Genomic DNA, 114,472 nt, shown 5'->3' on the forward strand with positions numbered 1-114,472 from the left:
CCCACCGCAACTTGAGACCATTGTTCCTTGGTCTTGTTCTCTTTCCACTCTTGGTTAGGTGGATCCCAGCATTTCCTAGCAATCTTTGTGCCCGGAACAGAGTCCCATGGATGAAGTAACCAAAGCCCTCTCTCCCACACCACCTGTGCAACCACGCATTGACTTCCTCAATTCGACAATCCCTACCCGGACGTTTTCCTTCAGCTGGAAGGATGGACGAGAACATCACTTGTGCTTCAAATTCCTTGATCCTTCTTCCCAGCACTACATAATCTGCAGTGACCCTCTGAAGGTCATTCTTGTCCACATCATTAGTTCTTACATGGAGAAGCAGGAAGGGGTAGTGATCCGAAGGTTTGATCGGTTTTGGAAGACTCTCGGTCACATTCTGAATTCGAGCTCCTGGTAAGCAGCACACCTCTTGAGATTCCAGGTCCGGACGGCAGATGGATGACTCAGTTCCTCTTAGGAGGGAGTCCCCGACCACCACCACCATCTGTCTTTTTCTTTTGGGGGTGGTGGTCATGGAACCCCCGTCCTTAGGACTACACATCCCATGCCTTCCGCTAGATGTTGTTCCCTTCTGATTTTTTCCCTGAGAGGTCCCTGCTAAAGCATTCTCCACCACAGTGCCTGTGGAGAAAGCCGGATAGCGGCTACTTACCTCTACAGGAATGGAGGGTACCTGAGCTGGCCTCCTTCTTCTTCTAGACGTTACATGCTGCCAGTTCCCTTCCTTGTCCTGTACTGCCCTGACTGGCTCTTTGGCCCGCTGTGCTTGAAGGATTAAACGCTTCCTTCTATCGAGGAAGTCTTCATCCTCTCTTATGGAATGTAGGGTTGACACTTGGGCCTCCAGTCCTCTATTTTTTTTCTTCCAAAATGGCGATCAGCTTGCACTTCCTGCAGATGAAATCCGTTCTTTCTTCCAGGAGGAAGACAAACATGGCACACGCTGTGCAGGTAACAACCGCAGACCTATCATCATCCATACCTGTCTTCCTTCTGCGAGATTCCTCAGTGGTTATTAAATGCCTCCTTGAAGGGAAGGAGTGTAGTGAAAAGATTTTGAAGAATGGCGAGTATATCTTCCTGCCTTCCCAACTCCCTCTCCAATCTCGCTGTTCACAAGCTGTCTTAGCTCTCCCTTCCATCCTGCCACTCAGGAGCCAGGGAGAGGAAAGGAGACAAAAAAGTGCACGCGCTGGTGTGGAGCTGGGAGTGGGCGTGGGGAGGGGATCAGTGTGGGCATTTCCTAAGACTCCGGCTCTGGCGCGGAGCCACTGGACTTTCCCCCCAGGCCGCAGGAAGCTGGCGCTCGCTCCAAGGGGGGGGAGACAAAGGAGGCTGAGCACACGGCCTCATGATCGACTGGCAGCCCCCACGATCGACCACTGCCCTAGAGAGACTCTGCCCTTGGTCACAGAGAGACTGACTGGACACAGCCCGGAGTCACCCCACCCCCCTTCACCAGTCTCCCTGCTAGCTGCAGGTGACACCGCAGAGTTAGAGCCATACACACTATGGCAAGACACCAGCCGGATTCCACAGACCTGCCCTGCCCTAACCCCCCCCACGCCCACCTGGTTACACGCTGAGCCCCCGAGGGGAGTCTCTGCCGCTCTTCCATCGTGTGACCTGGAGCTCACATCTGGCAGTTCCCTCCTCGGCTCGTCTGGCTCTGCTAATGCAGCCGTCCTGCTCCGGGCCTTCGCTCTCTGCCGGCAGCTTCTCGCTAGTCTCGCCGTCCGTGCTGCATGTGCTCGGTCTGCCTCCTGCCGCGTGTCACCCGCTTCTCCGCCAGCCTCGGCCCTTCTCGGCTCAGCGAGCAGACGCAACTCTTCCACTGCTTGTTTACATTTCAGTTGTGAACTCCTCCCGGGACCCTCCTGCTGCAGCGTCTCTGGCCGCTAACAAGGGTCTCGGTTCTTCGTTAGACGCTTCCTTCCCAAAGGCGACTCCTTTCTCAGAGCACAAATCTTCCAGCGTCTCTGTCAAGACCCTCAGGCTGTAACGGACTCGTTGGGCCTGCTCTTTGAACCAACCAAACTCTCAGTCCCAAAACCAAATTCAGAACCGTGCGGGGCCTGACCCAAAGCTCCACTGACCAGAGTCTGTGGATCCTGCCAATACCCACTAATACACCAGGTCAGTCTGGGCACCGCGGTGAGGGTCTTTTCAGGACAAATTGCTCAAAACCAGGCTACTTACAGACCACGACTAGAGTCCTTCCTGATAAGTCACCAAGCCAGCCACACCGAACACTTGTTCTGACAGCATGGCCAGCAGAAAGCCTTCCAAGCAAGACCCCTCAGACATCCCAGCTATTCCTGTGTCCCACCCAGCCCACCCACACCTTTACAAAAGAGAGAGGTTATAAACACATCTAGAATCATAGAACCATAGAACCATAGAGCTGGAAGAGACCTCAGAAGGTCATCAAGTCCAGCCCCCTGCTCTAGGCAGGACCAACCCAACTAAATCAACCCGGCCAGGGCTTTGTCAAGCCAAGATGTAAACACCTCTAGGGATGGAGACTCCACTACTTCCCTAGGTAACCCATTCCAGTGCTTCACCACTCTCCTACTGAAGAGTTTTTCCTAATATCCAACCTGGACCTTTCCCACCACAACTAGGGACCATTGTTCCTTGTTCTGCCATGTCACCACTGAGAACAGCCTCTCTCCATCCTCTTTGGAACCTCCCTTCAGGAAGCTGAAGGCTGCTCTCAAACCCCCCTCACTCTTCTCTTCTGCAGGCTGAACAGACCCAACTCCCTCAGCCTCTCCTCGTTGGTCATGTGCTCCAGCCCCCTAATCATTTTGGTTGCCCTCCACTGGACCCTCTCCAATGCATCCACATCCTTTTTTAGTGGGGGCCCTAGAACTGGACACAATACTCCAGATGTGGCCTCACCAGAGCCAAATAAAGGGGAATAATCACATCTCTGGATCTGCTGGCAATGCTTCTCCTACTGCAACCTAATATGCCATTAGCCTTCTTGGCTTCAAGGGCACACTGTTGATTCATATCCAGCTTCTCAGCCACAGTAATCCCCAGGTTCTTTGCTGCTGAATTACTACTGGTCCCCAGCCTGTAGCAATGCTTTGGATTCTTCCATCCCTGAACAGGTTCTTCCAGTCCTGAAAGACCAGCCCCAGTCCCATGGCAATTTATATCTTGGATCTCACCCGAAGAGCCCGCTGGACCAAACAGCTTCCCTGGTTTATCCAGGCTGCCCTGTGAGATTCAGTCGTCTCCGAGTCAGGGACAGGGACAGGGGCTGCTGGTCTGTGGCCAGAGCCCAGGCCATAGGTTGCAGGGGTTTAGGCTTCAGCGTCCAGCTGGGAGCACGAATTTGCCATCAAAGGGTAGGAACCAAAAGCAAAATCAATAGGCAGAGCCGCCCCTTTCCCAGAAATGGGAGAAAGGCAGGAATCAGGGCTGGTTGGGAGCCGGCAACACAAAGCTCTGGCAGCCCTGAGTTCCTGCCAGGGAAAGCATGTGGGAACCTGTCTCGTGGAGATGTGGAGCCTGGCGCCTGCCCAGCAGCCACTCAAAAGCCACAGGGCTCGGGTGGGGGGAAGCTGCGGCTGCCTTCCCCGCACTGGGAAAGGGAACGAGGGAGCCAGAGGAGGCCAATATTACAAAAGCCCCACGACTCCGGACGGGCCGTGCCCTGGGAGGTGGCTGTGAGGAAGTCCCGGCTGTGCCAAGGAAACGCTTATCAGTCCTTTACAAACTCAGCTGTGTCAACAACTGATAATAAACCCATCAGTGCTGAAAGGGCTGCCCGGCTGTAACCCCAAGCTGGGCTGGTAAACTGGTCAGGTGCCTGGATCTCAAGGCTAGCGCCTAGAAACGGGGGGTTGTTATTGCCATCGGTGTTGGAGCCGACCAACTGGGGCTTGACCCCTTGTAACAACTTAATTTGCATGCCGGGGATGCATCGAAAACATCGAGAATGTGGTTTTGTTTTCTCTACAGATGCCGTTAGTCCCCTGCCTAGACATGGCGGAAGGGGGGGTGGTCCACGTATTCCCCGTATGGCCAAGAATGATTGGAAAGACTTTCCTGCTCCTCACCTGATACCGATTACTACGACCTCTCCTCCCACAGCTAAAGACTGTGGGGCAAAGGCCACTATCAGCGGTTGACGGATCGAGTAAGCTGGGTCACCGACCTCGCCTCTAATTTCCCTTTTGGAGTCACAGGGACATGTTTGGTCCCCCCTGGCCAAAGATCTGCAGCATCGATTTGGGAACGCAACACCAGGGCATCCGCGTTCCCAATGGAACCGGGAACCTGCCCTTGGAACGTAACGTCTCAATCCCGAACAACATGACCGGGACACAGGGGCCGAGGACAATGATTACGTCACCGAAGCGGTACACAATCAAACTGGAACTGTACGAGGGACTTACAGTCATTCCACAACACATGGACTACAGGTCGCATTCATACTAATAACTGTGGGTTCCTCTTACTGTACCCAACCACTGGGGAGCATCTTTGGGATCACGTGTGCGGGGAATTTGTAAACACTGATTGGGCAAAGCGGATGGATGAGGGGGCACAAATGGGGTTTGACATTGGGGGGCAGCACAGCACGATTTCATCTTTCCACTGAGCCCACCAGCCCAGTTGAGGTGCCTGCACTCCAGGGCCATGTGATGCCTGGCTTGTGGCCATGATACTGGCTGCAGGATTTGCAGAACTTGCTGGATTGCTGGAACTGCTGGAGCTGCACAATAAATAAGGAAATGGTCGAGTTTCTCTCTCTCTGGTGTGTTCTGATTTCCCTCGGATCTAAACATGCACTGAGCCACATGAAACCCCAACACTCTCCAGCCTGGAGCCCCCTCCCTGGACCAGCAACTCCTTCACCTACCTCCTTCTGCACCCAAATTCCCTCCCAGAGCTTGCACCTCTCACTCGTTCCCACACCAGAGCCCGCACCTCCTGTCTCAGCCCAGTGAGGGGGAGTAAGGGCTGGGGACAGCAAGTGATGGAGAGGTTGAGTCCTCAAGGAAGGGCTGGGGTCTTGGGGAAGGGCTGGGGTAGATCTTGGCTTGCCCTGACTTTTAAAAACTAATCTTGGGTGTAAAAAGCCTGGAGACCACTGATCTAGCTCTTTTTTGAACCCTGTTCTAATCCTAGTCTTCACAACGTCCTCTGGCAAGGAGTTCCACAGGTTGGCTGTGTGCTGAGTGAAGAAAAGCTTCCTTTGGTTTGTTTTAAACCTGCCACCTACTGTACCCCAAATACAACACACAGTTCTCAGGTGAGCAGCTGGACTGTTTTTTGGGTTGGGGGACAGGGTCCGGTCAAGCCAGCCAGGCAGGGTGGTGGCTCCTGTGGAGCCTTGTGTGCCCAGCACAGCCCACTTGCAGCAGAGTGCTACTTTCCCATCCCACAGGAGCCTGCAGGCGGGAGAGGGGGACAGAGGCTGAAGCCAGGCTGCACTGAGGAGGGTAAATGGAGGGCGGCAGCAGCAGCTCACAGCTTCCACAGCTTTGTCCAGGCTGCCCTGCGAGATTCAGTCGTCTCTGAGTCAGGGACAGGGACAGGGGCTGCCGGTCTGTGGCCAGAGCCTGGGCCGTAGGCTGCAGGGATTTGGGCTTCAGTGTCCAACTGGGAGCATGAATTTCCATCTGCAGGTAGAAACCAAAAGCAACAGGCAGAGCCGCCCCTCCCCCAGAAATGGGAGAAAGGCAGGATGCGGGGCTGGCTGGGAGCTGGTAACACAAAACTCTGGCAGCCCTGAGCTACTGCCAGGGAACTCACCTGAGTGCACAGCCTGTGGAGAGAAGTGATTGGATCTCACCAGGATACATGACTGGGCAACAAAATGGCAAATGAAACGTAATGTTGATAAACGGAAAGCGATGCCCATTGGGAAACATCCTCCCAACTATCCGTACAGTACGATGGGGACTAATTCGGCTACAACTACTCTAGAGAGCTCTTGGAGTCAGTGTGGACTGTTCTCTGAAAACATCCCATCACCTTGTTCTCCCCTGCCCTATGGCCCAAGGTGTGGGGCACTGTTGCCTCCTCTCCTGCCCCCGTTTTCCCTGGGGCAGCCTATCCCCACCTTGCAGCAGCAGCCCTCCCCCCCGGCCCAGTGGCCAGTGAGTGCCATACCTGCATCAGCACTGCTCCGACAGTGGATCTCCCCACGCCGAACTGGTTCCCGACGGATTGGTAACCTGGCACCACCTGGTGCGTGTCAGCCCCCTGACTCTCCGCCTGGCCTCCCTGGGGAGGCCAGGCGGAGAGTCAGGGGGCTGACACGCACCAGGTGGTGCCAGGCAGCCTCCAGCCATTTCTGGCAGGCTTGCAGCAGCAAGTCCAAAAACTGCACCAGAAAACCCAGGGCGAGCTCTGGCTCCATGTTGCCAACTGCGGTGGCGTCCCCAATGGGAAGCACCAACACAGGCAGGCGCAGAGAGAAACGCTTTGCTGCCCCTCGGCGAGGTTGGCAAGCAAGCGGAAAAGCTGAGAACCGGCTGTCCAGGGGGGGTCCCTTTAAACACGAGCCTCAGATAGCCTCAGACAGCAGCCACACAAAGCAACTACTGACCTGATGCCCTGCCGGAACCGATTTCAGCTGCCCTTAAATGTGCCCCAGCGTCCAATCAGTGTGGACGCGCTAGTTCGAATTAGCAAGATGCTAATTCGAACTAGTTTTTAAGTCTAGATGCACTAATTCGAATTAGCTTAGTTCGAATTAACTAAGTTAGTTCAAATTAGAGCTGTAGTGTAGACATACCCTTAGTCAGGAACAAAATACAGGACTATGTAGCACTTTAAAGACTAACAAGATGGTTTATTTCTATCCTTAGTCAGGAGAGTCTGGGCCGGCCTATTGGCACTTCAGTAATAGCCTGCTGGAGGACGTGGGCTTCATGGCATCCTTCCGGGAGTTCTGGCTGGCCTGGCGGGTGCAGCAGCCTGCCTTTCCCTTGGTGCGGTGATGGTGGGATGTGGGGAAGGTGCGTGCCCAGCTCTTCTGCTGTGACTACTCCCAAAACAGCAGCCAGCAGAGGGATGCGGCGATAGAGCAGTTGTAGCGGGAGGTCTTGAAGCTTGAGAGGTGCCTGGGATCCGCCCCTCCATGAGGCATACCGGGAGAAGTGGGAGGAACTCCAGGCCCTCAAGGACCACCTGGCCCAGGGTGTCTTCTTTCGATCCTGCATCTGCTTCTTCTACACCCTGGAGAAAAAGAGGGGGGCTAAAAAGCATGTCACCCATCTTTTGGCAGAGGATGGCACCCCCCTCATGGATCCGGAGGAGATGCGTGGAAGGGCCAGGGCCTTCTACGTCAGTTTGTTCTCTCTGGATCCGACTGAAGCCGACACCTGCAGGGTGCTCTGGACCAAGCTCCCAACGGTCAGCGTGGGTGACCGGAACCGGCTAGAGCTGCCTCTCACTCTGGCCGAGTTCTCGGAAGCCCTCCTTCTCATGCCCACTAACAAAACCCCGGGAATGGCTTCAGGCCCCGTTTTCTGGGTTTTCTCCTGGTGCTGTATGCCCTCGTGAAGTGTTTTGTCAGGCTCAACTGGACCCTCACCGAGCCGGCCAGCTTCAGGTGGGGATGTGTCGAGTCAGCTGTACACTCTGGCGATCGAACCCTTCCTCTGTCTCCTCTGTAGGAGGTTGACAGGGTTGGTGCTCTGAGAGCCGGAGCTGCGGTTGATTCTGTTGGCGTATGCTGATGATGTGCTCCTCATGGTCCAGGACCTGGGAGACCTGGAGCAGGTGGAGACCTGCCAAGCCATCTACTCAGTGGCCTCCTCCGCCCCGGTCAAGTAGGTCAAGAGCTCTGGCCTGGTGGTTGGGGACGGGTGGCGGGCAGGCTCCCTCCCATCTGTGCTTCAGGCCATCAGGCGGAGCGCGGGTCCGCTGCTCTATTTGGGCATTTATTTATCCACCAAACATCCTTCTCCACCAGAGAACTGGCAGGATTTGGAGGCCAGGGTGGGTGAGCGGTTGCGGAGATGGACAGGAATGCTCCAGTGTCTCTCCCTCTGCGGGAGGGCGCTGGTGTTAAATCAGCTGGTCCTGTCCATGCTCTGGCACTGGCTCAACACCCTGAGCCCTTCCCCGGAGGTCCTGGCCAAGTTCCAGAGGACAGCTTTGGAGTTCTTTTGGCTAGGACTGCACTGGGTTTCTGCAGGGGTCCTGTCTCTCCCCCTGGAGGAGGGGGGCCAGAGCCTGATCTGCGTGCGCAGCCGGGTCCGGACCTTCCACCTCCAGGTCCTGCAGAGACTCCTCTTTAGTGCAGGTAGTCCGGCATGGAGCACTTTGGCGTGTGTCTTCCTCCGCCGCCTCTGAGGGCTCCGATACGACCAGCAGCTCTTTTTTATCCACCCGAGGGGACTTCCGCGAGACCTCTCAGAGCTGCCGGAGTTCTACCAGGACCTCCTCCAGACCTGGAGGTTGTTCTCAGTGACCAGATCTGTTGTGGCCACTGAGGGAGCAGACCTCCTCGCGGAGCCCCTGCTCCACAATCCAGCCTTGCGCGTGCAGGTGGCGGAGTCTCCCTCGGTGCACCGGTGTCTGATCCTGACAGAAACCACCAAGGTTGTTGACCTCCTGGATTACAGCAGGGGGGACTGGGTGAATCCCCGAGCGCTCACTCGGCGCATGGGGCTCTCCACCCCTCAAACCCTCCTGCACCTACTCCAGGAGGTGAAGGTGGCTTTGCCACGGCCCGCTCTCGATTTCCTGCAGTGGTCCCTGTGAGAGGGTATGCCCTGCCCCCCCTCACTGCAAATCCTCTGTCCATTGTTATCGGGCCCCTATTCCGTGGGTCCCCCTGGCCTCCCCATCCTTGGACCCCCAGCCAACTGCAGGTTCTGCAGTTGGTTTGCTTCCGAACCATGCCAAGAGAACATTTGTACATGCTCATGCGCCACACATTACATTTCCTCACCCTCATGTCCCACCCCCTATAGCAAGTGGCCGGGACTACTTAAGACCAGTTGAGCATGGGGAACCCCGATGGGCCAGCGTATATTCCACCTTAATCCCGTGGCCCATCAGGAACATCAGTTGGAGGCTACTTCATGGAGCCGTGACTCCACTTTTCTCCTCACCTTTTCATTTATGCATGCCCTAGCCGTGGTCCCACAAAGTCGTGAGACCTCGTCAGTCTCCTCTTGGTGCTGGCGAAAGCCTCTATCTATAGCACCAGGAGGTGGATGCTGGACGAGGGAGTTCGCTGTGACTGTGGGGCCTATTTCCATTCCTCCCTGGTCTCACGTAGCCGGGCACAGTCCCTCTGGGCAGCATCCATTGGCTCCATCGACAGCTTCGAGGAGCAGTGGGCGCTGTCCGGGGTTCTCTGCTCGGTGTCCCCATCCAGTTCCCTACTTTGGACCTGTGACCCGCATTCCCCTGACCCTTTAGTCATTATTTGTCCCCCGTGATTAGTTGGACATGGGTCCAGTTGTCCCTCCCACAAGGCTGGGGGAGGGGTGTTTAGAAGTCTACCCACCCTCCCATGTTTTCAAATAGAACCCGCTACAGGAGGTTTTCCCCACATCTGGCCCCATATAGATGGGCCATTAGTCAGAGAAGCCTCTTCTGAAAAAGCAAGCGGAGAAAGATACGCCAAGCATGGGTCGCAATTTGTGTATCTTTTTCCAAAAAACAAACGCAGTGGAGACCTAGCCTGCCTGATTGCCTGAAGCTGCAAGAGTTTGGCGGGTTGGCTTACATGAGGGCAGTCTGTTTGGCTCATTCCTACTGCAGGAATCAGCAGGGGTCAGTGTTGCAAACTGGGGACTGGCCAGTGTTCTCTGGGAGCTGAATGCTTGGGCAGAGTGGCAGAGCGTCCCCAGCACTGCTAGCCCAAAGCCTCTGTTTCTATCGGTGGTGCACATGCATACATGCCTCAGTGCACAGAACAAAATGCATTCTGTCCGTGGATGGAAAGCATTAGAGGGAACACTGGGACTAGCTAACGGGACCCAAGCCTGCCAGTCTTGTGCTGCACCCAGAGAAGCAGAGACAGCCTGAGGTTCGACCACACTGGGCATAGAGTGTGTCCATGGAGGAGCAGTGGTGCTCACAGGCCCGGCTGGGTAAGTTGAGGCACGTGCACTTTGCACTAGGCTGAGTAAGACAAATCCCCGTCAACATTTTTGCATTTTTCCGATGGGGTGTTGACATGAGTCAGAGAGTCATGGATTCCAGGGGCAGAAGGAATATTCTGATCATGTGATCTCACCTGTATCCCACAGGCCAGGGAATCACCCCCCAAACCTCCTTGAGCAATTGCTCCCTCTGTTGTGCCCTGGAGGGCGACTGGATGGGAGGGGAGAGCACGGGTCTCATCCATGCCCCTCCCCAGGCTGCCCTCTGAGGCTGCAGACTGGCACCTTTCGGGGACACGCAATGGGCGCCGCTGGGCATGCTGCTCCACTGTCTGTCTGGACTGGGCCCGCTCTAGCCTGGCAGTTTTCAGACTGTGGGGCAGGACCCCAAAGTGGGTCACAACCCCGTTTTCATGGGGTCTCTGGGGCTGGGCTTAGACTTGCTGAGATCCAGGGCTGGAGACCAAGCCTGTGTGTGCCCATCCCCCCCCAATCTCTCCCCCCCCCAGAGCTGAAGCTGAAATCTGTGCCCCTTCTCCCAGCCCTAGGGCTGAAGGTGGGGCTCGGGCTGACTCCAGCCCTGATCCAGGGCTGTGTGGGAAGTGCTGTGGCTAGAAGAAAACAGAAAAGGGGGTTGCAAAGAAAAGAGGAGGCCAGCTGCAGGGGTCCCAGACTGAGCCTCCAGTCTAGAGTGAATCCTCCATGGACGTCTTGGATCCTTTGGCATTTCGCTCTCCTGGGGCTCCGGCACCGGCGGGGGGAAGGGCTGCTCATTTCCTGCTGTAACATGTTAATTTCCTTGTTGGGTTCTGCAGGGTGGGGGTGGGGAGCCCCGGGGCACTGCCCAGAGGGGGAATCTCCATAGACCTGAGGCCGTTTGCTGGGGGGCACCCAGCACATGGGTCCCATCTAAGGCTTGTTCGGGCTCAGAGGGGGTAGCCCCACAGTCCCCTGGAGCATTAGTAGCTCTTCCCAAGGCCCTTCCCCCACTCTCAGGCTCTGGTTGGGGGGGTTGGTCTGACGAGCTAGTTCTGCCTCATCACGCCGCTGAGAACCACATGCCTTGGTGGAGAAGGTCAGGACATGAATCCGGGCGGCACACAGAGGCCAGACGATGCCAACAGGAAATGAGGTGCCAATGTTTCACGGGGGGGGGGGGGCGATTAAACAGAGAAGCCAACTCCCCAGGACAGTGGGGGGGTCTCCTTCCAGAGTCCAACTGGAGCCGTTCGGGGGGGAGGGGCACCAGGCACACACATCAATGGGCGCAGCCCCGGGGCTGAAATCCGCTGGCTGGGGTTACAGGGCAGCCTGGCTGCTCTCCTGGACCCCTCTGGCCTTACACTGCCTGAGTCCAGCCTGGCCAGGGCAGCAGGTGAGCTCCTTCTGCCAGAGAGCTCCTGGGGGCTGCCTGACCCTGGGGAGCCCCTGGTTTGGGGCTGTTCCTGCTCACAGACCCCTGGTCACGGGCCAGGTGCTGTTTGGGGTTGCTGGGGTCTCCAGGGGGCTGGGAGAGTCTTCAAGGGCAGGGATGCTCCGTGCAAAGCTCAGCCCATCTGGATGGATGGAGCCTGGTTCCTCTGGGCCCATCTCTAGCTCCCCCGGCCTGAGAGAGGGGCAGGCGGCCTGGGGGCTCAGCTCCCCCCTTTGAGACCTGGCCTAGGTGAGGGTGTGACGCTGGGTGGGCCACAATCCCTGTACAGGGGAGAGGGCATCTCCTCCTCTGGACACATCTCCTCCCTTGGCCGGTCACCCCCACGCGCATTCAGTGCTGTTCAGCTTCCTCTTAGCATAGTAGCCTCCGGTGCCCCAGCCCTCCCCCCCAGTCCCTCCTCCTGTAACCTGGGCAGTGGTCCCCCTAACCCCTCCCACCTCCTCCCCAGCCCTGCCCCCATTCCCAGTCCTGCCTTTCAGGCTCCTTCCATGCCAGGGCCCCTTCCAACCCCCGTGTGACCCAGTCTCCCCCCCACCCAGCCCCTGAGGTATGAACGCCTGGGGGGGGGCACCTGTGCTGTCTGTCAGATGGGGTCCTGTGAGGCTGCTTGAGCCCCTCATCCTGGCTCACTAGAGCCTCTGGGCCAGTTCCCTCTGATGCAGCCCCGGGCCTCTGCTGGAAATGATGTTTGGGTGCCCCCACCCAGGCCCCATCCCCTGGGGTGCTCATCCACAGAGGGCACCCCCCAGAAACCTCCTGGATACCAGCTCTCATGAGGCCCTGCATGCCTCCCCCGCTCCACCCACTCAGAGCCGCAGGCGGGGTCGGCGCGAGGGACAGCCGGGAACAAAGTGCAGAGGAAGCTTTAATCTCCCCGGCAAACCCCCACTCAGCAGGGAAAGCCCCCACCCCAGGGCTCTGTGTGGGGCAGGGTGGGCGGCGCAGCTGTCAAGGCTTTTCTCCACTCTGGCATGACAAATTCAGGAGTGGAGGCCCATGAAAGCACCACAAGGCCTGATCTCTACAGGCTTTGGTACAAAACTTCTCCCCAAAATCCTAATACCCGGACTTTGGGGAATATCCTCTGCCACCACCCAGGTATTAGTATTTCCACAAAAAAATCAGGGAAGAGATCACTTGGGGTATCTTATCCCTAAGGTAAAACTAGGACACCAAAATCAACCAATGCCAGGTTAATTAGAAAAAGGAAACAAACTTTTATTGTCAAAACAAAACTACAGTTGCAAGCATAGATGAGGTGGCTAGATGGAAAAGAGCCACCAATTTATATACTCAGAGAAAATTCCCTGGGTTAGAAAGCTTCATGACAAGAGAGAGATAAACACTTTTAAGAAAGACAAAAACATTTCTAACAGCACAGACCTCAGTTCCAAATCTCCAAACCAGAACACAATAAAACTGACGAGCTAACTAAACTTTGCCGTACTTCCACATTGCGAGAAGACTTTTCTTGGAGAGAGAGGGGCCTCCCATCTCCCTGTTACTTGGAAGAAAACTGCTCTGACTCAGACAAAGGAGGGAAAAGTTAAAAATTCCTTTGTCCCAGTTAGCAATGCAGGTAGGGATTTCTATTGGCTGACCAGATATCTGGCTAGGGAGAGGAGGCATAGTTAACTCCTTAGTCCCCAGGTGCTAGTTAGTTCTCTGGGTTATGACAGAAGCACCCGGGCGATCAGCATGCAGAATGAACACCCAGAGCCCAACAGCGGGTTGTGGCGCTTGGGTGAGCGTCATTCCCAGGATTGGTCAGAACGTTTCCTCAGGCACCTCAGCGCGGGTCCGGCCCGGCTCAGGACAAGATGCATTCTTGCTTCGCATACTGGAGAAGAAAGCAGATGCTGTCAGTCCCCTCGGCTCCCCCGACATGGCAGGCGTGGCCAGACCTGACTCGGAGGGTGGGGGGGCAGCGAGAGGCCAGCCAGGCACAGCTCAGGAGGAGGGTTTAGTCTCCCAGAGGGTGCTGTGGGGCCTGTGGTGCTGACAGATCTTTCCGTGGGCGCCCCTGGCAAGGCCCCGTGGAGGCTCCACTCAGACCCGCCCGCTGCATCTCTCTGGTGAGGGGGCGACTCTGTGAGGATACCTGGAGTGGCAGGAGCCCAGCGCGAAGGCTGCGTCACAGGGTGGGCTCAGCTCAGACACCCATGGACCCCTCCCCCGGCCTCCCCCAGAGAAACGCCGACCTCGTCACACAAGCCGCCCTAGTGGGACGTCTCAGCCCGTCTGGGCCAGGAGAAGCCTCGTGTCCCGTCTCCCAGCAGCCACAAGTCCCCCGGCGGCGAAGGGGGGAGGGACGCTCGGCACGTCAGACCCAGGCTGCGCTGCACAGCCAAGGGTTGGACGTGGCTCAGAGGCCGTGTTGCCCCATGTGGCCACTGGTCACAGGAAAGCCACCGGCCTGCCCCTTGCGCTGAGCAGGGCTCGGAGCACCCACGATTCCTGCGCTTGCTAGATCATAGGAACAGTCCCGTGTCCTGTCTGCCCACAGTGGCCAATGCCAGGTGCCCCAGAGGGAGGGAGCAGAACAGGCAACCATCGTGTGATTGATGATAGGGACAGTAGATATGGGCACCATCCTGCCCACCCTGGCCAGTCGCCATCCAGGGGCCGGTCTCTGGGAACTCAGCGAATTCTTTTTTCCGATCCCCGTATCAATTTGGCCTCACACCATCCCCTGGCGCGGGATCCCAGAGTGACTGCGGGTCCCTCTGGGTTGTTCTAAACCCTCGGCCCGTCCGTTCCGTGTGGTGGCTCCTAGTTCTCGTGTGCGTGGGGAGGAGCAAACGACTCGTCCTCAGTCACTTTCCCCTCCCCCGCCAGGGTTTTACAGCCCCTGCTCACACCCCCCTTCGGCATCTCGTTAGCAAGTCCAAACATCCCAGTCAGATTCATCCCTCCTCCCGCAGAACCCGATCCCTCCCCCAATCATTTGGGTCCTTTTCTGAGACGTTCCCAAGCCCAGGACCCCTCTGCTCTGTTAGACCCCTCTGCTCCGGCAGCCTCAGGGCCTGACTAGTCCCAAACAAGGGGATTTTCCGGACCAGGGTAGTCTCTGCCCCTCCCCACCGCCCCTCGCTAGGGCTTCAGCCCACCCTGCTGCTGCCAGGCCGGAGCTGCGCTGCTGCTGCTGACTCCCTGCTACTACCCAGCTTCTTGGGCCAGATCCCCCTGCTGCACCACCTACCCACTCCCCCACCGACTGCTGGTGGAGTTGCCAGCCCCCCTCTGCACTCCTACCCTGTGGCCAGACCTCCCTGTGCTGGGCTCTGTGGTCCTGCTGGAGCATGGATCTTGCTGGACCAGAGACCCCAGGTTCAAGGAGGTCCAACCGGTGCCCTTCTCTGGAGATGGGATCCTTCCTGCAGATTGGGTTCCCCAGCTGTGGGCCTGCCACGGATTTATACAGAGGCAGCAAGAACCTCCCTGTGCTTTATCTCGCCAGCTCTGGAGGATTCCAGCAGCCTGGTCGCTGTTCGGCTGCCGCTGCTCGTCGAGTGGATGTTTGCAGAGAACTCTCCACAGGGACCCCCCGGTCCCTCTCTGGGGCAGTGACAGCCACACAGGACCTCTCCAGTCTGTGTGTGCAGACGCTGTTCTGTGCTCCAGCCGGCATTGCTCTGCACTGCTCAGAGGGATTTCAGCTGCCGTTTGATATCACTTTGTAGCTCTTAGCAACATGCTAAAGGCTGTGTCTAGACTGCCTCGTGAAATGAGGTATACAGGATCTTTCGAAAAAGGTTTTCTTTTTCAAAAGATCAGCCGCTAGACTGCCGCTTTTTTTGGCAAAGCTCCGCATCAAAAAAAAATTGGCAGCCATGTTTATGCTAATGAGGCATGTGATATTTAAATCCCCGCTTCATTAGAAATTTCGACGTGCCTGATCTGCATCCCTCTTTAGATGTAATTATTTCAAGTAGCTTTGAATCATCTGCAAATGTTACCACCTCCTTATTTCCCCCTTTCTCCCAGGCATTTATGACTGTGTTGAAGAGGACCAGTCCCAGTGCAGTTGTCTCTGGTTGCCTGTTTCCATTCTGAGAACTGACCATCTACTCCTTCCCTTTGTTTCTGGTCTTTTAACCGGTTACCATCCATGTGCGGAGCTTCCCTCTTATCCCACAGCTGGTTTCTTTGCTGAAGAGCCTTCAGGGAGGGACCTAGGCGATGATTTTCCATAAATCTGAGTACACGCCATGCACTGGAACACGCTTTGCCACGTGCACCCTGACCCCTGAGAGAACTCTAGGAGACTGGGGAGGCAGGTTTCCTGGGGTGTTTAGAAATTTAGCTGTAGGTTGTGTGAAGGCTTTTGCCCCGGGACCATTAACCCACTTTTTCATGACGGGGTTTCACACAGTGGGCCTTAAATGTCAGCTCAGCCATCCCAGAATCCCTCCCTGCAGCGACTGTCTCCCGTATCGCCCCTCCCGCCGCCTGCTGAGGACGGTGGCTCTCCCGGTGCCTGTGCTCTGGGCGGCTCCGTGTGTGTTGGTCGGAGCAGGGGACGACTCGGCATGAACATTAGATGCTCTCGTGGGACTGGCCGTGGGACTCTCCCCCAGAGATTCGGTCACATGGTAACACTGGGGGCTGGGCTGCAGGTGATGTTACCACTGGGACAGGCACTTGGGGCAGCTTCTCCTACCTTCAGCCTCTGCATCTTGAGCTGATCATGATGTTTCCTTACCTTATCCCTCTTGTTTTCTTCTCTCTCCCACTGGTGCCGAAGAACATTTTCTTCTTTCTCCCACTTCAACTGCTCTTCCGCTCTCTTTTGGTTCTGGAATAATGCAATGAGAGTTAACGAGGCGCCTCCTGAGTGCCCTGGGGATGACAGGCGCTGGCGGGAATGCGCACAGCAGGTGACTGGGCCGTGGCAGAAGAAAGGCCCCTGCAGTGCACTCGGGAGGGGGGCTGCTCAAGAGAAAAGTGTCTTGCCCTGGATGTCCAGGTGGGGAATCTGGAGGGAAATGTCCTTCCTGGTTGAGCACTTGCATTGGTCTAAGGGAACTCTCGCTCCTGGGAGGAGAAAGGCCTTTGAGGGAACGTTGCCATGGCTACCCGGTGCCAGAGGAGCACAGACTCGGGGCCTGGGCTAGGCCGTCTTGCACCCACCTGTTTCTCCAGGGCCGTGAGGGGACTATAAGAACTTGTAGCATCCAGGCCTCAGAGAAGAGCATGAACCTCTCGCAGGCCTGAGCTCTTTCTGGGCTGAACAAAGCCCTCCACCAGCACCGCAGGCCGGAATGGCGTGTGGAGACACGGGGAAACGTTTTCTCTGTGAGGAGGGGGAGCAGCCATCACGGCCACCAGCTGACAGACCCGTCTAGCCCAGGTGCTGGCTACTCACAGGGTCACTTTCCTGAGGGAGGGGTCAGAAGACGTTGCCTGGGCCCTGAGGGTGCTGGGTGAGATCAGAGAACAAGCTGTAGACCCCAGGCTGGGAGGGGGTGCGAGTGGAGGAGGGAGCCTGCGAGGAGGCGCGGAGGGGGAGGGGTGTGAACATGGACCTGCCATCCACTGGGGCAGGCGCTGAAAGTTGGACCCAAACGGCGCTAAGAGCTGAGCCCAGAGCCTTGAGCTCAAGCAGGGGGTGCGGGCGGCAGGGAGGGGCCCTGCAGAGGGGGGGCATCGGCTCAGTGAGCCGGGAGGGGAAGTGTTTCCATTTCTCCCTGGGGCAGGCTCCCTGCGTGGGGTAAGGATGCGACACACAGAGGTGCAGGCAGCCCAGCCTCTGCCAGTTCCAGCCACAAGCCAAACAGTGAGATGAGCAGGGCCAGGGCAGGGCTGGCAGGGGTGGCCAGGTGCTGTGTGAGGAGCCCTGCAGCCTGGGCGGGGCAGGTTGTGGGCGCAGAGGTAGCCGCGCGGCATGGGGTTCGAACTAGCCGGGATTTAAAAATGGCGGCGCCCGGCTTATGCAAATGAAGCCCGGGAAATTCAAATCCCGGGCTTCATTTGCAAGTGCGGTATACCTACATTACCCCGCTAGTTTGAACTAGCGGGGTAGTGTAGACATACCCCTAGAGAGGTGAACCCAGCCGGATCCCCTTGCTCAGGCGGGGTCCAGTAGGTGCAGGCTGTGAGTCTGCAACAGCCAAGGGGGGAGACTGCCACCAAGAGTGGGGTGGAAGGGGGGACGCAGGCCCACCCCCTCCTCTGCATCCCCTTCCCCCCAGTCGCAACTCCCTCCCCTCACATCCCTGCTCCTCCCTCTGGCACCCTCCTTTTCTGCTCCAGCCTTGCAGGGAGGAACAGTCGCTAGCTTCCCCTTCCTCAGTTTCCCAGCTGTGCCCTTCCTCCACTAGCGCCCTCCCTCCTTACAAACAACTTAGTGGGAGGGAGTGCTTGCTTCCCTTCCCCCCATCACAACCCCTCTCACTCCCACCCACCCTCTCCCCTTGCACCCCTGCCCCTTTCTCTTGCACCCTCCTCCTCCACCTTCAGAAGGACTGGCTGCCGCTTCTTTCCCTCTGTCGCTCCCCTTCCCCCGAGTTTGGGGGAAAAAACGGGCAAAGGCCTGGCCTGAAAGGCCAAAGCTCACACGGCCGAGGCTGCCCTGCCCACTGTGGCCCCAACACCTGTCGCAGCCCCTCCTTCCCCTGCCATTCCTCCCAATAGCTCTGGGAGCGATCCACCTGCCACCCTCCCGCATCCCTCCACATCTTCAGCCCCGACTGCCACCTCCAGCTCCATCCGGGGGGGCTGGGGCCCCTTTCCTACCCTGACCAGGAAGTACGGCCTCTGCTGCCTGCTGGTCCCTGCCTCACCCCACATTGAAACATACATGCGGCTGCTGGTGAGGGCTGGGGGGTCCTTGGCCATGGTGGCAGCCTCCGAAATGTTGGCGAGGGTGGTACATGTGCCCCTCAAACCACTGGAAGACCTGGGCGTATGGGTGGTCCTCACTTTTGTCCCACCCTTCCACCCCAATGCCGCCCTGCTGCCTCCCCTCTCCACCCTGGGGAGACCAATCTCAACCATCAGCCCTCTCCCGTTGGGCTGTAAGGACCCCACCCTCCGTCACATGCTGTCCAGCTGCAGATGCTGCTGGTGGCACGTGATGGGGGTAGCGCTTGAAGGGTCCTTCCTGGTGCCCTACCAGGGGGCCCTTTATGGGGTCCACTACTCATCGGGGGAGACCCGGTGCTTCCTCTGCCGGGCAATGGGGCATGTCCAGAGGGACTGCTCCCCGCTGTTCCTCCCTTGCCTCCCCGACCCCCCCTCCCCGAAAACATCTGCCCCTCCTAGCCCTGCCCCTGACAACCAGCTCTCCACCTCCACCACCACCTCCACCTCCACCTCGGACGTCTGGATGCTCGACGGGGAGAAACACAGAGCCCACGGCCTGTGGGCTCAATCTCCCCCCTCCAATGAGGTGGGTGGGAAGGCCCCCCTCCGCAAAATACCGAGGGAGGCCACTGCCGCCAACAACCCCCTGACAAGCAGCATGGGGGGACGGCACCATCCCCCCCCCCGTGAAGCCCATCCCTGAGGAGGCCCCTTGCCCCTGTACCATCCGTGCCCCCCGCTGTCACCACCGAGACAATTGTTGCCTCGGCGACCAGCGGGGCGGACTCTGGGGCCGTGGGGATGGATTTCTGCTCCATCTTTGAGGAGATGGAGGCCTTGGGTCTGACCCCGCTTGCTCAGGGGGAGGACGACCCTCTGCCAACGGGCCTCGGTCTGGGCAGTGACTCAGTTGTGCCGCCCCCTCCTCCTCCCTCCCCCATGTCCCAGGCGGCTGCCTCTGTCCTCACCCTCGGGGCACCCCTAGTGCTGCCCGTCAACCTGGCCAGCTCAGGCTCCGTGTCTGAAGCTGCCCAGCCTCAGGGTCCTGGGCTTGTGGGCTCCCCTTCCTCCACCTTTGAGGCAGAGCAGTCACCTTCTCTCCCTGTTGGGGGCTGAGTTATCACCATCACTCTAACCGACAATGTGGCTTCAGACAGACACTCTACCCAGCCATCTGAGCCCGGGGTCAGCACGGGCCCCTCCCCACCTCCATTACCCCAACCCCCTTCGGGAGGTGCCGCAGCCCAGTGGCCAAGGCCTGGGGGACTGTCGCCATGACCCCATTCTACCTTCCCCTGCCTCCCCCTCTCCCTTGTTCATGCCCTGGTCTCCCCCCTTCTTTTTCCCTAAACAGACTTTTTTTCCACGGTGATTTTTTTTTGGAGGATGGGGAAGGTGTTTGGTATTTTTCCTTAAATCATCTGGCAACCCTAATACTGGCCCAGCATGAGCAGCCCGGCTGCCATGGCAGCACAGCCTGGCAGGAAGTTAGATCCTGTCTCTGCCCGGCTGGGGGCTCAGTGACCAGCCCGTGACTGGTCCCAACAAGGCCCGAGCAACCGGCCCCGCTCTGCTGATTCTGCGTGGAGGGGCCCAGACGCGGCAGTGAGGGGCGCCGGGTGACACTGATTAGACAGATGGGAAGGAAGGAGGATTCCTCCTCCCTGCTCACCTCCTAAAGGCTGCTCTCCACAGCCCTCAGGAGCCAACACGGGCAGGGGCTGGATAAACACACAATTCCCCCGCCCCCAACCCGCCTCCCAGTGCATGTGGGACAGGCCCTCATCCGACCTGCCCGTCTCCAATCGGCCAGCAGAATGGGAAACCGAGGCCCAGCCCCACCCCTGAGAGACCCAGCCCTGGCGCAGGCAGCACTGAGCTGAGGGGGGAATTAAATAAAGGAGAAAGCAACAGAGCAGCTGCAGCATTTGAAGGCAGATCTCCCCTGGCCGGGGGGTTAATGCAGCGTGTCGACTCCCTGCTTTCCCCACACTGGCCCTGGGGGAAATGCTCTGTGCATCGCCCCTCCAGCCCTTTTGGGACTCACCAATTCCTGCTGCTGCTTCTCCTTCCGCTCCTTTGCCTCCTTCCTCAGCTGCTCCATCTCCTCTTTCAGCAGCTTGGCTTTCTCTTTGAATCCCTGTTCCAACAGCTTCTCCTGCTCCCTCAGTTTGCTCTGCAGAGCTGCCTCCATCTCCTGCTTCAGCTTTTCAGCATCCTCCTTCATCTTGGCTTCCACCTGGTTAATGTTCTCCTGGTGGCTGCGTTTTAGGTCCCTCCTCTGCTGCTCCAGCTGCTGCCTCCTCTCCTCCTCTGCCTTGCGCTTCTGCTCCAGCTGCTCCAACCTCGCCTGGTCAGCTGTGGAAATGGGAAATGCAAAGAACCCGGCATCAGCCCCCTGCTGTGCAGTCTGCATGGGGCAGAGAGCGCCCAGCCCGGCAGACAGGGGCTGGGGCTGATTCTAACCTGGCAGCTCCCTCTCCACAGGAGGCGCCGGTCAGTTTCCATGGCGATACAATGGCCACCCCTGCTCCACAGGTCGGGCTGCAGGTGGGTTCCCACAGACCGGACTGGGCCCCACTTTGGGCCCCAGAGAACGCCGGGTCAGGCTGAGGGGTCAGGTTACACTTGGCCAAGCACCGACTTGTCCTGCAAGCGGGAAGTGACCCGGCCAGAGCAGGAGAGCTGGGACCTTCCTGCCAGTCACGCCCCCAGCCCAGACACCCCGCGTGTCCCCGCAGGGAGAGAGATGGGCGGGAAGTTCCCGTCTGTCTCCCACCTGCAGCAGCGGGTCACTGGGGGAGGGTCATGGAGCTCCCTGCTGGGGCCGGGGGGCAAACCAAACCCACCTTCCACACTGACTGGGGCAGCCCTACCCAGACCCCACCCCCGCTGGACAGACGGGCAGAGCCCAAAGAGGGTGACACGGGCTGGAAAGGGTTAAGCACCTGGCAGCTTCATTGCCCCAATCCAGCCTGTAAAGGCAAAGGAGAGCCGTGTGTGAATGGGAGTTAGGGCCCTTCCCTACAAACAGCCAACACAGGCCTGGCCAGTGGACGAGAGCTCTGACAGTGACCTGCAGCCTGAGAGACCTGGGGCAGCACCAATCGGACGTGCTCATGTCTCTCTGGCCAGGAGAGTTTGGTTACACGGTTCTCCCTGCATCTAAAGTGTCTGCCAAGATCTCAGGCTATGCCTATACTGTCTCTGTGGTACCGGCGGAATCTCCGAAAAATTCCACCGTGTCCAAAGAACGGGTTTGCTCTTCCACTTTTCTTTGTAGAAGTACAAACGTGCTGTTTAGGAAGCCCATCTTACTATCCATTTATCCAACCCACATTCCCTTAACCTGCTGGCAAGAATATTGTGGGAGACCGTATCAAAAGCTTTGCTGAAGTCAAGGTATATCACATCCACTGACTTTCCCACGTCCACAGAGTCAGTTACCTCCTCACAGAAGCTAATCAGATTGGTCAGGGATGACTTGCCCTTTGTGAATCCATGCTGACTGTTCCTAATCACTTTCCTCTCTTCCAAGTGTCTCAAAATGGATTCCTTGAGGATCTCCTCCATGATTGTTCCAGGGACCGAGATAAGACTGACCAGCCTATAGTTCCCTGGATTGTCCTTCTTGCCTTTTTTAAAGATGGGCACTACATTTGCCTTTTTCCAGTCATCCGGGATCTCTCCCGATCTCCACGACTTTTCAAAGATAATGGCCAAAGGCTCCTCCATGACATTTGCCAACTCCCTCAGTACCCTCGGATGCATTAAGTCCGGACCCATAGATTTGTGTACGTTTAGCTTTTCTAAATAGTTCCTAACCTGTTCTTTACCCACCACGGGCTGTCCACCTCCTTCCCCTACTGCGATGTCTAGTGCATTTGTCTGGGAGCTGACCTTATCTGAGAAGACAGAGGCAAAAGAAGCATTGAGTACTTCAGCCTTCCCCACATCATCTCTCACTAGGTTACCTCCCTCATCCAATAGGCGCCCCACACCCTCTCTGATCACCTTCTTCTTGCTAACATGCCTGTAGAAACCTTTCTTGTTATCCTTTACATCCTTTGCCAGTCGCAATTCCAATTGCGCTTTCGCCTTCCGGATAATTCCCCTGCATTCTCGAGTTATACATTTATACCCCTCCTTAGTCATCTGTCCAAGTTTCCACATTTTGTCAGCTCCCTTTTTGTGGTTAAGTTCACCAAGGATTTTCTCGGTAAACCAATCTGGTCTCCTACCATGTTTGCTTCTCTCGCTGTGCATCGGGATGGTTTCTTTCTGTGCCTTCAATAAGGTTTCTTTAAAATACTGCCAGCTGTCCTGGACTCCTTTCCCCTTCATGTTACCATCCCAAGGGATTCTGCCCATCAGGCCTTTGAGGATATGTCTACACGGCTACAAGCGGCACGAACTAGATAGTGCGGACTAGGACGAGGTGTAACAATAGTTCGGAAAAGGAAACTTAGTCTGCACTATCTAGTTCATGCCGTGTGTAGCCGCGGGCACGGAGTCTGCACTAGCGGACATTTAAAAATGGCGGCACCCGGCAATATGCAAATGCAACCGAGCAGCCCCTGTAGCTCCCAAAGCACAACCCGGAAATGGGAGACTTTCAATGGCCACGGTGTTCACTGTAGGGACACCTCTGAGCCCAGGGTGACCATGGATTCCCAGCCATAGCTCTGTTCTACTGAGGGCTTCGGGGTGGGAAGGGGTTGTTTTTGTTGTTGTTATAGAAATGTTTGAAAAACACAAAGAAACCTAATTAAAACTCTTCCCCAGGGACTTACCTGCCTGGTTCTTTTCCGCCTCTGACAGCTTTTTGTTGGACCGGAGAATGGAGGCTGCTTCTGTCTTCTTGCTGTCCATGAACTGCTGCAGCACCTGCTCCGCCTGGGGACGAGGGGGCAGGTCAGTCCCTGCACTCAAGGCTGCGCTGGACGTGAGAGGCACAAGGTGCTGATCTCTGGGCGGGGGGCACCAGCAGGGGAAGAATTGCCTGACAAGAACTCAGCCACTCGGCAGAGCAAATCATCCCCTCCAGCCAGTCACTTACACCTGCCTGGCTGCCTCCTGCTTAGCCTGGCAGTCTGCAGGGGAGCCCCAGGAGCCCAGCTGGGAGCCAGCCCTGCCTCCTGCAGCTCAGCGCCCCAGCACCGGACAGCTCCTTCCTACCTGAGCGGTGCACCAGGGTGCAGCCCCTCACCCTCACTGCTGGCTTCAAGACGTTTGTCTGCGCTGAGCTGGGCTAACTGGCCTGTAATTGCCAGGATCCCCCAGGGGCCTTTTCTCCAGACGGCATCACCTGCTCCCCACATGCTCCCCGCTGTGAGCTGGGACAGAGCCTGGGCTAAGGGACCTTCCCCCATCAGTAGCGGTAGCTGGTCCCTTGAGAACTCTGCTCCCCCTCATTCCTATGACCGGTGGGTCAGTCTGGGCTCCTTGCTCCCCCTTCCATCCTGTGAGTAATGGGTGAGTCTGAGCACCTGGTAGCTCTAGCTGTTATTACTAGGACCATCCCGAGAAGTTTGGTGCCCTGTGCAGTCCCCACGGAGGCCCTCTATGGGAAGGGGCAACCCCTCCACATGGGCAGTGGACCTGCTGCAGAGGGGGCTGTGCTTAGGGCCATGGGGAGAGGAGCTCATGGGTCAGGACCAACCTCCTCACTCCCCAGTGGTGGCAGGAAGCAGACTGACCTGGATCCAAGCTGCTCTGTTCCCCCAGCTCACAGCTGCATTGCTCAGGGGGAGGGAGCTGAGGGAAGAAGTTTCAGTGCTGGTGGGAAATGGAGCGAGGCAGCTGGGAGCTGGGGGAGCAGAGCCGGTGCCATCCCACATGCAGCACAAAGCTACCTCAGACACTAAAGAATTTGGGGCAATTTGGTGCCCCATGTGACTGTATTTGGGATGTTGGTCGGGACGGACCTGCTTACTACTATTTAATTCACCACCTTGTTCCCACACCTCCTCTGCTGACCCCTCAGCCTGGGACTCCTCTCAGGTCTCTCACTCCCAAAGAAGGGCTGGGGTGTGGGAAATCCCTCGCGTTCTTTGCAGTGAAGAGCGATGCAAAACATTTATGTCATTCCTCTGCACTGGCCTTGTCTTCCTTGAGTGCCCCTTTAGCAGACCAGTCGTCCAGGGGCACCCCTGACTGTTGGCCGGCTTCCAGCGCCAGAGGGACTTCAGCCAATCTGTAAGCTTCTGTGTCATTAGATAGTTCTGCAAATTCCCCCACATCCTGCCTTCCCCTCCTGTGAGCAATGGGTCACTATGGGCTCCCTGCTCCCCCTCCCCTCCTGTGAGTAATGGGTCAGTCTGGGCTCCCTGCTCCCCCTCCCCTCCTGTGAGCAATGGGTCAGTCTGGGCTCCCTGCTCCCCCTCTCCTCCTGTGAGCAATGGGTCAGTCTGGGCTCCCTGCTCCCCCTCCCCTCCTGTGAGCAATGGGTCAGTCTGGGCTCCCTGCTCCCCCTCCCCTCCTGTGAGCAATGGGTCAGTCTGGGCTCCCTGCTCCCCCTCCCCTCCTCTCCTGTGAGCGATGGGTCAGTCTGTGCTCCCTGCTCCCCCTCCCCTCCTGTGAGCAATGGGTCAGTCTGGGCTCCCTGCTCCCCCTCCCCTGCCCTCCCCTCCTGTGAACAATGGGAGGGTCTGTGGCTGGTTCTTCGCACATGTCCTTGCTCTACAGCATCATCCACCCCCACTGAGCTGAGATGCTTCCTTTTATAGGGAGCCAGCCTTTGAGCATGCTCAGTACAGGCCGGGACTTCCTTCACTCACAGTGTGGTGTTAACCCCTTCCAGTCCAGTGTGGGGCCTGGGTCACAGTCCCCCAGTGTGAATATTCGCGACCTAGGCAGAATGTGACTCAGCGCTCCCAGGCTGGCTTGCAGGGCTACTGCATGTATCACGCCGACCAGTAAAAGTGGTTCAAAGGGGACACTGTGTACAGGGCTGGCCTGAGGCTCTCTGGGGCCCTACACAGCACTACTGAGCTGGTGCCTGTGCCCATTGGCAGCTGGCGAGATGGGATTTTATAACCTGCAGCATCACACCAATGAAATAGTTTTTAAAAGAAATGTAAACTTCAGTCCTGTCGACTGACACAGCAAATCCAGAAAGTGACAGGGACTGGCAGACGCCTCTTGAATGGCCCCGTATCCCAGGAATGGCTCTTTCACAGGAGCTGCTAACTGGTACGTTAACTAGATGCTCTCCGGAGGAAGCAGAGTCACAGAACTGGGATGGGAAGAGGCCAGTGGGTGGACAGTAAGACACAGCGATGCCCCAAATTTAGAATAATAGAATCCCAGGGCTGGAAGACCCCTCAGGAGACATCGAGACCAACCCCCTGCCCAAAGCAGGATCAACCCCAACTCAATCATCCCCATCATTGCTTGGTCAATTCGAGACCTAAAAACCTCTAGGGATGGAGATTCCACCCCCTCCCTAGGGAACCCATCGCAGTGCTCCCTCACATGCCTAGGGAAATAGTTTTTTCTTATATCCAACCTAGACCTCCCCCACTATAACTTGAGCCCATTGCTTCTTGTTCTGTTATCTGTCACTACTGAGAATGGCCTCTCTCCAGCCTCTTTGGAACCTGCCCTGCAGGGAGTTGCAGGCTGCTCTCAAATCCCCCCTCACTCTTCTCTTCTATAGACTAAACAAGCCCAAATCCCTCAGCCCCTCCTCATAGGTCATGTGCTCCAGCCCCCTCATCATTTTGGTCGCCCTCCACTGGACCCTTTGCAATGCATCCACATTCTTTCCTTGTTGAACCTCATCAGATTTCTTTTGGTCCAATCCTCCAATCTGTCCAGGTCACTCTGGACCCTATTCCTGCCCTCCAGCGTATCTACCTCTCCCCCTGGATTAGTGTCATCCGCAAACTTGCTGAGGGTGCAATGCATCCCCGCATACAAATCATTAATAAAGATGTTGAACAAAACTGGACCTAGAAGTGATATGTTGGGCATTCCACTTGAAACCAACCGCAAATGAGACATCTAGCCGTTGATCACTACCCACTGAATCCAACAATCTAGTCAGTTTTCTATCCACCTTCTAGTCCATGTATCCAATCCAGACTTCCTTCACTTGCTGGCAAGAATATTGCGGGAGCCCATATCAAAAGCTTTGCTAAAGTCAAGTTATATCACATCCACCATCTTCCCAATATCCACAAATCCATTTACCCCATCATAGAAGGCAACCAGATTGGTCAGGCATGACTTGCCCTTGGTGAATCTATGTTGACTGTTCCTGATCACTTTATGATGTTCCAAATGCTTGAAAATGGATCCCTTGAGGATTCCCTTCATGATTTTTATGGGGACTGAGGTAAGGCTGACTGGTCTGTAGTTCCCTGGATCATCTTTCTTCCCTTCTTTAAAGATGGGCATGGCAATATATTAATAGTCCTCCCTGGTCATCTGTCCAAGGTTCTGCTTCTTGTCAGCTTCCTTTTTGTGTTCACCAAGGATTTCCCTGTAAACCAAACTGGTTGATTGCCATATTTGCTTTTTTTACTGCACAATTTCCAGGTGCCCTGCCCAACAGAGTATTCTGCATATAGGATGGCTCAGTTTGTGTAGCTGGAACAGGAACCCAGGAACCTCCTTTCCATGGTTATGAATGTACATATCTATTCATTTAGGAGACATTCCAGCGCCACCCGGCTGATGAGCAGAGTGCCCAGAGCTAAGTGTTTATACCGGTGGTGCATATTTGCACGTCTTGGTGCACATAAAAATTTCTTCCATACACGGATAGAAAAAATTCACATCTGGGTGGAAAAGCTTAGAGGGAACCTTGACTGTGACGCTCTTCCCCAGTTAACCCGCCTCCCACGACCTGCCCACAGGATTCGCCATCTTTCCTTGCATTACAATGGGTGGCTGCCTCCTGAGGTGCATGCAAGAAGAAAACATTGGGGGTGAAATAAGCCCTGGATACTGTGCTGCTCTCTCCAAAACCCACTGGCTTTAGCAAAATTTTTAATTCCCCTCCATAAGAACATAAGAACATAAGAACGGCCGTACTGGGTCAGACCAAAGGTCCATCTAGCCCAGTAGCCTGTCTGCTGACAGTGGCCAGCACCAGGTGCCCCAGAGAGGGTGGACCGAAGACAATGATTAAGCGATTTGTCTCCTGCCATCCCTCTCCAGCCTCTGACAAACAGAGGCCAGGGACACCATTTTATCCCCTGGCTAATATCCTTTTATAGACCTAACCTCCATGAAATTATCTAGCTTCTCTTTAAACTCTATTACAGTCCCAGCCTTCACAGCCTCCTGTGGCAAGGAGTTCCACAGGTTGACTACACGCTGTGTGAAGAAGAACTTTCTTTTGTTAGTTTTAAACCTGCTACCCATTAATTTCATTTGGTGTCCTCTAGTTCTTCTATTATGGGAACTAACAAATAACTTTTCTGTATGCACCCTCTCCACACCACTCATGATTTTATAGACCTCTATCATATCCCCCCTCAGTCTCCTCTTTTCTAAACTGAAAAGTCCCAGTCGCTTTAACCTCTCCTCATATGGGACCCGTTCCAAACCCCTAATCATTTTAGTTGCCCTTTTCTGAACCCTTTCCAAGGCCAAAATATCTTTTTTGAGGTGAGGAGACCACATCTGTACATAGTATTCAAGATGTGGGCGTACCATAGTTTTATACAGGGGCAGTAAGATATTCTGGGTCTTATTTTCTATGTCTTTCTTAATAATTCCTAGCATCCTATTTGCCTTTTTGACCGCCGCTGCACTCTGTGTGGAAGTTTTCAGAGAACTATCCACAATAACTTCAAGATTTCTTTTCTGATTTGTCATAGACCCCATCATACTGTACGTATAGTTGGGGTTATTTTTCCCGATGTGCATTACTTTACACTTATCCACATTACATTTCATTTGCCATTTTGTTGCAAAATGCTTCTCCTCCTGCCCTGCAAATTGTAGTGAGGGGAACGGTGGGAACTATTTTACCTCTTGTCATTCAAACGTTCATTAATCTCTGGGGCTATGTCTAGGCTTGGGGGGCGGGGCGAGGTTTGGGATACTGGAGTTATCCTGGAAAAACTCGCCATGTCCAGGCAATGGGTTTGCTCTTCCACTTTTTTGGATGAAAGAGCAGATGCACTCTTTTGGGGAGCCCTGTCAACCTCCTTGTATGAGGAATAAGGGATCCTCCAAAAGGGGAGGCTTTTCTACCAATTTGCGTAGCTTTTTCTGAGAAAAGGCTATAGTGTAGACCAAGCCTAGCTCAGCCTAGTTGCAGTTTGTCCCAGCCCTGCCCAGGAGCTCAACCCACACTGACCACTGGGCCTGCCTTAGTCTGTAACACTGCCTGCTAGGCACTGAGTTACCTCCAGCCCCACAGCAGAGCATCATTTCTCCCCCTGGGCAGTTGTATCCTCCCCTCTTCCAGCCTCCTGTCCCCATAAGTCCTGGCTTTTCACTCACTCCCCTCCACCCCCAAGGAATCCATGATGGGCCCCAGTTATTTGCTAATCATTTATTCCATCACCAAGAATCTAAGTCAAACCCTTTCTGTTATTCACAGCCTCTCCGGCCAAGCCCCTGTGCTCACTCCCTTGCCAGGACATGCTCCAATAGGCCCTGAAACCCTCTACAACAAATACTAGTTGGACAACAACTTCCAATTGAAAGCATTTTCAGTTATTAGCATCCTGAAAGACCCAGGGCAACCAACTACAATAGTGTGGTGGAGCGCAGACAGACCAGCAGCTGGGGGAATGCTTGTCTGTTTCCTGAATAAACTGCCAGAGAATCCTGCCATGTAATCAAGGCAGGCAGGCAAGGCCAATTAAGAGCTTTCCTGGAGCAGCAGGCTAACCAGGCACCTGCAATCATTTAAGGCCTGCTGGGCTACTTTAAAAGGTTTCCCCTCTGGTGAGGGAGAGAGAAGGAGAAGAGCGAAGGACTGAGAGGAGGAAGTGTGTTGCCAGAGCACTGAGAAAGGGAAGAGTGTCTCGGCGGAAGCAGGCATGAGTCACCCAAGAACCCGGGGGAAGGTACTAGGGGAGCATTTGGGGAAGTAACCCAGAGAAAAGGCTGCTAGACTGGGGCTAGAGGAAAAACCCCATCTAGGCCAGTGGTCTCCAGTCTTTGAAAGCACAAGATCACTCTGTGAATGTAAGTGCAATCCAGGATCTTGCTGGGTTTGCCGTAGATCCTGGATTGCACTGACATTCACAGAGTGATCTTGTGCTTTCAAAGACTGGAGACCACTGGCCTAGAAGCATGGGACCCGCAGGGCACGGCCAGAGCTCGGCCACAGGAACTGGAGGAATCCCATCACATACTAGTTCAGTCTCATGTTCATAATGAAAACTTACGGGGTGTGTTACACACAATTCTCAGTTGAAATCTGTGGGAATTGTGTGTGGTAACACTTTTGATACACATTGGTGGCCCAACTAGTGATACCTGGTGATTTCCTCCTCTGTGGAGCTGGCAACAGCCCGGTATCTCAGATGCTGGGAGTGTTCACAGCCAGGCCTGATGGTCTCTCACAGGCCACAGTGTGTGGGCAGATAATGATGCCACAGAGCCCAGCTGTGTCCCGACTAACTCCGCAGCCCTGCCCAGCACTCACCATGACTCCTTTGTTGGGTGCCCTCTGGAAACTCTCCAGCACTTGTCTCTGGTCAGTCACGTACACCTGGTACCCGCCGGGCTGCATGTAAACCCCCTCGCTGAGCTTCCTCTCCACGTCGGCTGAGAGCTGGGAGAGCAGGGCCCAGCAGGTCTCCTGGGACGCGGTTTGGTTCCTGCCCAGCACAGCGCGGTAATGTTCATTTATCGCCGTCTGGGGAGTGACAGGAAGAGAGCGGTGAGTGGGGGGGGGGGCTGCATTTTTGCCCTGCCCAGCGTGCTAGTGCCCGTGTGCTCAGGAGACGTCCCCCCCTCGGCAGTGGAAGCCCAAGGCCCAGCGTCTGACCCGGGGCCGGGCAGTGTGCGGGTGGAGCTGGCCTGGGTGATTTACTGATGTCAGTGGCTTTTAGAAACAGAACGTCCCCGGGGACCTGTCCCTCCCGCCCAACCCTCGCTGGGACTGTCCGTGGGAATTCGGTGCCAACCCGCTGAAACGTTTGAAAATCCCACTGAGCCCTGAGCTGCCGCCGGGCCCCCGACCCTGTGAGCTCTCAGGCCCTTTGGCGCTTGGTGCGACTCAGGCAGAGTCCCAAGAGGGGACGTGTCCCGACCAGCTGGGAGATTCGCTGCTCTGGGCTCAGCAGGGAGCTGCTGCTGTCGCTGAGGGAGACGTGCCCCCCCCCCCCCAGCCAGCTCCGTGTGCAGAGCCCTGAGCCCCGGGCTGGGCGTATTAGGCAGCTGCGGGGCCGCGCTACTGCACAGCTTAGAGGGGACTTGGCTCCTAGGCACAGGGGCTGCCCCGTGGTTCTGTGCAGACACAGCGATGGGCCAAGCAGGCTTCTGGTCCAGGAGGGGGCTACCCAGGTGCCACTGTGACATCCCCAGGAAAGGAGCCCAGGTATGTACATCAGGGAGACTCCACCTTTTCCTTTCTGAGTCCCCCTCCCCCAACATGCCCAGCCTGCTTGTGACACCACAACTGGGCCTCGCCGAGGGGTGAAAGGCCAGAGCCTGCGATGGGGTAGCAAGCAGGGCACCTCGCTGGGGCTCCACGCCATGGGGGAGGGGCACAAAGTAAGTTACTTGGGATTCAGCTTCAGCCCCAGGCCCCGTGAGTCTAACACCAGCCTGGCTCTCGGGTCTATTGGGCCACCCCCTGAAACCTGCTTATGGCCCCACAGTGGGCCCCAGCCCCTGGCTGAGAAGCAGCGATGTACAGCACCTGGCACAGGGGGCCCTGGTCTGTGACGGGGACAGCAAAGCAAGAACACAAATACATAACGCAGAACAATTAATAGAACATTGCGGCTAATGAAATACATTGAAAAACAGCAGCCACCTTGGCTAACTTGCAGAGTAACAAAGGTAGCAAGAGGCAAGAAGGCATCCTGTGAAAAGTGGAAGCCAAATTCTAGTGACAGAAAATCAAAAGGAGCAGAAACTCTGGCAAGTGAAGTAGGAGAAGATAATTGATGATGATGACGGACGATCACGCATTGCCGAGTATGATCATCTTCCATGGGAGTTGTTCACCCTCAGGTGGCTGCTAAGGCCGATCCTGGAACCACAAGTTCTGTCACAGTGAGGACAGATGTTTTCAGGGACAGCAGGAGGCTGCGGGACCAGGACTAAGAAGACCAGCTCCTCTTCCTCCTGCACCTCTTCTCCTCCTCAGCTTGTCAGAGGGAAAATTCAAAATGCAGGAAATTGCCGCGTAGGACTTGTCTCCATTTTGAGCGATCCTGGGTGAGTGTTTCCCGAGTGCCAGTATCCATGTTGCACTTCTTTAAGTTCTCCTTTTGCAAGTCCTTATAGCGCTTCCGTTGTCCTCCCATGTTGCGGTGTCCTTCTTTCAGCTGAGATAACATGTCTCGTATTTGGCATGAAAGACAACTTTCCAAGAAGAGAAAATGGCCGACATTCTCCAAGGCCTCTCCATTGATTTTAAAAGATGGGGTGCAAAGTACCTGCTGGGATATTTTAGAGTTAACGGGGTCTTGGGAAGGCTTGCAGAGTTGGCAGGGTTTGGTCTGGCCAGGCCTGTAAAACTTTCCTCGCTAGATAATAAGCCTGTTTTCCACTTTGTGTGTGGCCTGTTTTTTCCCTCCTTGCTGCTTGTAGGAAAGATCAATAAGGCCTGCGTTTCCCTCCTGCCGCACATAGGAAAACAGAGAAGGCCATTTTCTCTCTCCTTGCTGCTGAGGAGATAAAGAGGGGAATTGTTACAGTGAGCTGCTGCTCGGTGAACATTGTTAACAGGGCCTCACTGTATCCCTGGCCTGTTCTCACTTGCGGTGAGAGTCTTATCTTACCTTATTATCAGGGTAGTAGCTTCTTCCTCCTCCCGGTAAGCTGCTGGTTCAGACAGCAGGCTATGCTGATTCAGCTAAAAACCAGTAAATAACAAACAGGGGCAGGTAGAGTTGTATTCATCGCCTGCTTATTAATGTTCATTGCATGGGAGTTCCCCTCACTACATAAGGGTTTAGCAGAAGTAGTGATCGGACGTGTGAATTTACACACTAAAGTGGATATAGGAGTGTAACTGCTGCCAGATCTTGGCCACTCAGAACATGTGTTGGGGGTCCGAAGTAAATGTGCATGGGCAATAAAGCGAACTGCTTAGTCCTTCCTCTCTTGAGTCTCCTGTGCCGCTGCCTCCTTCTTCATCTTCCAACAGTAGCTCTCTTGCAGGGGGTGATGGAGCACTTTGGTTCTCTTGATGTTGAGGGTGAGACAAGACATGCATAAGCACCAGCAAACACAGTCAAGATGCCTGAAGATCTCTCTCAGAGTGGGCAAAAACTGCATTGCCAGCACCATATTGAAGTTCCACAAAAGATGTGGTGGGAATCTTCCTCTTAGCTTTCAGCCTGCTCAGCCTAAACCGCTTCTCATCCATCCTGTAGATGATTCCAATGCCAGCTGGGAGATTCCCAGCACTTAGGTTGAAAATGACAGCAATAAAGATCGTGAACATGGTTGTGGCAATAATAGAGCCCTGTCTGACTCCCATGTGTACTTTAGAAGGGTCACTCTAGGAGCCAGTGCTGCTCAGAACAGTCACTTTCATGTTGCCATGAAGCAACTTTAGGACACTGAGGTATTTATCAGGACATCCAGCCTTCGAAAGTACCGTCCAAAGGGCCCAGCGATTCACTGAGTCAAAGGCTTTAGTTAGATCGCTAAAAGCCATGTACAATGGTCGGATTTGCTCCTGACACTTTTCTAGCAGCTGCCGTGCAATGAAGACCATGTCTGCAGTTCTGATGCTGTCTGGTGTGGCAGTCAGTGGTTTCCTCACAGGCATTGATAATGGCTGATTCCAGCTGGCTCCAATGTTCTTCACTTTCTTCTGGAAACTCTGATGGAAACTTTTCTTCTAAGACAGCCTGGAAGTGGTCACGCTCAATGGGTCCTTCAGATCTTGAACCTTCAGCTTGTGGCTGACCTGCTTCTTTTGCAGTCTCCATTCAAGAGGCAAGCTAACATTTTTGATCGCTGGGTGGTCAGGAGAAAAAGAGGCAAGACTATTTTTAGGGCACTTTTTCTAGCCCCCTTCTAATTGGGTGAGCAGAGTGGGTCCTACAGAGGACTTCTCAGTTATGGGTGCAGCAGCTGAGATACTCGACCTACTTCAGTCCTTGAGCAGGATGATTGAACCACCTCCACTGCCTATGTGTCGTTCTGTGACTTGGAATTTCTGGATCTGATTGTCTTGTTCCTGTCACCACTCACCGATTGACATCTGACTGTTGACTTGTGCCGGTGTTGTTTGCCCAAAAAACAGAAGGTGCCTGTGTGGGACTCCTTTTAAAATGGGGACACTGGTGCACAACAGTCACCACAGTGTGCTTGACAGAGAGAGGGCTTGAAACCAATGGCCTGGACACCACGACAATTGGTGATCCTCTGCCTGCTGCAGCCTTCATCCGTCTTCACACCTGCTGTCACATTGTACAACAGTTACCCTCCATCTGCTCTGCCACTGAGAATGGCTTGGACCACACTTTTCCTGGACCCTCACCTCTGACCATTCTGCCAAGGGTGACCCTAAGGCAGTGCACGACTCCAGGCAGTGTTGCTCTCGGGGTCACTGGAACACACAAGCCTCTCCTCTCCACCCCTGCAAGGTGTGATCCATGGCGAGGAGGAAGCTAATTGGAGAAGCAAGGAAAGAACCTGACGAACAAGTAGCTAAGGACAGAAACTAGCAGATTGTTTTGCACACACAGAGGCAGGAGCTGGGCCAAACCACCGCTGGGGCCACTGGACAATCCAGGTGCTAAAGGTGCATTGATGGTGATAAGCCACCATGGAACCGCTAAGTGAACTATTTGCATCTGTTGTCACTGCCGAGAGCACGGGGGAGAATCCCGTCCCAGAGCCACTCGTTGTAGGTGACAAATGGGAGGAATTGCCCCAGATTTAGGAGTCAATAAAGGAGGTTTGGGAATATCTGCAGGAGCTGGGATCACACCCCTCACTCCCAGTGCAGAGACGTGAGCCGCTTCACACTCACTTCTCTTAGCCACCTAAGCTGCACATGGCTCTGGGGAGCCCATTAGCCGCTCATTAGGCCCTACCCATGGAGGGGTCTCTGAGAAGCGGGGGCCAAGGAGCAGCACGGAGAAGGGTCGGGTGCGAAGGAGACACGAAGCTCTTTGCACAGAATGTGGCACCAGGTCCTGGAAAGCCAGGACTCTGGCCATGGGCTGCCCTGGCGATTCTGGGGCCAAAGGGCTACATCCCAGCAGTGGTGACTGGGAGCGGGCGGGTGACTTTACCTCAGCACCCGCCATTGGTGAGACAGACACCGTAACACTGTGTCCAGGAGTGTTAAACTGGGGAAGTGTAAACACGAGTCACACAACGCCTGGGAAGCCGGGAAAGGCCTTGCTCTGACAGACTGCAGGGCGTTGGCTGGTTCAGCCTATCTGAAGAACCAGACTGAAGGGGACTTCGGAGACATCTCCACAGGAACACCACAGGGCTCTGCAGCCCAGACAGGCAGAACAGGAATCAGAGGCTGGGATTGAAACCAAACTGATTCCAGCCGCACCCCAGGCTCTGTCTGTGCTGAGAACGAACCAGGCCCCACACGACAGACGTCTCCCTGAGCTTAGCGCCAGGACGGAGTGTGGTGTCGGGGGGAAGTTCCCACCTCTGCTCCCCCATCGCTGGCACTGCTCACGGAGGTGGCTTTATTATGTTGGTGGGGGAGCAGAGGTGTGGCTGGCCTGCTGCAGCTCTCTGTGTGTATGGCTTGAGGCGCTCCAGATGGATTCTCTCTCAAATCGAGCCGGGTCCTTGTCTGGAGGCTGCTCTGTTGACACAAGCACCCGGGCTCCGGGAAGGGGGAGCCTGGAACTCGCTGGCCTGGCCTAGGCAGAAGAGATGCTCCAAGGGCCCTTTCTGACCTGGGACTCTGACTGACGGGCTGTGGGGTGGGGAAGGCTGGGGCATGTCACTTCTGTCCCCCAACCTCCCCCTCCATAACACTTGTGTCTGTCCTCTGCCATGGGGCCTGTCTCTGCTAACCCTTTCATGCCCTGCCCTGCTGGAGCTTTCTCTCCCCACCCCTGTCTCCAGCTCCCAGCTCTCTATGGGGAGGGTGCTGGGTGGGAGCTCCAGGCTGGCCTGGATGGGCAGGGACCGGAAGCGATGGAGGGGCAGGGAAGAAACTAACGTTAATTCACACAAGTCACGGAATGGGGAGAAATGGTGGGCAAAGGGGGGACTCCATCATACATGGTGGGCATGGCCAGAGAGGGGTGCAACGTGATTTGTAACCAGATATTTCAAATATTATACATTGTCCCAGCGGAGCTTTTGCTGATCCCTGTGCAGCTTCCCCACCGTTGTGGCAGCGCTCGGAGTAATGATGCATCAGCCTCTTGTCTGACAGCCGCTGCTGAGCGGGCTCCTGGGACCCTCCCGCCGGAGACAGACAGACAGTCGGACATGGGGACAATTGCTCCAAACCCAGGGGAGTTGTTGTGGGAACACGAACGTGCAGATTTCTCGCCCACCTACCCAGAAAGCGCACAGGGGCTCTCAAGGGGCAGTCACCTGCTGAGAGTCTCCCATCGGCCCATGTGTCGGAACAGGGACACACTGGACAGCGCCCGGGTGACAGACGCCTGGCGTCAGCATTCTCGCTCTGAGAAAACCCTCAGGGGCACCCCATCCTGGGGGCTTTAAGTAGGCTCCATCGGTACATGGCAGCGTCTCACTGCCCTTTATCCCCAGTTTCACTGATAAGGTTGCCAGATAGTTTAACCAAAAATACCGACCCCCCCCCCCCCAAAAAAAAACACCGGGGAAAAAATTCTGTTGAGGGGAAAAAAAGGGGGGGAGACCAAAGTTGCTGAGCAAAAAACAAACAAACAAAAAAAAGGATCCCAAGAGTTATTAAGCAAATAATAATAATGATTAATAATTAATTAAAAAAGCATTAAAACAGCATGGCCCCTTTAAGTGCATGCAGAGTCAGACTAGGGATAGGAAGAGGAGAGGTTGAGCACTAAGACCCAGGGAAGACATTGCTTCCCCTTGCTCAGGTCTTTAAGCTTTTTGCGGGAAGCCATCCTGTTTCCTTGGTCGAGCGAGAAAGGAGCTTCCCTGCGGAACCAGGTAAGCAGGGAGTCCGGGGAATTGCTGAGTGAGCCGTAGGGTTGCCAGGTGTCTGATATTTTCACCTCCTGGCAGAGAAAAAAACCCAAAATACCGGACATTTGAGGTGTCCGGTATTGTCTGAATTTTTTTACTGGGCAGTGGGTGAAAATACCAGATGGTCTGGGTCAATACCGGACACCTGGCAATCCTATTCACTGACCCCACAGTGAGTTTAGAGCCATGTTTGTTGCTTTCCCAGTCAGGGGCAAACGCAGCCGGATCAGCAGGAGCAAGGCTGGGCTGAACATCAGCCCCAGGGCGTGGGCTGATGGCTTTAGTATCAGTCAGTTCAAGTGCCACCCAAATACCTGCTCTCAGAGCGGAGTGCCTGTGTCTCCGGCTTGCTCCCAGAGCTGGCATCCAAATCACTGGGGTTTTGCCTGGGGCCAGGGCTGGGCCAACCCCCATGTCAAGCCAGGGGCAGGTCCAAGGCAGGGGGACGTGCAGGGCGCAGACACTTACCGCCAGCTGCTCCTGGTACTTCTGACCCTCATCCTTGAAGGACTGCTGCACGAACAGCTGCAGGGCTGCCCTCTCGCACGCCCCATGTGTCTCAGACAGCGCGGCCACCTCCGCCGGGAACGTGACCTGTTCCTCCATCTGGGCGTCATAAAGAGCCAGCCCCTCCCTGACCGCAGCCTCGTTCTGCTTGGCGGCAATGCTGGTCACTGCATCCTCCAGGCAGGGCACCTTCCCGCTCACGATGGTCTCCACGTAGCTCTGGGCTAAGAGGCCCAACACTGGGGGAGAGCAGGGGAGGGGCGTTAGGAGAATTTCTAGAGACTCCCGTGAGGGCCTGGCCCCAGCTCTGCACTGGCCCTGGGGCCTTCCCTGCCTGGCTGAGTAGCTCCCACAGACACTGGGGGGGCCGATTGTTGTATCATGCAAGCAAGGTACTAACAAACTTCATCAGGACTTTATTTACCAAAAGTGAAGCCTCTTTACAAAGCTGCTGCTGCTCCCCTCTGTAGCTCTCACTCAGCCTTGGCTAACCTCCTCCCCCCTTCTTCCTGTTTCCTGGGCTTCCAGACTCCCAACAGCCAGTGCTCCCAGTTCTAAGCATTACAGGCAACATCTAAAACATCACATTCCCTCCTCTCTTAAGAAGCTCTCTCAAGTATAAAATAAACATTGTTCTAACCACAGCAACAAATATGGAACAAGACACTATACTGTTAGCAGAAATATTATGCTAAAAACACTGTCAATACTACAGAACATAGTCTCTAGTCCAGACAGGTGGTCGTGTGGGTCTGACAGACCATCTCACAAACCCCATTTCTAGTGCAATGTCTTGTGTTGGTACTGTGGTGAAGTCATCCAACACGGACTTGGCATCATCTCCTCTTGGCAGATAGGCACGTGCTAGATAAGAAGCATTCCATATACGCCCCTCAGAAAGTCGATAGGTGCAAGGTCCCCTCTTCTCAATGATTTTAAGAGGAGATAAGAATTTACGGTCCCCTTTGCATAAAATTCCAGGTTTTCTTACTCTAACTAAGGAACCACACTCAAATTTTGGTTCTTTACCACCCCCGCCGTTTGTTTGGGAAAGCCTTATACTTTTCTTGGTTCTGTTCAACTGTTTTTCTCACATCACCCTCTTTTGGTGTATCAAGTCCTGACTTTAACAATCCAGCAATGTTCAGTTTAGTATTCATCTTTTTTCCATGCAGTAACTCTGCAGGTAATCTTTCCATTGTGGCATGTCGTGTAGTCCTGTATGTTTGCAAGAAATCAGTAGTGAATGTTATCCACAATTGCCCTTCTAGTTCAGCTGTTTGAAAATTCTCTTTCAAGTTTCTGTTAAACCTTTTGATTTCCCCATTGCCTTGAGGGTAATACAGAGATGATCTTCTATGTAAAATGTTTCTCTCTGCTAGAAAAGTTTCAAATTTCAGGGAAGTAAATTGACTACCATTATCTGAAACCAGTTCTTTGGAGTTATCTTTCCTGCTAAAAACTATACAGAGGAACTTAACTACTGAAGCAGAAGAGATTTGCGATGTAAACGCTACTTCAGGCCATTTACTGAAATAGTCTATTAAAGTGATGGCATAACGACAGTCAATTGGAGCAGTATCAAAGGGTCCTACTATGTCAAATGCAACTTTTTCCCATGAAGAACTGATTTTAAGAGGAATAAGGGACCTTTCAGAAAAGGCTTTATTTTCCGAAAGATCCCCATCTAGACTGGCGCTTTTTTCCGGCAAAGCCCTGAGCCGGAAAAAAGAGGCAGCCATGTTCATGAAAATGGAGCGGGGAAAATTTAAATCCCCGCTGCATTTGCAATTCCGACTTGTCTCATCTGCATCCCTTTTCCGGAAAAGGGGTCCAGTGTAGACACAGCCTATGAGTCTATGAGTCTTCTGGAACAAGTAGTCAATGTGTGCCTTGTAGCACACAGCCATCAAGCAAAGAAAGTTCATCCCAAATTCTAAAATAAAGCAGCAAAACTGAGTCAAGGTTTTTAGGGTCACTGGGCCATCTCTTTGTCAGAAATTCCGGTAGCTTTTGTTGAACTGGACATGCTGAACAAGCAGATTGGAATTGCTCTCTTGTAACTGCAGTGAGAGTGCTTGTAATAACCACAACTACTTCATCTTCATCCTCCAGTGGATCATCTGGTGAAGACAAAGGCAGGTGAGAAAGGCAATCAGCTGTCACATTTTGGTTTCCACGCTTATATTCCAGTTCATAATTGAAAGAGAGTAGTCTTGCAGACCATCTAACAGTATGATTTCCTGCTCTTCCCAGTCCTTTTGTAGTTAGCAATGTTGTCAAAGGGCTGTGGTCTGTGAACAACTTGAACGTGCGGCCCCACAGGTAAGTTCTCCATTTTTCAGTAGCTCAGACACAAGCTAGTGCTTCTTTTTCAACTCTAGAATATTTTCTTTCAGCATCACTAAGTGTCCTTGAAGCAAATGCAACAATCCTCTCTGTATCAGAGGGGTAGCCGTGTTAGTCTGAATCTGCAAAAGCGACGAGGAGTCCTGTGGCACCTTATTGACTAACTGAAGTGTAGGAGCATAAGCTTTCGTGGGCAAAGACCCACTTCGTCAGATGCACGTAGTGGAAATTTCCAGAGGCAGGAATAAATATGCAGGCCAGGATCAGACTGGAGATGACGAGGTGGATCCAATCAGGGAGGATGAGGCCCACTTCTAGCAGCTGATCTGGAGGTGTGAATTCCAAGAGAGCAGAAGCTGCTTTTTTAGTTAGCAAGCCATTCACAGTCTGTGTTTAATCCAGAGTTGATCGTGTCAAACTTGAAGATGAACTGTAGCTCAGCAGTTTCTCTTTGTAGTCTGGTCCTGAAGTTTTTTTGCTGCAGGATGGCTACCTTTAGATCTGCAATTGTGTGTCCAGGGAGATTGAAGCTTTCCCCTACAGGTTTTTGTATGTTGCCATTCCTGATATCAGATTTGTGTCCATTGATTCTTTTATGTAGGGACTGTCCAAACCGGGGGGGGGGGGGGGGGGAAGTCACATGGGGAGGGCAGTCTCCAGATTGGTGCCCCCCTTGTCCCTCCCCAGCAGTCACCCCTGTGCTGAGGGATCCTCCCCAAACTAATTTCTTCCAAGTCACAGTCTGGGCCCCAATCTGGGCCAAAAGACGCTCTGATTTTGCCAAATGCTGTTTTGGGGAAGAGCTGCATCGTGGGAAACCCTTCTCAGATGACCTGAGATCTGAGCCATGGGCTGTTCTCCCCGCTCCCACAAAGAAGAGAGAATTCCACCCAAGCCAGCGGGTGATTTTAACGCACGTAGACGACTCTGTTTTCAACAGGAAGCCCCTGACCCCTCAGTGCTGTGACACAGGTGCTCTGCGATAACTTAGCTGTGCTGTTACTGGTGGGGGATCTGGCCTTCTGAATCCCATGGAGCCATGTCAATTTACCTCCGGGATGCATCGCCAAGAAATTGGACTCACTGACTCCAGCAGAGCTACACTGAGGTACCAGCTGCAGACCCGGCCCATGGCCAGACCTCCATACCCCAGTCTACATGGCAAGCCCTACAGTGGTACACCAAGCTACTGGATCTGGCCCACGGGCTGCCCAATTCAGCCTGTGAGCCACCCTGCTTGGACCCCCAGGCACATGGCAGCCACTGGATTCAGAGTAGCCCCGTGCTGTTCAAAGCAGCTGGCTGCTCTCTGTGCCCCTCTGCTCCAGGTGCTGAGAGGAGGGGCAGGTTTCGAGGGCTGCTCCCCCCTTCAAATCCGGCCAATGGAGCTGAGAGGTGACATTGGGACTGGAAGGATCATTCTACCCTCGCGTCAGTCCCTGGAGCCTGAGGACCTGCTCTCCCGGCCTTATCCTGGGGAGGGGGCAGCCCGGCTGCACAGACATTCCCCTGGTTTGCTAGTTCCCGCTCATGACTCACTTGGCCCGGTGACGGGGTGGCCTCCTTTCAGCATCTTCACCCTCGACTCCTGGAGAACGTACTGGCAGAATCTGCGGCTCTGCTCCAGGAACTCAGGCTGCAAGGCGCTGTCAGGGAGCGATTCCAGCTGCTTCAAATTTCTGTCGCTAGCTGGCTGGAGAAACACAAAGCACTTGCGCGTGGGGAAGTATTCGCGGATGCACTGGCGTGGGAGGTTGTAACTCAACACGTCCATGCTCTGGCCTGCACAGAGAGGGAAAGGGAGCAGCCAGCAATACAGGTGGAGGGAGAGAGAGAGAGAGAGAGAGAGAGAGAGAGAGAGAGAAGTGAATTCAAACAGTCTAGAACAGGATTGGTCCTGCCTTGGGCAGGGAGCTGGACTTGATGACCTCCTGAGGTCTCTTCCAGGTCTATGATTCTAAGTTGGTTTTATCTCCCAGCAGAGCATCCATCCACCCATCCTGGCTGCTGGCTTGTTGCCACTCAAAGGCAGATCCCTGCCGATTCTGGCTTTACCCCAAACTCAGCCCCTTCAGTTCTCGTCTTCCCAACTAAACACTTGGGGTATGTCTACACTACCCTCCTAGTTCGAACTAGGAGGGTAATGTATGCATACCGCACTTGCTAATGAAGCCCGGGATTTGAATTTCCCGGGCTTCATTAGCATAAGCGGGGAGCCGCCATTTTTAAATCCCCGCTGCTTCGAACCCCGTGCAGCGGGCTACACGGGGCTCGAACTAGGTAGTTCGGACTAGGGTGCCTATTCCGAACTTCCGGTACACCTTGTTTCACGAGGAGTAACGGTAGTTCGGAATAGGAACCTAGTCCGAACTACCTAGTTCGAGCCCCGTGTAGCCGCGCTGCACGGGGTTCGAAGCAGCGGGGATTTAAAAATGGCGGCTCCCTGCTTATGCTAATGAAGCCCGGGAAATTCAAATCCCGGGCTTCATTAGCAAGTGCGGTATGCCTACATTACCCCGCTAGTTCGAACTAGGAGGGTAGTGTAGACATACCCATGGAGAGCAGGAATGAGATTGACAAACCAGGATCAGATAATGTGGCAGGTGACATGCCCAGAAGGGCAGAGTGCCTAATGGTCAGCCCACCCCACCAGCCGAAGAGTCCCCATAAGGATTTTGAAATGTAAGAACGGCCATACAGGGTCAGACCAAAGGTCCATCCAGCCCAGTGTCTTGTCTGCTGACAATGGACAATGCCAAGTGTCCCAGAGTAAGTGAACCGAACAGGTAATGCTCAAGCGATCTCTCTCCTGCCATCCATCTCCACCCTCTGACAAACAGAGGCTAGGGACACCATTCCTACCCATCCTGGCTAATAGCCATTAATGGACTTCACCTCCATGAATTTATCTAGCTCTCTTTTAAACCCTGTTATAGTCGTAGCCTGCACAACCTCCTCAGGCAAGGAGTTCCACAGGTTGCTTATGCACTGTGTGAAGAACTTCCTTTTATTTGTTTTAAACCTGCTGCCCAGTAAAGACACACAGGGATGTAAGGAGGAAGAGGGCTAGCAAGGAATTGTCTCACGACTGAGGAGTGGGGAGGAGAAAGACAGGACCAGAAGCCAGGTGGTCTCCCTTCCCTCCAACCAATCGGGGATGAGCTGGAAGAAAGGGGCCTGGGTAAAATCTGTCTCCTCCCCCTCCCAGGCTCAGGTGGCCAGAACGGTGGCAAACATGCATTTCACAGTTATTATAGTTGGTGGGTTTTTAACCCATTTGTGGCCTGAATGTTTTTCTCCTGAACTCCATGAGCTGCTTGTGCTTTTTCTCTGGGTTGGTTACGTTGTTTTTTTTAGCACCCTCCCACGCTCTGGGCAGTGAGATTGTGCTGAACTAGCCCCACTGATGCTCTATAACCCGGCCCAGGCTGCCCTAACACCGTACCCTCCCCGCACATGACTCACGCTGCTGGCTTGTACCCTCAGTCCCTCTCATCTGCCTCCCCAGTTAGTCCACCTGCCGCATTTGTGCCTGAGATTTTGCAGAACATCACTCTTGTCTTCCCTGGATTTCATCTTATTCTACAGACCAATTCTCGGGTGTAGGGCCAGCCCCATGGGGGAGTGGAGCCAGGGGGAACTGCCCTGCCACAGACTCCATCCCGCCCATCCCTGACCCACTCCCACCCCTCCCTCAGTGCATCATTTTCGCTCCCTTCTACCCCTTCTTGTACCTGCTGCCCCCTGCCCCCTATTGCAACCCCTGCCCAGAGCCACTTCCCCCGACTGACGTGAGCCATGGGATTGCCGTGAGCCTAGCATGGGGTGGCAACAGGTGGGGGCCCCCCCACACTCCCCATGCAGCCTGTTGAGCTCTGCCCCACTGACATCTCCCAGCCCATTGACTCTGCATCACTGGGGCTGGGGCTTCACTTCCCACCACTGCAGTGATGCAGAGCGCGCTGAGCTGGGAGCTGGGCAGCAGAGGGTGGCAGCTTGCCGGGTCGCTCTGCCTCCTGCTGCTGCTGCGGTGAGGGGGGGCCCATCCCCAGCTGCTGCCCTGTGCCAGGCCCCCGGTAACCCCCAGGCACGTGTCCCACCCATGGGCCAGCTGAGGTGGCTGAAAGCCGGGGGCTGGAGCGGCTGCCCGGAGCCAGCCAGTGGATGGGCCCATTAGGCAGGAGGCCAGGCCACAGTGGCACTAAGTGGCCTTGGCACCTCTGACCCTCTGGTACAAGGAGCAGAGCCCCCCCAGCCCACGGTGGCCCCCACTACTGCCCGAGGGACACACTCCAAGGCAGCAAGGCCCAGTGACCTGCTGCCCCTGATAGCCCCTGGGCAGAGCTGTTGGGCAGACACGCCGCCCTGACTGGGAAAGTGTCCGTCACGGAGAATCCACCGACCCTGGGGAACCTGCCCAGCGATTCGTTACCTCTGTGAACACTGACCCCTTTCCTGCCAGGCTGCAATGGTCTCGTCCCCCTTCCAGCCTTTGGGTTGGGTCAGACATTTCTCTGGGGGCGGGAAAGCTCATTCTGAAATAGACGGTCCCCGACTCACCCCGGAGCCTCTCTGGCAAGGGAGTTCCACGGTGCCTGGACTCTGCCACTGCACGGCAGGTTTTCTAGCCTTTCGTGACCCTCGTGTCTCTTTGCTGAGGCCTGCCTCATTTATGCACATCCTTCGTGAGCTGGGGCACCAGACGCAGTCTCCCCGGGTATGTCTACACTACAGAGTTAGTTCGAACTAAGTTAGTTCGAATTAGTTAATTCGAACTAAGCTAATTCGAACTAACGCGTCTAGAACTAAAAACTAGTTCAAATTAGCATTTTGCTAATTCGAACTAGCATGTCCACATTAAGTGGACCCTGAACAGGGCTTAAGGATGGCCGGAAGCAGTGCCGGCAGGGCATCAGAGGAGGACTTAGAGCGTGGAGATGCTGTCTCAGGCTAGCCGAGAGCTGCGCTTAAAGGGACCTGACCCCCACCCCAGAAAGACAGTTCTCAGGGATTCCTCGCTTGAAAACCAGTCCTGGCTTGGAATGCCCGGAGTGCCTACACTGGGCACATCACAGCACTCAGAAATCAGCCCGGCTACACTTGCCGCAGGCTGCCATCTGGGGAGAGGGGGCAATTGGGGGGCTGCAGGAGAGCTTCCACCCCCAGAAGCCCGCAGAGCCAGCCCAGTCCTCCCCATCGGGGGCTCGTACCCCATTCCTCCCTCACCTCCTTCCACTTACCCTTCCCTAGCCCCTTTTCTTGATGTACAAAATAAAGGACAATTGTGGTCAAAAATGGAATCTGTCTTTATTGAACAAAACTGGGGGAGACTGGGAAAAGGAGGTGGGAGAGGGGAAGAGAGAGGCTGGGAGAGGGGAGGGCAACTACAATGATGAGGGGTTGGGAACAGGTCCCATATGAAGAGAGGCTAAAGAGACTGGGACTTCTCAGCTTAGAAAAGAGGAGATGGAGGGGGGACGGGATAGAGATATCTAAAAGCAGGAGTTGGGTGGAGACGGTGCATACAGAAAAGTTCTTCATTAGTTCCCATAAAGAAGGACTAGAGGACACCAAAGGAAAGGAATGGGTAGCAGGTTTCAAACTAGTAACAGAAAGTTGTTCTTCACAAAGCAAAGAGTCAACCTGTGGAACTCCTTGCTGCAGGAGGCTGTGAAGGCTACAACTAGAACAGAGTTTAAAGGGAAGTGAGATCAAGTCATGGAGGCTGGGTCCATGGAGTGGTATTAGCCAGGGGGGTAGGAGTGGTGTCCCTGCCCAAGGTTTGTGGAAGGCTGGAGAGGGATGGCACGAGACAAATGGCTTGGTCACTGTCTTCGGTCCATCCCCTCCAGGGTCCCTAGGGTTGGCCGCTGTCGGCAGACAGGCTACTGGGCTAGATGGACCTTTGGTCTGACCCAGTACGGCCATTGTAAGCTCAGGGCTCAGGGTCGGGGGTCTCAGTGGACCCCCTTGATTTTCATGTACACCTGCTCCTGGGTGGCCAGGCTGGCAGCTCTCCTGCCCTAGTTGGCCACTTTCCTGTGCCTAGTGTGGAGATCGTGGACGAAGTCCACGATGTCTGCACTAGCCCAGGAATGTGCCCGCCTCTTGCGGTCCAGGGCAAGCTCCCGGGAGCCGCCAGCCTGGTCCCGGGAAGAGGGGGAGGGCTGGGGGGCATCGGGTGGGTGGCTCTGTGCCGTGCCAGGTGCAGGGTCTGCTGGCTGGGTGCTGGCAGGCTTGCACCTGGCACGGGCACCGTAGCCAGCCCGTGGCCCTTTAAGGGCTCCGGGGCCGGGAGGGGGGCAATAGAGTTTCCCTGGTGTTGGCCAGAGTGGCCACCAGGGAAAGCTGGGGAGGGCTAGCCTCCCACTAGTTCGAATTAAGGGGCTACACACCCCTTAATTCGAACTAGTAAGTTCGAACTAGGCTTAATCCTCATAAAATGAGGTTTTCCTAGTTCGAACTAAGCGCTCCGCTAGTTCGATTTAAATTCGAACTAACGGAGCGCTAGTGTAGCGCCTATGAATGTTAGTTCGAACTAACGTCCGTTAGTTCGAACTAACATTGTAGTGTAGACATACCCCCCGGGGGGACAGTGACAAAAACCCTGAGGGGAGTGGGAAAGTCAGATACTGGGAAGAAATGCAAAGAGGAACAAGCAACAAAGGGGGACCCCTGATTCGAATGGAGAGGATAGGGTGATCAACTGGTTATCTGAGGTGTTTGTACACCAATGTGAGAAGCCTGGGCAACAAACAGGAAGAACTGGAGGCCCTGGCCCAGTCCAAGAAATATGATTTAATTGGGATAACAGAGACTTGGTGGGATGACTCGCATGACTGGAGCGCTGTCATGGAAGGGTATAAACTGTTTAGGAAGAAAAGGCAGGGGAGAAAAGGAGGAGGAGTTGCACTATATGTAAGAAAGCACTATGATTGCTCAGAACTCCAGTATATAGAGGGAGAAAAGCCTGTTGAGAGTCTATGGGTTAAATTTAGAGGTGCAAACAACAGCAGTGATGTTGTGGTTGGTGTCTGCTACAGGTCGCCGAATCAGGTGGATGAGGTAGATGAGGCTTTCTTCGGACAATTTCGGACCAGTGCTGAGGGATCTGACCAGGGGCCGTACGCAGCTTGACCTTCTTCTCACAAACAGAGAAGAACTATAATAGGGGAAGCAGAGGTTGGTGACAACCTCGAAAGCAATGATCATGAGATAGTCGATTTCAGGATACTGACCAAAGGAAGAAAGGAGAGTAGTAAAATACACACCCTGGACTTCAGAAAAGCAGACTTTCACTCCCTAAAGTGGTCAGGAATAGTCAGCATGGATTCACGAAGGGCAATTCGTGCCTGACCAGTCTGATTAGCTTCTATGATGAGGTAACTGGCTCTGTGGACATAGGGAAGTCAGCGAATGTGATGTACCTTGACTTTAGCAAAGCTTTTGATATTGTCTCCCACAATATTCTTGCCAGCAAGTTAAGGGAATGTGGATTGGATAAATGGATGGTAAGATGGATAGAAAGCTGGTTAGAAGATCGGGCCCAGCAGGTAGTGATCAATGGCTCGATGTCAGGATGGTGGTCAGCTTCTAGTGGAGTGCCCCAAAGTTCGGTTCTAGGACTGGTGTTGTTCAATATCTTTATTAATGATCTGGATGAGGGGAGGGATTGCACCCTCAGCAAGTTTGCGGATGACACTAAGCTAGGTGGAGAGGTAGATATGCTCAAGTGCAGGGATAGGGTCCAGAGTGACTTAGACAAATTGGAGGATTGGGCCACAAGAAATCTGATGAGGTTCAAGAAGGACAAGTGTAGAGACCTGCACTTGGCACGGAAGAAACTCAAGCATAGTTACAAGCTGGGGACCAATTAGCTAAGTAGCAGTTCTGTAGAAAAGGACCTGGGGGTTACAGTGGATGAGAAGCTGGATATGAGTCAACAGTGTGCCCTTCTAGCCAAGAAGGCTAATAGCATATTAGGTTGCATTAAGAGGAGCATTGCCAGCAGTTCCAGAGATGTCATTATTCCCCTTTATTCGGCTCTGGTGAGGCCACATCTGGAGTACTGTGTCCAGTTCTGGGCCCTCCACTACAAAAAGGATGTGGAAGCATTGGAGAGGGTTCCAATGATTAGGATGCTGAAGCATATGACCTACGAGGGGAGGCTGAGGGATTTGGGTCTATTTAGTTTTCAGAAGAGCAGAGTGAGGGGGGATTTGAGAGCAGCCTTCAACTTCCTGAAGGGGGGTTCCAAAGAGACTGGAGAAAGACTGTTCTCAGTAGTGACAGATGGCAGAACAAGGAGCAATGGTCTCAAGTTGCGGTGGGAGAGGTCCAGGTTCGATATTAGGAAAAAATATTTTACTAGGAAGGTGGTGAAGCACTGGAATGGGTTACCTAGGGAAGTAGTGGAGTTTCCATCCCTGGAGGTTTTTAAATCTTGGCTTGACAAAGACCTGGCTGGGTTGATTTAGTTGGGATTGGTCTTGCCGTAGGGCAGGGCGCTGGACTTTTAAGGTCTCTTCCAGTTCTATGGGTACGTCTGCACTAGTTCGTTAGTTCGAGCTAGGTAGGATAACAAGGACAAGCGGAGTTGCAAATGAAGCCTGGGATTTAAATATCCCGGGCTTCATTTGCAACTCCGCTTGCCCTCTTTACCCTACCTAGCTCGAACTAACTAACTAGTGTAGACGTACCCTATGATTCTATAGAGGAGAGGAAGGGAGGGTAGTGGAGCACCCCCAGGGATGCTCATCTTGAAGAACGTCAGTTACAGGAAGTGAGTAACTTCCTCTTTTTCGTCTTCGAGAGTTATCCCTGGGAGTGCTCCACATCAGGTGACTACAAGCTGTCTATCTTATGGAGGTAGGAACTTCGGATTGGGTAAGTATGCTGTTTGGAGGACAGCTTGAGCTACTTTAGTGTGTCGTAAAGGACCCAAAGCAAGCGAGTAATGTTTTGCAAAAGTGTGATCTGAGAACCATATTGCTGCTGTGCAAATGTCTTGTAGTGGAACTTTCCTGAGGTATACGACCGAGGTTGCCACTGCTCTTGTAGAGGTGCTTGGATTGGAGTAGGTGGAGGTAAGTCATTAAGGCTGTGTCTAGACTACATGCCTCTGTCGGCAGAGGCATGTAGATTAGACAGATCAGCAAAGGTAAATGAAGCCGCGATTTAAATGATCGCGGCTTCATTTACATTTACATGGCTGCCGCACTGAGCCGACAAACAGCTGATCAGCTGTTTGTCGGCTCATCGCTAGTCTGGACGTTCCCCCTGTCGACATCAAAGCCCTTTGTCAGCAGCCCCGTTATTCCTCGTGGAATGAGGTTTACCGGGGCTGCCCACAAAGGGCTTTGATGTCGACAGGGGGAGCGTCCAGACTAGCGCGCGAGCCGACAAATAGCTAATCAGCTGTTTGTCGGCTCAGCGCGGCAGCCATGTAAATGTAAATGAAGCCGCGATCATTTAAATCGCAGCTTCATTTGACTTTGCTGAACAAACAAATCTATATGCCTCTGCCAAGAGAGGCATGTAGTTTAGACATACCCTAATTGTATAGCATATATTCATGTATTCCAAGATCCAATGGGATAGTCTTTGTAATGATATTTTCTTATGGTTTGCGATGGAAAGAAACAGGTGTGGGGAAACTCTGAATGACTTTGTTCTGTCAATATAGAAGGAGAGAGCTCTTTTGACATCAAGAGTGTGCATCTGTGTTTCAAAGGCGTTGGCATGAGGCTTTGCGAAAAACACAGGTAGATGTACTGGCTGGTTCATGTGAAAGGCCATGCAGAACTTAGTCAAAAATTTGGGGTGTGGTCACATAGACACTCTGTCTTTAAGAAAAATGGTAAAGGGTGGACCGGACATGAGCGCGGCCAGTTCACTTACTCTGCGCGCTGGTAATAGCCACTAAGAATGTGGTTTTGAACGTTAAGTGGAGCAAGGATCATGTGGCCATAGGTTCAAAGGGTAGTTTTGTTAATATTGTCAATACTTGATTGAGGTCCCATGGTTCTTGTGGAGGGTGACAACTCAGGCTATAGAGCTTGCAGACCCTTCAGAAAGTGTCTAGTTATGGGGTGTGCAAATAAAGTGGTGTCATCCAGTGGTGCATGGAATGATGTTATAGCTGCTAGGTACACTCTAAGGCTACTTTGAAGTAAGAATAAGAGATCCTCCGGAAAAGGGCTTTTTTCCGGAGGATCGGGGCCAGTGTAGACGCTCTTTTCCGGCTTTTCTAAAAGCCGGAAAAAAGCGGCGGACATTTTTATTTAAATGCCGTGGGGGATATTTAAATCCCCCACGGATTTCCCTATTACGACCTAGAAAATTAGCATGCCCCTTTCGGAAAAGGGGCCAGTGTAGACGTAGCCTAAGGGTATATCTACACTAGCCCCTTAGTTAGAACTAGGGTGGCTAATGTGAGCATTCAAACTTGCAAATGAAGCCCAGGATTTAAATATTCTGGGCTTCATTTGCATGTTCTCGGGCAGGCGCCATTTTAAAATCCCCTTAGTTCGAACTGACTGCCCGTGGCTACATGCGGCATAGAGAAGTTCATCCGAACTAAGTCCTTAGTTCGGATTAACTCTTACACCTCATTGCAGGAGGAAATGGGGGGAATGCGTAGAGCAGAGGTGTGTTCCATGTTAGCATCAAAGCATCTCCTAAGGATTGTTTGCCCATGCCCGCTCTGCAGCAATACATGGTGCATTTTCTGTTGGATCTGGTGGCAAACAGATCTATGCAGGGGTGGCCCGATTGCTCGAATATGCCCTTAGGGGTTGTGTGATCCATCTCCCATTCGTATCCCCTGGGAAGGGCTCTGCTTAGGGCATCTGTTGTCGTATTGAGAGCTCCGGGTAGATGGCCTGCAGATAAGCGGATATCCCATGATATGGCCCAGTTCCAAAGGGCTATGGCTTCTCTGCACAGGGGCTGTGATCTGTTAGAAAAGAAACTGCCCCCCCCCCTCCCCAGTAAAAAAGTTTGGCCAGGCTGCTCTTGCTATAGTGAGCTGCAGTACTCCTTGGGAGAAACCGGCCGCACCCTTCCTGCATACCATTGCCTTGAGAAAAAGGGAAGGTGTGAAAAGGGGAAAGTAGCCTCAGACTCTCCCACCCGTCACCTTGGCATGAGAACTGCGGGGCTTACCTGATCGCATGAAACCTGCTCAGTTTTTTGGCCCAACCCCTGGGACACAGACCCCTCACTTGGTGACCATTGGGCCATATATGGTAATATGCAAGCGCGGGAAAGCGATGCGCAGATTTGGGGATAAATACCCATCGCACAGTTCGCTCTAGGACCGTGGTCCCCAACACGGTGCCCGCGGGCGCCATGGTGCCCGCGGGGGCATTTCTCTGCGCCCGCCAAGTGCTCAGGGCTGGCCTGGCCCCGGGCACGTGGCGCATGTGCGGTGCCGGAGCCGGCCCCGGGCGCGTGGCGCACGGAGATCGCCGGCCCCGGGAGCGCCACGGATTCACGCCCCGCGGCGCATGGGGGGGGGGGAGAAAGCGCTAGTGCCGGCCCCGGGTGCACGGCGCTTGGGGGAGGAGGGTGAGGGGAGAGAGCGCCGGCCCCGGGCGCGTGGTGCTTGGGGAAGGGGGGGGGGAGAGAGCGCTGGCCCCGGGCGCGCGGCGCTTGAGGGGAGAGCGCCGGCCCTGGAATGCGGCTATGGGGGGGGCGCCCTCCTCCCTCCGGGCGCCCGGCGGGCGAACGGCCACGCCCCCTGGTGCCCGGCAACCCCAAATAGTTGGGGACCACTGCTCTAGGAGGTCTTCGCAACACACGTACCACCGTGCATGTGCCTTCCCGTATACTTCAAAGCGCTGCCGGCCTGATCAACCGACCAGCCACCTCCCCCGACTCTCGGGCGTAACCAAGGCCTTCGCAACCGAACCGATATCTGTGAAATGTTCCGTGTGCTGTGTAAGTTGGTATGTAGGATTTGATTTTTTCTTGTTGTATAACCTTAGTGTTTTCTTGTTGTATAAGCTTAGTGTTTTGGGTAGTACATAGAGTTTGTAGTTATCACTGTTATTTAATCAGTGTAGCTGGATATTTTTAGACTAGAGACTATTCCCCTTGCTATTCCCATCCTTATATCTCTGACACGTTTAACTAGAAATCGTAGACTAAATATAATAAATACTGTAAATTCATTATTAACACGGTCTATTAAAAATCTTAGAATAATACTATACATTCATCACTGTCATAAATAAATATTTTTTATTTGATAAAATGGTTCACCTGGTTCTGTCCTTCCCCCCTTGGGTATGCAACATCGGACCTGTGATTCTCGCGACATGATCGTGCTCCGCCTTGTCAATTTACATAGAATATGGATGCTGTGTTGTCCGTGTAGACACAGATGTGTATCCCTTTTACTTCAGAGAGCAGTTTTTTACATGCTAGGCAGACAGCTCTGTGTTCTATAATATTTATATGTAGAGCACGCTCCGCAGAAGACCATAGGCCTTGAGCTGTTCTTCCTTCCATGTGAGTGCTCCAGCCTATAGTAAGACATCCGTGGTGATGACCGCTGTGGGCTCTATGGATTGGAAGGGTGTGCCTATAGTTAGATTGGACACCTCTATCCACCATTTTAATGATGCCTTGACTGATGGAGGCATTGTTAGTCTTTTTGTCAATAAATGGATGATTGGCTTGTACTGAGTTAGGAGCCAGCCTTGAAGACACCTCATAAATAATTTCGTGTTGGGCACCACCGGGTTGCAGGAAGCCATATAGCCCAGAAGTCAGAGGCAGTAGAGTGCGGTGACTGTAGGCATGTCCTGGAGAGATAGTGCCTGGTGCCTGACGTGAGTGGATCTGTCGGGTGGGAGGGAGGCTCTGGCTGTGACAGAGTTGAGGTGTGCCCCAATAAATGGGATGGACTGCGAGGGTGAAAGCATTGGCTTGGGGTGGCTCACTAGGAGTCCTAGAGAGTGAAAGCAGTCTAGCACCATGTAAGTGTGTTGGTAGCACTCGTGTCTGGACCTTGCTTTGACTAGGCAGTCGTCGAGGTAGGGATATACAGTAACTCCTTGTCTCCTGAGGTAGACAGTGACTGCCGCTAGGATCTTGGAAAATACTTTCGGAGCTGTAGAGAGTCCGGAGGATAGGACCGTGTACTGAAAATGGTTTAGACCTAAAGTAAAATGAAGAAAATGTCTATGAGAGGGTCTGAGAGAAATATGAAATATGCATCTTGTAAGTCGAGAGAGGAAAACCAGTCGCCCATCTCCAGAGCTGGAATAGTTGTGTTTTGGGTAACCATTTAAAACCTCTGTTTCTTTATGTATCTGTTTAGGGATCTGAGGTCTAGGATGGGTCTCCACCCGCCAGTCCTCTTTTTTAGGAGAAAATAATGGGAATAAAAACCTGTTCTGTGGAACTGTGGTGGAACTGGTTCTATGGCTCCTATCTGTAACAGGTGATCTATCTCTTGTTATGAAAAGATCTTGTGAGATGGGTCCCTAAAGAGGGACAGGATAGGAAGTTGGGAGGGGGGAAGGGAGAGAAAGGGGATGGTATACCCTACTGAGATAGTTTGTAGTATGCATTTGTTTAAGGTAATTAATTCCCATTGATGAAGGAAAGGGCATAAATGAAAATGAAAAAGTTTGCAGCGATTCTCAAGTTCTGGAGATGGTGTTTTGGTTTTCGGTCTCTCGACTGTATTTTCAAATTTGCTTATTGGATTGTCCAGGACAGTTGCGGGTATTAGTGTGGGACTGTCACCTCTGCTGCCTATTTTGATCCCGCTGTTGGTAATGGGGTTGTTCTTGTCTGTGGTACTGGAAAGGGAGCTGCTGGTACTTTGGTCTGTGATACGGGTTGGTACCTATATTGTCTCGTTCTTGTTGCAGGAGTCTGGATTCCCAAGGATCGGCGAATGGCTCTGGAGTCCTTCATGGATTGAAGAACTTCATTAGTCTTTGCGGAGAAGAGGTTTTCCCCTTCAAATGGCAAGTCTTCCACTGCTGTCGAGGAAAGTCCGAGGAGTTATACCAGGAGGCTTGCCACATAGTGACAGCTGTAGCCATTGATCTTGTGGCTGTGTCTGGTGCATAGAGCACCGCTTGCAATGCTATGCACGAAATTGTTTGCCCCTCAGAAACAATGTCTTTGAAATGTGCTTTTTTGTTTTTGGGGCAGATCATCAATAAACGTGTTCATTTTCATGTAATTGTTGTAATCGTATTTACTAAGCAGGGCTGAATAATTTGCTACCCTCAGCTGTAGTGTGGCTGAATCATACACTCTTTTACCAAACAAGTCTAATCTTTCATTGTTTTTGTTAGATGGGGTTGAGCAATTTTGCTGCTTATTTCTTTGCTGTGCAGCATCCACCACAAAGGAATGGGGGGAGAGGGGCAGGGCGCGAATGTTTGAAGAGAAATTCAGATCCCTTGGGTGGCACATAATACTTTCGGTCCACCTTTCTGCTCATATGGGGAATTGAGGCAGGTGTCTGCCATAGAGTTTTTGCAGGTTGAAGAATGGCTGGAGTTGAGAGGCTGAGGTGCCTGTGGAGCTGCCATAACCGTCAGCGTTACCGGGGTTTCTGAGGCTGGCACGGAATGGCCTGTTGCCTCTGTAAGTGCAGCGTTTGAAGCACTTTCTGCCTTATTATGCTGTTCAACCGAAGTACCTGGGCGGTCAAATGTGCTTAGATGGTTCTTATCTGAGTGGTCTGACTTTTTTACCTCAGAATGCCTCTTGGTGGGTTGCTGAGGTAACAAGCTTGCCCTTCTCTTAGAGGGCTTCTGCTTATCCTTGTTGGATTTAGCAGTTTGCCCAGAGCCTCGGTCAGAGGCATGTCGCTTGCTGTTGTTGTTGAGGAGCATTTTCAGTTTAAGCTCCTTGTCTTTGTGAGACCTCGCTTTCATTTTAGTACAATGGGGACAAGCTCTCTGAGCATGAGAGGTCCCCAAGCATTTGAGACAGGCGTCATGCCCGCCAGAGGCAGACATCACGTCTTTGCAGAGCGTGCAACATTTGAAGCCGGGAGAACTCATACCAGCTTGTAGATGTGGCGGCGGATCAAGACTCGTGCCACTTTTTTTTTTTTAAACTACTACTAATCTAAGTAAATAACAGAAACAGTAAGAACACTAACAACTAACTATTTTAACAATTGGTTTGTGAGGAGAGGAGAGCACTGCCGAGTTCCGTCTGCAGCTGGGGATGGTAGAAAGGAACTGAAGGGAAGGGGGCCACGCGTGAACTAGACATACCAGTACACAATCACAAATATGGGAAAGGACAAATATGGCGCCATCTACAAAAAGAGAATAAGGAAAATCCAGGAATATATAGACCAGTCATCTTAAATTTGGTACCTGGAAACACAGTGCAACAAATAATCAATCAGTTCGCGAGCAGCTAGAAGATAACAAGGCAATAAGTCACATCAACATGGATTTCTTCAGAACAAATCCAGTCAAAGCAATCTAGTCGCGTTCTTCAACAGGGTAACAACCTGGACAGATAGGAAGCAGGAGCTGTCATCTATCCTACCTTTAGTGACCCTTTGACAGGGCCTCACATGATCCCATAAACAAACTAGAGACACAGAGCTTAGAGGAACCTACTCTCTGATGGATGCTCCTCGGTGTGAAGTGAGTCCCCAGAGCATGTTTGTGCAGCGCCTGCAGACAGCCGCTCGGACACACAGACCCATGTCACTGCACAGGCCAGACGTGGGTCAGCACAGAGCTCAGCCTGGCTCCGTGTGAGCGTCAAACACTCACGACATCACCACGTGGAACCTTCCCTGAGCAGTTCCATCCCCTCTGCCCCTCCGCACTGGGACCTGATTCACTTCCCAGCAATTCTGTCCTGACCCTCGGCCGAGCACTTACCCTTCTTCAGTATCAGGGTGCTCTCCAAATACTCGTCCTCCGTCACCTGCTTCCCCCCCAGCTCCAGCTCCAGCGAGAAGTCCCGCAGGGTCCAGATGAAGCTCGGGAAGAAGCTGACGTACGTGGTATCAGCTGCAATCTCCTCCTCTTCCTCCTCTGCCTCATCAGCCTTCACCTTGATGTACTTAGAAAGCTCAGACACGTAGCTGGCCAGGCAGCTAAGGAATCCAGACAGGTGCCCTGGGATGCTGGTGACAGGGGCTGGGAGTAAAGCAGCCAGACCAGCCCCAGCCAGGCACTGAGTGTCGGCTGCACCCGTGTGCTTGTGCGGCCACTCAGGAGACATTCAAGAGCTGCCCAGCTGATTAGCAAAGCGCCCACTGTTAGGTTCTACTGGTGGTGCACATCTGCACATGCTTCGGTGCGCATAAAAACTTATTCAACACATGGATGGAAAAGATGAGGGAACATTGGACCCCACCCCCACAAAACCAGGGCACACCTGTCATTCCCTGCGCACCGATGACCAACCCTTCCCATGGCAGCCTATGCACTAGAGGCAGCTGCAGCGCACGCACACACACACACACACACACACACACACACACACACACACACACACACACACACACGTCTCTTCCCCCTCCTAGCTGGGCCTGTGCCTGGGTGTGCAAACCCCACACTGCTCGTAGGCCAGGCTGGGAAGGCAGGACATGACCCAGCCCTAGAAGGCCGAGGGATCTGGGGGGGTCTCACAGGCAGCTGGAGTGCCAGGGGTCTCCCTGGGGAAGGCAAAGCCCCCTCACAGATGGTCTGACCGGTCCATGGGTGGGGAGACACGTTTGGCCCCGAGGGAAGGTTCAGACCAGCCATGGCCCAGGGCTGAGATCCTGCCCCACGGACACTGATGGGATTTTTGTCATTGGCCTCACGTGGGTCTGGGTTTTCCCTGGATGTTTCCTCCGGGTATGTCTACACTACCCCGCTAGTTCGAACTAGGGGGGTAATGTATGCATACCGAACTTGCTAATGAAGCCTGGGATTTGAATTTCCCGGGCTTCATTAGCATAAAGCCGGCTCCGCCATTTTTAAAAGCCGGCTAGTGCGAACCCCGTGCCGCGCGGCTACACGCGGCACGGACTAGATAGTTCGAACTACGTAGCCATTCCGATCTATCTGTACACCTCGTTCTATCTGTACACCTCCGATCTATCGACATACCCTCCCTTCTGGAGCTGAGCCCGGCCCCTCCCCAGCTCAGACACGGACTCTTGGCTCATCGCCTGGTCTGCTGGGTCAGGCCATGATCAAACCCTGCAGCTACGTCCCACGTAACATTCCCAGCCAGCCCTGAGGTACAGCGCCGGCCCCTGCAGGACAACGCTCTCCAGCCAGGCCACAGTAAAGTTCCCCCTTCTGGGGTGTTGTCCTGACTCTGGCAGCTTCCAAATGGGCACTTCCCTCCGGCAGCGGCTTGCTGGGTCCCTGGCCTGGCCTCTGCACCAGGTGCCAACCCAGCGCCCCTCCACTCAGCAGCTCGGAGCTTTGCTCTCCCAGCTCCCCTGCTTCTTCCCGCACAGCTCCCTGCCCCTCCTGCAGGCTGCTCCTGGCTCCTTGTGGCAGGGAGCCGGCTGTCGCTTCCTCAGTGCAGCCGCCTCTGGGCTGCCAGCTCCTGGGGTGACAGAAGCCCTGCGGTGCCCGCCCAGTTGAGCTCCCCCCAGCTACGCTTCACCTCATCCTGGCCCCTCTCCAGTGGCAGCCTCTGGCCGCACGGCCCCTCTTGCTTCCACCAGCCATTCCTGAGTGCCCCAAGGCAGGCTCAAAGTTCCAGGGGCCGGTGCCTCCTGAGACTGGGGACACAATGTAACGGAAGGGGCATGGGAACCCCCAGGCATCACCCCACTTCCAGCCCCCATCCTTGGGTCAGGGCAGCCAATCCCTCTGGCTCCTGGGAGCTACGGTTGCCAGATGGTTTACCCCAAAATACCAAATTATGCCCCCACCCTGCTCCCGAAAAAAGAACCACCAGGAAAAAAATTCTGTTGAGGGGGAAAAAAAGCAGGGGAGACCAAAGTTGTTGAGCAAAACAAAAAGGACCCCCTTTAAGTGTGTGCTGAATCAGACTAGGGATAGGAAGAGGGCAGGATGAGCTCTAAGATCCAGGGAAGGCACTGCTGCCCCTTGCTCAGGTCTTTAGGCCAGCGTTTATCCAACTGTGGGTCCCGACCTCCCAGGGGGTCATGAGCAACTTAGAGCAGGGTCGTGATATCACAAAATGTGAGCACCCCTGCTTTAGGCTCTTTGCCGGCAGCCATCTTGTTTTCTTGATCAAGCCAGAAGGGAGCTTCCCTGCGGAACCAAGTAAGCAGAGGGTCCGGGGGCGGGAATCCGGGGGGCGGGGGCTGGGCCCAGTTGCTGAGTGTGTCGTAAGGTTGCCAGGTGTCTTGTATTTTCCCCTCCTGGCAGGGAAAAAAACCCCCACAAAATACTGGACATTTTAGGTGTTTGGTATTCTCTGAATTTTTTTACCGGAGCGGAGGTGAAAATACTGACACCTGGCAACCGTACAGGGAGCGCAGGCCTCTGTTCCCAGCCGGGGTCAGCACCAGCCCAGGGAGACTCACTGCACCGGTGTCTCTCCACAGCTCCAGGGCCCTCAGTGAGGGAGGGAGCAATGTTCCTGCCAGAGACCCTGCCCCCGGGGCCTTGCCCAGCCCGGGCCACCGTGACCTCCCCGCCCCAGCAGAGCGACTGCACCGGGCACTGTCCTTCTCCGGCTGTGTGGGCAGAAATCAGAACCTTTCTCTTGCATCCCCTTGGACTGATCTTAGCCTGGAGGGGGCCAAGCTGCCCCCCCCAACCCTCTCCAGGTTGCACCGTGTGGGAAGGTGCAGTGGACCAGACCCCAGAGGGCAGGCCCAGAACCGATGCAGATGCTCCTTCCACTCAGGGCCGTGCTCCGTGCAGGGTGTCTGTGGGGCACCCAGAGGGAGGCACCATGAAACAGCCTCCGTCAGCCTCCTGCCCCTCCCGGTGCCCAGCCCAGGCTGGGTCTCTGCCCCAACCGTCCCTGGACGAGCTCAGGGCTTGTCGTGGCAGCAGGGCTGGCCCGGGCTCTGCTGTCACTGGAACGGCTCCACACACGGCTCCTCCCAGCAGGGCCCTGGGGGCTCTGTGCACCAGGCGCTGCCCCTCTCCCTGCCTAGCACCCTCTGCAGCTCTCCTGCTGCTCCCCGGCTTGTCCTCATGGTCCCCCCGCAACGCCCCCTGCTGGGCTGTGAGCAGAGGCCCTCCCTGCAGGCCCTGCAGCATCCGGGGGGAGCAGCGGAGAGGGAGGGAGGGGCAGAGGGTGCATTGCCTGGGGCTGCTGTTGGGAACAGGAGACACTTTTCCTTTGAATCCCCCTCCCCCTTTCTCCTGTGCTCCTGTCATGATCATGGGGGTTAGCGAGCAGCCTGGGGACTAAGGGGTTAACTATGTCCCTTACCTAGCCAGGTGGAGTGGCCAAAAGGAATGTAGGTAGGAATTTCAAACTGGGACAAAGGAATTTTTGGTTTTTCCCTCCTTTGTTCTGGGCAGTTTTCTTCAGCTATTGAGAGGGACAGACACTATGGCCGTGTCCAGACTCAGGGGTTTTTTCGGGAAAAGTAGCCTTTTCCCGAAAAAACTTCCCCTGCGTCCAGACTCAAGCCGCGTTCTTTCGAAATTATTTCGAAAGAACGCAGCTTTTCTTTCGATGGCGGTAAACCTCATTTCACGAGGAAGAACGCCTTCTTTCGAAAGTTCCTCTTTCGAAAGAAGGCATTCTTCAATGTAAAGAGGCCGTCTTCGAAAGAGAGCATCCAGACTCGCTGGGTGCTCTCTTTCGAAAAAGCGGATTTCTCTTTCGAAAGATCTGCCTGCAGTCTAGACGCGATCTTTTGAAAGAGGCTCTTTCGAAAGCATCTTTCGAAAGAGCCTCTTTCGAAAGAAGCCTGCAGTCTAGACATAGCCTATGTCTCCCTCCAAGAAAAGACTCTTTCTTCACTTTCTGTAAATAGGGTAAAGTTTAGATAAATCCGTTAGGTTTTATTGTTTTATAGGTCGAGTATGAGATCTGCTACCTGTGCAGTTTTTAATAAATGTTTTGGCTTTTCTTTGTAATTAAGTTCTAGGCCCATGGAGTTTCTCCATGGCTGTGTCTAGACTGGCCAGTTTTTCTGGAAAATCAGCATCTTTTCCGGAAAAACTTGCCAGCTGTCTACACTGACTGCTTGAATTTCCGCAAAAGCACTGACTTCCTACTGTAAGAAATCAGTGCTTTTTGTGGAAATACTATGCTGCTCCTGTTCGGGCAAAAGTTCCTTTTGCGCAAAACTTTTGTGAAAAACTTTTGCACAAAAGGGCCAGTGTAGACAGCTGAGATTTGTTTTGCTCAAAAAGCCCCGATTGCGAAAATGGTGATTGGGGCTTTTTTGTGCAAAGGCGCGTCTAGATTGGCCATGCACACTTTACTGCAAAAAGTGCTTTTGCGGAAAAGCGTCTGTGCCAATCTAGACGCTCTTTTCCGCAAATGCTTTTAACGGAAAACTTTTCCGTTAAAAGCATTTCCGGAAAATCCTGCCAGTCTAGACGTAGCCCATGAGTATATTATTGGTGACTTTTCCATTTAGCCATTATGCTTGCAACAGGAAGATTGAGGTGATAATAAAAATTTGATCTTTTCTTTTTATTAACCTGGTACTGGTTACTTGTGTCCTGGGGTTTTTACTTTATGGGTGAGATTTCCCCAAATGGTCTCTCCCCTGGTTTCTTTATTAATTAATTGGCAGCGGAAGTTTTATTCCCAAAATCTAAGCTTTTAAGATTTTGGGGGGAAGTTTTATACCAAAGATGGGCAGATAAGATTTTGGGGTAGTTGCTAGCCCCCACTTCTGCATTTATCGTGCCGGAGTGGAGAAGGAGCCATGACAGCTCCTGTGTCAGTCTGTCCTGTGGCCAGGACCCAGCTGCCTCTACCCCAGTTACTCAGGTGCCCACACAGCCCCTCAGGTGCCTGGGTGGGGGATCACTCGGTGACTCCCCACCCCGCTCTGACATCAGTCACTTCTCTCCAGAGCAGGGAGGTGGGGGGACCAAGGGGAAGGCCGAGCAGAGGCCGGGTGGGCATTAGAGGGAAGCCCAAACATCTGCTTTTGGGGGGGTGCTCTAGGCCTGCCTAGACCCATGGACTCCATCCACCAGCCTTGCACACCCTGGACCAGGGCCCTGCCCGGCAGCAGCAACTGCAGCCTCCCCCCACCCGAGACAGCCCCTCCCCCCCGCCGGGAAGGATACTGCAGCTTGCTCATGGCATCCTGGTCGATGGTGCCCTTGCTGTTGTACACCAGGGTGCTGCTCAGCAGGACGGCCAGCGTGAAGATCCAGTTGTCATGCTTCGGGTCGCCCTGGGGAAACGGGCACAGGGGGAGCAGGGGCTGGGTGAGAGCGGCTCCTCGTGTGAGTCCTGCCAGTGGGACACAGCGGTTCCTGCCAGCCAGCCGCGCAGCAGGAGGGGATGGGGAGCCCTGCAGTGGGCCGGGCAGCAGGGCCCAAGGGGAGCAGGCTGTTTGCTACCTTGCCACCCTCGGGTGGGTGCCATGTCCCCAGGTCTGTGGCTCTCAGCCCTGCCAGTGGCATTGCCCTGAGTAACGTGGGGGCTGCTCTCCTCTCACTCCCCGTTTGTTCCTGCACCCAACCATGGTGCCTGTGAGGGGGGGGCTGCCTCTCTGGGGCAGCAGAAGGGGTGTGTCATTAGCCTGGGTTACGGGCTGGGGGCTCCTGCTGGTCTGTGTTTTACAGCTGCCAGGGGCATCGGGATGGATGAGGGGATGGATTGCACCCTCAGCAAGTTTGCGGATGACACTAAGCTAGAGGGAGAGGTAGATACACTGTAGAGCAGAGATAGGGTCCAGAGTGACTCAGAAAAATTGGAGGATTGGGCCACAAGAAATCTGATGAGGTTCAACAAAGACAAGCGCAGAGTCCTGCCCTGGGGACGGAAGAATCCCAAGCATTGTTACTGGCTGGGGATTGACTGGCTAAGTAGCAGTTCTGCAGAAAAGGACCTGGGGGTTACAGTGGCTGAGAAGCTGGATATGAGTCAACAGGGCGCCCTTGTAGCCAAGAAGGCTAATGGCATATTAGGCTGCATTAGGAGGAGCATTGCCAGCAGATCCAGAGATGTGATTATTCCCCTTTATTCAGCTTTGGTGAGGCCACATCTGGAGTATTGTGTCCAGTTCTGGGCCCTCCACTACAAAAAGGATGTGGATGCATTGGAGAGGGTCCAGCGGAGGGTAACCAAAATGATTAGGGGGCTGGAGCACATGGTCTATGAGGAGAGCCTGAGGGACTTGTTTCTGTTCAGTCTGCAGAAGTGAAGAGGGAGGGGGGGTTTGATAGCAGCCTTCAACTCCCTGAAGGGAGGTTCCAAAGAGGATGGAGAGAGGCTGTTCTCAGTAGTGACAGATGCAGAACAAGGAGCAATGGGCTCAAGTTGTGGTGGGAGAGGTCCAGGTTAGATAATAGGAAAAACTATTTCCCTAGGAGGGTGGTGAAGCACTGGAATGGGTTCCCTAGGGAAGTAGTGGAGTCTCCATCCCTAGGGGTGTTTAAGTCTCGGCTTGACAAAGCCCTGGCCGGGTTGATTTAGTTGGGATTGGTTCTGCCTAGAGCAGGGGGCAGGACAGGATGACCTTCTGAGGTCTCTTCCAGTTCTCTGATTCTATGATGCCCAGCCTGGCCCTGGGTGCTGCTGGCACCACTTGGCAGGAGGGTCCCAGAGAGAAGCTGCTTTTTCGACTTTGGCCGTTCTCATCCCTCCCTTTCAGCAAGCGCTGGGCTGGGTCTGTCTGCAGGAGCCAGGGTTGGGCTTTGCCTGCAGTGACAGCAGCACCAGCCCGTCCCATTAACCGATCCCCAGGGCAGAACCCGGACTGTCCCGAGAGCCACCTGAGGCGGGTCTGCCCCAGCAAGCCAGTCCAGCTCCACACCCAAGTGACTTGCTGAGCCAGCCAAGGAGGCCTCCCTTTAGCCACGGGGCCAGCTGGACATACTGGCAGGGACCCACCCGCTGGCACCGCAGGGTCTGCACAAAGCACCCGGCCCGCAGCGCTGCCCAGCCCCACGGTCAGTGCAGACGCACCAGGGACACGAGCAACCGGGGGCTGCTCAGCGCTCGGCCCTGCTCCAGGGAGGGGAACAGACTGCGGAGAAAAGCCTCCCTCAGACACGGCCCCGCAAAGGCTTCAGCTGCTTGTCCCGCATCTCCTCAGCCTCCCCTGCGAGTGCCGGATCGGAGTGGTGTGTTCACCCTGCGCCGCGCAGCCCAACGTCTGCGGGTTCCAGACCCCGCACCCTGTGTCACGGCCTCTGCGAACCAGCCAGAATCATTCAGCTCCTTTGGCTGAGCCCCAGGACCCACCCAAAGGTCCACAGCACCCGAACGCTGCCCCCCTCCACAGACACAGGACTTCTGACCGGGGAGGGGAAGTTGAAGTAATGGCTCAGAAACCGCTCGCTTTGGTCTCAGGTCCAGCTTTCTAGGGCAGGACCCAACCAGAGAGCTGTGACCTGGGCGCCTCGCACCGTGGCAGATGCCGCTGAGGGCAGGAGTCGCAGCCACCGCTCGTGGGGCAGCTCTGGATCCATCACCTGCAGCCACACGGTCACTGTGAGGCAGGCTGGCTGGGACCCTGCCTGCGGAACATGCACAGACACCTGGCTCTAGTGCATCAGCTCCTCTAGAGCCGGGTTGTACGTCTGACTAGTGCCCCTCCCCCGGCTTTCCAGCCATCCTGTTCCACAGAGGCAGGGGAGCCGGGCACGAGCTGAGCTCAGTCTCACGCAGATCATGTCAGTGTGTGAGACTCCAGCCATGGCGCACGGGAGTGCAAAGCCCCCAGCACTGTCAGAGCCACCGAACTGGCCTCTCATCGTACATGAGAGACCCAGAGCTCGGCCCCCTGGGCCAAATCCACCATGTCTGGATCATCCCCCAGACCCCGCTCCCCAGGCAGGGCTGCCCCTCCCAAGGCCGCCCATCCCCTCAGGAGGATTTCAGGGCACTTGGAAGAGCCGCTGCAGAACAGGGAGCACGTTTCCATCTCGGCTGTAGGACAGGATCCTGCCCTGGTGCCCTGGGGCAACTGCACCATGGGGAGTCTGGCTTAGTGCGCGGATACACGGGTTTTACCCGCACCAGTGAATTGTGCATGTTCCTGAGATCTCTGAGGGCCCTGATTCCTGCCAGCAGAGCAAACACCAGGTGCCCCTGGGACTCGAGGGAAAATGTAACTGCCACAGGCAGGTGAAGTCTGAGTTTATCTAGGAACTCACATGTCCCCTCACTTTACGGTACCACCTGTTCCCTCCACACCGGCAGAGCCAGCTCACCTTATGTGCATCTCCCAGCCCCTCGGTGTCCAGCAGCACCAGGGCATGGCCAGCCCAGCAAGGGTGGGGCAGGCACCACATCCAGATGCCCTTGGTGTGCGACTGGACAGTGGAGCCCAGCGAGAACCCTGGGGAGAGAGGACAGGTTCCATGTAGACACAGACACACAGGACGGCTGCCTGAAGGAGAGAGGTCTCTGCGAGTCCCAGACAGCAGCAGGAAATAATGCCGGGGGGGCGGGCAGCCCAAACCTCTCACCTTTTCTCTGTCCAGCCAAAGCGTTCAGGAGGTAGGACTTGCCCGTGCGGTACAGACCCACAACGGCCACCACCACCACTGGCTGGGCGATGGCCTCCAGGATCTTCACAGCCTTGGGGTTCACCTGCAGGGACCCCTTGTTGTCGCTCTCAATGAGGCACACGGGCTGCTCCATGCGCCACTCTGGGGCCATCGTTTGTGGGCGGGATCGACCTGCAACCCAGAAAACAGACTGAGCCAGCCAGGCAGACCTGCTGCAGGGATCCCCGGGGAGAGGGCAGAAGGGGGCAGGTTTGAGGGGACCCCAGCTCCCCAGGGAAGCAGCTCCCTTTCTGAGTGTAAGACCAGGCAGGAGAAGCCCCTTGGAGCAGAGAGTGTTTCCCAGACATAGGGTATGTCTATATTGCCACCCTAGTTCGAACTAGGGTGGCTAATGTAGGCATTCGAACTTGCAAATGAAGCCCGGGATTTAAATATCCTGGGCTTTATTTGCATGTTTCCGGGTGCTGCCATTTTAAATGCCCTGTAGTTCGAACTCCCTGCCCGCGGCTACACGCGGCATGGACTAGGCAGTTCAAATTAAAGCTCCTAAATCAAACTACCGTTAAACCTCCTTGCAGGAAGAATAACGGTAGTTCGAATTAGGAGCTTTAATTTGAACTACCTACTCCATGCCGCATGTAGCTGCGGGCAGGTAGTTCGAACTACGGGGCATTTAAAAATGGTGGCACCCGGGAACATGCAAATAAAGCCTGGGATATTTAAATCCCAGGCTTCATTTGCAAGTTCGAATGCCTACATTAGCCACCCTAGTTCGAACTGGGATGGCAGTGTAGACAAACCCATACAGTGGTTCAATGCAGAAAGAAGGCAGAACTTTAACATCAATCAGACACACACTGGGAAATGCAAAACATTCCCCTCCCCTCCTTGTCCCCATCTCCAAAGGTATGATTTGACTTCAGGTGGGGAGGGGTTTTGGAATACCGGAGGTATCCCAAAAAACTCTGCCATGTCTAGGGAATGTGTTTGCTCTTCTGCTTTTTTTTGCAGATGAGCAAATGCGCTCTTTTGGAAGCCCCTGTATTCCTCATTCCATGAGGAAGAAGAGGGTTTTTGAAAGAAGTTTTTTCCCAAAATTTTGCCCAGTCTAGATGGGCCAAATTTCAGAAAAGCCTCTTCCAACAAAAGCGGAGTGCATTTTGCGTATCTTTTTCCGATATATCCTCGCAGTGCAGCCATACTCCAAGTGTCAGTAGCAGGCTCGCAAGTCCAGGGCTGCCAGGGCCACTAGACATACACAGGGTGAGTCCAGGTCCCTGCCCGGGCTGGGAGCACCCCTGCAGGTAACAAGTCAGCTCAGGCTGGGGACTGACAACAGGCCCAGCACTTGGGCTGTGACTCCAGCCAGACTCACACATGGCGGAGCTTTGCCACTGGGCACAGGAAGTGCATGGACAGTCTCTGTCCTTTGTTACCTCTTAGCCCTACTCACCTCTAGGACCAGGCTGGGTCCTGGCTTGTGCAACGGGCAGCCCAGCAGGCTGGAGCTTTGGTCATTGTGTGGGGCCCTGCAGCTCCAGGGTACCCGCTGTACAGCCAGCCTTGGCCAGCCACATGCACAGACACAAACTGTGTATCCATGCAGGCTCTAGCTACAGGAAGATTTACTGGGCAGGGTGAGTTTCTCTATGGTCCATTGGCTGAGTTAAGCATCTGTCATAAATAGGAGCTGCTAAGGAGAGTCTGACTCACCTGAAGAGTGAGGAAAGGGTTAAGCAATTGGAGATGTACCTAAGGAGGGGGGTGGGGCAGTCAGGGGATAAAAATGCAGATAGGAATTTCAAACTGGGAAAGAGAAGTTTCTCTCTCTCTCTTCTTTGTTTGAGATCAGAGCAGTTTCTCTCTGGGTATGTCTACACTACCCTCCTAGTTCGAACTAGGGGGGTAATGTATGCATACCGCACTTGCTAATGAAGCCCGGGATTTGAATTTCCCGGGCTTCATTAGCATAAGCGGGGAGCCGCCATTTTTAAATCCCCGCTGCTTCGAACCCCGTGTAGCGCGGCTACACGGGGCTCGAACTAGGTAGTTCGGACTAGGGTCCTATTCCGAACTACCGTTACTCCTCGGAATAGGCACCCTAGTCCGAACTACCTAGTTCGAGCCCCGTGTAGCCGCGCTACACGGGGTTCGAAGCAGCGGGGATTTAAAAATGGCGGCTCCCCGCTTATGCTAATGAAGCCCGGGAAATTCAAATCCCGGGCTTCATTAGCAAGTGCGGTATGCATACATTACCCTCCTAGTTCGAACTAGGAGGGTAGTGTAGACATACCCTCAGGTACTGAGGAATCTGGGAGATGCTTTCTTTCTCCATGAATGGACTTCCTGAAAAGTGAGTATAGAAAAGTTTAGATAGTCCATCAGGGTTTATTGTTTTCCTTATTTGGGGGTTTGGAAATTATGTCTGAGCCGGCTAAATTGTTTTTCTCTTTTGTAACTAAGAATTACAGCCCAGGGATTTTCCCTGAGTCTATGTCACTTCATGGCTATTTAACACGTAGTCAATTCACTATGTTTGCAACAGTAGTTTTGTTTTGATAATAAAAAAGTTTTTCTTTTGTTTTGATTAACTAATATTGGTTGATGTGTCCTTAGGTTTATGTGCCAAATTCCCCGGAGCAGAGTCCATTGTTCTCTTTTGTTTTCTCAACTCCAAGCAAAATAGAGTTTGGTGCAGGCAGAGGGGAGAGCTTGTCCTTAGGGAAGAGATTCCCAAGTGATCTCTTCTCTGGAAAAGGGTTTATTTTATATCTTTTTAAGTATACTTGGGTGGTGGCAGTGAATTTTTATTTATCTTTTTTCTTGAATCTTAGGGAGATTGAGACCAGACAAGCTTGTTTCTGGCAATCACAGAGACAGGTTTTACTGAATTTATTCTGCTAGCCGGCCCCCCATCTCTGCACTCAGAGGGTATGTCTACACTAGCTCATTAGTTCGAGCTAGGTAGGCAAATGAAGGCAACTGGAGTTGCAAATGAAGCCCGGGATTTAAATATCCCGGGCTTCATTTGCATGTTCCCGGGTGCCGCCATTTTAAAATCCCCCTTCATCCAAACTCCGTGCCCGCAGCTACACGTGGCACGGAGTAGGTAGTTTGAATTAGAGATCCTAATTCGAACTACCGTTACTCTTCGTGGATGTAAACACTGAATTGTAAGCCATATGCCAAGTAACATTGCAAAATAGAATGGCATTAGATTATGTGCTGGACAGCAATGGGAGGGGAGGGGGTATGTGCCTTGAGAAGGAAAGAATGTTGTGTTTATATTCCTGATAATTAGCAAGATATCCTCAACCAAGTTGACCACATACATAAAACTGTGGCTAGACTCCATGAAGAAGAAAATTGGTCACTATGGTCTTGGGCTGGTAATCTTTTTGAATCAGTAGGATCCACAATAATCCACGGGTTACTTATAGTATTCTGTGCTTTGCTTATGCTATATATTCTTTTCTTATTAATCAAATGCTGCTTGCAATGTTTTGTTAAAGAAATGTGAACTGTGAAGTTAAGCCCAGAACAGAGATAAGAAGTTCAGGTCATGTATCTGAGTATGGACGAGTGTAAGAAGGAAAGAGAAAAAGAGATACAGAAGTTAATGATGATGGAAGGACAGCCCTAGAGGCAAGAGCAGACGAAAAGACAGCACAGTCCATTCAGTGACTGATCTTTGGATGAAGAGTCAGGAGAAAGACAAGTCAGCAGCTTGTCTATTGCACTCTAGGACTGCATGGTATAGTGAGACCAAAGGTCTCAAAGGGGGGAATGTGGACGTAAACCATATAAAGCTTGAAAGTTTGGTCAAAGGGACTGGGGCCTATACGTGGTGCATGCTGCATCAGAAGCGAGCATTCCTGAAGACAAAGAAATTGCAAGGCTTGCAAAAAGAGAAAGTATATTAACAGATGTAACCACTTAAGTACATATGGTCCTGGTTTTCTGCTCAATTCCATTATGTGCTCACAGGAATTACAAAGGTATATATATTCTGAGATTTCTTTGTTAAGGCAGAGTATGTCTTTTGTGTCCTCTCCTGTGATCACAGTAAATAAACATTTCTGGCTGACTTGAACTTATAAATCAGACTGCGTGTTTATTCCGTGACAGTCCTCAGTAGCATAGGTTTAAGATATTGCAGAAAAAAATGATAGAATAAGGGAATGTTGTTCATCATGTATTGTGGTTTGTACCTGTTACGATTACTGGTACTTTCTTGTTAGGGTCCTTTTCAGTCTTCATGTCCATTTTCGCTTTCTTACCACCAAGTTTCCTCTCATCTTCACCCTCTACAAATAAAAGAGACTGTATGTTCTTCTGAGCTGTGGACATTCTCACAAACACTATTGATGCCTGTTGCCTCAACAAAATATTTTGGTTCATGAGAGACATGCTGTCATATTCTCTGGAGGCAGAGTAATGCTTCTGGGCTCTAATTTTCTCCTCATTTCAGGAATTGTGGCAAGAATACCGGGCCCAAAGGAACAGTGGGGAGGCGACATCTGGAAAGGGTGGGGCCTCCAGCAGACACACGCTTTGGGATCTAGCATCCATGCCCTGCACTTCAGCAGTGCAAGGAGCATGCACCCAGCACAGTTGCCACAGAGAATATAATGCTCATGCTTCTCTTATTCCTCTCACTGCTGTAATTCTCCTCCCTTAACACAGGCTCCTTCTCACCGCCAGTCTTTGTGCTGCTCAGATACCAGCTTCTGCAGCACTGTCATGGACCAGAAGATTTACCGGCCATTGCTCAGCTACTTCCCTCCATTCATTTTTCTTTATTGGAAAACAATAGGAAATGTGCCTGTTTCATTCAAATCATGGCTCTGAGGCGGGGCTAGGGTTGAGGGGTGCCGTGTGCAGGCTGCCCAGGGAGAGAGGAGCACGCCAGCTGTTTCTCACTGCAGCCCCTTGTGGAAGGTGAGAAGCGCCTCTCTGTTGCAACTGCAGCTTCTTACATTACAGACAGGGGAACGTGCACGTCCTCGACTGAGGCAATTCTGGGTTCCCTGCCCCATGCTCTCCGTCTGATAGAGGAATGCAGCAAACTGTACCATTTCCCCCATTAACTACTGAAGGGGAATGCTCAGCCATGTTCCTATATGAAAGGAGTGGGTGGGAGCCTCTCCCGCCCCACCAAAACCCTTTACAAAAGTATTTAATGGGTGGGATGCTTGGGGATCAGGCAGTCCTGGACTGGAGGGAGGAGCACACCCAGAGAGCCGCTTACACGTGTCTGGTGCTTCTGTCTCTTTGTGGCTGCTTTTGCGAGATGCTGTCCCATTCCAGGCACATCCCTTTTTCCTGGCACAAGCTAACATTTCCTGATAGTAAGTTATCATACGAGGAAGCCGCATGCTGAATACGGTGTTCCTAGTACTTATCATTGAGGAGGAGACAGAGTATTATGTCTAATATATTGCAAACTATTATTTATCACCATCTGTATTACATCAGAATACCCCCCTTTTCAGATCACTCCTCAATGGCATGTATAGGATATTGCAGAAAAAGTTGATAGAATGAGGGAATGTTGTTCATAGTGTATTTTGGCCTGTACCTGTTATGATTGCTGGTACTTTCTTCTTGGGGTCCTTTTCAGGCTTTGTGTCCGTTTCACCTTTCATAACACCCAGTTTCCTCTCACCTTCACCTGCTACAAATAAAAGAGACTGTATTTTCCTCTGAACTGTTGACATTCTCAAAAATACTAAAGATGACTATTGCCTCAGCAAAACGTCTTGGTTCAGGAGAGACATGCTGTCATATTCTCTGGAGGCAGAGCAATGCTTCTGGGCTCTAATTTACTCCTGGTTTCAGGAAATGCGGCAGGAGTACAAGGCCCTAAGGAACGGTGGGAAGGTGATGCCTGGAAAGACTCATAGACTCATAGACTTTAAGGTCAGAAGGGACCATTATGATCATCTAGTCTGACCCCTGCACAGTGCAGGCCACAGAATCTCACCCACCCCTCCTAGAATAATCCTCTCACCTATATCTCAGATATTGAAGCCTTCAAATACTTCGAAGGCCCCAAGATGCAGAGAATCCTCTAGCTGTGATCTGTACCCCATGCTACAGAGGAAGGCGAAAAACCTCCAGGGCCTCTGCCAATCTACCCTGGAGGAAAATTCCTTCCTGACCCCAAATATGGCGACCAGCTAAACCCTGAGCATGTGGGCAAGACTCACCAGCCAGACACCCAGGGCAGGTCCTGCAGCAGAAGGGAGCTTTGGGGTCTACCTTCCACTCCCCACACTTTAGCACTGCAAGGAGTGTGTGCCGAAAGCCATCTCTTTGATCCATGTCTGCCTCCCTCCAAGCTAGGGCCTGGCCAATGCTGTTTCTCTGGGGGCATCCATATGGGGTAAGGAGGCAGAGGCAGGAACCACAGCTTGGCTTGGGCCCAGGACAGTAGTAATGAGTGGGGGAGGGGGTGGCAGGCAGAACCCCGAGCTCGGGGCCAACAGCGAAGCCCTGAGCATGGGTCTGGCAGTGGAGCCCTGGTCAGAGGTCCAAAAACCAGGACCCTGCATCACGTCTGGGAACAGAGCCTGTGGGCGAGGCCAGCAGGCAGGACTCTGTGAGCACGGCTGGGAGGAGATACCTGGGTAAAACCAGAGATGCAGCAGCCAGAATTTCCATGCCTAGGGAGGGCCCCAACTTCTTCTGACCTTGTGACTCTGTGGCACACACAATTACAGATGACGTGGCAGTGGCAGTGGAATGGTGAACGCTGCTGCTTGAGTCTCTCCTGTGCGTGAAGCAACTCGCCCTCTGCTGCCAGCGCCATCCCGAGGCATTTTACCCCCCGGGGTGAGTGATTAGATCGTGGGCCCTGCTGGCGCCTGCACAGAACAGTTTGGATTCCTGCTCCCCTCCCCATGCCTATCCACCTGCCCCCAAGTTTCTAGCTGCTCCTGCTATTGTGGCTGTGGGACTGGGATCCCTCGGGTCCTACAACCCTACGGCCGGAGCAGTGGGCCCAAGGTGCAGGTGGCAGCGGGGATTGCAGAGGTGGTGCACGGGTGGGATTGAAGCAACCGTCCTGCATGCTGCGGGCAACATGAATCCCCAGCTTTGAAGGCAGCAGCACAGGAGCGAGGGTGGCTGGGTACGTGGTTTCCCACCGTTACCTCTATGCTGCTGGCAGCTGCCCTGCCTTCAGCGCTGCATGGCCAGAGAAAAGCAGCTGCTGGCTGGGTGCTCTGCTCTGAAGGCAGCGCCACGACCAGCAGCACAGAGCTACGGGTGTCACAGAGCTACGGGTGTCACAGAGCTACGGGTGTCATGGGGACGGTTTGGTGACAGGACTCCCAGGATCCCAATTCCACTACAGGCCTCTACCCCAAACATTGTGTTTGTCTGCCCCACTTTCCCACCACCTGCTGGTTTGCACCCTGGGCAGCTGCCCCTCCCCCTGCCCTGGCTACAGCCTGATGGACGCAGCTGTGTTTAGAACGGCAGGGAGAGCTCACGTCCCAGCACAGCAAACAGGCTTTTTAAACTTACATCACTGGCACGGTAAGTGCAGAGTTTGGGGCCAGGAATGGCCGAGCCTGGAGTTTCTGGAGCTCAGTCCCAGCCAGCTCTGGCTCACACGGCTCTTTGCAGACCTACCACTAGTCGGTTATTTTCCCCTTTCAGAGCATGCCCGTTCCTGTTCCTGTTCCACTTGACCGATGTGTCCCAAGCAGGCCAGACATTCTTCCTGCCAGGGGCAGTTATCCCTTGTGCCAGGGTCGGGCGAGATGGCTGGAGGAGAAGGGTCTTATTGGATTGCAAGGAAGTGTTACAAGGACTCCCCTCCCTTCCCCCCGACATTTGGGGAGGATCCACTTAGCCCAGGAACTCAATTGATAATGGGGGACAACCAAAATGGTCCAAACAAGGGAACGGAAGGGAACACTGAGCAGAGAACCCTGCCGGCACCCACTGCTCCTCAGAGGTGTCAAGCAGATGCCACCAAGAGCACCTGCATGAGAAGTTGGAGATGAGTCAACAGGGCGCCCTTGTATCCAAGAAAGCAAATGGCATATTAGGGTGCATTAGGAGGAGCATTGCCAGCAGATCTAGAGAAGGGTATGTCTACACTACAACGTTTTTTTCAGAAAAATGGCCGTTTTTCTGAAAAAACTTCAATTACGTCCACACTGCAGTCCCGTTCTTTTGAAAAAAAATCAAGAGAACAGAAGGCTTTTCCTGACATTGGTAAACTTCTTTCTATGAGGATCGCTTTTTGGATGCACTTTTGCTGTGTAGATGTGATCTTTTGGAAGAAGTTTTTTCAGAAGATCTCTTTCAGAAAAGCTTCTTCTGAAAGAAGCCTGCAGTCTAGACATAGCCAAAGGGACATTAGTCCCATTTATCTGACACTGGTGAGGCCACGTCTGGAGTACTGCATCCAGGTCTGGGCCCCCCACTATAGAAAGGATGGGGATTCATTGGAGACAGTCCTGTGGAGGGCAACCAGAATGCTGAGGGGGCTGGAGCACATGACCTGCGAGGAGAGGCTGAGGGATTTGGGCTTGTTTAGTCTGTAGAAGAGAAGAGTGAGGGGGGATTTGAGCAGCCTGTAACTCCCTGCAGTGGATTAGCATATTGCTGTGCTTCATTTGCATAATTAATTATGGGACACACACCTAAATAAGATAAACAGATCCAGCCGATTATGACAGTAAGATCAGCAGGTTACATGAGGCAATTTGTCCCAAGAATGTTTGAGTTATGCATAGTTGTGTCCATAAGTTCATCACATAAAGCATGGGGTGGGGTGGGGGGGGGGGGTCCGTCACACATCCATGGTGCATAAAGGAGAAGATGGGAGAGAAGTGCAGCCAAAGATGCAATACAAGACCCAGGAGCAGCCAGAGGAAGGGCTGCAGCCTGGTACATGCTGGGTAAACGAGTGCTGCTAGAGGGACAGGGGTTGGGAACAAGTGTGTGGGGGGGGAGTTAGGGTTGTACATGCTCAGGGCTCTGTGAGGAGCTGCCAGTGAGATCCTTAGCAGGCCTAGGAACTCAGGTGGCACTGGAACTTGTGCAGCACCAGTCCCACAAGGAGGCCAGCCTCTTTGGTGGCTGCCAAGGACCAGGGTGGCCAGAAGCAGCTGGCAGGCCCATGGAGGCCCTGGTGAAAGACCAGCAGCCAGAGAGGTCTGTCGGAGGATCTCTCAAGTGCAGACAAAGGAGCTGCTGGTCGCATCTGCATGGTGCAGGAAAGCCTGCCCCAACCTGCTCCAGGCCGGAGTGCCTGCATCATATAGGAGCCTGTGTAGGGCCTGGAGGTGGGAGACAAGGACCTGGGTGCACAAGCCCAACAGGTCCTGCCCTTCCTCCTCCAGGAGAGGATAGAGAACGCTGCAGGGAGGGACCCAGTGCAGCGCCAGCTGATGGAGCTCAAGAACCAGCTTCTGGTGGTTGGCCAGGAAAAGGGGCTGGAACCAGGGCGTTGAGCTGGTCCTAAGTCACCCTGTCCACCTCCACAAGCTTGCAGACCACATGGCCTCTGAACCGGAGTGCCTGTGAGAATGGGAAACACCAAGACAAGGGCCGGTGCTTCACTAGGTGGCCTGAGGCACAGGTGGGAGAGAGCGCCCCTGCCCCCCACCCCGTCCACCAGGCCAGAGCTCTTGCCCCAGTTCCCCTGGGTGGAAGAAGCTGCAAGTAGATGGCCTCTCCTACACTAGGTCTCCCAGGTCCTGGACCACAAGGGGCATGTTGCCTGTATACAGCCAACAAACCCAGCCTCAGCTTCGGCTCTCAGCACCTGCCCTTTCAACCACAGATGGAGGAGACAAAGGAAGGTCTCGGTCGCCAGGATGCAAAGCTGCCTGACAGCGCTCACCCCTGGCATTTAATGGGTGGGATGCTTGGGGTTCAGGCAGTCGCGACTGGGGGCTGCAGCTTACACGTGTCTGGTGCTTCTGTCTCTTTTCGGCTGCTTTTCTGACATGCAATCCCATTCCAGGCACGTCCCATTGTCCTGGCCCAAACTAACATTTCCTGATTGTAAGTTATCATACGAGGAAGCCGCACGCTGAATACGGTGTTCCTAGTACTTACCATTGAGGAGGAGACAGAGTCAATGTCTTCACTATATTGTAAAATATGACTTTCCCACCTTCTCTGTTACATCAAAATACCACCCTTTTAAGATCAGTCCTCAATGGCATGTGTTAAGATATTGCAGAAAAAAATGAGAGAATAAGAATAGTGTATTTTAGCTAGTACCTGTTACGATTGGTGGTACTTCCTTGTTGGGGTCATTTTTAGTCTTTGTCTCCATATCTGCTTTCTTACCACTCAGTTTCCTCTCACCTTCACCTGCTAGAAATAACAGAGACTGTATCTGTATTTAGCTCTCAGCTTTTGACATTCTCACAAATATTAAAGTTGCCTATTGCCTCAACAATACATTTTGGATCAGGAGAGATACGCTGTCATATTCTCTGGAGGCAAAGCAATGCTTCTGGGCTTTAATTTCCTCATGGTTTGAGGACATGTGGAAGGAGTACCGGGCCCAAAGGAACAGTGAGGAAGTGACTCCTGGAAAGGGCGGGACCTCCAGCAGAAGGACGATTTAGAATCCAGCTTTCACTCCCCACACTTCCGCACTACAAGGAGTGTGTCCCAAAAGCCATTCCTTTGACCCGTGTCTGCCTCCCTCCCAGCTAGGGCCTGGTTAGTGCTGTTTCTCTGGGGGGTTGCCCATATGGAGTAAGGAGGCTGAGGCAGGAACTATTTCCCTAGGGCTGTCTACACCACAGTTCTTGCACAAAAGCTGATGGAAATGGAGTTTGCTTTAGCTGTGTAGACGGCTCCTTTTTGCACAAAACCCCCTTTTGCACAAGAGCTGTTCTTCATCATTGTGAGGGGCCTGGAGGTGGGGGACAAGGACCTGGGTGCACAAGCCCATCAGGCCCTGCCCTTCCTCCTCCAGGGGAGGATGGAGAAATCCGCAGGGAGGGACCAGTGCAGTGCCGGCTGACAAAACTCAAGAACCAGCTTCTGGTGGTTGGCCAGGACTAGGGGCTGGAACCAGGGTGCTGAGCCAGTGCTGGAGCATGGACAGGACCAGCTGATTGAGCCCCAGAGCCCTCCCTCAGGGAGAGGCACCAGAGTCACTCTGTCCACCTCCACAAGCCTCAAGACCCCATGGCCTCTGAACCAGGTGGCCTGAGGCACAGGTGGAAGGGAGACACAGGTGGGAGGGAGCTCCCCTGCCACCCACCCCTCCCCACCAAGCAGAGCTCTTGCCCCAGGTCCCCTGGGTGGGGGAAGCTGCGAGTAGATGGCCTGGCCAGCATCTCCTGCACTATGTCTCCCAAGTCCAGGACCACAAGGGGCATGTTGCCTGCAAAGGGCTGAGACACCCAGCTGCAGCTCCGGCTCTCGGCACCAGCCCCTTCAATCTCAGATGGAGGAGACAGAGGAAGGGCTCGGTTGCCATGGTGCAAAGCTGCCTGGCAGAGCTCACCCCTGGCATTTGCCTCGCCCAAAGCTGAGCACTGCACTCACTATCCAGGTGAGTCTCACTGGACAGTCCATGGACAAGCACAGCCCCAGGAACTGGAACCCCAAAACAAAATGCTCAGTGTCCCACAGACTACAGCAAGAGATTATGCCACACACTCTCTCAAAGAAACATGGGAATCACCTAATCAGCATCCTATACAACACAGAGAAGGAAATCAAGGAGGAGCTGTCAACATTAGAGACTCTCATAAAAAACCAAACTTCCACACACACTTCCTCTTGGCTGGACTTTACTAAACCCAGCAAGCCACCTACAATGCTCACGGCACCTCCCTTCACAAGAAAAAGCACAAGAAACTATCCAAACTCCTACATGCCTCAGGATAGTTCAATCCCGGCACCTTCAACTCACCTAGCAACATTGTCAGCCCTCTCCAACCACACGCTTAGCCCGGTGGAGGAATCTGTCCTATCTCAAGGACTCTCCTTCTGCCCCACATCCCCACAAATATGATTCAGTTCTGTGGAAATCTGGAAGCCTGTTTTCACCACTTCCATATAAAGGAAAATTTCCTACACACCAATGAAGACATTGACCCTCCAGCTCTGCTCCACCCCCGCCAATCCTGCAGGAAGAAGGCATCTATGTGGACCACTCCTGACAGTTGTAACAGGAGTCTTGACTTCTACATCGATTGCTTCAGCAAACGTACTCAGGCTGACATTTTCAACACACCAATAAAGAACACACTCACCCTCCAGCTCCGCCCCACTCCTGCCAACCCCACAAGAGGAAGGTCTTTATGTGGACCACTCCTGATGATCATAACAAGAGTTTTGACTTCTACATCGATTGGTTCAGCAAACGTACTCAGGCTGACATTTTCAGCAAACAACAACGTGAAACATCTAACCTCAGCCATGCAGAATGCAATGCCATACAAAGCCTCAAAACAATCCTCACATCATAATCAAAGAGGCTGGCAGATGGGGTGCTGTGGTCATTAGGAGCAGAACGGATTACGAACAGGAGGCTGCCGGTCAACTCACCAACACCAGATTCTACAGGCTTCTCTCCTCTGATCCTACCAATGAATACCAAAAAAACTAAACCACCTGCTCATGAAACTTCCTGCTACAACTCAAGAGTAAAGCTACAGAAACTCACCCTCAAATCCCTGATCAGGAGTTTTCTATCTACTGCCCAAGATACACAAACCTGGAAATCCCGGATGACCCATCATCTCAAGCATTGGCACACTTACAGCAGGATTATCTGGTTATACTGACTCTCTCCTCAGACCCTAGGCTACCAGCTCTCCTAGCTATCTTCGAGACACCACTGACTTCCTGAGGAAACTACAGAAAAGCAACAAGCGTCCTGAAAACACCATCCAGGCCACCATGGACATAGAACCTCTTTACAACAACATTCTACATGATGATGGATTACTGGCTGTCAGGAACACCGTCCCCAATGACGCCCCGGCACACCTGGTTACAGAGCTCTGTCACTTTGTTCTCCACTCACAACTATTTCCATTCTGGGGACAACTTATATCTTCACGTGTCACATTATTGGATTTTAAGGGGAGCAGCCAGATCACTACTACAGCCATGGTGGGTGTTTGCCCCAAAATCTATACAAAAGGGGCCATGTGAGGTGTCAAACAAAAGCTTATATTTTACTGATTCTATATATGCGACTCATGTACTTAAATGATGTTCGTATGCGGAGTTATGACTATGGAGTCTGTGCTGGAATTGTGAATGTTCTCTGCCTGACACAGAGCAGTGGGCCTAGATTGTCTGTCATAAGGAAGGAATGGCTGATGAATGACTATGCTAATTAGCACAGTTCCAGGGACAACTGCTCTCAGGGTAGCCAATACACACACCTGAGGAATGCGTCTGGAAACCTGCAGACCAATCAGTACCTCTTGGCTGCTGGCATGTGAAACATGCAATCATGTGACCAGCTCCAGCTTGGGAGACACCAGATTTATATAAGTGCCATGAGGCAGACTCTATCTTATCTTCAGTTCAGCTACTGATCCTACATGCAGCCTTGGAAAGAACAGAGAGCTGGGATGAATTGCTGACCCATCCTGACATAGGATGTACACCAGAGACTTTTAAGATAGCAGTTTATAACATCTCTGCTGAGAGCCTGTATCGAGAACGTGCTGATTGATGTATGTCAAGTATTCTCCTTAATAACCTTACTTTCAATCTTTTCTTTCTTTTATTAATAAACCTTTAGATTTTAGACTCTAAAAGATTGGCCCAGCGTGCTCTTATGAGTAAGATCCAAACTGTAAACTGACCAGGGATTTGTGGCTGGTTCTTTGGAAGAACTTGTTTGGGGTAGGTGGGATTGTGTTCTATAACCCCTCATCTGTGTGTAGGCCTGGGGCTCACTGTGGCACGGGTAGAGCTAGAGTGTCTGAGGGGTTTTGCCCATGAGGCTTCCTGCTGGCGTGACTGGTTTGTGGCCTATTTGGGAAAGGTCTGCAGTCGAGGGCTGTAAGTAGCCTTGATTTTGAGCAATTCACTCTGAGCAGATACCCTCAGTGGTACCCAGACCCGGCCAGGTCCGTCACAAGGGGTCATAGTGGACCACAAGCGAAATATGAGTCAATAGTGAGACACTGCTGCAAAAAAGTCAAACGTGATTCTGGGCTGCATGAACAGGAGTGTTGTGAGCAAGATACGAGAAGTCATTCTTCCGCTCTGTTCTGTGCTGATTAGGCCTCAATTGGAGTCTGGGTACTGCATTTCAAGAAAGATGTGGAGAGACTGGACAAGATCCAGAGAAGAGCAACAAAAAAAATGAAAGGCCTAGAAAACATGAGCTAGGAAGGAAGACGGAAAGAACTGGGCTTGTTTAGTTTGGAAAAGAGAAGACCGAGAGGGGACATGTGTGAGGAAGTGGGGAGTGTGGGGTGAATTAAAGGGGGGCCGCATGCAGAGGGGGGCACTGAGTGCCCTAGGATGGTCCTGTTTAAATGTGACAAGTTGGGAGGGAGGTTTGTTGTTTCAGAGAACAGCCCAGAGCTGGAGCCCCGGTGACTGGTGTCCTGGTGACCTCAGCCCTGCTCAGAGGACACAACCGGTTCTGGCCAGATGACAGAAAAGGGGTTGCAGAGGGATTCCCTGGTGACTGGCCCAGCTTGTTTCAGCCAGTGGAGAACACTGGACGGGGGGAGGGGAGCAGGCAGAGAAGAGAGGAGCCCAGGCTACCCTGTTACCTGGAGAGACAACGGCCTGGGAGGGGCTGTTGCTGGGAATATTGGGGGCTCTGCTGCAAGACGGGGAGGCTTCTGACTGGGGCAGAGTAGGCAGATCCCACGTGGCTACAGGGAGAGTCAGATGTGCTGCACTGGGGGGGAGCTACAGGCCTGAGGGATCCTTTGCTGCGTTCAAAGCTCCATAAACCTCCTGTTGGGTGCTGGCTGGGAGTCGCTCTGGGCTGAGGAACAGGGCTGGGCTAGTTTCTCTGGGAGGGGAGGCTCCAGGAGTCCAGAGAGATGGGACCCCTGAGGGGGCTCATGGCGGAGGCAGGCGGCTGAAGTCCCTGAGAGGTGCCGTCCCGGAGGCAGGGGGATGGACCCCCCAGGTAAGAGTGAGCCCCCCAAGAGAGGGTCACCTCACTGGAGAGGACTCCCTGAGAACGGGCTGACACACTGACAAGGGGGTCCCACCCGGGGTCATGTGAGCACAACCTGTGAGCTGTGACAACATGAGAGTGGTTTTCAGGTATCTAAAAGGGAGTCACAAGGAGGAGGGAGAAACATTGCTCCCCTGGGCCTCTGAGGACCGGACAGGAAGCAAGGGGCTTAAACTGCAGCAAGGGAGGTTTAGGCTGGACATTAGGAAAAAGTTCCTACCTGTCAGGGTGGTCAAACACTGGGATGAATTGTCTAGGGGGGTTGTGGAGTCTCTATCCGTGGAGATATTTAAGAGCAGGTTGGACACACACCTGCCAGGGATGATCTAGATGGTGCTGGGTCCTGCCATGAGGGGAGGGGACTGGACTCGATGGCCTCTCGAGGTCCCTTCCAGTTCTAGGGTTCTAGGATTCTGTGATAAGCCAAGTGCCTGCAGCTTGTAGAGTCATTGCATCCTCTGCCCACAGCTGTGTCTCTGGGTCCCACCTGCACATCACACCGCACTGGCCCAGAACAAAAGCCAAACCTTCTCTGTTCTCTCTCTGCCAGGAAAGGTCGCCGGCCCGAAGGCCTTTGTTACTGCCACAGCCTGAACAGCCTGTGCCCTGGGGCGCCCTTGCTAAAGTCTCTCTCTACCCCAGCCCGCGGTGGGTTCACTTCATCCCCTTCACACCGCTATAGGGCCCGTCCTCTGTCCCACACACGACCTGCCCTCACACAGCCCTCGGCAGGATTTCCCTGGAGTCACAAACCCAGTCTTTCCCACACTAGTGACTCCACACTGTGGGGGACCCGTGTCCCTCGCCCAGGCCTTGCAGGCATGAAGGTTCCCGAGCGCTGAGGGATGAGGGGGCGGCAATTCCCCCAGGAGGCCGGGCTCCCTGTGCAGCAACGGGCGTTCCTCACCAGTCACCGTGACACAGGGGGCCTCCCACGTGTCCTACAGGCCCAGTTGCCACCCCCCAGAGTCGTCCAGCAACCCCCGGAAGGGCACAAGGGGCCGTACCTCAGGGGGAGAGACGGGGCTTGTCCACTCTCACCCCAACGGCAACTCACCTGTCCGGCGCTCAGCTTCCCCCGTCAGGCTGCAGGCAGCAGTGAGGTTTGTGGCAGCTTCTTCCATCTTGTTCTCCATGAACTGCTCCGGCACCAGCTCTGCCTGGGAAGAGGAGACCACACAAGTGCTTAGCAGTGGGCACTGAGCCACTCCTGATGGGCCCAGCCTGCCAGTCTCCAGGGGAAGGCAGCCAGCCGGGGGACTCCAGACACCGACTCCACCGACGCAAATCGCCCCCAGGCTGTGTCTGAAGGGGGTGATTGGCAGGGGACGGGGCACAACTTCCCAGAAAGCCACAGCCCTGCCACTGCTCCGGTCACCTGGTGGCTCTGATCCCAGCTCTCACAGCAGGAAAATGCCAGTTACCCTGGTGCCCAAACTCCACCCCCACCCTCAGTCAGTGCCCCTGACAGCTCAGCTCTGTGCTCTCTCCTGGGCAGCGGGGGCAGAGTTAGCTCTGGACAGTCGGTCCCCCCAGGTATCATCACAGCGAGGGACCTGGGTGACTCACAGCCGAGGACAGAGACTCTCTGGGACAGTTGGTCCCCCCAGGGTAATATCACCGCGAGGGGACCTGGGTGACTCACAGCCGCGGGCAGAGACTCTCTGGGACGCCGCCCTGCAAACAGCTTCAGAGAGTCCGAGATCCCCAGGCTTGAAGGCACCACAGTGACCATCTGGTCTGATTTCCTGTGGGGCAAAGGCCCCAGAACTGCCCTGAGGTAATTCCCATTTGTACCCGAGCGTATTCGTTAGAGAAACATCCCATCTTGGTTTAAACATCTCCAGCAATGGAGAATCCACAACAGTCTGTGGCAAGAGGTTCTATCAATCAGTTCCCCTCACTGCGAATCCATTGTGCTTTATTTCCAGTCTGAATTGTCTCGCTTTGGACAAATGTCAGGTAATTACCTTGAAATCCCACCCAACAGGGGACATTAATCTCCCCCTTTATCTGTGACTGTGGCTTTTCTGACTCCCCAAAGTTTCTCCTGATTAAAAATATAATGTCCCATTAATGCATTTTCCTTTTGGTCATTAAGCAGGTGTTGGCTGGGAGCCCATTGGTAAGGGATTCACAGGGGTGTTTTCAGAAATCCCAGCATGCCTCAGAGCACACTGCCCAGGGACTAACTCACACAGGTATTTTTGAGAATCCAACACTCCCCGCTCTGTTATATCTGGGGAATGCAGCATATCCCTCCAGCTCATATTCTATGAACACACCATAAACTGTTTGAGAATTTTCAAGTAAACCTGGGAGTTAGTTTATCAATTAAAACAAATGTGTAATTTTTTATACAGAAATTTAACACATGGTTTCAGACTGTTTTGTTCATTTTGAATGATCGCAGCAACACGATGCAGACTCATAAAACTGCAGACTCATTGCAGGAGGAGTAATGGTAGTTCGAATTAGGAGCTTTAATTCGAACTACCTAGTCTGTGCCGCGTGTAGCCGCAGGCAGGGAGTTTGAAGTACGGGGCATTTCAAAATGGCTGAGCCCGGGAACATGCAAATAAAGCCCAGGATATTTAAATCCCGGGCTTCATTTGCAAGTTCGAATGCCTACATTAGCCATCCTAGTTCGAACTAGGGCGGCAGTGTAGACATACCCTGAGATCTTGTACATTGGCTACGCTCAGACATTTTTTGTAGATATTCTTCATATCCCAAAGTTTCTGCATCACCAAGAACTGAAGAAAAATGTTCTACATCAGAGAGTTGCAGGTAGAATCTTTCAAAATGGCTGCCATCTCCGGTTCTAACCATGATGGATGTTAGAGTGCCCTCTCTCAAAATGGCCACTTGCTTTCACTGAGCATTTCCATATTTTAACATATATGCATTTCTGCAAAGTTAACTTACAATGAATTTCCTGGAGTACAATGCTTCTTTGGGGGATACTTATGTCAACCCCAGTGGTTCTATATATTTATTTATTTAACTTATGTTTACTTTCAATCTTAACTACCTCTTAATATTGATTTTTAAAAATAATTGTATAAAGCCATTAGGAACACAGAAAACACAAAGTTAAGGCTGTATTTCTAAACACTGGGCCAAGCTCCACAATTACAACTCATTTGATTTGCAAAGATATGGGATTTTCAGAACAGAACACACACACACACACACACACACACACACACACACACACACACACAGAGCTCAGGGTTGGAAAATTAAATGTAAATCTTTTCCATTTGGGAACAGACCCCTGCTCTCTGGTAACACTTGCTCTTTGTGCTGTGACAGGGTCAGGCCAGAGGTGTAAGAGGGCAGAGTGGTGGATGAGAAACGTATTGGCCCTAGATTAAGTAAATCTCCATTCCCAGGGTAAACTAATAAAGACTAGTTTAGGGCAGCAGGATCAAACTTACCAGAATCAATCCGGGCAAGTAAGCACCTGGAGCCAATTAGGAGGTTTCCCAGGTCAGGGGAGCCAGACTATTCAGAATGCCTGGGGCAATTGAGAACCAGCTGAGACTGGGTAACTGGAGCTCCCCTTGAGTGAGTTCAGTGTGTGGGGAAGGAGCTGAGAGTGAGCGTGGTGGAGAGTCTGGGAGAAGAAAGTGCCAGCAGAGACCAGGAGGAAGAACCTGCGTTAACGAAGGTGCTGGGGTTGGTTTGGGGAAGGGGCCCAGGTGTTCGTAGAAACATTTTTCCCCCCTTTGTCTTCACAGACCAGGTCAGCACCCAGGCTGCTGCACTGGGCAGCGTGGTACAGGGAGAGATGTGCAACGCTCTGTAGCAGTGGAGAGAGCAGGTTGGGAGTATTAAGAAAAGCTGGACAGGCGCAAGTCCATGGGGCTGGATCTGTTGCACCCTAGATTGCTCAGAAAGTCGGATGTGATTCCAGAGCCACTGTCCATTCTCTTCCAATGCATCTTGTATTATCAAGAGCTTGATGTCTAGTTGGCAGCCGGTACCAGCGGATGCCTCAGCAGTTGGTCCTGGGGCCAGGATTGTTTTCTTATTAACGAGCTGAGTGATGGGATTGCACCCTCAGCAAGTTTGCAGATGACACTAAGCCAGGGGGAGAGGTAGATACACTGGAGGGTCCAGAGTGACCGAGACAATTTGGAGGACTGGGCCAGAAGAAATCTGATGAGGTTCAACAAGGACAAGTTCAGAGTCCTGCACTGAGGATGGAAGAATTCCAGGCACTGTTACAAGCTGGGGACCGACTGGCTAAGTAGCAGTTTGGCAGAAAAGGACCTGGGGATTCTAGTGGATGAGAAGCTGGAGATGAGTCAACATCCTGCCCTTGTAGCCAAGGAGCCTAACAGCATATTGGGATGCAGTAGGAGGAGCGTTGCCAGCAGATCTAGAGAAGTGATTATTCCCCTTTATTCGGCTCTGGTGAGGCCACATCTGGAGTATTGTGTCTAATATTGAGGCCCTGAATACAGAAAGGACCTGAACAAATTGGAGAGATTCCAGTGAAGGAAAATGAAAATGTTGAGGGGGCTGGAGCACATGACATATGAGGAAGAGCTGAGCAAACTGGCTTTTAGTCTTCGGAAGAGAAGGGGGGATTTGGTAGCAGCCTTCAAGTATCGGGGTGGTGGGGTCGAAAGAGAATGCAGAGAGGCTGTTCTCAGGAGTGACAGATGACAGAACAAGGAGCAATGGTTTCAAGTTGCAGTGGGGGAGATCTAGGTTTGATATTACTGTGATGGCCCTCCCCCACCCCCCCATTCTTTACTAAATGGACTTATGGAAACAAATATGCACAACTCACAGATGCTTTGGACAAAATATCCCATGTAACCTACCAATCTTAATGTCACAATCTGCTGGATCTGTGTCTCTTCTTTCGGTGTACATATCATTATTGTGTGTAAAGTACTGTATATGGAATATGGTTTATGGTTCCTTCAGCACTTGTACAGGGATGTTATCCCCAACATTCTCCAAACACTTCCTGGGTTGTCTGTGTCCTGCTGTATTGGTCTCTCAGCAGGTATCGGGGTGATTGAAGTCCCACATGAGAATTGGGGCCTGTGATCAGGAAGCTTCTCTCAGTTGTCTGAGGAAACCCTCATCTGCCTCATCCATCTGATCTGCTCTATAGCAGACACCAATCACAACATCACCTCTGTTGTTTCCACCTCTAAACTTAACACAAAGATTCTCAAAAGGCTTTTCTCCCTCTATATACTGGAGCTCTGAGCCATCCTAGTGCAACTGCTCCTCCTTTTCTCCCCCACCTATCCTTCCTGAACAGTTTACCCTTCCAGGACAGTGCTCCAGTCATATGAGTCGTCCCACCAAGTCTCCGTTATTCCAATCAAATAATAGTTCTTTGTGCCTGGGCTTCTAATTCTTCCAGTTTGTTTCCCAGGCTTCTTGCATTCATGTACAGACATCTTAGATAATCCTCCTTTGTTGCTCCTTCCTCCTTTTGTTTCTTCCTGGTATCCCACTTCCCCACTTACCTCAGGACTTTGGTCACCATCTCCCAACAAACCTAGTTTAAAGCCTTCTCACTAGGTTTGCAAGCCTGCACATGAAGATGCTCTTTCCTCTCTTGGTTAGGTGGATCCCATCTCTTCCTAGCAATCCTTGTGCCTGGAACAGAGTCCCATGATTGAAGAAACCAAAGCCCTCTCTCCAACACCACCTGTGCAACCACGCATTTACTTCCACGATTTGACAGTCCCTACCTGGACCTTTTTCTTCACCAGGGAGGATGGACAAGAACACCATTAGTGCTTCAGATTCCTTGATCCTTCTTCCCAGTGCTATATAATCTTCAGTGACCTGCTCAAGGTCATTCCTGGCCATATTGTTAGTTCCTACATGGAGAAGTAGGAAGGGATAGCAATCCAAAGGTTTGATCAGTTTTGGAAGACTCTCGGTCACATCCCGAATTCTAGCTCCTGGTAGGAAGCACATTTCTCAAGATTCCCAGTCTGGACAGCAAATGCATGACTCTGTCCCTCTTAGGAGGGAGTCCCTGACCACTACCACCCATCTTCTTTTGGTGGTGGTGGTCATGAAACCACCATCCCTAGGACTAGGCACCCCATACCTTCCGGTAGATGGTGTCGCCTTCTGATTTCTTCCCTCAGAGGTCCCTGCCAAAGCATTCATCACTGTAGTGCCTGTGCAGAGATCCTGAAACCAGTTATTTACCTCTATAGGAATGGGGGATACCTGAGTTGGCTTCCTTCTCCAGGAGGATACATGCTGCCAGTTTTTTCCTTGTCCTGTACTGCCCTCACTGGCTCTTCAGCCTGCTGTGCTTGTAGGAGTGAATGCTGCCTTCTAGCCAGGAAGTCTTCATCTTCTCTGATGGAACACAGGGATGGTATTTATGCCTCTAGTCCTTTAATCTTCTCTTCCAATATGATGACCAACTTGTACAGATGAAATCCCTTCTGTCTTCAGGGAGGAAGAGAAACATGGCCCACGCTGTGCAGGGTGCAACAGCTGACTTTTCACTTGCCATTCTGCCTTCTGACTGACAGAGTCCTCAGATGGTGTTTTCATTGCCCCCTGAAGCTTGAAGGGGAGGAGAGAGCAAGAAAAAAGAAGAGAACAAAAAGCAAGACAAACCACCAAACACTGTGGGGCTCCCTCCAGGAGAACTCCCAGACAAACTCCCCTCCATTCACTCTGGCTACCCTTTCTATAAGACTGCTGTCTCAAAGCCTTGCCTCCAATCCAATCAGCCCCTGAAGGCCCACCTGGAACAAAAGACTCCCAATTTCACACCTTTCAAACTGCCACACAAATGCTCAGACAGACAGACAGACACTTGGATATTCACACCATCGGCTCATAACACAGCCCCCCCAAAGCTACACTTACCTTATCTTCAACTATAAGAACTCAATAAATGAGCTTCTCAATACAGTAGGCTCCCCTCCCTCTTTGCCCCTCCCACTGCCACAAGCCCACTCCAACCAAACTCTGCCTGTTGGTAACCTTTTGTTCTTATATTATGGGTACAAGTAAATAACTTTTCCTTATTCACTTTCTTCACGTGACTCACGATTTTATGAACCTCTAACATATCCCCCCTTAGGGTACGTCTACACTTGCCCCTACTTCAAAGTAGGGAGGGAAATGAAGCATACCAAAGTTGCAAATCAAGTGTGGGATTTAAATATCCCACGCTTGATTAGCATATTTGCAGCCGGTCGCCTTTTTAAAATGCCGGTTGCCTAATGTAACTTGCCACACGTAGACGCGATAGTCTGATTTAAATCCCTTCTCTCGAATTAACTGGTACTCCTCATGCTCCTTTTTAGTTCTTTTACTGTATTTTTAATTTGGGGTATACATTTAATTGGGCCTCTATACCGGTGCCTTTGAAAAGTTTGCAGGAATTTTCCTTTAGTCACTGTACCTTTTAATTTCTGTTTAACTAACCTCCTCATTTTTGTATAGTTCCCCTTTCTGAAATTAAATGCCAGTGTTGGGCTGCTGAGGTGTTCTTCCAACCACAGGAATGTTAAATGTTATTATATTATGGTCACTATTTCCCAGCAGTCCTGTTGGACCAGATCCTGCGCTCCACTCAGGACTAAATCTAGAATTGCCTTGATTGCCTCAGGACAAGAATTGCCACGCATAGAGACTCTGAACCTCTGTCTGCCTACCTGGCCCGTGAGTGGAACTTGAAGCATTAATGAAAATGCCGCCATAGAGGTCCTGGATTTCAGTCTCTTTCCTACAAGCCTAAATTTGGCCTCCAGGACATCTCTCCTACCCTTCCCTATGTCACTGGTACCTACATTTACCACGACCACCGGCTCCTCCCAGCACTACACATAAGTCTGTCTAGATGTCTTGAGAGATCCACAACCTTCACACCAGGCAGGCAAATAACCATACGGTGCTCCCAGTCATCACAAACCCAGCTATCTACATTTCTAATGATCAAATCTCCCATTACTAACACTTGCCTTTACCTAACGACTGGAATTCCCTCCCCTGGAGAGGTAAACTTAATGCAAGAGGAGACCACAACATCCTTTGGAAGGCGAGTCCCAACAATGGGATCATTTCCTCTGTTCCAGTTGAATGTTCTCCTTCCCTGAGCCTTTCATTCTCCTTACCAGCACAGGGGATGTTTGACCGTACAGTGTCCCAGAAAGCCTCTGCTATGCACCTCTGCCTCCCTCAGCTCCTTCAGTTCAGCCACTCTGGCCTCCAAAGCCCATACGTGGTCTCTGAGGGCCAGGAGCTCCTTGCACTGAACACACACATATGCCACCTGCCCACTGGGCAGGTAATCATACATGCTACACTGAGCGCAATAAACAGGACAGCCCCCACACTGCTCCTGGGCTTCTGCCTGCATTCTCCCCTACAGCTACCTAGGTTATTGATATTTTTTTTATTTAAATGAGGAAGTTTTGATTATAGTTTAATTTAAATGTTTTAAAGAATGGTGAGTCTACCTCTCGCCCTTCCCAACTCCCTCTTGAAACTCCCTTTTTAGCTGTCCCTGTCCCCAAAACTCCCTGGTCACTGATTCATTGCTTTATAAAACCCTGGCCTTCCTGATAGCTCCACCACCTGATTAAGGCTCAATCAATGAACAAAGACTTCAAGATTTCAAACCTTGTTTAGAAGCTCACAGCTCCCAACCATCATGTGATCCTGTCTCCCCCCTGCCCAGCCCCTGAGGTACGTACAGTGGGGATGGGGGGGACTTGTGCTGTCTTGCTGAGGTGGCCTCTGAGGGGTGGCTGCTTGAGCCCCTCATCCTGGCTCACTAGAGCCTCTCTGCAAGTTTCCCCCCTGAGCCCTTTCCAGTGGCCCCTCCTGGAAATGATGTTTGGGTGCCCCCACCCAGGCCCTGTCCCCTGGGGTGCTCAGCTGTAGAGGTCACCCCACTCATGAAACCCCCCTGGGTGCCCAGCTCTCGTGGGGCCTTGCACCCCCCTGGCAGCACTTGGTGGGAATGGCCCTGGGGACGTCCCCCCGGTGCCCGGCAGCCCGTGGGGCACAGACCCCAATCCAGGGGATCGCGTGTGTCCCGAGGGCTGAGGAAGGGGCCTGTGCTGGGTGTGGATGGAAAAGCCCCTCAGCAAGGGGCCGGGCGCAGGCCGGAGAGTGAGGAGACTCCCCCAGTCCCAGAGTCAGGAGCCGGCCCGGGGCCCCACCCGCCTTGGAGCTGGGCACAGAGCAGGCCAGACGCCGGCGCGGGACCCAGCTGCTCAGAGCCGCAGGCGGGGTCGGCGCGAGGGGCAGCAGGGAACAAACTGCAGAGGCAACGGCTCAGTGCTCAGGAAGCTTTAATCTCCCCGGCAACCCCCCCCCCAGCAGGGAAAGCCCCCACCCCAGGGCCTCTGTGGGGTGGGGTGAGGCAGGTGGCACCCGGGGAGGGATAGCTCAGTGGTTTGAGCACTGGCCTGCTAAACCCAGGGTTGTGAGTTCAATCCTTGTGGAGGCCATTTAGGGATTTGGGGCAAAAATTTGTCAGGGATGGTACTTGGTCCTGCTGTGAAGGCAGGGGACTGGACTTGATGACCTTTCAAGGTCCCTTCCAGTTCTAGGAAATAGGCAATCTCCATTAATTAATTTTTTAATTTATTTATAGCAACACCCAGAGCCGGGCAGCGGGTTGTGGCACTTGGGTGAGCGTCATTCCCAGGCTCCCAGGACTGGTCGGAATGTTTCCTCAGTCTCCTCCCACACAGATCCGGCCCGGCTCAGGACAGGATGCAATTCTGCTTCTTGTTTGAAGAAGAAAGCAGATGCTGTCAGTCCCCTCGGTTCCCTCAACACAGCCGGCATGATCAGACCTGGCAGCGGGAGCCCAGCCAGGCACAGTTCAGGAGAGGGTTGGTCTCCCAGAGGGGCTGACTGAGGCGCTGTGGGGCCGGTGGTGCTGACAGACCTTTCCGTGGGCACCCCTGGCAAGGCCCCGCGGAGGCTCCGCTCAGACCCGCCCGCTGCGTCTCTCTGGCGAGGGGAGGGACTCTCTTGGGTACCTGGGTGTGGCAGGAGCCCAGCATGAAGGCTGCATTGCAGGGTGGGCTCAGGTCAGACACCCACAGACCCCTCCCTTGGCCTCCCCCAGAGAAATGCCGGCCCCGTCACACAAGCCGCCCTCGTGGGGACGTCTCAGCCCATCTCGGCCAGGAGAAGCCTCGTGTCCCATCTCCCAGCAGCCACGAGTCCCCCTGCGGTGAAGGGGGGAGGGATGCTCAGCACGTCAGACCCGGGCCACGCTACACAGCCAAGGGTAGGACACAGCCCGGAGGCCATGTCACCCCATGTGGCCACAGGAAAGCCCCCGGCCTGCCCCTCGCATTGAGCTGGGCTTGAAGCAACCACGACTCCTGAGCTGGCTAGTGACACACCCAGCCTGTGCCCACATCACTGTGCACAGCTCTGCCCCAGGGCTCAGGGCGCCCGCGCTGTGTCTGGATCTCCAGCCCGCTGGGGCCTCTCACGGTCTGAGACACTGAGGGTCTCAGATTTCATCTGACAGACCCACTGAGAACCATGAGCCTGGGCCCTGCTTATCGGGTTGGGAGGGTCGGTGCCTCAGGCTGGGAGCCAGGGCTCAGCGCCTCCGGGTTCTCCTGCGAGGTCATAGAAATGGCCAGGCTGGGTCAGACACACGGCCCATCCGCCCAGGGTCCTGTCTGCCCACAGTGGCCAAGGCCAGGTGCCCCATGGGAAGGGAACAGAACAGGGAACCATCAGGTGACTCCTTCCCTGTCGCCCATCCCCAGCCCCTGACAGACGGTAGTTGGGGGCACCATCCTGCCCACCCTGGCCAATCGCCATCCATGGGCCTGTTCTCTGTGAACTCACCGAATTCTTTTTTTCAATCTCTGTATCAATTTGGCCTCACACCATCCCCTGGTGCGGGATCCCAGACTGACTGCGGGTCCCTTTGGCTTGTTCTAAACTTACGGCCCATTCGTTCCATTTGGTGGCTCCTAGTTCTTATTTTAATGGGAAGGAGCAAACGACTTGTCCTCAGTCACTTTCCCCTCCCCCGCCAGGATTTTACAGCCCCCGCTCACACCCCCCTGCAGCGCCTCGTTAGAAACCCAAACACCCCAGTCGGATTAACCCTTCCCCCACGAAAGCTGTTCCCTCCCCCAGTCATCTGGGTCCTTTTCTGAGTCATTCCCAAGCCCAGGACAGGCTGGACCCCTCAGCTCTGGCACCCGCAGGGTTCCAAACAAGGGCATTTGACAGACCAGGGGGTCTCTTTCCACCTGGCCCATGCTAAACTGCTCCCCCGCCGCCCCCTCGCTAGGGCTCCAACCCACCCCTCTGATGCCTGGATTCTGGTGCTGCCTGGGCTTGAGCTCTCCAGCTTACACTATCCCCACTACTGACGGACTGGAGCTGCGCGGCCACTATCGGATCCCTGCTACTGCCCAGCTTCTTGGGCCAGATCTCCCTGCTGTGCCGCCTGCCCGCCCAAGCCCCCTGGCTCCTGATGGCGTCACCAGCCCCCTGCCGTGGTCCTGCCCCATGGCCAGACCTCCCTATGCTGGGCTCTGTGGTCCTCCTGAAGCATGGATGTTGCTGAACCAGAGACTGGTTGCCTTTTTTCATTCTGAAAACTGACCACTGACTCCTCCCCTTTGTTCCCTGTCTTTTAACCAGGTACCAGTCCATGAGCGGAGCTTCCCTCTTACCCCACGGCTGGTTTCTTTGCTTAAGAGCTTTTGGTGAGGGACCTTGGCGTTGGTTTTTGGAAAATCTAAGTACACGTCATGCACTGGAACCTGCTTTGCAATGTGCACCCTGACCCCCTGAGAGAACTCTAGGAGACTGGGGAGGCAGGTTTCCCAGGGGTGTTTAGAAATTTGGCTCTAGGTTGTGTGAAAGCTTTTGCCCCGCAAACATTAACCCACGTTTTCATGACGGGGTTTCATGCTTTGGGGCTTCACTGTCAGCTCAGCCATCCCAGAATCCCTCCCTGCAGCGACTGTCTCCCGTATCGCCCCTCCCGCTGCCCACTGGGGACGGTGGCTCTCCCGGTGCCTGTGCTCTGGGCAGCTCCGTGCGTGTTGGTCGGAGCAGGGGACGACTCGGCATGAACATTAGATGCTCTCGTGGGACTGACCGTGGGACTCTCCCCCGGAGATTCGGTCACATGGCAACTCTGGGGGCTGGGTGGCAGGTGGCGTTACCAGCCCTGCGCTGGGCCAGCGGGTGGAGAGGGCAATCCTGGGCAAAGTCACCCTGCAGGTCACATACGGCAGAGCCCTTCTCCCCACCTGTCCCCGGGCTGCTAGGAGGTTGTTCCCTCCCCAGGGTGGGGCTTGTAGGTGGGCTGGTCCACCTGTTCCCATCGTGGGCCCTATGCTCCCATCCCATCTCTGTCAGGACTCCGGTCCATCCCGGGCTGGCTGTGCATACGGGTATCCCCCGCCCCCGCCCTGGCTGTCTCTCTGGGCCGTTTGTCTCTCAGCCAGGATTTCCGGTCAGGCCGGTGGGGTTGGGGCAGAAGCAGCCTTTGGAGAATTGTTCTAAGCCCATTAATGCAGGGCCCAGGACAGCTCCCCAGTTCTGTGAACAACCCCAATTTGGGTGACAGCCTCCGCACAGGCCATGCCCCTGTTTTTCTGAACTCCCCCTCCCCCCAAGACCTTCTGCTAGAGACTCCAGAGCTCAGTGTAACTTTTGCAACCAACTTGTTCCCCTCACTCGTACTCCCCAGAACTCTCTTCCCACGAGGCTCAGAACCCCCCAGGTCTTTGTCGCAGACAGTAGTGGAGCCTCACACCAGGTCCCAGGCCCTGTCCCACCCCCATTCAACCAACTCCCCATAGCAACAGCATGTAGGCCCGTGGCTGTGTGATCCCCCTCCCTCAAGTGAGCCAGTGGTTTGATACTGATGCCACCCCCAGGACAGATACCCGGGGCAGGCTTCTCCTACCTTCCGCCTCCACATCTTGAGCTCATGCTGATATCGCCTTTCCCTCTCCTTTGCCTCACGCTCCTTTTCTTCTCGCTCCCACTTGCGTTCCTCATGCTGGCGCTGCCTCTCCTTTTCTTCTCTCTCCCACTGGCGCTGCCTCTCCTTTTCTTCTCGCTCCCACTGGCGCTGCCTCTCCTTCTCTTCTCTCTCCCACTGGCGCTCCTCACACTTGCGCTGCCACTCCTTTTCTTCTCTGTCCCACTGGCGCTCCTTGTGCTCCTCTTCTGCGCTCTTTTGGCTCTGGAATTATGCAAAGAAAGGCAACTGAGCACTTCTGAGCAACGATCCAGCACCTGGCACTGCACACAGCTCAGCCCCCAAAGTAACACCACCCGGGTAACCCTGGCAAGTGACTCACCCCCTAACCGGCACAGGAAAGTGATTCTCTCCCAACGTCATTGCAAATACATGCAGTGGGAAACTTCCAGTCTGGCCCACTTAAAGGAACCCTGAGCAAGTGGCAAGACCCAGGTGGCCAAGACTTTGACAGAAGGCTGCTCAGTGCCCCTAAGGTCTGTCCAGTGCTCCCTGTGTAGCTGCACCCACCCTGCTACACCAAGGGAAGGGGATTTATAGAAGTGCCTGGGCGCAGGAGAGTTAATTCCTTCCTGGCCCCTACTGTTGGCTCCATGAAGTCTTGAAGCACGAGCCTTGGGAGCACAAGGCCATTGCCAGCTGCTGAGCCCTGCCCCTGCCCTCACAAGGAAACCTGTCAGCCCCACATTCAGGCATTTGTCCAGCTCTCTGCTGGAATGAGTCAAGTCCTGTGTCCCCAGCTCCTCTCCAGACCCTCCGAGAGACAAGAAACTTCCTCTCTGCCCCAGCCTGAATGGGTCCCTGGCTCCTGGCAGGGGAGGGAGAGGGACTGACAGAGGCAGCAGCCACATCCCCCGGCCAAACGCACTGTGGCAGCAGGTGCTGAGGGCAAAGGGGGCTGCAGCTGGAGCAGGGCTGGGTGCATCTGGACACCCGGAAGCTTGGAGGGACACCCACAAAGGGGCATCGTCACTCACTGAGCCTCTGCTCACACTGAGGGAAAGGGCTGGGACACACAGGAGTAGGCATCGCCACTGTAGTCGGGGGATACGAGTAAGGAAAGGGGGAGTGTTGCATTTGTGGGTCGCACATATTGCCACTGGAATGTGGGGGTGAGTCAGTCTGGCAGGGGAGGGGAGCAATAGGCACATGGTGCAAGGGAGGCAGGTGCACCCTGCGTCAGGCTCAGTGCAATTTCTGGACATCTGTGAGAAGTGGTAGTGTGTGGGGGTGGGAGACAGTGAGTACCATGGTCTTTGGATTCATTAAACAACCAGCCAGTGAGCGGGAGACTCGTGGGCTCAGGAGAACTGCCATGAAGAGGGGACGTAACTGCCCAACCAGTCACAGCCATGGAGGGACTCCGCATGGAAATGGCCAGCGTGGAAGGGGAGCTCCGGAGGGATCCACGGGGACCTGGTCTGGGCCCAGGGCTGTTCACATCCCTGTGAATGCCGGAGGGGGGTGCAGAGAGGTCACTGATCAAACCGCAGAGCACTCCAAGGGGGGGGGCTGCAAACGCTTTGCGGGATGTAACCGGCTGTCTCCAGTCCCCTTCTCCAGCTCGTCCAGACCCGTCTGTGCTGGCGCTCTGCCCGCCAAAGGCCAAGGGGAGTCGCTGTGCATAGGGCGGGTGTAGCAAGCGCCCCCCACAGAACGGGGGTGAGTGGCTTGGCAGCGGCACTGCTGGGAAGGGCCAGGCAGCTGTGCAGGAGCAGAACCCCCATGAGGGAGTGACGAGAGGCCATTGCAAACAAAGGAAACAGCGTCCGGTTGCCTCGCGGTGGCGCAGCATGGAGGCTACAGGAGCTGGTGGCGCTCTGCGGCCCAGTGCTGGCCGGGCTCAGCCGGAACGGTCTGTCCAGTTTGGGTCACTAACACGCATAACGGCTGGAGAGAGCCTGGTGTGTCTCTCCCAATGTGCCAAGACAGAGACCTTTGCCAAGATCCCCACTGGACCATGCACATGGTCCATCTCTCCCCCACCCCTCTGGGAAATGAGAGGGGGCGTGTCCACAGCCTCCCTCTTCTGCCCATCCGCGGCACTGCTGCAGGTCATGCCCACAGTGGAGGAGGAGGGTCATGTGACATGTCCGAGCACAAGGCATTTTAAAGAACAAGGCCACTGCCCAGCCCAGCAGCGTGTCTGTCTCCTTGCAGGGCTAGGAGCATGGGCCATCCCCTGCAGGTGGCTCAGCACACATCCGTCATTGGGTTAGCTGGGGGTCACAGTGTGTTGAGCATAAACCGAGGCCATGTCCTAAGGGAAACAGTTTCCTTATGGAAACTGGGAAAGGAGGCTCAGCCGAGAGAGCCCAGAAAGCCGAACCCTTCCTCGCAGAGTGATCACCGCCACAAGGCCATGTTCTTAGGCAATACAAGCAATGAAGGTGCAGCCACAGGGTGTGGGGTGGGGGCTGTGAATTCGGAGAGGACTAGATTTGAATCCCACACAAGTAGAGGAGCAGACACACATCAGTATATGGTTAATCAGGCCTTTCAGAAACTGAGGCCAGAGGCAGGGAACAGGTGGAGAGTCCATCCACGGGGGGATGCGGGACAGACATAGAAGCCATGGGCACTCAATCAGACTAACAGCAGTCCTGGTGATTTCAGGTGCACACAATAATCTGGCACCAGTGTGATCTCCATGTGACGGGACAATAGACATGGAGGTTGTGTCCAAACTGGAAATGTCTCCCACTTTGCGGTGTATGTGGCTCTAGTGGATTCATTGTGGATGCTCACCAACATGGTCTCAGTGTCTCATCATCTTCAACACAACACTAGGAGATTTAAGGTCAGGCTGCAGAGACTCGCCCTGGTTCTGGTACAGGAATTCTCTGACGATCAGGAAAGTTACATGCATCTGATGAAGTGAAGTGGGTCTTTGCCCACAAAAGTTTATGCTACAATAAATCTGTTCGTTTATAAGGTGCCACATTTGTTTTTGGAGATGCAGACTAACACGGTAGTCTGATACTTAGCAAAGTCACTGTAACTTGATGGGATGCCGATGCACATTGGTGAACCAATGTGTTGTACCAAGGTGGTGCAATGAGAGTTAACGAGGCGCCTCCTGAGTACTCTGGGAATGAGAGGAGCTGGAGGCAATGCACATAGCAGGTGACTGGGCCGTGAAAGAAGAAAGGCTTCTGCAGTGCACTTGGGAGGGAGGGCTGCTCGAGAGAAAAGTGTCTTGCCCTGGTGTGATGGCCCGTCAGGGACCCCTCGAGCCTGCACCCTGTCTGTAACACTATGGCTGTGTCTACACTGGCAGGTTCTTGTGCAAGAATGGCTGTTCTTCTGCAGAGCATCCGCACTGCCCACCCACTCTTGCACAAGATTTACAGGAAAGCGTGGGGTTTCTTGCGCAAGAGTTACACTCTTTTCTAACAAGTGTAAGCCCTCTTGCGTATGAGCTCAGTGGACGTGCAAGCAGGGGTTTCTTGTGCAAGAAAACCTTATGGCTAAAATGGCCTTCAGAGCTTTCTTATGCAAGAGAGCGTCCACACTGCCAGGGATGCTATTGAGCAAAAGCACATGGCAGTGTGGATGTGTTCTTGCACAAGAGTTATTGCACAAGAACCCTTGCACAAGATGTTCTTGCGCAAAACCCCACAAGAACCCACCAGTGTAGACATAGCCTAAGAGTCTCTGCCAGCCAGTAGAATAGAGAGGGTTTATTGATTCTCCAGGATTCAGTACAGAGTAGGCATGATGTGGAGATAAAGAGTGAGGTCCAGGCAACTGTAGACCCCCCATAGGGTGGGGTGCCAAGGCCCCTAAACTCCCAGCCCTCCGCTTAGTCCGTTCCCATCATGGTTCCCAGCTCCTTCCCCCAAACACTCACTTCCTTTGTTCAGTCCCTGCCCTCAACAAGTAGGCCCAGCTGGGTCTTTGTCTACGTGATCTCAGGTGGCCTTCCCTCGCTGGGCAGTCTTGCAGTCATAGTCCAGTAGGGGTCTCCCCCAGCCCAAACGCAGCAACCAGTGAATGCCTGGCCTGCCCAAAAAGGGTACGTCTAGACTACATGGCTCCATTGACGGAGCCATGTAAAATATTTTATTCGGCATAGTCAAAGAAGCGAGGATTTAAATAATCCCCGCTTCATTAAAATAAAAATGGCCATCGTGCTGTGCCGACGATCAGCTGATCCGGCACAGTGCAGCAGTCTAGACGCGGCGCGGTCGACAAGGGAAGCCTTTGTCGACCACTCCAGTAAACCTTGTTTCACGAGGCATATCAGAGCACTCGACAAAGGCTTCCCCTGTCGACCGCGCCACGTCTAGACTGCCGTGCTATGCCGGATCAGCTGATTGTCGGCACAGCGTAGCGGCCATTTTTATTTTAATGAAGCGGGGATTATTTAAATCCCCGCTTCTTTCACTATGCTGAATAAAATAGTTTACATGGCTCCGTCGACGGAGCTATGTAGTCTAGACGTACCCCCAGAGTGCACTGCATGCCCACTACGTCACACCTGGATGTCCAGGTGGGGAATCTGGAGGGAAATGTCCTTCCTTGTTGACCACTTGCATTGGTCTAAGAAAACTCTTGCTCCTGGGAGGAGAAAGGCCTTCGAGGGAACGTTGCCATGGCTACATGGTGCCAGAGGAGCACAGACTTAAGGCCTGGGTTAGGCCGTCTTGTACCCACCTGTTTTTCCATGGCCGTGACGGCTCTAAGAGCTGAGCCAAGAGTCTTGAGCTCAAACAGGGGGTGCGGGCGGCAGGGAGGGGCACTGCAGAGGGGGGGCATCGGATCAGTGAGCCGGGAGGGGAAGTGTTTCCATTTCTCCCTGGGGCAGGCTCCCTGCGTGGGGTAAGGATGCGTCACACAGAGGTGCAGGCAGCCCAGCCTCTCTGCCAGTTCCAGCCACAAGCCAAGCTGTGAAGTGAACAGGGCCAGGGCAGGGCTGGCAGAGGTGGCCTGGTGCTGTGTGAGGAGACCTGCAGCACGGAGAGGCAGGGCGAGGTCTGGGAACAGAGGATGAGGAGGTCCCTGAACAACACTGGCCAGGCCCAAGTGGGGCCCTGAGGGCTCCCACTGCTCGGTCGTGGCCCCTCCAATCAGGACAGAACCCCCCGCTGGGAATCCCATTCAGAGCTCTGGTCCCTTTGGTGCCGTGGATGCTCCTGCAGGGGTAACAGGCTCACGGGGCTGGCGAGAGTCTCAGCCGGCCGGGGGTTTGTTTGTGCAGGGTTAGTTTGGCTCCAAGTGCCACCAGGCGCTGCAGACGCTGGGCGCGCTCTGGGCCCTGTGCTCCGGGGAGCAGGCAGAGCAGAGCTTCGCACCCCTGGCCTCTGCTGCGGACAGCCCAAGGGGGCCCCTGGCGGAGCTGGCTGGGCCTGAGCCAGGCCTCACCCGGTCTCAGCCTGTCACAGGTCAGCCCCCCTGGCCTGTCACATACGGACCCACCTGAGCAGCCCGGCTGTCAGGAGAGCCACGGGGCTGCAGCCCCAGGTTGGGCTCCCCTCTGAGAGGGCAGGGTGTGGGTGTGAAGAAACCCGACCTTCCCCGCCAGTCCAGGCTCGCTGCTGTTCCCCCGGTGGAGTGGGGAGGGGCACGGGAAGATGGAGTGACGGCACCCGGGGGGCACAGAGCTGGAGCGTGACCTGAGGGGTTGGAAACACCCCATCTGGGTTCCACACGGCTGAGGTCCAGGAGCAGCGACTTGGCGCCTTTCCCCTCAAACCCGGCCACCGCTCCCCCTCCCCCTCCCAGCAGCAGCCTGCACACATGGAGGCGGTGGCTGCATGGCCAGACTGGGACCCCAAGTGACGGGGGGTCATGAAGGGGCCACACGGTGAGTGGGGGGGCAGTGGGAGGTGGAGCGGCCAGAGCCACGTGCCACCAGAAGCCTGCCCCAGCCAGCAAAACTCCAATGGGAGTTGCCTACATGCTCTGGGCGGGGCGGGGGAGAGGAGAGAGGACACTGTCGCTGTTGCGCTGAGCTGTGCCAGGAGCAATGGACTCAGTCACCGCAAGTCCGAGTTCCCATCAATAGTGGTATGTCCAGCAGGGCTTTCCCAGACATTTTACTGCTTGATGGGGCACTGGGAGAGAGTCCTTAAATTCGGGATAGTCCAGAAAAATCAGGATGTGTGGTCAGTGTACTCCAGCCCCACAGGAACTTACCAATTCTTGCAGCAGCTTCTCCTCCCGTTCCTTTGCCTCCTTCTTCAGCTGTTCCATCTCCTCTTTCAGCAGCTTGGCTTTCTCTTTGAATCCCTGTTCCAGCAGCTTCTCCTGCTCCCTCAGCTTGCTCTGCAGAGCTCTCTCCGACTCCTGCTTCAGATTTTCAGCCTCCTCCTTCATCTTGGCTTCCATCTGGCGAATGTTCTCCTGGTGGCTGCGTTTTAGGTCTCTCATCTGCAGCTCCAGCTGCTTCCTCCTCTCCTCCTCTGCCTTGTGCTGCTGTTCCAGCTGCTTCAACCTCACCTGGGCAGCTGTGGAAATGGGAAATGCAAAGAACGTGGCATCAGCCCCCTGCTGTGCAGTCTGCATGGGGCAGAGAGCGCCCAGCCTGGCAGACAGGGGCTGGGGCTGATTCTAACCTGGCAGCTACCTCTCCACAGGAGGGGCCGGTCAGTTTCCATGGCGATACAATGGCCACCCCTGCTCCACAGGTCGGGCTGCAGGTGGGTTCCCACAGACCGGACTGGGCCCCACTTTGGGCCCCAGAGAACGCCGGGTCAGGCTGAGGGGTCACGTTACACTTGGCCAAGGACTGACTTGTCCTGCAAGCGGGAAGTGACCCGGCCAGGGCAGGAGAGCTGGGACCTTCCTGCCAGTCACGCCCCCAGCCCAGACACCCCACGTGTCCCCGCAGGGAGAGAGATGGGCGGGAAGTTCCCGTCTGTCTCCCACCTGCAGCAGCGGGTCACTGCGGGAGGGTCACAGGCCCTCTGCTGGGGGTGGCGGCAAACCAAACCCACCTTCCACACTGACTGGGGCAGCCCCAGCCAGACCCCACCCCTGCTGGACAGACGGGCAGAGCCCAGAGGGGGTGACACGGGCCGGAAAGCGTTAAGCACCTGACAGTTACATGGCCCCAATTCAGCCTGTAAAGGCAAACGAGAGCCGTGTGTGAATGGGAGTTAGGGCACTTCCCTGCTGTGACGAGGTGTGCCAACCCTGCACTGATCTGGGGGGATAGAACGGGTCTATTGGGTGGAATACGCCTCTCCCCCATGACCCTGCTGGGCATGCTCCCAGTACAGCCCGGGTATAAAGGCCCACAGAACAGATCAGTTGGGGCTGCCCACCGGACGAGGAAAGGAGCTCCTGCCCTGACCCAGGAGCAGCAGCCAGCCAAGTGGCCAGCACAGAACCTGACCAAGGGAAGCAACAACCCATCCAACATGGGGGAACTTGGTGAGAGCACCACCCAGAGGGAGCGCAGCCTGGAGGAGACAGTCAACGGAGCAGGAACGGTACAAGGGTAGGAAGCAGCCCAGGGCAGGGGCCAAGGAGGACCCCGGTGAGCTTAGAGCGTTATTGAGTAATTCCCCACTGAGTTGGTGGTAGGAGTCATCCTCACACCACCAAACTGGGCCAGGTGGAGAGGGAGGGCCTGGGCCCCCCTAGTCCCACACCCTGGTAACCCCACACTAGGGGGAACACGGGATTATACTGCTGAACTGTGAGTAGGCCTGGGGGGGAGAAGATCCCCGGTTTGAACAAGACACAGAGTAGGACTCCCTGTGACACCTACAAACAGCCAACACAGGCCTGGCCAGTGGACGAGAGCTCTGACAGGCGACCTGCAGCCTGAGAGACCTGGGGCAGCACCAATCGGACGTGCTCACGTCTCTCTGGCCAGGAGAGTTTGGTTACACGGTTCTCCCTGCATCTAAAGCTCCTGCCAACATCTCAGTGACCTGGGAATTCCCTCTGAAGTCTGCAGCTACTTCCTGGAAATGGTGGGAGATGGGCAATTGCTTTATAGGTCTCACAGGGGTAGCTGGGTTAGTCTGTTATAACAAAAAATCGTAAATCACAAGGAATGGTCCTGAAGCACATCAGAGACCAACCAACAATAGACAGGTGGTGTCATGAACTTTTGTGGGCACAACCCACTTCCTCCGCTGAGCTTGTTTTATGTTAAACCAAGGAGCCAGGTACCCCTGCTGCTTAGGGAACAGGAGGCCAACTTCCAGGCTAGGGTTGTTCACCCCAGGACGGCCTGCTGCCACGAGGCTGCCCAGGAACTGTGTAAAGGGCTCCTGGGGCCTGATCTTTTAAATTGAGACCTTAAACTTTATTGGGGTCTTTTGAGATGAAAGGCTGCATCCCGGCTGCATTTCCCTTGTAGGGTAAACTGAGGCAGCCCTAAATGTGCTAGTAGGCCTCTAAGCATGATTCCATCCTGGGATTAGGCCTGGGAACACCGAAGCCAGGATAAGAGCTGCAGGCAGTAAGATGACCCTGGGCACCATAGCAACCACATTCTAAGACAGTCGGACAGAACCTCAGTTGGTAACGTAACACACTTTGCTCAAGATAACATTCATAAAATGTGCTTAACTGTCTTGCTTCATTCCTAGATAATGAGCCTGGGAATCAAGCGCTGCACCAACTCAAGGCCATACCTGCCTGCTATGGAAACATCATCATCTATGCAGACTAAATGTTATTACTGTTTGCTGACATGTTTTGGCATTTGAACAATAACCACCTGTATATTACTTAATGAGTTGTTACTTTGCAATGGGCGGAGATATTATGTAATCTTTAGTAGTTCTATTGGCTTATGTGCTCATTTCGTCTTGCTGCTAGACCTATCAAATCATTTTTCCTCCGTCTACCTGCTGACTATATAACCTATTGTATAGTGTTAATTAACCAGTGTTCACCAGGGTAACTCCTGCGTGTCACTCCATCAGCTGGTGTAATAAATCCTCCACTTGTTTTCACCTGCATCCAGAGTGTCCTGGATTATTCCCAACATCCCTGATGTTGGTCATTGGACTGAGCCTACAAGCGAATTCTGACAGAATCATTGGTGCCTCCAACCTCCCCATCGCCGCTGTGTATCCGACCTACGAGTTCAGTCACGTCTGGATGGTCAATGAGCTTTGAACCAAGAGTCTCTCTCTCCTTTCTCAGTAGATGTTGGGTTACTGGGTAAAATCTGAATGAGTCTGTCTCTGGTGGGAAGTGCCTGATGCTTTGGCCATGGTGGAGATGTTTATAGGATGAGCCAGGTTTTCACTCACCCTCATCGTAGGTGTAAGCTCAGCGCTGGGCTGCTGCAGGGGACGGCCCTTTCGCTCCTAGTTCATCGGGAAGGAATTGCAGATGCTGTTTTGTGGCTTGTTTCACACAGAGAAATGTCAGAACAACCCCCATTTGGGGGACTGTGCTTTGTGGTTCGCCCTGACTGAGCAATCCCTGCCTGTGCCCCGTGGGTCTTGGCCACAAAGGGGAATGAAGTGTTCGGGTTAATAACTGACACAGGACGGCAGCAGGGCGGGTGGGGGATGGGAGGAGAGGAGACTGCAGTGAACAAAGTGACCAGTCTCCAGTGTTGGGCCCAGGATACCGGCCATGAAAAGCAGGGGAGGTGACACCTTGTACTGGGACAAGCTTGCAAGCAACACGGAGCTCTTCATGCCCAAGCCCATCCTGCCAGCCTGGGGCACCAAGTTCCCCCCAGAGCCAGTCAGAGCTCCCAGCCACAGAGCCAGAGACTGGAAGCCAAAGTGCCCTGGCTCCTGCCTGGCCAGGGCTGCTCCCTCAGCGCTTTGCAGGAGGCCTGGGAGGCGCCTGGCAGGGTCATGCACAGGCAGCTGCTGGGCACTAAGGGCTCATCTGCACTGTGGAGAAGATCAACCCTCTGAAGTCAGGTGCAGACCCTCCATGGAATACTGAGGGCAGCCCCCGCCAGCGCCCAACACGCCGCAGGACACACCTGCCCCCATCAGCCTCCAGCAGTGTCGACGCTGCAGGGGTTCAGCTTAAGGCAGCCGACTCCAGCTTCACATTTTGTGCAGCTGGATGGTGGAACTGAGGCTGACCTCCCTGGTCTAGTGTGGACCAGGCCTCAGTTTAGCCCCTTGAGGCCTGGGCAAGGGTCTGACCCTCTGCATCGCATGAGGGAACGATTTCCTGGCTCAGGGGAATTTTGGGGGCCTCCTTCTCAACCGCCAGCTCCCCCTCACCTCCACCTGGTACAAGTGAAAGGGACTGTGTCTTCTTCTGACCTCATGACATTCTCACACGCACCAGTTAAAGCTCTAAAGAGTTGTACAAGGGTGTTTGGTGTTTAAAGTTCATGCTTGGGGTGGTTCCTCCCACCCGTCTCACTTGTCTGTTTCCTGGGGTGTGTCTAGACTACATGGCTCCATCGAGGGAGCCATGTAGATTAGGGCTGTAGGCAAAGGGAAATGAAACGGCAATTTAAATAATCGCCACTTCATTTAAATTAAAATGGCTGCCGTGCTGTACCAATCAGCTCTTTGGTGGCACAGTGCTGTAGTCTGGACGCTCTGCGGTCGACATCAAAGGCATTTGTCGACCTCCCCGTTATGCCTCGTGGGATGAGGTTTACCGGGTAGGTTGACAAATGCCTTTGATGTCGACAGTGGAGTGTCCAAACTACAGCACTGAGCCGCCAAACAGCTGATCGTCACAGTGCGGCAGCCATTTTAATTTAAATTAAGCAGCGATTATTTAAATCGCCGCTTCATTTCCCTTTGCCCAGTGAACAAATCTACATGGCTCCGTCGATGGAGCCATGTAGTCTAGACGTACCCTTGGTGTCAAGACAGGGTGAACATCGACATGTATGTAGCCTGGAACTGAACTCCCATAGCTGGTGACAGAGCGTAACAGAACCGCGCTGACTTCCAAGCAAGTGGCCAGTCTGGCGCTGACCGGCGGTCTCAGACACACACTGCTGGCCTCACTCCCAGCCAAGAATGGCAGTCGCAGGCGGGAAGGGCAGCTGTCGGCGAGCTTTCTGCGAAGAGGCTACCAGCAGGGTTTAAAGAAAGGACCTTCAGCTCTGGACTGTTTGTAAAGACTCTTGGCAAACTGGCCGTTCATTACATCACTGTTACTGCTGGGATTCCCAACTGCGACTCCCCTGGGAATACGTTTTCCCTGCATTAAACCTTCCACATCGTCCCTCCTTCCCACTGAGCTCATCACCCTTCACTCCATTCATTGCCCAACTCACTGCCAGGCCTGCCTGTGCTGCAGGCTCTGGGGAACCAACTGCTCTGGGCCGGGGGCGGGACGCTGGGACGGGGAGAACTGATGTGCTGGGAGTTTTGGCTGATGGGGCCGTTCTCACTAAGTTCCGTCAGTTGGGGGTGGTGGAGACAGACGGGGGGCTCGGGGCGGCCTGTGACTCTGTGGTGAGACTGGGGGAGGGACCCAGGGTGCACTGTTGTTACTGACATGGGGAAGTTGAACTCTAGGACCCCCCTGTCATGATTATGAGGGTTAGCCAGCAGCCTGGGGATTAAGGGGTTAACTACACCTAGCCAGGTGGAGTGACCAATAGGAAAGTAGGTGGGACTTTTCAAACTGGGACAAAGGAATTTGGGTTTTTTTTCTTTGTCCTTTTGTCTCTCTGGGAGAGAGTTCTCTGCAGCTACAGAGAGGGACAAGCATGTCTCTCTCTCTCTCTCTCTCCAAGGCACCATTCTTCATTTTCTGTAAGTAGGGTAAAGTTTAGGTAGTTTCGTTAGGTTTTATTGTTTTAAGGGTTGGGTATGGGATCTGAGATCTGGCACTGCTTAAAAGATGTTTTGGCTTTTCTTTGTAACTAAGTTCTAGGCCCATGGAGTTTCTCCATGAGTATATTTTGTTACCTCCCTATCTAGTCATTATGTTTGCAACAGGAATATTGTTGTAATAATAAAAGTTCTTTCTTTTCTTTTTATTAACCTGGCAGTGGTTAATTGTGTGCCTTGATTTTTATTTTAGGGGTAAGATTTCCCAAATGATCTTTCCCCTGATTTCTTTATCAACATTTGGGTGGTGGCAGCGGAAGTTCTATTCCCAAGATCTAGGTTTTTAAGATCTTGGGGGAAGTTTTATACCAAAGCCTGGTAGATAAGGCTTTGGGGTACACTTGCTGGCCCCCACTTCTGCATTTATCATGCCAGAGTGGGGAAGGAGCCATGACACCCCCACCTGCGTGTGTCTGACAGTCTCCCCGAGACCGGCATTCACAGCTGTGAGACCCCCAGACAGCCTGACAGGTGACACAACGTGGAACAGCTTCAGCAGAGCAACCGAGCAGCCCCTGTAGCTCTCAAAGCACAACCTGGAAATGGGAGACTGCCAATGGCCGTGGTGTTCGCTGTAGGGACACCCTGAGCCCAGGGTGACCATGGATTCCCAGCCATAGCTCTGCCATATGGAGGGTTGGGGTGGGTGGTTGTTGTTATTGAAATGATTGAAAAACTGAAATAAACCTGCTTAAAATCCTTCCCCAGAGACTTACCTGCCCGCTGCTTTTCTGCCTCTGACAGCTTTTTGTCAGCCTGGAGAATGGAGGATACTTCTGCCTTCTTGCTGCCCATGAATTCCTGCAGCACCTGCTCCACCTGGGGACGAGGGGGCAGGTCAGTCCCTGCACTCAAGGCTGCGCTGGGCGTGAGGGGCACAAGGTGCTGATCTCTGGGCGGGGGGCACCAGCAGGGGGAGAATTGCCCGACAAGAACTCAGCCACTCGGCAGAGCAAATCGCCCCCGAGACGCGGCCGGGAGCTGGAAATCCGTGAAGGGAGGCTGATGAGTGACCCACAGAAAACCACCTGCCAATGCTTCAGCTGCAGCTCCCACTGTGTGTGAACGTGTCATTTACTCTGCCACCCCAAAGCCACCCTGAGTGGAGCTGTCACCTCTCGTGTCCTGGCTCCTGGTGGCTTCCAGGGCCCCCCCCTGCTGATGCTGGAGGTGCCATTTCACACCCAGGTACCTGCTGTCTCGGACTAAGTTGGCATGTGCAGGTCACCCCAAACCTGACTTCCCAGCACCAGCTCCAGGCAGAAATGCCCCCGGCTGGACTCTGCAGTGCGCACGTCCGAGCCAGGCGTTCAGTGGGCACTGAACATCGGGGAGCAATAGTCAGTCAGTGTCCTTGCAAGAGCGGCCAGGCCGGCTCAGACCAATGGCCCATCTAGCCCAGGGTCCTAGGTCCCAACGCCGGGTGTGTCAGAGAAAATTAACAAGTGGCAAATCTCACTCAATCCATCTCAGCATCTGGCAGTCGGATGCTTAGGGACACTGAGAGAAAAGGGGGGATCCCTGAGGACTATGTCTGACAGCCACGGATGGACCCATCACCCAGGCTGGGTCCTGCCATGGGAGTAGGGGACTGGACTCGATGTCTCTCGAGGTCCCTGCCACTTCTAGGATTCTATGAACTTCCCAAAATCTTCTTTGAACCCAGTTATACCAGTCCTGTATGCTGGGACGGGGGGGAGGCAGTGAGAAGGGTGCAAACGAACCCCCCATGGTTCTCCATGGGGCCAATTCCACCTGAGATGGGGAAGGCTGGAAGGTGCATTGTCCCAGCCTCCCTCCCCCATGTTCTGCAGGGATGACTGACCAACTCTCCCTCTTTATTGTCCACAGCCGGACCAGCCATCACTGAGGGGGGCTCATCATCAGACGAGCCAGCTGCCTGACCCTGGGGAGCCACAGGCACCAAAGGGTCCAGGAGGACCTTATGAGGGAGCACATGGCCATCCTCCAGGATATGCAGCAGACCCTGGCCCAGAAGGTCCGGGGTGACGCCCAATGGCAGAATAAATGTGGACAGAACTGGTGCAGCAGGGACGCAACATGTGTGCTACCATCCGGGAAATGATGGTACACCCAGCTCCTGTCCCTGCTCCTGTCCTTGTCCCCCCTCCTGCCTGCCCCCACTGTAGCCCTCTCATCTGCCTATTCCGCTGTGGTTCCTGGTCCCCACCCCATCCCCGAGGTCGCTGAGGTCCCTGGACCCAAGATGTAAGTTCCAGATGCACCATGCGCCACTCCCAGCCCCAGCTCTGAGCCCCCCTCATCTCTCCGCTTATCCAGGTTCTCAGCCTCCGTCCTCCCCAGTTACTTTTATTATTAAAAAAGAATGCAAAGTTATTTTTTTTAACACAAGACTGTTGCTTTTATTGAGTGTACAGGGAAGGGAGGGGTTGTTGTGGGAAAGGCAGAGGGGCAAGGCACAGGCCCCTAGTGGAGAGGCCTTGAGGAGAGTTACCAGGGTCCTTCATATAAACTCTCTCTGGGGTCCTCTCGGATGCGCACCCCCACTTGATGGGCCTGGCAGACGGCAGCTGTGCAAGGCTGCTTGAAGGCCCTTCCCTCCCAGCCGGCCTCTGCCACCCACCCTGGAACGAAGGTCTCCCCCTGCTCTCCACGATGTTGTGCAGAACACAACAGGCCAAAATCACCTGGGTGATGTGCTCCCACACAACCAGGCGGATCAGGACCTCGCCTTCAAGCAGCCGAAGCTGCATTTGGCCTGGATGCAGGCCATGGGCATTGAAATGGTCCCTGTTCAAGTCCAGGTGGCTGGTATAGGGCTTCATAAGCCACATCATGAGGGGGTAGGTTGTTTATTGTTTAATGAAGACAAATGCAAAGTGCTTCACTTAGGAAGGAACAATCAGTTTCACACATACAGAATGGGAAGCGACTGTCTGGGAAGGAGTAGGGCGGAAAGGGATCTAGGGGTTAGAGTGGACCACAAGCTGAATATGAGTCAGCAGTGTGATGCTGTTGCAAAAAATGAAAACATGATTCTGGGCTGCATTAACAGGTGTGTTGTGAGCAAAACATGAGAAGGCATTCTTCCATGCTACTCTGCGCTGGTTAGGCCTCAGTTGAGGTATTGTGATCAGTTTTGGGCACCTCACCAAGAAAGATGTGGAGAAATTGGAGAGGGTCCAGAGAAGAGCAACAAGAAAGATTAAAGGTCTAGAGAACATGACCTATGAGGGAAGGCTGAAAGAACTGGGTTTGTTTAGTTTAGAAAAGAGAAGATTGAAGGGGGACATGGTAGCCGTTTTCAGATATCTAAAAGGGTGCCATGAGGAGGAGGGAGAAAACTTGTTCATCTTGTCCTCGGAGGATAGAACAAGAAGCAATGGGCTTAAACTGCAGCAAGGGAGGTTTAGGCTGGACATTAGGAAAAAGTTCCTAACTATCAAGGTGGTCAAACACTGGAATAAATTGCCCAGGGAGGTTGTGGAATCCCCATCTCTGGAGATATTTAAGAGTAGGTTAGATCAATGTCTATCAGGGATGGTCTAGACAGTATTTGGTCCTGCCATGAGGGCAGGGGACTGGACTCGATGACCTCTCAAGGCCCCTTCCAGTCCTAGTATTCTATGATTCTATGATCCCCCCACGATGCACCATGGCATCTGCATGTCCCTGACCCTGAAGTTATGCTGGAGGAAGAATGTGTCAGCCTCCAGCTTCTGGTACAGGCTGGAGTTTCTGAAAATGAGGGCATCAAGTGCCCTCCCCAACCACCCAACAAAAATGCCTATAAACTCTCTGCGGTGGTCAACCAGGGCTTGCAGGACCATCAAGAAGTATCCCTTCCTGTTGATGTACTGGGCGACTCAATGTTCTGGGGCCTGGATGGGGATGTGGGTTCCATCTATGGCTCCCCCGCAGTTGGGGAAGTCCAGGGTGGCAAAACCAGCCACAACAGAGTCCAGGTCTCCTAGGCAGATGATCCTGCACAGCAGGGTGGAGTTGATGTCCCTCACCACTTGCAGAAGGAGACAAAGAAACACACAAAACAGAGAATCAAAGGGGGGGTGTCTGAGCCCTTGCCATCCCCCTCCCCCACAAACATCCCAGGAGCCACAGCCTATGAGGGCTGCCCCTCCCTTGCAGAGCTGTGTGAGGGTGGGACTGAAGAACTCACAGAGATGGGGCTTCCCCCACTCCACCCCACCCCACTCCCCAAACCCCCAAACCTCCCTATCCCCAGGGTCTCCTTTCCAGTATTCCCTCCCCCCCGGCAGGGACTGCTGCCCAAGAGTGTCTCACCTCCAGGAGGAGGGGTCTGATGTGGACTTTCCCATGCTGAACTAGTTGCCCACCAACCGGTAACTGTCAGGGGTGGCGAGTTTTCAGACGGCGATGGCGACCCACTTCTCCAGGGGGATGATGGGTCACATCTGGGTGTCCCATTGTCAGAGGGCCAGGGTGAGCCAGGCACACAGCTCCATGAAGGTGGCCTTCTTCATCCTGAAGTTTTGGACCAACTGCTGGTCGTTCCACCGCTCCATGACCAGCCAGTCCCACCAGTCAGAACTGGTGTCCAGCCTCCAGAACTGTCTCTCTGCTGTGGGGTGCACTTGCAAGGCCCTTGCTCCTGCTCACAGGCAGAGGGTCTCAATGATGAGCTCGGTGTCAAACTCCTGCAGGACCATGAAGGAAGCCTGCACAAAGTGCTGCAAAAACTGCAGCATGGCCGGGTAGGGCCATCACATGCCCAGAGGCAGCTCCGGCTCCATGGCAGGGTGTGCTGTGGTGTCCTGAGGCAGGGCAACCGGAGCAGACACTGCAAATGCTTTGCTGTCCCTCAAACGTAGGCAAGCATGCAGCAGAACCTGAGAAACAGCTGTCCAGGTCGTCCCTTTAACCTCACGTCTCAGCTAGCCTTAGGCAGCAGCACCAGGAACCAACTGCTGACCTAATGCCCTGCCTGAATTGGTTCTGGGTGGCCATAAATGCGAGACAGCGTCCAATCAGTGTGGACGTTCTCTTTCAAAATAGCACATCGCTTGGTCATGTGCCTTGTGTTTTGAGGTAACTGCTGAGCCCCAGGGCTGGCAGGGGACAGGCAGGGCTGTGCTGTGTGTGTAGCGCACCCCCTTGTCTGTGAGGGGTGAGCTTCTGGACAAGTGGGAAGGGGATTTTAGGTGGATCAACACACTACGAGTTGGTTAATTGGGTGGCTGGCCAGTACATCGCTGAGATGGCAAACCCCATCGCTCTGGCATGGCCGCAGACACAGCTGGAACCTGTTCAATGCACTGGATCCCGCATGGCCCAGCTGTTGGCATTACCCACCCCCCATGGATATGGCGCCAGAGCTGCAGCCTGGCAGTTGTGGCCACTAGGGGGTGCTGTAGCCTGGCCCTTTCCCGGGCTTCTCGGAGGGTTGGATGAGCAGATCCGCCCTGTCCAAGTGGGCTGCTGACGAGGATTCTGCTACTCTGGCGAAGGGCACTGAGTGGGTTTGGCTGTGCGATCTCACCGCCCCCTGCAGTCATGGCCTGCCCCCCTTCTGCTGAGCTGCGCCACAGAGGAGCAGCCTGGCGCTATGACCGTGGGCAGGCAGTGTGCTGAGACAGTGAATGGGGCCAGGCACTGGGAAAGTGTGGGCCATTGGGGGGCATGTCGGGCAGCAGGGCAGGTGCTGAGGGGCAGATCTCTGGAGAGCTGTCATGGTGTGAGATGTGGGCAGGGATGCAGCCCTGCTCCCTCCCCTTGCATTTCCCAGACCCCACTGCTCGGTCAGTTCCAAAGTCTGTAGAAATTCACGGGATCCTTAGAGTCCTTGTAAGTTTGGCAGACGAGTTTCCTAGCACTTGTTTGTGCCAGGACAATGGGATGTGCCGGAATTTGATTGTTTTTCACAGGGGTCTGCTAGCAGGGACAGTTATACTGCAGAATGGCCACAGGGGGCAGCAAGGGGCTAGAGATGGGGATAGGAACAGCTACAACCCCATTGGGGCAGCAGGAGACAGCTCTCTGCTGTATATTTCAGGGTATGTCTACACTACCCTCCTAGTTCGAACTAGGAGGGTAATGTAGGCTTACCGCACTTGCAAATGAAGCCCGGGATTTGAATTTCCCGGGCTTCATTTGCATAAGCGGGGAGCCGCCATTTTTAAAACCCCGCTGGTTCGAACCCCGTGCCGCGCGGCTACACGGGGCACGAACTAGGTAGTTCGAACTAGGCTTCCTAGTTCGAACTACCGTTATTCCTCATTTCACGAGGAGTTCGAACCAGCGGGGTTTTAAAAATGCATGGGGTTCGAACCAGCGGGGTTTTAAAAATGGCGGCTCCCCGCTTATGCAAATGAAGCCCGGGAAATTCAAATCCCGGGCTTCATTTGCAAGTGCGGTATGCCTACATTACCCTGCTAGTTCGAACTAGCGGGGTAGTGTAGACATACCCTCAGAAAGTTTGTTCTTGTGTCTGAGTGTCTGTCTGCACCCCCCCCCTCCAAGCTGCACCCACTGTAGCTGCAGCAGCCATGGACAGATGCTTCTCATCTGGCCCCAAGCTACTGTAGTGAGAGAGGGTGGGGTAACCCCTCTCCCCAGGGCAGCCTGCACCCTGAGCCTCTTCTCCCCATCCCCACCCCAGAGCAGTGATTTAAAAGAAAAATCAGCTCATGTGGCTGATGGACCTGAGCAAGGCCAGGTAAACCTTCTAGAGTTTTATACATCCTGATTCTACAATGGAGCGTATACTAGAGTCACCTACAGAGACTTAAAAAGGGGCAGCTTATTCCCTTGCTCAGGAAGCATCGATTCCATCTGAAAGGCACCTGGAGAATCCCAATCACCCATTCCTGTCTGGGGCTGTTTGCCCTTGGGATGGATCAGACAGTGAGTGTGGTGTTGCTCTCCCAGCTGGTGGCACAGGAACAGCTGGGGAGTTCTTTTGTCTCCAGGAATCCATGCTGGGAGCCCCATTCTCTCTGCCCCAGAAAGCAAAGCCCTGTCTGTGCAGCATCAGTTAAGGTGCTGCGTGGGTACCACCTTCCCCTCTTGCTGGGGGGGTGGGGATGCTTGACCGGAGGGGGAAGAATTGGTCAGTGGGGCCACCTGTGGGCAAGAGGGAGGCCAAGGCAGAGTCTGGCGGCTGAGGGGGCTCAGAACCCAGCAGCCTTCCAGAGAAAGGAGTCACTAGTGGAGGGCAGGAGACAGGAATTCAGCCACACACTCTCTGGGGGGTTATTTGGCTTTTGTCCGGCTGTGACTGTGGCAATAGCTCAGGGTAGAAGGTAAAGGACTGGGAACTGCCTGTCCCTCTGCAATGCCTGCTAGCTCTGAACAAACCCATCTGCGTGATCTTCCAAGTGGTTACCCTGCCTGGCGAGTCAACGCAGCATTGAGGCTTCACTGCACAGAAGAAAAATGCAGCTTCTAACCATCTCGATGGGAATGAAACAGGCACAGGAACCGTCTCCGGAGGTTCCCAAATCTTTCCAAGCCCTTTATGTTTAGTAATTCACATCCTCCCCCCTCCCCCTGTCTCCGCTGCTGCCTGATTCTCTGCTTCCCGTTCCAGCTGCGCTGTGTGGGGAGCAGGCAGCTTGTAATGCTGGAGGCCTAACGCTGCGGCTCCGCTGCCTGTGCAAGTCTGAAACAGGCCAGAAGAGCATCTCTTACCTCGCCTGGGAAATGCGGCAGGTGCTGTGTTCTGCCAGAGTCTGAAGTACTGCAGCAGCCTGGCTGTTTGCCTGGATCCTCTCTGCTCCTCTCCCTGGCTCTGACTGGCTGCTTTTCAAGCCCCTTTCTTTTATAGAGACAAGACTAGAAAGTGAAAGTAGCAGCAGGAATATTCTGTCCCATAAATAGCCCGTTAGATCATGAATAAGAGAACAATGCTTAGGGAGGGGGAAGAGGCGGCAGGGAAGCTGAACTGGATGCTAGAGAAGGGGGCTGAGAGAGGGAAGCTGGGGCCCTCAGGCACTGCATGTGGGGCGGGGAGTGGATGGCAGTTTTGTTCCTTCTCCCTGTTCCCATTCCCCATCCTCTCCTCCATTCCCAACCCAACTGCTGCAGAGCAGATCAGCCACGGACCCTGCCCTGCCCCCATCTCCCTGACAGGCCCCTGTCCACTCTGGCACAGAGCAGCCCCCCTGACAGCTGCACCCTCAGCCCGGCCTCCCCGGCAGGCCCCAGTGTTCCCACATCCCTGCCCTGACAGGCTCTATTTCACAAGGCTTGTGGGTTAGGGATGAGTCATGGGCCTTCTCTGGGCTGTGACACCCCACGCCCACTCACGGAGCCCCCCGCTTCCACTGTCACACTCCCACACACACAGCGGTGGGGCCTGAGCAGCCATCTTGTGCATCCCACAAGGAGGGGAGCCCCCCTGTGGGAAGGGGGCACACACGTTACAACGGGTCCTGTGCTGCTGAGGGAGGGATGCTGAGAGCTGAGGCTCCAAAGGAGCAGAAACAGGAAGAACAAGCTGCCTGCGTAAGAGCTGGCTGAGGAGACCGATCGCCGTGTGAGGGACAACACCGATACTGAATGTACGTGTGGGGGGGTCGGTGTGTGTCGAGAGATCCCATCGTTCCTTGAGACCGTGGCCCATGGCAGAGGCCAGGCGCGCCCATGCGGACATGGCCTGGCCCTACTGCCGCCTAATACTAAGCCGGGGGTTATGGCAATGAAAGAGGGAATTACCCCAACACCCTCATCACGTTCCGGGACCGTCAGAGAGGGGAAGAGAATTTGCACAGATGGGTCGGGGGAGGGGAAAGCGAGGGGTGCCTCTGCCACAGCCGGGTAAGTCTTAGGGTGTCAATATTACGCACTGAACAAGGCCAGGTACCACGATTCGCCTTTGTCTTGTTTAGGGGCAGGGCCTATTCCGCCTGCCCTGTCCAGAGTGGAACTCCGGTAAATATTTTCAAATCTGTGGGGCAGAAGCTCGGAGCCCCGAGACATCCCACAGGGGCCAGATTTGCCATCTACTAATGTAGTGAGTTAAACATTTCAGCTGTTAATGAACATCCTTTACTTTACTAATTGACTGTGGTAGGCTATTGCACCAGACATGGTATGGAGGGAGCTGCGCTTTTAGACACACCCAGCCTGGCTGATTCACTGAGTCAGACATTGTTAAACTTCATCCAATGAAGAGCAATAGAAACAATCAAGTTTTATAAAAACGTCTTGTTCTTGGGGTGATCATCAAGGTTATTACCCCGCCGGGTTCGAGGCAGGACGAGATTCCCATCCTAGGCCTGATGCGTGAAATTCCCTCTGTCTGCACCTGGGCTTGCTGCCTGAAGGTTTGTTCATCTGATGGCATCGAGTGTTGCTGTGTGAAGCCCACGCTGGGCACAGTGCATTTGTACAATCCACTCGAGTGGGATTCCTGGGGCATTCTCAGTGCAGCTGGCAGCTCTGTTCTTTGGCGAAGGTGTGTCCAGGGACGTAAAGCCCTCACAAAGGTGGGTTATTGTGGGATTTGTGGAGCTCACATGCACACACAGCTTGCCCTGCAGAATGAAAACATTTAGGCTACGTCTAGACTGGCATTATTTTCCGCAAATGCTTTTAACGGAAAAGTTTTTCTGTTAAAAGCATTTTCGGAAAAGAGCATCTAGTTTGGCACGGACGATTTTCTGCAAAAGCACTTTTTGCAGAAAAGCGTCCGTGCCAATCTAAACGCGGTTTTGTGCAAGAGAGCCCTGATCGCCATTTTCGCAATTGGGGCTTTTTTGCGCAAAACAATACCGCGTTGTCTACACTGGCCCTCTTGCTCAAAAGCATTTGCGCAAGAGGGCTTTTGCCAGAATGGGAGCAGCATAGTATTTCCGCAAGAACACTGACAATCTTACAGGAGATCATCAGTGTTCTTGCGGAAATTCAAGCGGCCAGTGTAGACAGCTTGCCAGTCTAGATGCAGCCTTGTTGTTTCATGTTAGTGCATTAGCCTCTCTCCCTTTGTGTGCTCCAGGTGAACATTCAGGGTGTGTCTAGACTGGCAAGATTTTGCGCAAAAGCAGCTGCTTTTGTGCAAAAACTTGCCGCCTGTCTACACTGGCCGCTTGAATTTGCACAAGAACACTGATGTTCTACTGTAAGAAATCAGTGCTTCTGCGCAAATACTTTGACGCTCCCACTCAGGGATAAGCTCTCTTGAGCAAGAATACTTGCACAAGAGGGCCAGTGTAGACAGGCATCTTAATTTCTTGCGCAAGAAAGCCCGATGGCTAAAATGGCCATCGGAGCTCTCTGGCACAAAAGCGTGTCTATACCGGGCATGGATGCTTTTGCGCAAAAGATGTCTTTTGCACAAATGCATCCATGCCAGTCTAGACACTCTTTTGCACAAATACTTTTAATGGAAAAACTTTTCCATTAAAAGTATTTCCACAAAATCATGCCAGTCTAGACACAGCCCCTCAGTAAATGCAAACTGGATTCTTTACGTTCA

General features: G+C 53.8%; 1 protein-coding gene and 1 long non-coding RNA gene across 2 annotated transcripts; one reads left to right on the forward strand and one right to left on the reverse strand.

Annotated features, from left to right (window-relative positions):
• Positions 1-12,752: 12,752 nt before the first annotated feature.
• LOC142819582 (guanylate-binding protein 3-like) lies at positions 12,753-111,825 on the reverse strand. The gene is made up of 19 exons (XM_075907688.1): positions 111,685-111,825; positions 104,751-104,853; positions 98,426-98,736; positions 92,207-92,488; positions 80,324-80,426; positions 74,352-74,447; positions 69,679-69,774; positions 68,309-68,404; positions 64,056-64,268; positions 63,798-63,925; positions 60,699-60,808; positions 55,383-55,588; positions 41,035-41,277; positions 37,108-37,385; positions 29,969-30,181; positions 23,142-23,244; positions 20,396-20,706; positions 16,247-16,339; positions 12,753-13,381 (listed from the first exon to the last, which is right to left on the reverse strand). Exons 2-19 carry the CDS (start codon positions 104,827-104,829, stop codon positions 13,352-13,354), a joined length of 2,991 nt encoding a protein of 996 aa, XP_075763803.1. The 5' UTR covers positions 104,830-104,853; positions 111,685-111,825; the 3' UTR covers positions 12,753-13,351.
• LOC142819587 (uncharacterized) lies at positions 103,870-106,022 on the forward strand. Its single transcript, XR_012897468.1, has 3 exons — positions 103,870-103,956; positions 104,743-104,871; positions 105,886-106,022. It is a non-coding gene; the product is annotated as an uncharacterized LOC142819587 (long non-coding RNA).
• Positions 111,826-114,472: the final 2,647 nt, after the last annotated feature.

The sequence above is a fragment of the Pelodiscus sinensis genome, chromosome 24 (genome assembly GCF_049634645.1).
Source record: "Pelodiscus sinensis isolate JC-2024 chromosome 24, ASM4963464v1, whole genome shotgun sequence".
NCBI classification, from domain to species: Eukaryota; Metazoa; Chordata; order Testudines; family Trionychidae; genus Pelodiscus; species Pelodiscus sinensis.

What these genes read in the sequence shown, in the direction of transcription:
- LOC142819582 (XM_075907688.1), bottom strand. Translation starts at nt 104,829, where the DNA reads ATGGGCAGCAAGAAGGCAGAAGTATCCTCCATTCTCCAGGCTGACAAA. An exon ending in AGTACCAGCAATCATAACAG is followed by an intron (nt 68,405 to 69,678) that starts GTACAGGCCAAA and finishes TTTTATTTGTAG; the next exon opens with AGGGTGAAGATGAGAGGAAA. An exon ending in CCACCCCGTCACCGGGCCAA is followed by an intron (nt 37,386 to 41,034) that starts GTGAGTCATGAG and finishes GCTCTCCCCCAG; the next exon opens with TGTTGGGCCTCTTAGCCCAG.